This window comes from Coregonus clupeaformis, chromosome 12 (assembly GCF_020615455.1).
Source record: "Coregonus clupeaformis isolate EN_2021a chromosome 12, ASM2061545v1, whole genome shotgun sequence".
Taxonomy (NCBI): domain Eukaryota; kingdom Metazoa; phylum Chordata; class Actinopteri; order Salmoniformes; family Salmonidae; genus Coregonus; species Coregonus clupeaformis.
This window is the reverse complement of record NC_059203.1, coordinates 351,691-495,869: the sequence shown is the minus strand read 5'-3', so window position 1 is coordinate 495,869 and position 144,179 is coordinate 351,691. Positions and strand designations below refer to the sequence as shown.

General features: G+C 43.9%; 4 protein-coding genes across 5 annotated transcripts; 1 reads left to right on the top strand and 3 right to left on the bottom strand.

The window, feature by feature from the left end:
• Positions 1 to 41,991: 41,991 nt before the first annotated feature.
• On the bottom strand, positions 41,992 to 51,799 carry LOC121578820 (protein NLRC3-like). Its single transcript, XM_045224095.1, has 7 exons — positions 51,784 to 51,799; positions 49,872 to 51,636; positions 49,396 to 49,569; positions 49,244 to 49,253; positions 43,560 to 43,624; positions 43,348 to 43,397; positions 41,992 to 43,145 (listed from the first exon to the last, which is right to left on the bottom strand). The coding sequence occupies exons 1-7, from the start codon at positions 51,797 to 51,799 to the stop codon at positions 42,496 to 42,498; spliced, it is 2,730 nt and encodes a 909-aa protein (XP_045080030.1). The 3' UTR covers positions 41,992 to 42,495.
• Positions 51,800 to 61,598: 9,799 nt separating this feature from the next.
• LOC121577995 (ADP-ribosylation factor-related protein 1-like) lies at positions 61,599 to 66,439 on the top strand. 2 transcript variants are annotated; one of them, XM_041892031.2, is made up of 7 exons: positions 61,599 to 62,213; positions 62,328 to 62,415; positions 62,527 to 62,609; positions 62,746 to 62,827; positions 63,458 to 63,528; positions 64,163 to 64,263; positions 65,290 to 66,439. In XM_041892031.2, the coding sequence occupies exons 1-7, from the start codon at positions 62,121 to 62,123 to the stop codon at positions 65,375 to 65,377; spliced, it is 606 nt and encodes a 201-aa protein (XP_041747965.1). In that variant the 5' UTR covers positions 61,599 to 62,120; the 3' UTR covers positions 65,378 to 66,439. The 2 variants fall into 2 exon arrangements, 1 of the variants encoding a protein (XP_041747965.1); XR_006002723.2 differs by lacking the exon at positions 63,458 to 63,528 and having other exon boundaries at positions 65,290 to 65,377.
• A 12,025-nt stretch (positions 66,440 to 78,464) lies between these two features.
• LOC121577996 (helicase with zinc finger domain 2) lies at positions 78,465 to 119,937 on the bottom strand. Its single transcript, XM_041892032.2, has 20 exons — positions 119,794 to 119,937; positions 97,144 to 98,298; positions 96,654 to 96,837; positions 96,009 to 96,116; positions 94,934 to 95,448; positions 93,130 to 93,768; positions 91,516 to 92,314; positions 91,317 to 91,392; positions 87,520 to 91,009; positions 87,083 to 87,168; positions 86,272 to 86,409; positions 86,017 to 86,178; positions 85,743 to 85,887; positions 85,324 to 85,455; positions 83,023 to 83,215; positions 80,396 to 80,539; positions 80,000 to 80,209; positions 79,721 to 79,877; positions 79,421 to 79,588; positions 78,465 to 79,309 (listed from the first exon to the last, which is right to left on the bottom strand). Exons 2-20 carry the CDS (start codon positions 98,142 to 98,144, stop codon positions 79,194 to 79,196), a joined length of 8,463 nt encoding a protein of 2,820 aa, XP_041747966.2. The 5' UTR covers positions 98,145 to 98,298; positions 119,794 to 119,937; the 3' UTR covers positions 78,465 to 79,193.
• An 842-nt stretch (positions 119,938 to 120,779) lies between these two features.
• On the bottom strand, positions 120,780 to 135,599 carry LOC121577997 (stathmin-3-like). Its single transcript, XM_041892033.2, has 5 exons — positions 135,506 to 135,599; positions 125,222 to 125,317; positions 123,971 to 124,146; positions 123,589 to 123,780; positions 120,780 to 122,893 (listed from the first exon to the last, which is right to left on the bottom strand). The coding sequence occupies exons 1-5, from the start codon at positions 135,522 to 135,524 to the stop codon at positions 122,834 to 122,836; spliced, it is 543 nt and encodes a 180-aa protein (XP_041747967.1). The 5' UTR covers positions 135,525 to 135,599; the 3' UTR covers positions 120,780 to 122,833.
• Between the last annotated feature and the right edge of the window lie 8,580 nt (positions 135,600 to 144,179).

Here is a 144,179-nt window from a genome sequence, read left to right as displayed (position 1 = left end):
AGGTGAACACAGACAAGGCATTGTGTGACAGGTGAACACAGACAAGGCATTGTGTGACAGGTGAACACAGACAAGGCATTGTGTGACAGGTGAACACAGACAAGGCATTGTGTGACCAGGTGAACACAGACAAGGCATTGTGTGACCAGGTGAACACAGACAAGGCATTGTGTGACCAGGTGAACACAGACAAGGCATTGTGTGACCAGGTGAACACAGACAAGGCATTGTGTGACCAGGTGAACACAGACAAGGCATTGTGTGACAGGTGAACACAGACAAGGCATTGTGTGACAGGTGAACACAGACAAGGCATTGTGTGACAGGTGAACACAGACAAGGCATTGTGTGACCAGGTGAACACAGACAAGGCATTGTGTGACCAGGTGAACACAGACAAGGCATTGTGTGACAGGTGAACACAGACAAGGCATTATGTGACAGGTGAACACAGACAAGGCATTGTGTGACAGGTGAACACAGACAAGGCATTGTGTGACAGGTGAACACAGACAAGGCATTGTGTGACAGGTGAACACAGACCAAGTTGTGTGACAGGTGAACACAGACAAGCATTGTGTGACAGGTGAACACAGACAAGGCATTGTGTGACAGGTGAACACAGACAAGGCATTGTGTGACAGGTGAACACAGACAAGGCATTGTGTGACCAGGTGAACACAGACAAGGCATTGTGTGACCAGGTGAACACAGACAAGGCATTGTGTGACCAGGTGAACACAGACAAGGCATTGTGTGACAGGTGAACACAGACAAGGCATTGTGTGACAGGTGAACACAGACAAGGCATTGTGTGACAGGTGAACACAGACAAGGCATTGTGTGACCAGGTGAACACAGACAAGGCATTGTGTGACAGGTGAACACAGACAAGGCATTGTGTGACAGGTGAACACAGACAAGGCATTGTGTGACAGGTGAACACAGACAAGGCATTGTGTGACAGGTGAACACAGACAAGGCATTGTGTGACAGGTGAACACAGACAAGGCATTGTGTGACAGGTGAACACAGACAAGGCATTGTGTGACAGGTGAACACAGACAAGGCATTGTGTGACAGGTGAACACAGACAAGGCATTGTGTGACAGGTGAACACAGACAAGGCATTGTGTGACAGGTGAACACAGACAAGGCATTGTGTGACAGGTGAACACAGACAAGGCATTATGTGGACCAGGTGAACACAGACAAGGCATTGTGTGACAGGTGAACACAGACAAGGCATTGTGTGACAGGTGAACACAGACAAGGCATTGTGTGACAGGTGAACACAGACAAGGCATTGTGTGACAGGTGAACACAGACAAGGCATTGTGTGACAGGTGAACACAGACAAGGCATTGTGTGACAGGTGAACACAGACAAGGCATTGTGTGACAGGTGAACACAGACAAGGCATTGTGTGACAGGTGAACACAGACAAGGCATTGTGTGACAGGTGAACACAGACAAGGCATTGTGTGACAGGTGAACACAGACAAGGCATTGTGTGACCAGGTGAACACAGACAAGGCATTGTGTGACAGGTGAACACAGACAAGGCATTGTGTGACAGGTGAACACAGACAAGGCATTGTGTGACCAGGTGAACACAGACAAGGCATTGTGTGACAGGTGAACACAGACAAGGCATTGTATGACAGGTGAACACAGACAAGGCATTGTGTGACAGGTGAACACAGACAAGGCATTGTGTGACAGGTGAACACAGACAAGGCATTGTGTGACAGGTGAACACAGACAAGGCATTGTGTGACAGGTGAACACAGACAAGGCATTGTGTGACAGGTGAACACAGACAAGGCATTGTGTGACAGGTGAACACAGACAAGGCATTGTGTGACAGGTGAACACAGACAAGGCATTGTGTGACAGGTGAACACAGACAAGGCATTGTGTGACAGGTGAACACAGACAAGGCATTGTGTGACCAGGTGAACACAGACAAGGCATTGTGTGACCAGGTGAACACAGACAAGGCATTGTGTGACAGGTGAACACAGACAAGGCATTGTGTGACAGGTGAACACAGACAAGGCATTGTGTGACAGGTGAACACAGACAAGGCATTGTGTGACAGGTGAACACAGACAAGGCATTATGTGACAGGTGAACACAGACAAGGCATTGTGTGACAGGTGAACACAGACAAGGCATTGTGTGACAGGTGAACACAGACAAGGCATTGTGTGACCAGGTGAACACAGACAAGGCATTGTGTGACCAGGTGAACACAGACAAGGCATTGTGTGACCAGGTGAACACAGACAAGGCATTGTGTGACAGGTGAACACAGACAAGGCATTGTGTGACCAGGTGAACACAGACAAGGCATTGTGTGACAGGTGAACACAGACAAGGCATTGTGTGACAGGTGAACACAGACAAGGCATTGTGTGACAGGTGAACACAGACAAGGCATTGTGTGACAGGTGAACACAGACAAGGCATTGTGTGACAGGTGAACACAGACAAGGCATTGTGTGACAGGTGAACACAGACAAGGCATTGTGTGACCAGGTGAACACAGACAAGGCATTGTGTGACAGGTGAACACAGACAAGGCATTGTGTGACAGGTGAACACAGACAAGGCATTGTGTGACAGGTGAACACAGACAAGGCATTGTGTGACAGGTGAACACAGACAAGGCATTGTGTGACAGGTGAACACAGACAAGGCATTGTGTGACAGGTGAACACAGACAAGGCATTGTGTGACAGGTGAACACAGACAAGGCATTGTGTGACAGGTGAACACAGACAAGGCATTGTGTGACAGGTGAACACAGACAAGGCATTGTGTGACAGGTGAACACAGACAAGGCATTGTGTGACAGGTGAACACAGACAAGGCATTGTGTGACAGGTGAACACAGACAAGGCATTGTGTGACAGGTGAACACAGACAAGGCATTGTGTGACAGGTGAACACAGACAAGGCATTGTGTGACAGGTGAACACAGACAAGGCATCAGTGACAGGTGAACACAGACAAGGCATTGTGTGACCAGGTGAACACAGACAAGGCATTGTGTGACCAGGTGAACACAGACAAGGCATTGTGTGACAGGTGAACACAGACAAGGCATTGTGTGACAGGTGAACACAGACAAGGCATTGTGTGACAGGTGAACACAGACAAGGCATTGTGTGACAGGTGAACACAGACAAGGCATTGTGTGACAGGTGAACACAGACAAGGCATTGTGTGACCAGGTGAACACAGACAAGGCATTGTGTGACCAGGTGAACACAGACAAGGCATTGTGTGACCAGGTGAACACAGACAAGGCATTGTGTGACCAGGTGAACACAGACAAGGCATTGTGTGACAGGTGAACACAGACAAGGCATTGTGTGACAGGTGAACACAGACAAGGCATTGTGTGACAGGTGAACACAGACAAGGCATTGTGTGACAGGTGAACACAGACAAGGCATTGTGTGACAGGTGAACACAGACAAGGCATTGTGTGACAGGTGAACACAGACAAGGCATTGTGTGACCAGGTGAACACAGACAAGGCATTGTGTGACAGGTGAACACAGACAAGGCATTGTGTGACAGGTGAACACAGACAAGGCATTGTGTGACAGGTGAACACAGACAAGGCATTGTGTGACAGGTGAACACAGACAAGGCATTGTGTGACCAGGTGAACACAGACAAGGCATTGTGTGACAGGTGAACACAGACAAGGCATTGTGTGACAGGTGAACACAGACAAGGCATTGTGTGACAGGTGAACACAGACAAGGCATTGTGTGACAGGTGAACACAGACAAGGCATTGTGTGACCAGGTGAACACAGACAAGGCATTGTGTGACAGGTGAACACAGACAAGGCATTGTGTGACAGGTGAACACAGACAAGGCATTGTGTAACAGGTGAACACAGACAAGGCATTGTGTGACAGGTGAACACAGACAAGGCATTGTGTGACAGGTGAACACAGACAAGGCATTGTGTGACCAGGTGAACACAGACAAGGCATTGTGTGACAGGTGAACACAGACAAGGCATTGTGTGACAGGTGAACACAGACAAGGCATTGTGTGACAGGTGAACACAGACAAGGCATTGTGCTGACAGGTGAACACAGACAAGGCATTGTGTGACAGGTGAACACAGACAAGGCATTGTGTGACAGGTGAACACAGACAAGGCATTGTGTGACAGGTGAACACAGACAAGGCATTATGTGACAGGTGAACACAGACAAGGCATTGTGTGACCAGGTGAACACAGACAAGGCATTGTGTGACAGGTGAACACAGACAAGGCATTGTGTGACAGGTGAACACAGACAAGGCATTGTGTGACAGGTGAACACAGACAAGGCATTGTGTGACAGGTGAACACAGACAAGGCATTGTGACAGGTGAACACAGACAAGGCATTGTGTGACAGGTGAACACAGACAAGGCATTGTGTGACAGGTGAACACAGACAAGGCATTGTGTGACCAGGTGAACACAGACAAGGCATTGTGTGACAGGTGAACACAGACAAGGCATTGTGTGACAGGTGAACACAGACAAGGCATTGTGTGACCAGGTGAACACAGACAAGGCATTGTGTGACAGGTGAACACAGACAAGGCATTGTGTGACAGGTGAACACAGACAAGGCATTGTGTGACAGGTGAACACAGACAAGGCATTGTGTGACCAGGTGAACACAGACAAGGCATTGTGTGACCAGGTGAACACAGACAAGGCATTGTGTGACCAGGTGAACACAGACAAGGCATTGTGTGACAGGTGAACACAGACAAGGCATTGTGTGACAGGTGAACACAGACAAGGCATTGTGTGACAGGTGAACACAGACAAGGCATTGTGTGACAGGTGAACACAGACAAGGCATTGTGTGACAGGTGAACACAGACAAGGCATTGTGTGACCAGGTGAACACAGACAAGGCATTGTGTGACAGGTGAACACAGACAAGGCATTGTGTGACCAGGTGAACACAGACAAGGCATTGTGTGACAGGTGAACACAGACAAGGCATTGTGTGACAGGTGAACACAGACAAGGCATTGTGTGACAGGTGAACACAGACAAGGCATTGTGTGACCAGGTGAACACAGACAAGGCATTGTGTGACAGGTGAACACAGACAAGGCATTGTGTGACAGGTGAACACAGACAAGGCATTGTGTGACAGGTGAACACAGACAAGGCATTGTGTGACAGGTGAACACAGACAAGGCATTGTGTGACAGGTGAACACAGACAAGGCATTGTGTGACAGGTGAACACAGACAAGGCATTGTGTGACAGGTGAACACAGACAAGGCATTGTGTGACCAGGTGAACACAGACAAGGCATTGTGTGACAGGTGAACACAGACAAGGCATTGTGTGACAGGTGAACACAGACAAGGCATTGTGTGACAGGTGAACACAGACAAGGCATTGTGTGACAGGTGAACACAGACAAGGCATTGTGTGACCAGGTGAACACAGACAAGGCATTGTGTGACAGGTGAACACAGACAAGGCATTGTGTGACAGGTGAACACAGACAAGGCATTGTGTGACAGGTGAACACAGACAAGGCATCGTGTGACGAGGTGAACACAGACAAGGCATTGTGTGACAGGTGAACACAGACAAGGCATTGTGTGACAGGTGAACACAGACAAGGCATTGTGTGACAGGTGAACACAGACAAGGCATTGTGTGACAGGTGAACACAGACAAGGCATTATGTGACAGGTGAACACAGACAAGGCATTATGCAGGTGAACACAGACAAGGCATTGTGTGACAGGTGAACACAGACAAGGCATTGTGTGACCAGGTGAACACAGACAAGGCATTGTGTGACCAGGTGAACACAGACAAGGCATTGTGTGACAGGTGAACACAGACAAGGCATTGTGTGACAGGTGAACACAGACAAGGCATTGTGTGACAGGTGAACACAGACAAGGCATTATGTGACCAGGTGAACACAGACAAGGCATTGTGTGACAGGTGAACACAGACAAGGCATTGTGTGACAAGGTGAACACAGACAAGGCATTGTGTGACAGGTGAACACAGACAAGGCATTGTGTGACAGGTGAACACAGACAAGGCATTGTGTGACAGGTGAACACAGACAAGGCATTGTGTGACAGGTGAACACAGACAAGGCATTGTGTGACAGGTGAACACAGACAAGGCATTGTGTGACAGGTGAACACAGACAAGGCATTGTGTGACAGGTGAACACAGACAAGGCATTGTGTGACAGGTGAACACAGACAAGGCATTGTGTGACAGGTGAACACAGACAAGGCATTGTGTGACAGGTGAACACAGACAAGGCATTGTGTGACCAGGTGAACACAGACAAGGCATTGTGTGACAGGTGAACACAGACAAGGCATTGTGTGACCAGGTGAACACAGACAAGGCATTGTGTGACAGGTGAACACAGACAAGGCATTGTGTGACAGGTGAACACAGACAAGGCATTGTGTGACAGGTGAACACAGACAAGGCATTGTGTGACAGGTGAACACAGACAAGGCATTGTGTGACAGGTGAACACAGACAAGGCATTGTGTGACAGGTGAACACAGACAAGGCATTGTGTGACAGGTGAACACAGACAAGGCATTGTGTGACAGGTGAACACAGACAAGGCATTGTGTGACAGGTGAACACAGACAAGGCATTGTGTGACCAGGTGAACACAGACAAGGCATTGTGTGACAGGTGAACACAGACAAGGCATTGTGTGACAGGTGAACACAGACAAGGCATTGTGTGACAGGTGACTAACACAGACAAGGCATTGTGTGACAGGTGAACACAGACAAGGCATTGTGTGACAGGTGAACACAGACAAGGCATTGTGTGACAGGTGAACACAGACAAGGCATTGTGTGACAGGTGAACACAGACAAGGCATTGTGTGACAGGTGAACACAGACAAGGCATTGTGTGACAGGTGAACACAGACAAGGCATTGTGTGACAGGTGAACACAGACAAGGCATTGTGTGACAGGTGAACACAGACAAGGCATTGTGTGACAGGTGAACACAGACAAGGCATTGTGTGACAGGTGAACACAGACAAGGCATTGTGTGACAGGTGAACACAGACAAGGCATTGTGTGACAGGTGAACACAGACAAGGCATTGTGTGACAGGTGAACACAGACAAGGCATTGTGTGACAGGTGAACACAGACAAGGCATTGTGTGACAGGTGAACACAGACAAGGCATCATGTGACAGGTGAACACAGACAAGGCATTGTGTGACAGGTGAACACAGACAAGGCATTGTGTGACCAGGTGAACACAGACAAGGCATTGTGTGACCAGGTGAACACAGACAAGGCATTGTGTGACCAGGTGAACACAGACAAGGCATTGTGTGACAGGTGAACACAGACAAGGCATTGTGTGACAGGTGAACACAGACAAGGCATTGTGTGACAGGTGAACACAGACAAGGCATTGTGTGACCAGGTGAACACAGACAAGGCATTGTGTGACAGGTGAACACAGACAAGGCATTGTGTGACCAGGTGAACACAGACAAGGCATTGTGTGACAGGTGAACACAGACAAGGCATTGTGTGACAGGTGAACACAGACAAGGCATTGTGTGACAGGTGAACACAGACAAGGCATTGTGTGACAGGTGAACACAGACAAGGCATTGTGTGACAGGTGAACACAGACAAGGCATTGTGTGACAGGTGAACACAGACAAGGCATTGTGTGACAGGTGAACACAGACAAGGCATTGTGTGACAGGTGAACACAGACAAGGCATTGTGTGACAGGTGAACACAGACAAGGCATTGTGTGACAGGTGAACACAGACAAGGCATTGTGTGACAGGTGAACACAGACAAGGCATTGTGTGACAGGTGAACACAGACAAGGCATTGTGTGACAGGTGAACACAGACAAGGCATTGTGTGACCAGGTGAACACAGACAAGGCATTGTGTGACAGGTGAACACAGACAAGGCATTGTGTGACAGGTGAACACAGACAAGGCATTGTGTGACAGGTGAACACAGACAAGGCATTGTGTGACCAGGTGAACACAGACAAGGCATTGTGTGACAGGTGAACACAGACAAGGCATTGTGTGACAGGTGAACACAGACAAGGCATTATGTGACAGGTGAACACAGACAAGGCATTGTGTGACAGGTGAACACAGACAAGGCATTGTGTGACAGGTGAACACAGACAAGGCATTGTGTGACAGAGTGAACACAGACAAGGCATTGTGTGACAGGTGAACACAGACAAGGCATTGTGTGACAGGTGAACACAGACAAGGCATTGTGTGACCAGGTGAACACAGACAAGGCATTGTGTGACAGGTGAACACAGACAAGGCATTGTGTGACCAGGTGAACACAGACAAGGCATTGTGTGACAGGTGAACACAGACAAGGCATTGTGTGACAGGTGAACACAGACAAGGCATTGTGTGACAGGTGAACACAGACAAGGCATTGTGTGACAGGTGAACACAGACAAGGCATTGTGTGACAGGTGAACACAGACAAGGCATTGTGTGACAGGTGAACACAGACAAGGCATTGTGTGACCAGGTGAACACAGACAAGGCATTGTGTGACAGGTGAACACAGACAAGGCATTGTGTGACAGGTGAACACAGACAAGGCATTGTGTGACAGGTGAACACAGACAAGGCATTGTGTGACCAGGTGAACACAGACAAGGCATTGTGTGACAGGTGAACACAGACAAGGCATTGTGTGACCAGGTGAACACAGACAAGGCATTGTGTGACCAGGTGAACACAGACAAGGCATTGTGTGACCAGGTGAACACAGACAAGGCATTGTGTGACAGGTGAACACAGACAAGGCATTGTGTGACAGGTGAACACAGACAAGGCATTGTGTGACAGGTGAACACAGACAAGGCATTGTGTGACAGGTGAACACAGACAAGGCATTGTGTGACAGGTGAACACAGACAAGGCATTGTGTGACAGGTGAACACAGACAAGGCATTGTGTGACAGGTGAACACAGACAAGGCATTGTGTGACCAGGTGAACACAGACAAGGCATTGTGTGACAGGTGAACACAGACAAGGCATTGTGTGACAGGTGAACACAGACAAGGCATTATGTGACCAGGTGAACACAGACAAGGCATTGTGTGACAGGTGAACACAGACAAGGCATTGTGTGACAGGTGAACACAGACAAGGCATTGGTGACCAGGTGAACACAGACAAGGCATTGTGTGACAGGTGAACACAGACAAGGCATTGTGTGACAGGTGAACACAGACAAGGCATTGTGTGACAGGTGAACACAGACAAGGCATTGTGTGACAGGTGAACACAGACAAGGCATTGTGTGACAGGTGAACACAGACAAGGCATTGTGTGACAGGTGAACACAGACAAGGCATTGTGTGACAGGTGAACACAGACAAGGCATTGTGTGACAGGTGAACACAGACAAGGCATTGTGTGACAGGTGAACACAGACAAGGCATTGTGTGACAGGTGAACACAGACAAGGCATTGTGTGACAGGTGAACACAGACAAGGCATTGTGTGACCAGGTGAACACAGACAAGGCATTGTGTGACCAGGTGAACACAGACAAGGCATTGTGTGACCAGGTGAACACAGACAAGGCATTGTGTGACAGGTGAACACAGACAAGGCATTGTGTGACAGGTGAACACAGACAAGGCATTGTGTGACAGGTGAACACAGACAAGGCATTGTGTGACAGGTGAACACAGACAAGGCATTGTGTGACAGGTGAACACAGACAAGGCATTGTGTGACAGGTGAACACAGACAAGGCATTGTGTGACAGGTGAACACAGACAAGGCATTGTGTGACAGGTGAACACAGACAAGGCATTGTGTGACAGGTGAACACAGACAAGGCATTGTGTGACAGGTGAACACAGACAAGGCATTGTGTGACAGGTGAACACAGACAAGGCATTGTGTGACAGGTGAACACAGACAAGGCATTGTGTGACAGGTGAACACAGACAAGGCATTGTGTGACAGGTGAACACAGACAAGGCATTGTGTGACAGGTGAACACAGACAAGGCATTGTGTGACAGGTGAACACAGACAAGGCATTGTGTGACAGGTGAACACAGACAAGGCATTGTGTGACAGGTGAACACAGACAAGGCATTGTGTGACCAGGTGAACACAGACAAGGCATTGTGTGACAGGTGAACACAGACAAGGCATTGTGTGACAGGTGAACACAGACAAGGCATTGTGTGACCAGGTGAACACAGACAAGGCATTGTGTGACAGGTGAACACAGACAAGGCATTGTGTGACAGGTGAACACAGACAAGGCATTGTGTGACAGGTGAACACAGACAAGGCATTGTGTGACAGGTGAACACAGACAAGGCATTGTGTGACAGGTGAACACAGACAAGGCATTGTGTGACAGGTGAACACAGACAAGGCATTGTGTGACAGGTGAACACAGACAAGGCATTGTGTGACAGGTGAACACAGACAAGGCATTGTGTGACAGGTGAACACAGACAAGGCATTGTGTGACAGGTGAACACAGACAAGGCATTGTGTGACCAGGTGAACACAGACAAGGCATTGTGTGACAGGTGAACACAGACAAGGCATTGTGTGACAGGTGAACACAGACAAGGCATTGTGTGACCAGGTGAACACAGACAAGGCATTGTGTGACAGGTGAACACAGACAAGGCATTGTGTGACAGGTGAACACAGACAAGGCATTGTGTGACAGGTGAACACAGACAAGGCATTGTGTGACCAGGTGAACACAGACAAGGCATTGTGTGACAGGTGAACACAGACAAGGCATTGTGTGACCAGGTGAACACAGACAAGGCATTGTGTGACCAGGTGAACACAGACAAGGCATTGGTGACAGGTGAACACAGACAAGGCATTGTGTGACCAGGTGAACACAGACAAGGCATTGTGTGACAGGTGAACACAGACAAGGCATTGTGTGACAGGTGAACACAGACAAGGCATTGTGTGACAGGTGAACACAGACAAGGCATTGTGTGACAGGTGAACACAGACAAGGCATTGTGTGACAGGTGAACACAGACAAGGCATTGTGTGACAGGTGAACACAGACAAGGCATTGTGTGACAGGTGAACACAGACAAGGCATTGTGTGACAGGTGAACACAGACAAGGCATTGTGTGACAGGTGAACACAGACAAGGCATTGTGTGACAGGTGAACACAGACAAGGCATTGTGTGACAGGTGAACACAGACAAGGCATTGTGTGACAGGTGAACACAGACAAGGCATTGTGTGACCAGGTGAACACAGACAAGGCATTGTGTGACAGGTGAACACAGACAAGGCATTGTGTGACAGGTGAACACAGACAAGGCATTGTGTGACAGGTGAACACAGACAAGGCATTGTGTGACAGGTGAACACAGACAAGGCATTGTGTGACAGGTGAACACAGACAAGGCATTGTGTGACAGGTGAACACAGACAAGGCATTGTGTGACAGGTGAACACAGACAAGGCATTGTGTGACAGGTGAACACAGACAAGGCATTGTGTGACCAGGTGAACACAGACAAGGCATTGTGTGACCAGGTGAACACAGACAAGGCATTGTGTGACAGGTGAACACAGACAAGGCATTGTGTGACAGGTGAACACAGACAAGGCATTGTGTGACAGGTGAACACAGACAAGGCATTGTGTGACAGGTGAACACAGACAAGGCATTGTGTGACAGGTGAACACAGACAAGGCATTGTGTGACAGGTGAACACAGACAAGGCATTGTGTGACAGGTGAACACAGACAAGGCATTGTGTGACAGGTGAACACAGACAAGGCATTGTGTGACAGGTGAACACAGACAAGGCATTGTGTGACAGGTGAACACAGACAAGGCATTGTGTGACAGGTGAACACAGACAAGGCATTGTGTGACAGGTGAACACAGACAAGGCATTGTGTGACAGGTGAACACAGACAAGGTATTGTGTGACAGGTGAACACAGACAAGGCATTGTGTGACAGGTGAACACAGACAAGGCATTGTGTGACCAGCTGAACACAGACAAGGCATTGTGTGACAGGTGAACACAGACAAGGCATTATGTGACAGGTGAACACAGACAAGGCATTGTGTGACAGGTGAACACAGACAAGGCATTGTGTGACAGGTGAACACAGACAAGGCATTATGTGACAGGTGAACACAGACAAGGCATTGTGTGACAGGTGAACACAGACAAGGCATTGTGTGACAGGTGAACACAGACAAGGCATTGTGTGACAGGTGAACACAGACAAGGCATTGTGTGACAGGTGAACACAGACAAGGCATTGTGTGACAGGTGAACACAGACAAGGCATTGTGTGACAGGTGAACACAGACAAGGCATTGTGTGACCAGGTGAACACAGACAAGGCATTGTGTGACCAGGTGAACACAGACAAAGGCATTGTGTGACAGGTGAACACAGACAAGGCATTGTGTGACAGGTGAACACAGACAAGGCATTGTGTGACAGGTGAACACAGACAAGGCATTGTGTGACAGGTGAACACAGACAAGGCATTGTGTGACAGGTGAACACAGACAAGGCATTGTGTGACAGGTGAACACAGACAAGGCATTGTGTGACCAGGTGAACACAGACAAGGCATTGTGTGACCAGGTGAACACAGACAAGGCATTGTGTGACAGGTGAACACAGACAAGGCATTGTGTGACAGGTGAACACAGACAAGGCATTGTGTGACAGGTGAACACAGACAAGGCATTGTGTGACAGGTGAACACAGACAAGGCATTATGTGACAGGTGAACACAGACAAGGCATTGTGTGACAGGTGAACACAGACAAGGCATTGTGTGACAGGTGAACACAGACAAGGCATTGTGTGACAGGTGAACACAGACAAGGCATTGTGTGACAGGTGAACACAGACAAGGCATTGTGTGACAGGTGAACACAGACAAGGCATTGTGTGACAGGTGAACACAGACAAGGCATTGTGTGACAGGTGAACACAGACAAGGCATTGTGTGACAGGTGAACACAGACAAGGCATTGTGTGACAGGTGAACACAGACAAGGCATTGTGTGACAGGTGAACACAGACAAGGCATTGTGTGACAGGTGAACACAGACAAGGCATTGTGTGACAGGTGAACACAGACAAGGCATTGTGTGACAGGTGAACACAGACAAGGCATTGTGTGACAGGTGAACACAGACAAGGCATTGTGTGACAGGTGAACACAGACAAGGCATTGTGTGACAGGTGAACACAGACAAGGCATTGTGTGACAGGTGAACACAGACAAGGCATTGTGTGACAGGTGAACACAGACAAGGCATTGTGTGACAGGTGAACACAGACAAGGCATTGTGTGACAGGTGAACACAGACAAGGCATTGTGTGACCAGGTGAACACAGACAAGGCATTGTGTGACCAGGTGAACACAGACAAGGCATTGTGTGACAGGTGAACACAGACAAGGCATTGTGTGACAGGTGAACACAGACAAGGCATTGTGTGACAGGTGAACACAGACAAGGCATTGTGTGACAGGTGAACACAGACAAGGCATTGTGTGACAGGTGAACACAGACAAGGCATTGTGTGACCAGGTGAACACAGACAAGGCATTGTGTGACAGGTGAACACAGACAAGGCATTGTGTGACCAGGTGAACACAGACAAGGCATTGTGTGACCAGGTGAACACAGACAAGGCATTGTGTGACAGGTGAACACAGACAAGGCATTGTGTGACAGGTGAACACAGACAAGGCATTGTGTGACAGGTGAACACAGACAAGGCATTGTGTGACAGGTGAACACAGACAAGGCATTGTGTGACAGGTGAACACAGACAAGGCATTGTGTGACCAGGTGAACACAGACAAGGCATTGTGTGACAGGTGAACACAGACAAGGCATTGTGTGACAGGTGAACACAGACAAGGCATTGTGTGACCAGGTGAACACAGACAAGGCATTGTGTGACAGGTGAACACAGACAAGGCATTGTGTGACAGGTGAACACAGACAAGGCATTGTGTGACAGGTGAACACAGACAAGGCATTGTGTGACCAGGTGAACACAGACAAGGCATTGTGTGACCAGGTGAACACAGACAAGGCATTGTGTGACAGGTGAACACAGACAAGGCATTGTGTGACAGGTGAACACAGACAAGGCATTGTGTGACAGGTGAACACAGACAAGGCATTGTGTGACAGGTGAACACAGACAAGGCATTGTGTGACAGGTGAACACAGACAAGGCATTGTGTGACCAGGTGAACACAGACAAGGCATTGTGTGACAGGTGAACACAGACAAGGCATTGTGTGCATGACAGGTGAACACAGACAAGGCATTGTGTGACCAGGTGAACACAGACAAGGCATCGTGTGACAGGTGAACACAGACAAGGCATTGTGTGACCAGGTGAACACAGACAAGGCATTGTGTGACAGGTGAACACAGACAAGGCATTGTGTGACAGGTGAACACAGACAAGGCATTGTGTGACAGGTGAACACAGACAAGGCATCGTGTGACAGGTGAACACAGACAAGGCATTGTGTGACAGGTGAACACAGACAAGGCATTGGTGACCAGGTGAACACAGACAAGGCATTGTGTGACAGGTGAACACAGACAAGGCATTGTGTGACAGGTGAACACAGACAAGGCATTGTGTGACAGGTGAACACAGACAAGGCATTGTGTGACAGGTGAACACAGACAAGGCATTGTGTGACAGGTGAACACAGACAAGGCATTGTGTGACAGGTGAACACAGACAAGGCATTGTGTGACAGGTGAACACAGACAAGGCATTGTGTGACAGGTGAACACAGACAAGGCATTGTGTGACAGGTGAACACAGACAAGGCATTGTGTGACAGGTGAACACAGACAAGGCATTGTGTGACAGGTGAACACAGACAAGGCATTGTGTGACAGGTGAACACAGACAAGGCATTGTGTGACAGGTGAACACAGACAAGGCATTGTGTGACAGGTGAACACAGACAAGGCATTGTGTGACAGGTGAACACAGACAAGGCATTGTGTGACCAGGTGAACACAGACAAGGCATTGTGTGACCAGGTGAACACAGACAAGGCATTGTGTGACCAGGTGAACACAGACAAGGCATTGTGTGACAGGTGAACACAGACAAGGCATTGTGTGACAGGTGAACACAGACAAAGGCATTGTGTGACAGGTGAACACAGACAAGGCATTGTGTGACAGGTGAACACAGACAAGGCATTGTGTGACAGGTGAACACAGACAAGGCATTGTGTGACAGGTGAACACAGACAAGGCATTGTGTGACAGGTGAACACAGACAAGGCATTGTGTGACAGGTGAACACAGACAAGGCATTGTGTGACCAGGTGAACACAGACAAGGCATTGTGTGACAGGTGAACACAGACAAGGCATTGTGTGACAGGTGAACACAGACAAGGCATTGTGTGACAGGTGAACACAGACAAGGCATTGTGTGACAGGTGAACACAGACAAGGCATTGTGTGACAGGTGAACACAGACAAGGCATTGTGTGACAGGTGAACACAGACAAGGCATTGTGTGACAGGTGAACACAGACAAGGCATTGTGTGACAGGTGAACACAGACAAGGCATTGTGTGACAGGTGAACACAGACAAGGCATTGTGTGACAGGTGAACACAGACAAGGCATTGTGTGACAGGTGAACACAGACAAGGCATTGTGTGACAGGTGAACACAGACAAGGCATTGTGTGACAGGTGAACACAGACAAGGCATTGTGTGACAGGTGAACACAGACAAGGCATTGTGTGACAGGTGAACACAGACAAGGCATTGTGTGACAGGTGAACACAGACAAGGCATTGTGTGACCAGGTGAACACAGACAAGGCATTGTGTGACAGGTGAACACAGACAAGGCATTGTGTGACAGGTGAACACAGACAAGGCATTGTGTGACCAGGTGAACACAGACAAGGCATTGTGTGACCAGGTGAACACAGACAAGGCATTGTGTGACAGGTGAACACAGACAAGGCATTGTGTGACAGGTGAACACAGACAAGGCATTGTGTGACAGGTGAACACAGACAAGGCATTGTGTGACAGGTGAACACAGACAAGGCATTGTGTGACAGGTGAACACAGACAAGGCATTGTGTGACCAGGTGAACACAGACAAGGCATTGTGTGACCAGGTGAACACAGACAAGGCATTGTGTGACAGGTGAACACAGACAAGGCATTGTGTGACAGGTGAACACAGACAAGGCATTGTGTGACAGGTGAACACAGACAAGGCATTGTGTGACAGGTGAACACAGACAAGGCATTGTGTGACAGGTGAACACAGACAAGGCATTGTGTGACAGGTGAACACAGACAAGGCATTGTGTGACAGGTGAACACAGACAAGGCATTGTGTGACAGGTGAACACAGACAAGGCATTGTGTGACCAGGTGAACACAGACAAGGCATTGTGTGACCAGGTGAACACAGACAAGGCATTGTGTGACAGGTGAACACAGACAAGGCATTGTGTGACAGGTGAACACAGACAAGGCATTGTGTGACAGGTGAACACAGACAAGGCATTGTGTGACAGGTGAACACAGACAAGGCATTGTGTGACAGGTGAACACAGACAAGGCATTGTGTGACAGGTGAACACAGACAAGGCATTGTGTGACAGGTGAACACAGACAAGGCATTGTGTGACAGGTGAACACAGACAAGGCATTGTGTGACAGGTGAACACAGACAAGGCATTGTGTGACAGGTGAACACAGACAAGGCATTGTGTGACAGGTGAACACAGACAAGGCATTGTGTGACAGGTGAACACAGACAAGGCATTGTGTGACAGGTGAACACAGACAAGGCATTGTGTGACAGGTGAACACAGACAAGGCATTGTGTGACAGGTGAACACAGACAAGGCATTGTGTGACAGGTGAACACAGACAAGGCATTGTGTGACAGGTGAACACAGACAAGGCATTGTGTGACAGGTGAACACAGACAAGGCATTGTGTGACAGGTGAACACAGACAAGGCATTGTGTGACCAGGTGAACACAGACAAGGCATTGTGTGACAGGTGAACACAGACAAGGCATTGTGTGACAGGTGAACACAGACAAGGCATTGTGTGACAGGTGAACACAGACAAGGCATTGTGTGACAGGTGAACACAGACAAGGCATTGTGTGACAGGTGAACACAGACAAGGCATTGTGTGACAGGTGAACACAGACAAGGCATTGTGTGACCAGGTGAACACAGACAAGGCATTGTGTGACAGGTGAACACAGACAAGGCATTGTGTGACAGGTGAACACAGACAAGGCATTGTGTGACCAGGTGAACACAGACAAGGCATTGTGTGACAGGTGAACACAGACAAGGCATTGTGTGACAGGTGAACACAGACAAGGCATTGTGTGACAGGTGAACACAGACAAGGCATTGTGTGACAGGTGAACACAGACAAGGCATTGTGTGACAGGTGAACACAGACAAGGCATTGTGTGACAGGTGAACACAGACAAGGCATTGTGTGACAGGTGAACACAGACAAGGCATTGTGTGACCAGGTGAACACAGACAAGGCATTGTGTGACAGGTGAACACAGACAAGGCATTGTGTGACAGGTGAACACAGACAAGGCATTGTGTGACAGGTGAACACAGACAAGGCATTGTGTGACAGGTGAACACAGACAAGGCATTGTGTGACAGGTGAACACAGACAAGGCATTGTGTGACAGGTGAACACAGACAAGGCATTGTGTGACAGGTGAACACAGACAAGGCATTGTGTGACAGGTGAACACAGACAAGGCATTGTGTGACAGGTGAACACAGACAAGGCATTGTGTGACCAGGTGAACACAGACAAGGCATTGTGTGACAGGTGAACACAGACAAGGCATTGTGTGACAGGTGAACACAGACAAGGCATTGTGTGACCAGGTGAACACAGACAAGGCATTGTGTGACAGGTGAACACAGACAAGGCATTGTGTGACAGGTGAACACAGACAAGGCATTGTGTGACCAGGTGAACACAGACAAGGCATTGTGTGACAGGTGAACACAGACAAGGCATTGTGTGACCAGGTGAACACAGACAAAGGCATTGTGTGACAGGTGAACACAGACAAGGCATTGTGTGACAGGTGAACACAGACAAGGCATTGTGTGACAGGTGAACACAGACAAGGCATTGTGTGACCAGGTGAACACAGACAAGGCATTGTGTGACAGGTGAACACAGACAAGGCATTGTGTGACCAGGTGAACACAGACAAGGCATTGTGTGACAGGTGAACACAGACAAGGCATTGTGTGACAGGTGAACACAGACAAGGCATTGTGTGACAGGTGAACACAGACAAGGCATTGTGTGACAGGTGAACACAGACAAGGCATTGTGTGACAGGTGAACACAGACAAGGCATTGTGACAGGTGAACACAGACAAGGCATTGTGTGACAGGTGAACACAGACAAGGCATTGTGTGACAGGTGAACACAGACAAGGCATTGTGTGACCAGGTGAACACAGACAAGGCATTGTGTGACCAGGTGAACACAGACAAGGCATTGTGTGACAGGTGAACACAGACAAGGCATTGTGTGACAGGTGAACACAGACAAGGCATTGTGTGACAGGTGAACACAGACAAGGCATTGTGTGACAGGTGAACACAGACAAGGCATTGTGTGACAGGTGAACACAGACAAGGCATTGTGTGACAGGTGAACACAGACAAGGCATTGTGTGACAGGTGAACACAGACAGCATTGTGTGACAGGTGAACACAGACAAGGCATTGTGTGACAGGTGAACACAGACAAGGCATTGTGTGACAGGTGAACACAGACAAGGCATTGTGTGACAGGTGAACACAGACAAGGCATTGTGTGACAGGTGAACACAGACAAGGCATTGTGTGACAGGTGAACACAGACAAGGCATTGTGTGACAGGTGAACACAGACAAGGCATTGTGTGACAGGTGAACACAGACAAGGCATTGTGTGACAGAGTGAACACAGACAAGGCATTGTGTGACCAGGTGAACACAGACAAGGCATTGTGTGACCAGGTGAACACAGACAAGGCATTGTGTGACAGGTGAACACAGACAAGGCATTGTGTGACAGGTGAACACAGACAAGGCATTGTGTGACAGGTGAACACAGACAAGGCATTGTGTGACAGGTGAACACAGACAAGGCATTGTGTGACAGGTGAACACAGACAAGGCATTGTGTGACAGGTGAACACAGACAAGGCATTGTGTGACAGGTGAACACAGACAAGGCATTGTGTGACAGGTGAACACAGACAAGGCATTGTGTGACAGGTGAACACAGACAAGGCATTGTGTGACAGGTGAACACAGACAAGGCATTGTGTGACAGGTGAACACAGACAAGGCATTGTGTGACAGGTGAACACAGACAAGGCATTGTGTGACAGGTGAACACAGACAAGGCATTTGCGTGATGACAGGTGAACACAGACAAGGCATTGTGTGACAGGTGAACACAGACAAGGCATTGTGTGACCAGGTGAACACAGACAAGGCATTGTGTGACCAGGTGAACACAGACAAGGCATTGTGTGACAGGTGAACACAGACAAGGCATTGTGTGACAGGTGAACACAGACAAGGCATTGTGTGACAGGTGAACACAGACAAGGCATTGTGTGACAGGTGAACACAGACAAGGCATTGTGTGACAGGTGAACACAGACAAGGCATTGTGTGACAGGTGAACACAGACAAGGCATTGTGTGACAGGTGAACACAGACAAGGCATTGTGTGACAGGTGAACACAGACAAGGCATTGTGTGACAGGTGAACACAGACAAGGCATTGTGTGACAGGTGAACACAGACAAGGCATTGTGTGACAGGTGAACACAGACAAGGCATTGTGTGACAGGTGAACACAGACAAGGCATTGTGTGACAGGTGAACACAGACAAGGCATTGTGTGACCAGGTGAACACAGACAAGGCATTGTGTGACAGGTGAACACAGACAAGGCATTGTGTGACAGGTGAACACAGACAAGGCATTGTGTGACAGGTGAACACAGACAAGGCATTGTGTGACAGGTGAACACAGACAAGGCATTGTGTGACCAGGTGAACACAGACAAGGCATTGTGTGACAGGTGAACACAGACAAGGCATTGTGTGACAGGTGAACACAGACAAGGCATTGTGTGACAGGTGAACACAGACAAGGCATTGTGTGACAGGTGAACACAGACAAGGCATTGTGTGACAGGTGAACACAGACAAGGCATTGTGTGACAGGTGAACACAGACAAGGCATTGTGTGACAGGTGAACACAGACAAGGCATTGTGTGACAGGTGAACACAGACAAGGCATTGTGTGACAGGTGAACACAGACAAGGCATTGTGTGACAGGTGAACACAGACAAGGCATTGTGTGACAGGTGAACACAGACAAGGCATTGTGTGACAGGTGAACACAGACAAGGCATTGTGTGACAGGTGAACACAGACAAGGCATTGTGTGACAGGTGAACACAGACAAGGCATTGTGTGACCAGGTGAACACAGACAAGGCATTGTGTGACCAGGTGAACACAGACAAGGCATTGTGTGACAGGTGAACACAGACAAGGCATTGTGTGACAGGTGAACACAGACAAGGCATTGTGTGACAGGTGAACACAGACAAGGCATTGTGTGACAGGTGAACACAGACAAGGCATTATGTGACAGGTGAACACAGACAAGGCATTGTGTGACAGGTGAACACAGACAAGGCATTGTGTGACAGGTGAACACAGACAAGGCATTGTGTGACAGGTGAACACAGACAAGGCATTGTGTGACCAGGTGAACACAGACAAGGCATTGTGTGACCAGGTGAACACAGACAAGGCATTGTGTGACAGGTGAACACAGACAAGGCATTGTGTGACAGGTGAACACAGACAAGGCATTGTGTGACCAGGTGAACACAGACAAGGCATTGTGTGACAGGTGAACACAGACAAGGCATTGTGTGACAGGTGAACACAGACAAGGCATTGTGTGACAGGTGAACACAGACAAGGCATTGTGTGACAGGTGAACACAGACAAGGCATTGTGTGACAGGTGAACACAGACAAGGCATTGTGTGACAGGTGAACACAGACAAGGCATTGTGTGACAGGTGAACACAGACAAGGCATTGTGTGACAGGTGAACACAGACAAGGCATTGTGTGACAGGTGAACACAGACAAGGCATTGTGTGACAGGTGAACACAGACAAGGCATTGTGTGACAGGTGAACACAGACAAGGCATTGTGTGACAGGTGAACACAGACAAGGCATTGTGTGACAGGTGAACACAGACAAGGCATTGTGTGACAGGTGAACACAGACAAGGCATTGTGTGACAGGTGAACACAGACAAGGCATTGTGTGACAGGTGAACACAGACAAGGCATTGTGTGACAGGTGAACACAGACAAGGCATTGTGTGACCAGGTGAACACAGACAAGGCATTATGTGACAGGTGAACACAGACAAGGCATTGTGTGACAGGTGAACACAGACAAGGCATTGTGTGACAGGTGAACACAGACAAGGCATTGTGTGACAGGTGAACACAGACAAGGCATTGTGTGACAGGTGAACACAGACAAGGCATTGTGTGACCAGGTGAACACAGACAAGGCATTGTGTGACCAGGTGAACACAGACAAGGCATTGTGTGACAGGTGAACACAGACAAGGCATTGTGTGACCAGGTGAACACAGACAAGGCATTGTGTGACCAGGTGAACACAGACAAGGCATTGTGTGACAGGTGAACACAGACAAGGCATTGTGTGACAGGTGAACACAGACAAGGCATTGTGACAGGTGAACACAGACAAGTATCAGTGACAGGTGAACACAGACAAGGCATCGTGTGACCAGGTGAACACAGACAAGGCATTGTGTGACCAGGTGAACACAGACAAGGCATTGTGTGACAGGTGAACACAGACAAGGCATTGTGTGACAGGTGAACACAGACAAGGCATTGTGTGACCAGGTGAACACAGACAAGGCATTGTGTGACAGGTGAACACAGACAAGGCATTGTGTGACAGGTGAACACAGACAAGGCATTGTGTGACAGGTGAACACAGACAAGGCATTGTGTGACAGGTGAACACAGACAAGGCATTGTGTGACAGGTGAACACAGACAAGGCATTGTGTGACCAGGTGAACACAGACAAGGCATTGTGTGACAGGTGAACACAGACAAGGCATTGTGTGACAGGTGAACACAGACAAGGCATTGTGTGACCAGGTGAACACAGACAAGGCATTGTGTGACCAGGTGAACACAGACAAGGCATTGTGTGACAGGTGAACACAGACAAGGCATTGTGTGACAGGTGAACACAGACAAGGCATTGTGTGACAGGTGAACACAGACAAGGCATTGTGTGACAGGTGAACACAGACAAGGCATTGTGTGACAGGTGAACACAGACAAGGCATTGTGTGACAGGTGAACACAGACAAGGCATTGTGTGACAGGTGAACACAGACAAGGCATTGTGTGACAGGTGAACACAGACAAGGCATTGTGTGACAGGTGAACACAGACAAGGCATTGTGTGACAGATGAACACAGACAAGGCATTGTGTGAGAGGTGAACACAGACAAGGCATTGTGTGACAGGTGAACCCAGACAAGGCATGTAAGTGACACGAGTACAGGTGAACACAGACAAGGCATTGTATGACCAGGTGAACACAGACAAGGCATTGTGTGACCGGTGAACACAGACAAGGCATTGTGTGACCAGGTGAACACAGACAAGGCATTGTGTGACCAGGTGAACACAGACAAGGCATTGTGTGACAGGTGAACACAGACAAGGCATTGTGTGACAGGTGAACACAGACAAGGCATTGTGTGACCAGGTGAACACAGACAAGGCATTGTGTGACCAGGTGAACACAGACAAGGCATTGTGTGACAGGTGAACACAGACAAGGCATTGTGTGACCAGGTGAACACAGACAAGGCATTGTGTGACCAGGTGAACACAGACAAGGCATTGTGTGACAGGTGAACACAGACAAGGCATTGTGTGACAGGTGAACACAGACAAGGCATTGTGTGACAGGTGAACACAGACAAGGCATCGTGTGACAGGTGAACACAGACAAGGCATTGTGTGACAGGTGAACACAGACAAGGCATTGTGTGACCAGGTGAACACAGACAAGGCATTGTGTGACAGGTGAACACAGACAAGGCATTGTGTGACAGGTGAACACAGACAAGGCATTGTGTGACCAGGTGAACACAGACAAGGCATTGTGTGACCAGGTGAACACAGACAAGGCATTGTGTGACAGGTGAACACAGACAAGGCATTGTGTGACAGGTGAACACAGACAAGGCATTGTGTGACAGGTGAACACAGACAAGGCATTGTGTGACAGGTGAACACAGACAAGGCATTGTGTGACAGGTGAACACAGACAAGGCATTGTGTGACAGGTGAACACAGACAAGGCATTGTGTGACAGGTGAACCCAGACAAGGCATTGTGTGACAGGTGAACACAGACAAGGCATTGTGTGACAGGTGAACACAGACAAGGCATTGTGTGACAGGTGAACACAGACAAGGCATTGTGTGACAGGTGAACACAGACAAGGCATTGTGTGACAGGTGAACACAGACAAGGCATTGTGTGACAGGTGAACACAGACAAGGCATTGTGTGACAGGTGAACACAGACAAGGCATTGTGTGACAGGTGAACACAGACAAGGCATTGTGTGACCAGGTGAACACAGACAAGGCATTGTGTGACCAGGTGAACACAGACAAGGCATTGTGTGACAGGTGAACACAGACAAGGCATTGTGTGACAGGTGAACACAGACAAGGCATTGTGTGACCAGGTGAACACAGACAAGGCATTGTGTGACAGGTGAACACAGACAAGGCATTGTGTGACCAGGTGAACACAGACAAGGCATTGTGTGACAGGTGAACACAGACAAGGCATTGTGTGACAGGTGAACACAGACAAGGCATTGTGTGACAGGTGAACACAGACAAGGCATTGTGTGACAGGTGAACACAGACAAGGCATTGTGTGACAGGTGAACACAGACAAGGCATTGTGTGACAGGTGAACACAGACAAGGCATTGTGTGACAGGTGAACACAGACAAGGCATTGTGTGACAGGTGAACCCAGACAAGGCATTGTGTGACAGGTGAACACAGACAAGGCATTGTGTGACAGGTGAACACAGACAAGGCATTGTGTGACAGGTGAACACATACAAGGCATTGTGTGACAGGTGAACACAGACAAGGCATTGTGTGACAGGTGAACACATACAAGGCATTGTGTGACAGGTGAACACAGACAAGGCATTGTGTGACAGGTGAACACAGACAAGGCATTGTGTGACAGGTGAACACAGACAAGGCATTGTGTGACCAGGTGAACACAGACAAGGCATTGTGTGACCAGGTGAACACAGACAAGGCATTGTGTGACAGGTGAACACAGACAAGGCATTGTGTGACAGGTGAACACAGACAAGGCATTGTGTGACCAGGTGAACACAGACAAGGCATTGTGTGACAGGTGAACACAGACAAGGCATTGTGTGACCAGGTGAACACAGACAAGGCATTGTGTGACAGGTGAACACAGACAAGGCATTGTGTGACAGGTGAACACAGACAAGGCATTGTGTGACAGGTGTACACAGACAAGGCATTGTGTGACCAGGTGTACACAGACAAGGCATTGTGTGACAGGTGAACACAGACAAGGCATTGTGTGACAGGTGAACACAGACAAGGCATTGTGTGACAGGTGAACACAGACAAGGCATTGTGTGACCAGATGAACACAGACAAGGCATTGTGTGACAGGTGAACACAGACAAGGCATTGTGTGACAGGTGAACACAGACAAGGCATTGTGTGACAGGTGAACACAGACAAGGCATTTGTGACACTCTGGCTCCATGGACTTTGATTATTGAGCCAGGGTTGTTCATTTTCATGGTGTTTTGGGTGTATTTCTATGTTGGTAGTTCTGTTGTGTGTATTTCTAGGTTTGGTCATTGACTCCCAATCGGAGGTAACGAGTGTCAGCTGTCGGCTCGTTATCTCTGATTGGGAGCCATATTTATTCTGTATGTTTTCTTGTGGGAATTGTGGGTTTTTGTTCCGTTTCTGTCAGTTTAGCAGAGGACTTCACGAATCGTCGTTTGTTTTGTATTTACGTGCTTTACTCTATTAAAGTCATCATGTTCACTCAACGCGCTGCGCTTTGGTCCGTTCATTCATCAGACGATCGTGACAGAAAAACCCACCATCAAAGGACCAAGCAGCGTATACGGGAACACCCGCAGGAGAGGACGCTGGTGGATGTCCTCCTCGGCTGGGGACATATTACGCAGGAGGAGGCCGTCCGGTACCGGAGGGCGATGAAGGGGGAGAACCTGGCAGGAGAGGAGCAACGTGCGTCTGCAGGGCCATCGTCGGATGGACGAGAGGCAACCCCAAAAAGTTTTTTGGGGGCACATGGCTAAGCGGCTGGGCAGCAGGAGGCTGCCACAGGGAGACGTGGAGAGAAGGCTATCGGATTACGGAGCCATTGGCGAGTAGAGGAAGGGAAGTTGTTGCGGCACGCGCGTGAGAGACTGATGTGTGTTACCAGTCCGGTCCGGCCCGTTCCTGATCCTCAGTTAAGGCCAGTGGTGTGTGTTCCCAGTACGGACCGGGCTGTTCCTACTCCACGCACCAAGCCCACGGTGTGCGTCGCCAGCCCAGCCCGGCCTGTTCCTGCTCCACGCACAGAACCTACGGTGTGCGTCGCCAGCCCAGCCCGGCCTGTTCCTGCTCCACGCACAGAACCTACGGTGTGCGTCGCCAGCCCTGCCCGGCCTGTTCCTGCTCCACGCACAGAACCTACGGTGTGCGTCGCCAGCCCTGCCCGGCCTGTTCCTGCTCCACGCACAGAACCTACGGTGTGCGTCGCCAGCCCAGCCCGGCCTGTTCCTGCTCCACGCACAGAACCTACGGTGTGCGTCGCCAGCCCAGCCCGGCCTGTTCCTGCTTCACGCACTAACCCTACGGTGTGCGTCGCCAGCCCGACCCGGCCTGTTCCTGCCACTCGCACCAAGTCTACGGTGCGCGTCGCCAGCCCGACCCGGCCTGTTCCTGCCACCCGCACCAAGTCTACGGTGCGCGTCGCCAGCCCGACCCGGCCTGTTCCTGGCACTCGCACCAAACCTACGGTGCGCGTCGCCAGCCCGGTCCGGCCTGTTCCTTCTCCCCGCACTAGCCCTGAGATGCGTGTCCTCAGCCCGGGACCACCAGTTCCGGCACCACGCACCAGGCCTATAGTGCGCCTCAGACGGCCAGAGTCTGCCGTCTGCCCAACGGGGCCTGAACTGCCCGTCTGCCCAACGGCGATTGAACTGCCCGTCTGCCCAACGGCGCCTGAACTGCCTGTCTGCCCAACGCCGCCTGAACTGACCGTCTGCCCAACGGCGCCTGAACTGCCCGTCTGCCCAAAGGCGCCTGAACTGCCTGTCTGCCCAACGCCGTCTGAACTGTCCGTCTGCCAAGCGCTGCATAAGCCGCCCGTCTGCCATGAGCCTTCCGAGCCGTCCGCCAGACCGGAGCCGCTAAAGCCTTCCGCCAGACAGGATCAGCCAGAGCCGGCCGCCAGACCGGAGCCGCTAAAGCCGTCCGCCAGACCGGATCAGCCAGAGCCTTCCGCCAGACAGGATCAGCCAGAGCCTTCCGCCAGACAGGATCAGCCAGAGCCTTCCGCCAGACAGGATCAGCCAGAGCCTTCCGCCAGACAGGATCAGCCAGAGCCTTCCGCCAGACAGGATCAGCCAGATCCGTCGGCCAGCCATGAGCAGCCAGATCCGTCGGCCAGCCATGAGCAGCCAGATCCGTCGGCCAGCCATGAGCAGCCAGATCCGTCGGCCAGCCATGAGCAGCCAGATCCGTCAGCCAGCCATGAGCAGCCAGATCCGTCAGCCAGCCATGAGCAGCCAGATCCTTCAGCCAGCCAGAGCCTTCCGCCAGCCAGGATCCGCCAGAGCCGTCCAGCCAGGATCCGCCAGAGCCAGCCAGCCAGGATCCGCCATTCAGTCCGGTGCTGCCCCTCAGGCCGGTGCTGCCCCTTAGTCAGGTACTGTCCCTTAGTCCGGTGCTGCCCCTTAGTCCGGTGCTGCCCCTTAGTCCGGTGCCGCCCCTTAATCAAGTGGGGTTTAGTTGGGGGGTGGTCAGGTGGAGGGGGCTACGGAAGCGGATAGTGACTAAGGTGGGGTGGGGACCACGACCTGGGCCAGAGCCGCCACCATGGACAGACGCCCACCCAGACCCTCCCCTAGACTGTATGCTGGTGCGCCCGGAGTTCGCACCTTTAGGGGGGGGTACTGTGACACTCTGGCTCCATGGACTTTGATTATTGAGCCAGGGTTGTTCATTTTCATTGTGTTTTGGGTGTATTTCTATGTTGGTAGTTCTGTTGTGTGTATTTCTAGGTTTGGTCATTTACTCCCAATCGGAGGTAACGAGTGTCAGCTGTCGGCTCGTTATCTCTGATTGGGAGCCATATTTATTCTGTATGTTTTCTTGTGGGAATTGTGGGTTTTTGTTCCGTTTCTGTCAGTTTAGCAGAGGACTTCACGAATCGTCGTTTGTTTTGTATTTACGTGCTTTACTCTATTAAAGTCATCATGTTCACTCAACGCGCTGCGCTTTGGTCCGTTCATTCATCAGACGATCGTGACAGCATTGTGTGACACGTGAACACAGACAAGGCATTGTGTGACCAGGTGAACACAGACAAGGCATTGTGTGACCAGGTGAACACAGACAAGGCATTGTGTGACAGGTGAACACAGACAAGGCATTGTGTGACCAGGTGAACACAGACAAGGCATTGTGTGACCAGGTGAACACAGACAAGGCATTGTGTGACAGGTGAACACAGACAAGGCATTGTGTGACAGGTGAACACAGACAAGGCATTGTGTGACAGGTGAACACAGACAAGGCATTGTGTGACAGGTGAACACAGACAAGGCATTGTGTGACCAGGTGAACACAGACAAGGCATTGTGTGACAGGTGAACACAGACAAGGCATTGTGTGACAGGTGAACACAGACAAGGCATTGTGTGACAGGTGAACACAGACAAGGCATTGTGTGACAGGTGAACACAGACAAGGCATTGTGTGACAGGTGAACACAGACAAGGCATTGTGTGACCAGGTGAACACAGACAAGGCATTGTGTGACCAGGTGAACACAGACAAGGCATTGTGTGACAGGTGAACACAGACAAGGCATTGTGTGACAGGTGAACACAGACAAGGCATTGTGTGACAGGTGAACACAGACAAGGCATTGTGTGACAGGTGAACACAGACAAGGCATTGTGTGACAGGTGAACACAGACAAGGCATTGTGTGACAGGTGAACACAGACAAGGCATTGTGTGACAGGTGAACACAGACAAGGCATTGTGTGACAGGTGAACACAGACAAGGCATTGTGTGACAGGTGAACACAGACAAGGCATTGTGTGACAGGTGAACACAGACAAGGCATTGTGTGACCAGGTGAACACAGACAAGGCATTGTGTGACAGGTGAACACAGACAAGGCATTGTGTGACAGGTGAACACAGACAAGGCATTGTGTGACAGGTGAACACAGACAAGGCATTGTGTGACAGGTGAACACAGACAAGGCATTGTGTGACCAGGTGAACACAGACAAGGCATTGTGTGACAGGTGAACACAGACAAGGCATTGTGTGACAGGTGAACACAGACAAGGCATTGTGTGACCAGGTGAACACAGACAAGGCATTGTGTGACAGGTGAACACAGACAAGGCATTGTGTGACAGGTGAACACAACAAGGCATTGTGTGACAGGTGAACACAGACAAGGCATTGTGTGACAGGTGAACACAGACAAGGCATTGTGTGACCAGGTGAACACAGACAAGGCATTGTGTGACCAGGTGAACACAGACAAGGCATTGTGTGACCAGGTGAACACAGACAAGGCATTGTGTGACCAGGTGAACACAGACAAGGCATTGTGTGACAGGTGAACACAGACAAGGCATTGTGTGACAGGTGAACACAGACAAGGCATTGTGTGACAGGTGAACACAGACAAGGCATTGTGTGACAGGTGAACACAGACAAGGCATTGTGTGACAGGTGAACACAGACAAGGCATTGTGTGACAGGTGAACACAGACAAGGCATTGTGTGACAGGTGAACACAGACAAGGCATTGTGTGACCAGGTGAACACAGACAAGGCATTGTGTGACCAGGTGAACACAGACAAGGCATTGTGTGACAGGTGAACACAGACAAGGCATTGTGTGACAGGTGAACACAGACAAGGCATTGTGTGACAGGTGAACACAGACAAGGCATTGTGTGACAGGTGAACACAGACAAGGCATTGTGTGACAGGTGAACCCAGACAAGGCATTGTGTGACAGGTGAACACAGACAAGGCATTGTGTGACAGGTGAACACAGACAAGGCATTGTGTGACAGGTGAACACAGACAAGGCATTGTGTGACAGGTGAACACAGACAAGGCATTGTGTGACAGGTGAACACAGACAAGGCATTGTGTGACAGGTGAACACAGACAAGGCATTGTGTGACAGGTGAACACAGACAAGGCATTGTGTGACAGGTGAACACAGACAAGGCATTGTGTGACCAGGTGAACACAGACAAGGCATTGTGTGACCAGGTGAACACAGACAAGGCATTGTGTGACAGGTGAACACAGACAAGGCATTGTGTGACCAGGTGAACACAGACAAGGCATTGTGTGACCAGGTGAACACAGACAAGGCATTGTGTGACAGGTGAACACAGACAAGGCATTGTGTGACAGGTGAACACAGACAAGGCATTGTGTGACCAGGTGAACACAGACAAGGCATTGTGTGACAGGTGAACACAGACAAGGCATTGTGTGACAGGTGAACACAGACAAGGCATTGTGTGACAGGTGAACACAGACAAGGCATTGTGTGACAGGTGAACACAGACAAGGCATTGTGTGACAGGTGAACACAGACAAGGCATTGTGTGACCAGGTGAACACAGACAAGGCATTGTGTGACAGGTGAACACAGACAAGGCATTGTGTGACAGGTGAACACAGACAAGGCATTGTGTGACCAGGTGAACACAGACAAGGCATTGTGTGACCAGGTGAACACAGACAAGGCATTGTGTGACAGGTGAACACAGACAAGGCATTGTGTGACAGGTGAACACAGACAAGGCATTGTGTGACAGGTGAACACAGACAAGGCATTGTGTGACAGGTGAACACAGACAAGGCATTGTGTGACAGGTGAACACAGACAAGGCATTGTGTGACAGGTGAACACAGACAAGGCATTGTGTGACCAGGTGAACACAGACAAGGCATTGTGTGACAGGTGAACACAGACAAGGCATTGTGTGACAGGTGAACACAGACAAGGCATTGTGTGACAGGTGAACACAGACAAGGCATTGTGTGACAGGTGAACACAGACAAGGCATTGTGTGACAGGTGAACACAGACAAGGCATTGTGTGACCAGGTGAACACAGACAAGGCATTGTGTGACCAGGTGAACACAGACAAGGCATTGTGTGACCAGGTGAACACAGACAAGGCATTGTGTGACAGGTGAACACAGACAAGGCATTGTGTGACAGGTGAACACAGACAAGGCATTGTGTGACAGGTGAACACAGACAAGGCATTGTGTGACCAGGTGAACACAGACAAGGCATTGTGTGACAGGTGAACACAGACAAGGCATTGTGTGACAGGTGAACACAGACAAGGCATTGTGTGACAGGTGAACACAGACAAGGCATTGTGTGACAGGTGAACACAGACAAGGCATTGTGTGACAGGTGAACACAGACAAGGCATTGTGTGACAGGTGAACACAGACAAGGCATTGTGTGACAGGTGAACACAGACAAGGCATTGTGTGACAGGTGAACACAGACAAGGCATTGTGTGACAGGTGAACACAGACAAGGCATTGTGTGACAGGTGAACACAGACAAGGCATTGTGTGACAGGTGAACACAGACAAGGCATTGTGTGACAGGTGAACACAGACAAGGCATTGTGTGACAGGTGAACACAGACAAGGCATTGTGTGACAGGTGAACACAGACAAGGCATTGTGTGACAGGTGAACACAGACAAGGCATTGTGTGACAGGTGAACACAGACAAGGCATTGTGTGACAGGTGAACACAGACAAGGCATTGTGTGACAGGTGAACACAGACAAGGCATTGTGTGACAGGTGAACACAGACAAGGCATTGTGTGACAGGTGAACACAGACAAGGCATTGTGTGACAGGTGAACACAGACAAGGCATTGTGTGACCAGGTGAACACAGACAAGGCATTGTGTGACCAGGTGAACACAGACAAGGCATTGTGTGACCAGGTGAACACAGACAAGGCATTGTGTGACCAGGTGAACACAGACAAGGCATTGTGTGACAGGTGAACACAGACAAGGCATTGTGTGACAGGTGAACACAGACAAGGCATTGTGTGACCAGGTGAACACAGACAAGGCATTGTGTGACCAGGTGAACACAGACAAGGCATTGTGTGACAGGTGAACACAGACAAGGCATTGTGTGACCAGGTGAACACAGACAAGGCATTGTGTGACAGGTGAACACAGACAAGGCATTGTGTGACAGGTGAACACAGACAAGGCATTGTGTGACAGGTGAACACAGACAAGGCATTGTGTGACAGGTGAACACAGACAAGGCATTGTGTGACAGGTGAACACAGACAAGGCATTGTGTGACCAGGTGAACACAGACAAGGCATTGTGTGACCAGGTGAACACAGACAAGGCATTGTGTGACAGGTGAACACAGACAAGGCATTGTGTGACAGGTGAACACAGACAAGGCATTGTGTGACAGGTGAACACAGACAAGGCATTGTGTGACCAGGTGAACACAGACAAGGCATTGTGTGACCAGGTGAACACAGACAAGGCATTGTGTGACCAGGTGAACACAGACAAGGCATTGTGTGACAGGTGAACACAGACAAGGCATTGTGTGACCAGGTGAACACAGACAAGGCATTGTGTGACCAGGTGAACACAGACAAGGCATTGTGTGACCAGGTGAACACAGACAAGGCATTGTGTGACCAGGTGAACACAGACAAGGCATTGTGTGACCAGGTGAACACAGACAAGGCATTGTGTGACCAGGTGAACACAGACAAGGCATTGTGTGACCAGGTGAACACAGACAAGGCATTGTGTGACCAGGTGAACACAGACAAGGCATTGTGTGACAGGTGAACACAGACAAGGCATTGTGTGACAGGTGAACACAGACAAGGCATTGTGTGACAGGTGAACACAGACAAGGCATTGTGTGACAGGTGAACACAGACAAGGCATTGTGTGACAGGTGAACACAGACAAGGCATTGTGTGACAGGTGAACACAGACAAGGCATTGTGTGACAGGTGAACACAGACAAGGCATTGTGTGACAGGTGAACACAGACAAGGCATTGTGTGACAGGTGAACACAGACAAGGCATTGTGTGACCAGGTGAACACAGACAAGGCATTGTGTGACAGGTGAACACAGACAAGGCATTGTGTGACAGGTGAACACAGACAAGGCATTGTGTGACCAGGTGAACACAGACAAGGCATTGTGTCAGGTTTTGGCCATGACTGTTCGGGTTTTGGTCACTAGATGTCCCCATTGCACCTTTTTTGTACCTTTTGTTTTTCTTGCTCTAATTATTGTTTGCACCTGTAGGTCATTCCCTTGTTAGTATTTAAACCCTGTGTGTTCCTCAGTTCCTTGCTCAGTGTTTGTAAGTTAGCACCCAGCCCCAGCCCAAGCCTTGTTTTATATAGATATTTCTCTGGTGGGATTTTCCAGAGGTTCTCTGGTTTAGTTCTTGTGTTTTGTTTGAGTAGTCTTTTGAGGTTTGTTTTTCCCTGCTGTTTTTACCACTTTGTGGAGTTTCTTTTGTTTTTTGGAGGTTTTCCTCTTTGTGCCTCTTGGCTTTATTTTTGGACATTGTGGATTTAGTTTCTTTGCCTGAAGATTTTGTTCTTTGATTAAACCACCATCTCTAGTACAGCTGTGTCTGCCTCATCTTCTGGGTTCTGACAATTATGAGTGACTGTTTCTCGCACCGGGTCATGACAGAAACACTGAGCCATTATTATGAACCCAGAGGCAGCCAGTACCCAGGATCTTTTTTCCATGCTGTCCCACCATGAGGGGACTGTCCAACGCCACGAAGCTGCTCTGGTTCAGCAAGAGGCCTTAATGGCTAGACATTCTCAACTTCTGTCAGAGATGCTGACTTCCATAAAGCAGATTTCGGATCGACTTTCCCCGGCAACCGCTTCTGCTCCAGTTCATCCGATTCAAGGGCCCCTGGCAGTTAATCCCCTGGCTGAACCTCGTCTGCCGCCTCCCCCAACGGTTCTCAGGGGATCCGAGTGTTTGTAAGGGGTTTTTTCACCCAATGTTCTCTCTCCTTTGAGCTGCAACCATCGTCGTTTCCCACCGACCGGTCCAAGATACCATATATCATCACCCTGCTGTCGGAAAAGGCCCTAGCCTGGGCTACTGCTGTGTGGGATGCCCAAAGTCCCTGCTGTGCCAGCTACTCTACCTTTGCTGAAGAATTCAAGCCGAGTGTTTCAAGGTCCTACCAACGGCCCTGACTCAGCCAAACAGCTCCTGACTCTCCGCCAAGGTCGGCGCAGCGTGACGGACTATGCCATCCAGTTCCGCACTGTGGCAGCAGCAAGTGGCTGGAACGACGCAGGCGCTCACAGTGTGTTTTTTGAAGGGTCTTTCTGACACCATCCAAGATGAACTGGCCACTCGGGAACCACCGGACAACCTCGAGTCCCTTATCAAGTTGGCTTCACGCATAGACCAGCGTCTGAGAGAGAGAGAACAAAACCATAGACCGCTCACCCCTAGCTCCTATCGGTTCCAGCTCCGAGTCTCCACCTTTATCCTCGCTGGCCCCACCAGAACCCATGCAGGTTGGACGCATCTCCCAGGCTGAGAGAGACCGCCGGATGAGGGAGCGATGCTGTCTATATTGCGGCAAACTGGGTCATTTCCGCTCCACGTGTCCCGGGCTCCAGGGAAAGCACTCTCCCGTGCAGGCCTGGGAGGACTGTAACGGGAAACATAACCTCCTCCCATCCATCCAACTCCCGCCTGCTCATTCCAGTTACCCTTTCCTGGGACGACCACGAGTTTTCTCTTCAAGCCTTGGTAGACTCTGGAGCCGCAGGTAACTTCATGGATGGGATCTGGGCGAAGGAGAATGGCGTTCCTTCTGAACCTCTAAGTGACCCCATAAGGGTTACTACGTTGGATAGAAGTCCTTTGGGATCTGGACTTGTCACTCGTGCCACTACCCCCTTACGACTTTCAGTTTCCCAACACCAGGAAGTGATGAACTTTCATCTGATCTCCTGTTCCGAAGTTTCCTCTCGTCCTTGGTTATCCCTGGCTTCACAGCCATAACCCTCACATCGACTGGTCTGTGGGCACTATCAAGCAGTGGGGTCCTACGTGCCAAGCCACTTGTATCTTCCCGAGTTCCCAGAGTTCTCCTTCCGAGTCTCTAGAATCCATCGACTTGTCCCGAGTTCCCGAGTGTTACCATGACCTCAAACTGGTATTTAGCAAACAGAGGGCCACCAAACTACCACCCCATAGACCTTACGATTGCACCATCGACCTGTTGCCGGGGACCTGCCCTCCCAGGGGTCGGATCTTTTCCCTTTCTCCTCCCGAACGAGCTGCTATGGATACCTACATCAAGGACGCTCTGACAGCAGGCCTCATGCGTCCATCTACCTCGCCCGGCGGGAGCAGGGTTTTTCTTTGTGGCCAAGAAAGACGGTGGATTACGACCATGCATCGACTACCGGGGACTCAATGCCATAACCGTCCGTAACCGCTACCCGCTACCTCTTATGGCCACAGCCTTTGAGCTGCTCCAGGAAGCAGTTGTCTTCACTAAGCTTGACCTGCGGGAACGCATACCATCTTGTGCGGATCAAACCCGGGGACGAGTGGAAGACCGCTTTCAACACGCCTACTGGTCACTACGAATACTCGGTGATGCCCTTCGGCCTGACCAACGCTCCGGCTGTGTTCCAAGCGCTCATAAACGATGTGCTTAGGGATATGCTTAACATCTTTGTGTTTGTTTACTTGGATGACATCCTCATCTTTTCGAGCTCCCTTCAAGAACACACTAAGCATGTCAGACAAGTGCTCAAACGCCTCCTGGACAGCCATTTGTACGTTAAGCCGGAGAAGTGTGAATTCCATTCCTCTCGAGTACAATTCCTGGGATTTATAGTGGAACCCGGACGAGTCCAGATGGACCCCAAGAAGGTAGAGGCGGTAGCGGATTGGCCCACCCCCAAGTCCGTTAAGGAAGTTCAGCGTTTCCTGGGCTTCACCAACTTTTACCGCAAGTTCATCAAGAACTTCAGCTCGGTGGCAGCCCCTCTCTCGGCGGTAACCAAGGGTGGCAACACAAGGTTTCTGTGGGGAAGAGAAGCTGAGACGGCCTTCCAAGGACTCAAGCAGCGCATCCTCTCTGCTCCCATCCTGACACTACCAACGGCGGATGAACCTTTTGTGGTGGAGGTAGACGCATCAGAGGTTGGGGTTGGAGCTGTCCTGTCTCAGAGGGGTGAAGACAAGAAGCTTCATCCTTGCGCCTTCTTCTCTCACCGGCTTACCACGGCCGAGAGGAATTACGATGTGGGGGATCGTGAACTCCTAGCGGTTAAGATGGCATTGAAGGAATGGAGACACTGGCTCGAGGGGGCTTCTCAACCGTTTCAAGTGCTTACGGACCACAAGAATCTGGAGTATATCCAGCAGGCGAAGCGGTTGAACGCCAGACAAGCTCGATGGTCTCTTTTCTTCAGCCGATTTCAGTTTATCCTCACCTATAGACCCGGGTCGAAGAATCTCAAACCGGACGCCTTGTCACGAATCTACTCTCCTGCCATTCGAGAAGATACTGACATGACTGTCCTTCCGGCCGCTAAGATCGTGGCTCCGATCTCGTGGCAAGTGGAGGATACCGTGAAACAAGCTCAAGCCATCGAACCGGGCCCTGGAGGAGGTCCTGCTAATCGGTTGTTTGTTCCCAAGGCAGCAAGGTCCCAAGTCCCTTCGGTGGGGGCACTCCTCTCGCCTCACCTGTCACCCGGGCGTAGGCCGCACCTTGGAGTTCATCCAGCGTAAGTTCTGGTGGCCCACCATAAAAGAAGACGTTGCCACTTTCATCAAGGCCTGTTCCGTGTGCTGCCAGGGCAAATCTTCTCACCTCCGCCCTCAAGGACTTCTTCACCCTCTATCTATTCCCCACCGACCCTGGTCCCATATCTCGTTGGACTTTATTACTGGCCTTCCTCCGTCCCATGGTAATACTACGATCCTAGTCATCATCGACAGGTTTTCTAAGGCGGCCAGGTTTGTTCCTTTGACCAAATTACCTTCTGCCAAGGAAACAGCTGAGTTGGTGATTAACCATGTGTTCCGAGTCTTTGGGATTCCGCAAGATATGGTTTCCGACAGAGGTCCCCAGTTCGCCTCAAGGTTTTGGAAGGCCTTCTGCCAACTCATAGGGGCCACGGCCAGTTTATCTTCAGGGTACCATCCGAGTCCAATGGCCAAACTGAGAGGATGAATCAGGAGCTGGAAACCACCCTCAGATGCATGGTTTCCAACAACCCGTCCACTTGGTCATCCTTCATTGTTTGGGCGAGTACGCGCACAACACTTTGTGCTCCTCCTCCACTGGTATGTCCCCGCATGAGTGTCAGTTTGGCTATGCGCCTCTATTGTTCCCGGACCAGGAGGCAGAAGTCAGAGTGCCTTCAGCCTCGAGGTTCATCAGACGCTGTCGGCTTACGTGGAAGAAGGCACGTCTTAATCTTCTGCGTTCCTCTCAGCAGTACCAACGACAAGCCAACAGAGGTCGCCGTCCCGGTCCTACCCTGTACCCCGGCCAGAGAGTATGGCTCTCAACTAAGAACCTACCACTACGGGTGGAGTCTCGCAAGCTGTCCCAGAGGTTCATCGGTTCCTTTAAGATTGCCAGGAGAGTCAATCCCGTTACTTTTCGCCTGCACTTACCCAGATCACTTAAGATCAATCCAACATTTCACATTTCTTTATTAAAACCTGTTGTTTTTTCTCCCCTTATCCCGGCAGGCAGACCTCCCCCCTCCGCCCCGTGTCATCGGTGGCCAGTCGGCTTATACCGTCCCACCGGATACTGGATTCCCGCCGGGTGCAGCGGTCCTGGCAGTATCTGGTGGACTGGGAAGGCTACGGTCCCGAGGGAGCGCTCCTGGGTTCCTGCCAAGGACATACTGGACCCTGACCTCATTCGTCAGTTCAGGGCCCTCCACCCTGAGAAGGCTGGTAGGAACGTCAGGAGCCGTTCCTAGGAGGGGGATTCTGTCAGGTTTTGGCCATGACTGTTCGGGTTTTGGTCACTAGATGTCCCCATTGCACCTTTTTTGTACCTTTTGTTTTTCTTGCTCTAATTATTGTTTGCACCTGTAGGTCATTCCCTTGTTAGTATTTAAACCCTGTGTGTTCCTCAGTTCCTTGCTCAGTGTTTGTAAGTTAGCACCCAGCCCCAGCCCAAGCCTTGTTTTATATAGATATTTCTCTGGTGGGATTTTCCAGAGGTTCTCTGGTTTAGTTCTTGTGTTTTGTTTGAGTAGTCTTTTGAGGTTTGTTTTTCCCTGCTGTTTTTACCACTTTGTGGAGTTTCTTTTGTTTTTTGGAGGTTTTCCTCTTTGTGCCTCTTGGCTTTATTTTTGGACATTGTGGATTTAGTTTCTTTGCCTGAAGATTTTGTTCTTTGATTAAACCACCATCTCTAGTACAGCTGTCTGCCTCATCTTCTGGGTTCTGACAATTATTAGTGACTGTTTCTCGCACCGGATCGTGACACATTGTGTGACAGGTGAACACAGACAAGGCATTGTGTGACAGGTGAACACAGACAAGGCATTGTGTGACCAGGTGAACACAGACAAGGCATTGTGTGACAGGTGAACACAGACAAGGCATTGTGTGACAGGTGAACACAGACAAGGCATTGTGTGACAGGTGAACACATACAAGGCATTGTGTGACAGGTGAACACAGACAAGGCATTGTGTGACCAGGTGAACACAGACAAGGCATTGTGTGACAGGTGAACACAGACAAGGCATTGTGTGACAGGTGAACACAGACAAGGCATTGTGTGACAGGTGAACACAGACAAGGCATTGTGTGACCAGATGAACACAGACAAGGCATTGTGTGACCAGGTGAACACAGACAAGGACTAAAGTCTAGAAGACAAGTAATACATTTAAAGGTCTCTGGTATTCACCCTCATGTTGTATAATGTTATACGGTTCCAGGTAGAACCCTTTTTGGTTTCAAGTAGAACCCTATTGGGTTCCATGTAAAACCATTTGTGGAAAGGGTTCTACATGGATCCAAAAATAGTTTTACCTGGAACCAAAAAGGGTTCTTCAAAGGGTTCTCCTATGGGGACAACCAAATAACCCTTTTCGGTTCTAGATAGCAAAACATTTTCTCTAAGAGTGTATGTACCAATCGCAGACTGTAGCTTTAAGTATACTTTTATTTTTTTATAAAGTCAATTTTTCTTTCTCACATGCGTTGAATACAACAGGTGTAAACTTTACTGTGAAATGCTTGCTTAGAGCCCTTCCCAACGATGCAGAGTTACAGTAAAAAAGACAAAGACAAATAAAAAAATGGTGTGTGTGCGGGCGTGCGTTATGTACGTGTGTGTGTATATAGTGTATGTGAATGTGTGTGGTTTTGTGTGAGAGTGTCGGTGTAGTGTATGTGTGAGTGAATGTGTATATTATGTGTATATATAGTCTTGTGAGTGTGCATAGAGTCAGTGCAAGATAGTCGCGGTAACCATTTAATTAACTATATAGCAATCTTATGGCTATTTATCTGCATAAAAGCGATAAAGAAACACTTTCATTCTGACCCACAAATCAACTGCAATAATAAAGGTAATTAACATTTCAATGAATCATATATCAGTTGTTGGTTTTGAAAACAATCCCACACAGGACTTGGTGCACCACTGATGTACTCCACATCAGTAGATGGTAGCATAGACCAGAAAAAGGAGGAATTGGTTATCCCTGAATAGTGTCTTTAGTCAAAATGATACTGTATGTCTTTCCCCTCCTGGTGTCCATCCCTTGATCTGGACCTCTGTGTCCTTCAGGGCTTAATGTCCATGAGTTTCACGTTGCACCAAAGGATGAGTCTTTACCCAGCTTTCTCAGAGCCTGGGCAGCTCTAATAGTCATGCTTGCATGGGATGAAAGGAGAGTGGAAGAAGAGAGGAGAGGAGCTTGCAAAACTGTGGACATCTGTTTGTAGAGCCTGTCGGAATCAAGATGCGAGGTACTGTTTTGTTATACACTTCTCCAACATCCTTTTCTATTGTATCAAATATGGTGTGATGATACTGTATCGTCCTGGGTGATCAATCTATCAAGGTTATGAAAGTAATCAAACTGGTGTAAAGCGGATGTAATTTGAGGTATTGGAATGTGCCGACAAACCCATTGTGAATGACACAACCCACATTTGATTACGTTCAGAGATTATAGGGAAAATACATTACAACTTCACGTAGTATGTTGCCCTTGAATAAATCTGTTAATTTTTGTATGACTAACCTTTTACAATCATTGATGAAAGTGTTGCTGCAGTCTGCGATTGGTACATCCATTTTATGACTTAAGTGAAAAAATATATAGCCAACGGTCTTACCCCATCAGAACCCAAAGATATGAGCTTGTTTTACAGTCAGATTTTGGACTTTATTATTTTACTTTAAAACCATCATATAACCTAAATATGGAGTATAATATAATGTTTTTAATTAAAGATACAAAAAAAACAATCAATACAACCTTTATTGATTCATTTGCATTGAAATTCAGCCTTAAAAAAAAAAAAGCTTTCAGGCGCAGGAAATGGATGGTAAGTAAGGTGTCATTAAAACAGGGCATATCTTGTTTGCATCTTTTTAAAAATAAAACATTATAAAGCAGTGTTGTTCTGAGCATGAAATGTTCCAATAGGGTGCAGTTGAAGTCGGAAGTTTACATACACCTTAGATAGACCTTCGCCAAATACAGTTAAACTCAGTTTTTCACAATTCCTGACATTTAATCCTAGTAAAAATTCCCTGTCTTAGGTCAGTTAGGATCACCACTTTATTTTAAGAATGTGAAATGTCAGAATAATAGTAGAGAGAATTATTTATTTCAGCTTTTATTTATTTCATCACATTCCCAGTGGGTCAGAAGTTTACATACACTCAATTAGTATTTGGTAGCATTGCCTTTAAATTGTTTAACTTGGGTCAAACGTTTCGGGTAGCCTTCCACAAGCTTCCCACAATAAGTTGGGTGAATTTTGGCCCATTCCTCCTGACACACGCTTTTTCAGTTCTGCCCACAAATTTTCTATGGGATTGAGGTCAGGGCTTTGTGATGGCCACTCCAATACCTTGACTTTGTTGTCCTTAAGCCATTTTGCCACAACTTTGGAAGGATGCTTGGGGTCATTGTCCATTTGGAAGACCCATTTGCGACCAAGCTTTAACTTCCTGACTGATGTCTTGAGATGTTGCTTCAATATATCCACATCATTTTCCTTCCTCATGATGCCATCTATTTTGTGAAGTGCACCAGTCCCTCCTGCAGCAAAGCACCCCCACAGCATGATGCTGCCCCCCCCGTGCTTCACGGTTGGGATGGTGTTCTTCGGCTTGCAAGCCAACCCCTTTTTCCTCCAAACATAACAATGGTCATTATGGCCAAACAGTTCTATTTTTGTTTCATCAGACCAGAGGACATTTCTCCAAAAAGTACAATCTTTGTCCCCATGTGCAGTTGCAAACCATAGTCTGGCTTTTTTATGGTGGTTTTGGAGCAGTGGCTTCTTCCTTGCTGAGCGGCCTTTCAGGTTATGTCGATATAGGACTCGTTTTATTGTGGATATAGATACTTTTGTACCTGTTTCCTCCAGCATCTTCACAAAAGTCCTTTGCTGTTCTGTGATTGATTTGCACTTTTCGCACCAAAGTACGTTCATCTCTAGGAGACAGAACGCGTCTCCTTCCTGAACGGTATGACAGCTGCGTGGCCCCATGGTGTTTATACTTGCGTACTATTGTTTGTACAGATGAACGTGGTACCTTCAGGTGTTTGGAAATTGCTCCCAAGGATGAACCAGACTTGTGGAGGTCTACACATTTTTTCTGAGGTCTTGGCTGATTTCTTTTGATTTTCCCATGATGTCAAGCAAAGAGGCACTGAGTTTGAAGGTAGGCCTTGAAATACATCCACAGGTACACCTCCAATTGCCTCAAATGATGTCAATTAGCCTATCAGAAGCTTCTAAAGCCATGACATCATTTTCTGGAATTTTCCAAGCTGTTTAAAGGCACAGTCAACTTAGTGTATGTAAACTTCTGACCCACTGGAATTGTGATACAGTGAATTATAAGTGAAATAATCGGTCTGTAAACAATTGTTGGAAAAATTACTTGTGTCATGCACAAAGTAGATGTCCTAACCGACTTGCCAAAACTATAGTTTATTAACAAGAAATTTGTGGAGTGGTTGAAAAACGAGATTTAATGACTCCAACCTAAGTGTATGTAAACTTCCGACTTCAACTGTATATAAGCACATCACAATTTCATCTAACATTCAAAACATTGTTGAAGCTTTACATCCCATTCATAGTACTTTTCAAATAATACAAGTAGAGAAAACATTTCTCATGCTTATGAAAGCATGTCATCATGTTTATCAGAGGAAGTCGTCTACTCCCCCTCCAGTATTGATGTAATGTCTGATGATTGTGGGAAAAATAGACATATGTGTCTGCAATAAGGTCAGTAAATCAACATATGTTGTCATTAGTAGTCAGCAGTTTTCAGAATCAGATACAGCACCAAGCAGGCATGTTGTGTGTGAAGCAACGCAAACATTTCACAAACAGTAATATTCCCATATCTTATACAAAAACAGTCCTTTATATTCAATGATTGACCTCGATGAGATTGTAATTACTTAATGTTGGCACAATCAATGAAAATCACTCCAATAAAAACTTCTTCAGTTTCTGTAATGGAAAAGATTTTTATGAAGAAATCCTCCAATTAAGGAAAAACCACCCAATTCTTGAAATTCTTCCACCGATGGCCTGTTAGCCTCTACAGGACTACTGGCAACCCCGAAAGACACTGAGGAGTTTGTAGTCTCGATTCCAAATGCTGGATAGAGGGGCTCAGTGAATGTGGTCTGGAATGTATAAAGGTGGGTCATTGTGTCAGAGGAGACCTCATAGAAGGAGACAGTTCCAGCAGGACAGTCCAGAAACACTCCTACTCCCTTGTTTTGCTCGGATAGCTTTGCGGGGGAGGTTATTTTAGTGGTTTCATTATTGTAGTCGGCAGAGTCATGGTACTTGGAGCAGGCTAGACACCAGGAATTGTCATTGGATCCAAGCTTACAGACACGACCATTTCCTTTTCTGCTGATTCCTTTATATGCCACTCCTATGACAGTCAAGTGCCCACTCCCCTCTGCCTCCCAGTAATGGCGCCCACTCAGACCCTCTGTACACAGCACCTGTGGACAGTCAAATCTCTCTGGGTGATCAGGATACGGCTGCTGCTCTCGAACCCCTGTCACCTGTCTGTTTTGTTGAGACAGAGATAGGAGTCTGCTTACTGTGTTGAGGTCTAGTATGGGCTCACAGGCATCTGTGGATGAAAAGAGAGGTCAGAGGAGGGTAAAATAAGCTGGATCAAACCAATGCGTCTGTGTGTTTATGTCACGGGTGGGATGTGAACTACCTCATCACTAAAGTGTCTTACCTCCACTACATTTACAGGAATAATGAATGTGTTCTTTTAGTACATTGACCAAAATAGATGACTTGTTAAAACAGACAAACAAACATACACTTCTTAAGCAGCTGTGGTTCTATCCAGATCTCTTCATTATGGTCCACACTGTGGCAGAGGAGCAGACAGTGAGTGAGTGAGTGAGTGACAAGGAAACAAGTAAAGTGTTGCCATTGGAATTACTGAAAGGTCAGAATTCAATGTCGTGGTTCAAATAGGAGAGAAATATGCATACAAATGAGAAGATTGTCTCAGATTTACTGCACTAACTTGAGTTTACAACGGGCCTCCTCCAGTTTAGCAGAGAGCAGCTTCACTCCTGAGTCTCCTGGGTGATTGAAGCTCAGGTCCAGCTCTCTCAGGTGGGAGGGGTTTGACCTCAGAGCTGAAGCCAGAGCAGCACAGCCTTCCTCTGTGACTTTACAGAACGATAGCCTGCAGAGAAAAAAACATCAGGCTTTTACAACTTGGCTGCGGCTATCGGGTGGTGAGAGCTGAAATACGAACCCTTCTTTTTAGAGATAGACTATTGTTAATGCATTTACATCTACATTTTGGTTATTTAGCAGACGCTCTTATCCAGAGCGACTTGCAGCCAGTCCATTCAAATAGGGAAAGACAACCACATATCACAGTCATTGTAAGTACAGCGTTTTCTTTTAAATCCACAACTTGAATCCCTCCACAGCCTCATAGAGGATCTAGATACATTTTCTAACCTCTCTGGATTACAACCAAATTATGATAAATGTATTATATTACGTATTGGATCACTAAAAAATACAAATTTTACATTACCTACAGTAGGGAGAACAAGTATTTGATACACTGCCGATTCTGCAGGTTTTCCTACTTACAAAGCATGTAGAGGTCTGTAATTTTTATCATAGGTACACTTCAACTGTGAGAGACAGAATCTAAAACAAAAATCCAGAAAATCACATTGTATGATTTTTAAGTAATTAATTTGCATTTTATTGCATGACATAAGTATTTGATCACCTACCAACCAGTAAGAATTCCGGCTCTCACAGACCTGTACGTTTTTCTTTAAGAAGCCCTCCTGTTCTCCACTCATTACCTGTATTAACTGCACCTGTTTGAACTCGTTACCTGTATAAAAGACACCTGTCCACACACTCAATCAAACAGACTCCAACCTCTCCACAATGGCCAAGACCAGAGAGCTGTGTAAGGACATCAGGGATAAAAATGTAGACCTCCACAAGGCTGGGATGGGCTACAGGACAATAGGCAAGCAGCTTGGTGAGAAGGCAACAACTGTTGGCGCAATTATTAGAAAATGGAAGAAGTTCAAGATGACGGTCAATCACCCTTGGTCTGGGGCTCCATGCAAGATCTCACCTCGTGGGGCATCAATGATCATGAGGAAGGTGAGGGATCAGCCCAGAACTACACGGCAGGACCTGGTCAATGACCTGAAGAGAGCTGGGACCACAGTCTCAAAGAAAACCATTAGTAACACACTAAGCCGTCATGGATTAAAATCCTGCAGCGCACGCAAGGTCCCCCTGCTCAAGCCAGCGCATGTCCAGGCCCGTCTGAAGTTTGCCAATGACCATCTGGATGATCCAGGGGAGGAATGGGAGAAGGTCATGTGGTCTGATGAGACAAAAATATAGCTTTTTGGTCTAAACTCCACTCGCCGTGTTTGGAGGAAGAAGAAGGATGAGTACAACCCCAAGAACACCATCCCAACCGTGAAGCATGGAGGTGGAAACATCATTCTTTGGGGATGCTTTTCTGCAAAGGGGACAAGACGACTACACCGTATTGAGGGGAGGATGGATGGGGCCATGTATCGCGAGATCTTGGCCAACAACCTCCTTCCCTCAGTAAGAGCATTGAAGATGGGTCGTGGCTGGGTCTTCCATAATGACAACAACCCGAAACACACAGCCAGGGCAACTAAGGAGTGGCTCCGTAAGAAGCATCTCAAGGTCCTGGAGTGGCCTCAGTCTCCAGACCTGAACCCAATATAAAATCTTTGGAGGGAGCTGAAAGTCTGTATTGCCCAGCGACAGCCCCGAAACCTGAAGGATCTGGAGAAGGTCTGTATGGAGGAGTGGGCCAAAATCCCTGCTGCAGTGTGTGCAAACCTGGTCAAGACCTACAGGAAACGTATGATCTCTGTAATTGCAAACAAAGGTTTCTGTACCAAATATTAAGTTCTGCTTTTCTGATGTATCAAATACTTATGTCATGCAATAAAATGCAAATTAATTACTTAAAAATCATACAATGTGATTACAGACCTCTACATGCTTTGTAAGTAGGAAAACCTGCAAAATCGGCAGTGTATCAAGTACTTGTTCTCCCCACTGTATATAGTTTACCAATAAAATGGTCTGATGGTGATGTGGATATACTCGGAATACATATCCCAAATGAAATAAATGATCTCACTCCAGTACATTTTTATAGAAAGTTAGCTAAAATAGATAAGATCTTGCTACCATGGAAAGGTAAATACCTGTCAATTTGTGGAAAAATCACCCTGATTAACTCTTTAGTATTATCCCAGTTTACCTATTTGCTTATGGTCTTGCCTACGCCTAGTGAACAGTTCTTTAAATTATATGAGAATTTTTTTTTCCATTTTATTTGGAACGGCAAGCCAGACAAAACTAAACGAGCCTATTTATATAATGAATTCGGAGGACAGAAATTATTAAATATTAAAGCATTAGACCTATCACTAAAAGCTTCAGTCATACAACAGTTATACTTAAATCCGAACTGGTTCTCTAGCAAATTAGTAAGATTGTCTCACCCATGTGTATGTATATATGTATATATATTTGCGAGAAAAAAAAACATATGGGGGATTGGAAGTGATGCAGACAATTACATTGATGGAAGTTACAATCTGCAATATTAAAGCTGATCTACCCCCTAAAAAAATTTAAATAAATAAAGCACGTATCAGAGAAATCCGTGCAAGTGAGGAAAGACAAGTGTTAGTGCAAGAATGAACATAAGGTGTTTTTATGATCTAGGGCTAGATTCGATCAGATTGACATCCGCATAGCTTTGTTTTGGCGGTGTCAAAGGTGGAACTACATTAGAGCTGTTAAATCCACAAGCAGCTCGTTGCGTTACCTTATCACACACACTGCCATTGGATACAACAAAACCACACCCGATTATAATCCCACAAATCCCACGCAGCCGTTGCACAGTTCAAACGCTCAAATTAGATTGATAGGCATAAATCCCCCCGATCCAAATGAACATGAAAACATGCATTAGCCTAACATCAATGGTTTGACATTCGAGAGTCATTATTTCTAACAGCGATAGAGCCTATACTTTCTAGCGCCATTTGAACTTCTAACACAGTAGGGTTAATAAGGAAGGGACTGGTTTGTGACACACATGAGCAGCTGCTCACCGATATGTCACCTCATACCACAGTTACACCTCCAATGCTGGCTAACGCTGGTTAATGCTCGATCTGATTGAATCCAGGCCATATTTATGTACAGTATGTTCGTAAATACTGACCTCAGTATCTCTAGTCTACAGTTTTGATGCCCTAGTCCATCAGAGAGCAACTTCACTCCTGAATCCTGCAGGTCATTGTGACTCAGGTCCAGCTCTCTCAGGTGAGAGGAGGTTGAACTGAGAGCTGAGGCCAACTCTTCACAACAGTCTTCGGTCAGACAACATCGATTCAGCCTAAATGAGAGAAATAATAATATTACAACACACTAGGCAACAAGTAGCCATAATGAGAGGAAAATCACAAAAGTAATGACTGACCTCATTTTCTCGAGTTTACAGTGCAGGCTCAACAATTCAGCAGCAAGCAGCTTCACTCCAAAATCCTTCAGTCTGTTGTAACTCAGGTCCAACTCAATAAGGGATAACTTAAGAGAGACCAATATTTCACAAGACTCCCCAGTGATGCCACAGCCAGCAAGTCTATAAAGATGTGAGAACATACCATTGAAACAGGCTGGGATGAGCTTCCCAAAAACATAATCATCACCTTTAGCATTAAGATCATTGTTCGTCGATTGTCTACCAATGCACTTAAGATGATCTTAGTGCTAATTATGATCAACGAAAACAGAATGCATTAGAGCATGTCCTTAGGCTGAAAATTAACCTTAAAGGGATAGTTTGGGATTTTGGCAATGAAGCCCTTTATCTATTTCCCAAGAGTCAGTTGAACTCATGCACAGGGAGGGAAAAAAGTATTTGATCCCCTGCTGATTTTGTACGTTTGCCCACTGACAAAGAAAAGATCAGTCTGTAATTTTAATGGTAGGTTTATTTGAACAGTGAGAGACAGAATAACAACAAAATAATCCAGAAAAACGCATGTCAAAAATGTTATACATTTATTTGCATTTTAATGAGGGAAATAAGTATTTGACCCCCTCTCAATCAGAAAGATTTCTGGCTCCCAAGTGTCTTGTATACAGGTAATGAGCTAAGATTAGGAGCACACTCTTAAAGGGAGTGCTCCTAATCTCAGTTTGTTACCTGTATAAAAGACACCTGTCCACAGAAGCAATCAATCAATCCGATTCCAAACTCTCCACCATGGCCAAGACCAAAGAGCTCTCCAAGGATGTCAGGGACAAGATTGTAGACCTACACAAAGCTGGAATGGGCTACAAGACCATCGCCAAGCAGTTTGGTGAGAAGGTGACAACAGTTGGTGCGATTATTCGGAAATGGAAGAAACACAAAAGAACTGTCAATCTCCCTCGACCTGGGGCTCCATGCAAGATCTCACCTCGTGGAGTTGCAATGATCATGAGAATGGTGAGGAATCAGCCCAGAACTATACGGGAGGATCTTGTCAATGATCTCAAGGCAGCTGGGACCATAGTCACCAAGAAAACTATTGGTAACACACTACGCCGTGAAGGACTGAAATCCTGCAGCGCCCGCAAGGTCCCCCTGCTCAAGAAAGCACATATACAGGCCTGTCTGAAGTTTGCCAATGAACATCTGAATGATTCAGAGGAGAACTGGGTGAAAGTGTTGTGGTCAGATGAGACCAAAATCGAGCACTTTGGCAACAACTCAACTCACCGTGTTTGGAGGAGGAGGAATGCTGCCTATGACCCCAAGAACACCATCCCCATCGTCAAACATGGAGGTGGAAACATTAAGCTTTGGGGGTGTTTTTCTGCTAAGGGGACAGGACAACTTCACCGCATCAAAGGGACGATGGACGGGGCCATGTTCCGTCAAATCTTGGGTGAGAACCTCCTTCCCTCAGCCAGGGCATTGAAAATGGGTCGTGGATGGATATTCCAGCATGACAATGACCCAAAACACACAGCCAAGTCAACAAAGTAGTGGCTCAAGAAGAAGCACATTAAGGTCCTGGAGTGGCCTAGCCAGTCTCCAGACCTTAATCCCATAGAAAATCTGTGGAGGGAGCTGAAGGTTCGAGTTGCCAAACATCAGCCTCGAAACCTTAATGACTTGGAGAAGATCTGCAAAGAGGAATGGGACAAAATCCCTCCTGAGATGTGTGCAAACCTGGTGGCCAACTACAAGAAACGTCTGACCTCTGTGATTGCCAACAAGGGTTTTGCCACTAAGTACTAAGTCATGTTTTGCAGAGGGGTCAAATACTTATTTCCCTCATTAAAATGCAAATCAATTTATAACATTTTTGACATGCGTTTTTTGTTGTTATTCTGTCTCTCACTGTTCAAATAAACCTACCATTAAAATTATAGACTGATCATGTCTTTGTCAGTGTGCAAACGTACAAAATCAGCAGGGGATCAAATACTTTTTTCCCTCACTGTATACCATTTTTATGTCTCTGTGTTCAGTTTTATGGAAGTTGCCAACTAGCGTTAGCAAAATTGCTAACTAGCGTGAGCGCAATGGCTAACTAGAGTTAGCGCAAGCTTACGCTACTGTAATTAGCATTGACTCGCAAAACTACCTCTAACTTCCTTCATACTGGACACATAGACATAAAGATGGTATTCACAAGTTTATCTGACTCTGGGGAAGTAGATAAAGTCCTGAACTATCCCTTTAACAAACTGTCCAACAATATTACAGTTTCTGGTGATTTAAAGATGTCTCCAAATGTACTGACCTCAGTGTCTCCAGTTTACAGTGTGGATCCTCCAGTCCAGAAAAAAGTATTAACTCTCCATCATCAAACAGCTCACTGTTCCTCAGGTCCAACTCTCTCAGAGGTGAGTATGCTGATTGGAGAACGGAGGCCAGTGTGTCACAGACCTGATTTGAAAGAGTATAGCCAGACAGTCTGCAGAAACAGAGAACATATCGTTACAGTCTGATGTTGTGCAGGCCATGGCAAACTGTTGAATCCTATTGTATTCAGTGTGTGCTGAGTCGGATCTGTCCATAGTAACTTATGAGAATGACCTCATGAAACCTGTTGTTCTGATAAAGAAAATTCTAAGTGAAATGAAAGCAAACACATACAAATGGTTAGGAGTATTAGGTATCTCAGCATACACACATATTATGAAAAATGTGGACTAGAATTATTCTGATTTAATCATTTTCTGGTATGTGTGAGTTTAGTCTTGACTGAAGCCTTACCTTGCCTTTCTGCAGTTTCTCACAGCTGGGACCAGTCTGTCATGCCCCTCCTCTGATGTGTTGTATTTCACCAAGTCAAACTCATCCTGCACCTCCTCTGACATCAGAAGCACATAGGCCAGTGCTGAGCAGTCAGCAGGAGACAATTCTTCTCCTGACTCAAGGAACTTCTGAACGTTCTCCTGAACTGAATTGTCCTTCATCTCAGTCAAACAGAGGAAAAGGTTGATGTACCTTTCAGGTGAGACATGATGTGCACCAGGATTCTTGAGGTATTTCCTAATCTCCTCAACAGTCTCTGAGCTGATCTTTGTTTTTGGAAGTAGGCCTTGCAACAACCTCTGATTGGATTCCAGTGTTATGCCAACAAGGAAGCGGAGGAATAGGTCCAGGTGTCCATTTGGACTATTCGTGGCTTTGTCCACCATCATCTTCAGCAACTCATGCAAGGGAAGCGCTGTAGAAGCATTCTCCAGGAAAGACTCAAGGGCCTTGATGTTGTTGCTCACACAGCAGTGAAAGACATGCAGTGCAGCAAGGAACTCCTGAAAGGTCAGGTGCACAAAGCAGTACACCTTTGTATACAACCCACACTCTTCTTTGAGGAATTCTGTGCAAAACTCAGAGTACGTTGAGGCTTCACTAACATCAATCCCACAGTTTCTCAGGTCATCCTCGTCGAATATGATATTGCCCTCTTGCAGCTGTTCAAATGCTAATTGTGCCAGGTTCAAAATGAAGACTTTATTTGTTGCCAAGATCTTCTGTCTATCCCTCTCATTCTGCCCCTGATACTTTTCATTTGCCAGGTTTATCTGAATGACCATGAGGCGAATGTACATCTCAGTCAGAGTTGTAAGGATCTCTCCGATCTCATTTCTCTGTCCACGAAACACGTCCTCTAGAACCTTTGCAGTGATCCAACAGAAGACTGGTATGTGGCACATGATGTGGAGGCTCCTTGATGTCTTTACATGTGAGATTATTTTGTTGGCTAGTTTGCCTTCACCGAATCTCTTCTTGAAGTATTCTTCTCTCTGGGTGTCAGTGAAACCTCGTACTTCTGTCATCCGACTGACCAAGTCGCGGGGGATCTGATTGGCTCCTGCTGGTCTGGAGGTTATCCAGAGGAGCGCTTTGGAAAACAGAGTCCCCTCGATGAGGTTAGTCAGCAACTCGTCTACTGATGACATCTGTGTCATATCAAACAGTGTCTTGTTGTTTTGGAAATCCAAAGGAAGTCTGCTTTCATCCAGACCATCAAAGATGAACAAAACTTTACAATCAGTGTACTGCTTTGCGTCTTCTATCACAGAAAGTTCAGGATGAAAACCATTTAAAAGTCCATGAAGACTGCATTGGTTTTTAATCCGATTCAGCTCTCTGAAAGGAAGCACAAAGATGAAATCTACATCCTGATTGGCTTGTCCTTCTGCCCAGTCGATGATGAATTTCTTCACTGAGACTGTTTTTCCGATTCCAGCGATGCCCTTCGTCAGCACAGTTCTGATGTGTTCCTCTTCTCCATGTGAGGGTTTGAAAATGTTATTACAGTCGATAGGAGTGTCTGGTGATGTTTTTCTCCTGGATGTATATTCAATCTGCCGAACCTCATGTTCTTTATTAACCCCTTCACTCTCTCCCTGTGTGATGTAGAGCTGTGTGTAAATCCTATTAAGGGGAGTTCGATCTACTGCAGTGCCTTCTAACACAAATCCAAACTTCTTCCTCAGACTGGCTTTGTATGTCTTCAGAATATCATTCACTAGAATGAAATGTAAACAAAAACATAAAGTTATAAAGTATTCTTATTGTAACCCTCTTTTGAATAAGGCTGTTTACTCTGTTACTCAGAAGCCACTCTAAAAGTCTCATTAAAACAATTCAAGTGGAGTATATTGCTCCAGCCAACTGATTCTGAGGCTCATACTTGTGTTACCATTTTGAATCAACATCAGATCAAAATATGTTTATGCTGAGTTGAATGAATTAGATCTGGGGCAAATGCATAAACCTGTGGTGTTGTTTTTTGTGCCGTCAAATACCAGGTTGTATGGTACACAGGGGGCAGGCGTAATGAACCGATGCTCAACTCACTGGAGAGACAAGAGAGAAAAGACAGAGACTGAGTTACAATAGTCCCCAATTCTATTCCCAAAGAGGACAATCATCATTGATATAAGGTGTCAGGAAATTGAATGTGCACAATAGTGTATAGGACCTCGTTCTTTAGTAGTGTATAGAACAGTTGCAACACGTGATGGCTGTAACTAGAATTACAAGAAATACAATGTTTGATGCCTTACCCTTGTTGTGTGGAACAGCTATGTGGGGCTTCTAGAAATAATAAGAAAGAGAATCAATAATGCTTGTAGCTAGGAAACCTACAGTTCTGAATATGAATTGAAAGAATCCTGGCGTAAGTCAATCTACCGTATGACAAAACATCAGCTAGCATCTGACAACACCAGACCTGGGCAGAAAATAGTTGTAAATGCCAACTTTTCAAATACTTGAGGCAGTCAAATATAGTTAATATAGAGTTTCAACTTAAAGGCAACTTTTTTCTTTAATATTCAAATACAGGTCTCAGAAAAACAAATCATATTTGAAAGTATTTTGAATACCTCTCAGAAAACCAAACAATATTTGAAAGTATTTGAATATATACAAGTTATTTGAAAACAAAAAAATATGTATTTGATGGCTGCCAAATATTTGATGAAGACTCTATTCAAATAGCTGTAGTCACCTCCAAAGTAACTATTTGTTCCCCAGGGAAAATAGTTACTTTCCACAAAGCATACAGTGGGGAAAAAAAGTATTTAGTCAGAAACCAATTGTGCAAGTTCTCCCACTTAAAAAGATGAGAGAGGCCTGTAATTTTCATCATAGGTACACGTCAACTATGACAGACAAATTGAGAAAAAAAAATCCAGAAAATCACATTGTAGGATTTTTAATGAATTTATTTGCAAATTATGGTGGAAAATAAGTATTTGGTCACCTACAAACAAGCAAGATTTCTGGCTCTCACAGACCTGTAACTTCTTCTTTAAGAGGCTCCTCTGTCCTCCACTCGTTACCTGTATTAATGGCACTTGTTTGAACTTGTTATCAGTATAAAAGACACCTGTCCACAACCTCAAACAGTCACACTCCAAACTCCACTATGGCCAAGACCAAAGAGCTGTCAAAGGACACCAGAAACAAAATTGTAGACCTGCACCAGGCTGGGAAGACTGAATCTGCAATAGGTAAGCAGCTTGGTTTGAAGAAATCAACTGTGGGAGCAATTATTAGGAAATGGAAGACATACAAGACCACTGATAATCTCCCTCGATCTGGGGCTCCACGCAAGATCTCACCCCGTGGGGTCAAATTGATCACAAGAACGGTGAGCAAAAATCCCAGAACCACACGGGGGGACCTAGTGAATGACCTGCAGAGAGCTGGGACCAAAGTAACAAAGCCTACCATCAGTAACACACCACGCCGCCAGGGACTCAAATCCTGCAGTGCAAGACGTGTCCCCTGCTTAAGCCAGTACATGTCCAGGCCCGTCTGAAGTTTGCTAGAGTGCATTTGGATGATCCAGAAGAGGATTGGGAGAATGTCATATGGTCAGATGAAACCAAAATATAACTTTTTGGTAAAAACTCAACTCGTCGTGTTTGGAGGACAAAGAATGCTGAGTTGCATCCAAAGAACACCATACCTACTGTGAAGCATGGGGGTGAAACATCATGCTTTGGGGCTGTTTTTCTGCAAAGGGACCAGGACGACTGATCCGTGTAAAGGAAAGAATGAATGGGGCCATGTATCGTGAGATTTTGAGTGAAAACCTCCTTCCATCAGCAAGGGCATTGAAGATGAAACGTGGCTGGGTCTTTCAGCATGACAATGATCCCAAACACACCGCCCGGGCAACGAAGGAGTGGCTTCGTAAGAAGCATTTCCAAGGTCCTGGAGTGGCTTAGCCAGTCTCCAGATCTCAACCCCATAGAAAATCTTTGGAGGGAGTTGAAAGTCCGTGTTGCCCAGCGACAGCCCCAAAACATCACTGCTCTAGAGGAGATCTGCATGGAGGAATGGGCCAAAATACCAGCAACAGTGTGTGAAAACCTTGTGAAGACTTACAGAAAACGTTTGACCTGTGTCATTGCCAACAAAGGGTATATAACAAAGTATTGACAAAACTTTTGTTATTGACCAAATACTTATTTTCCACCATAATTTGCAAATAAATTCATAAAAAATCCTATAATATAATTTTCTGGAATTTTTTTTCTCATTTTGTCTTTCATAGTTGACGTGTACCTATGATGAAAATTACAGGCCTCTCTCATCTTTTTAAGTGGGAGAACTTGCACAATTGGTGGCTGACTAAATACTTTTTTGCCCCACTGTAGTTAAAACTATAGTTATCGCAGGTCTGCACAACACAACATAACATCTGACCTGAGATGTTTCACTAAAACCGGTATCTGTTCATACAGACATCAACTGTGTGAGAATGATAATGGGTTCACCTGTTTTTGGCACAGTGATGATGATGTCTCTTACAGTGGAGTTGTAGATGAATGGGGCGATGATAACGCTTCCATCCTGAGCTCTAATGGAGGTTGAGATAGAAGCTACTCTATGCTCCTCAACATGCTGGTCTTCTGTTAATTGACAAACAAACATAACAACATTGACATAGTGATTTGAAAATTGATGGTGAACATTCTAATTGCACGATATAAATGTAGATCCAAATGTATTTGGTCAATCATTTTGAGCCATAAACATTTTTCAAGTATACTTTTTACTACAAAGAAATTGGCTAAATAATCATAATTTTCAAAAAGGTGTCTTACTTTCTTGGTGTCTAATACCAGGTTGTTGTAGCTGTAGTAGGTTCGGTTCAGGATGTGTTCTGGATCTCTTTCCACACTGGGGGCAGCCAGGGTCTCCTGATAGACCAGGCTGGTCCCTGTAGCTGCCGATGCACTGTCTGCACACTCTGTGTCCACAGATAAAAGAGACGGGGTCTCTCAGCCCCTGCTCACACACTGAACAGCTGGACTGATGCTCGCTCAGACCTGCCCTCCAGCTCCATTCACTGCTGAGAGAGAGAGAGAAGAGCTATTCAGTGTGTGTGTGTGTGTGTGCGTACTTGTTTTCCTACAATATCAGGACCTCAATGTCCTAACATTCCCCCCGAATGTCCTGAAAAGGTAGGGAAACTATCACTTTTATTAAAAGTCAGGACTTTTTTCAGGTTCTGAATTTGTTCAAATGCTATTTTAAACTTAAGGTCTAGGTTTAGGGTTTTGGGGTTAAGTTTAGGTTTAGGTTTAGGGGTTAGGGAAAATAGGATATTTAATGGTCAAACATTTTTACAGTCCTAAAAGTCCTGAAATTCCACGAAAACAAAGCTGTGTGTGAGTGTCACGTATCGTTGTGGCTTTATTCTGGGGTGTTAACACAACATAGAAAGTCTGAAACAAATACAAAACATGAAAAATTACTGATAAAGAAAGCTTGTGCTGTCCCCTCTGCTGTGGTGAGACTGCCTGCTGAGCCAGCAGGAGTGTTTGGCCATCAATACCAGGAAATAATGGTTTCTGTTCATGACAGACAAGCAGTGTGTTGTATTATCGGGAGGTAGAATAAATGTGTGTATAGGCCCATGTATCCCCCTCTTCTTCAATACCCATAGAGTACAAAAACCCACCTGTGTTCCATTACAGCGGATTTTACTCAGCACATGCAGTGGGATCCTTCATCAACGTAGACCTTCAACATCTTTTCAACAATGTCTGTCACATCGCCTCTTCAAAAGGGTGGGAAGTCCAACAGAGTTTCATGAGTCACAGAAAAACCTGAACCAACTCATGCTCCAGGTCATCCAGGAGGTCTATAAGGGAGTGTGCCATGCTGACAAGCTGAAACATTCACATCATCATGGCCACCAAAAGAGAACTCAACTCTGTAAAACTGAGACTCATTGCATAACCAACTTATTTTTCTCTAGCTGCTCCTATTATTATCCAATTTCAATTTCTTCAAAAGGAAAGGGAGCAATTTTGCTGCTTTCAGAACTCACTTTATATTTACAGAGTAAATCCATAGCAGCAATGTTTCGGTCTAGAACAGTGAGATCTTTATTTTATTATTTCTTACACACAGTGGGACAAACACAGGTGTCCCACTCTAAATAAAAATAGTTTGGATGCAGTGGAGCTGTGCCCTTTGCTTTTGTTCGATCAGTTTGGTGAAAAAATATATATACAGTGGGGAGAACAAGTATTTGATACACTGCCGATTTTGCAGGTTTTCCTACTTACAAAGCATGTAGAGGTCTGTAATTCGTATCATAGGTACATTTCAAAAAAATAAAATCCAGAAAATTACATTGTATGATTTTTAAGTAATGAATTTGCATTTTATTGCATGACATAAGTATTTGATACGTCAGAAAAGCAGAACTTAATATTTGGTACAGAAACCTTTGTTTGCAATTACAGAGATCATACGTTTCCTGTAGGTCTTGACCAGGTTTGCACACACTGCAGCAGGGATTTTGGCCCACTCCTCCATACAGACCTTCTCCAGATCCTTCAGGTTTCGGGGCTGTCGCTGGGCAATACGGACTTTCAGCTCCCTCCAAAGATGTTCTATTGGGTTCAGGTCTGGAGACTGGCTAGCCACTCCAGGACCTTGAGATGCTTCTTACGGAGCCACTCCTTGGTTGCCCTGGCTGTGTGTTTCGGGTCGTTGTCATGCTGGAAGACCCAGCCACGACCCATCTTCAATGCTCTTACTGAGGGAAGGAGGTTGTTGGCCAAGATCTCGCGATACATGGCCCCATCCATCCTCCCCTCAATACGGTGCAGTCGTCCTGTCCCCTTTGCAGAAAAGCATCCCCAAAGAATGATGTTTCCACCTCCATGCTTCATGGTTGGGATGGTGTTCTTGGGGTTGTACTCATCCTTCTTCTTCCTCCAAACACGGCGAGTGGAGTTTAGACCAAAAAGCTCTATTTTTGTCTCATCAGACCACATGACCTTCTCCCATTCCTCCTCTGGATCATCCAGATGGTCATTGGCAAACTTCAGACGGGCCTGGACATGCGCTGACTTGAGCAGGGGGACCTTGCGTGCGCTGCAGGATTTTAATCCATGATGGCGTAGTGTGTTACTAATGGTTTTCTTTGAGACTGTGGTCCCAGCTCTCTTCAGGTCATTGACCAGGTCCTGCCGTGTAGGTCTGGGCTGATCCCTCACCTTCCTCATGATCATTGATGCCCCACGAGGTGATCTTGCATGGAGCCCCAGACCGAGGGTGATTGACCTTCATCTTGAACTTCTTCCATTTTATAATAATTGCGCCAACAGTTGTTGCCTTCTCACCAAGCTGCTTGCCTATTGTCCTGTAGCCCATCACAGCCTTGTGCAGGTCTACAATTTTATCCCTGATGTCCTTACACAGCTCTCTGGTCTTGGCCATTGTGGAGAGGTTGGAGTCTGTTTGATTGAGTGTGTGGACAGGTGTCTTTTATACAGGTAACGAGTTCAAACAGGTGCAGTTAATACAGGTAATGAGTGGAGAACAGGAGGGCTTCTTAAAGATAAACTAACAGGTCTGTGAGAGCCGGAATTCTTACTGGTTGGTAGGTGATCAAATACTTATGTCATGCAATAAAATGCAAATGAATTACTTAAAAATCATACAATGTGATTTTCTGGATTTTTGTTTTAGATTCCGTCTCTCACAGTTGAAGTGTACCTATGATAAAAATTACAGAACTCTACATGCTTCGTAAGTAGGAAAACCTGCAAAATCGGCAGTGTATCAAATACTTGTTCTCCCCACTGTATATATATTTTTTCTCTAAAGGGCAGCATTTATACACTCATTAGTGCTGTGCACATTCCAGTTTGACTACATTGTAGATGCCTGCCAGATCTCACAACGCGACCACTGTTTTGATAATAGTCACGCTCCAGGCCAACCACATTTCAGGCGTTACATTGCATTAACCAATGGTTGTGTGCCACGTCCTTGACTGTGTATTCGGTCATCAGATTGCTATATCATAAGATGCGGTTAGCTGATATGTTAAACACCTATCCATGCGTTATGAGATCTGGCAGGCGTCTGCAATGCAGTCGGGCCTGGAACACAGCCACCATCTTAAGCTGCATACTCGTGCCATCTCTAGGTATGTGTTATCTATGTATATCTTACATAACATTGACACGTGATAAAAGAACACTTCGACAGGCCTGGCCTAAAGAGAGGTATGTGCACAGTCTACCCACATGCTATTAACATCATGTTGATGATTGGTACATGCAGCCATACCAATATTTCTAGTTTTGTCAAGTGAGCAGCTTGGAGGCCTGAGACCCACTTTGAAAACAAGTGTTGTATAATGCATTCATGTGTTATCCTCTATTTGATTTAACCCAAAAATAAATAAAAATAAATCAATCAATCAAATAAACATTTCTGATTCTTGATCAGTCTCAATGCGCGAATACCACTATGTCTGGAGACGTTTTGAGGTTTATAACTTGGTTACTGTGACACTTCTCCTGTCAATCATTAGCCACAGTGGTGAGTAGCCAAATGAATCCTTTAAAATCACAGAAAACAGCTTAACATTTCCTACGCCATGATGTCTGGAGCACTACTTTACATCAGAATAGAGGTATTACTATATCATGTGGAGAAGAATGAAATGCTTTACTGGGCCAATAAATAACCCTCAAAGTACATTCCAGTCCAACCCGCCACAACTTCGTTGACTAAGACATTAGGTAGCCTAAGTCATATGAAACATTTTCCCTTTTAAGAAAATAATAACTCAGCAACTGTAAATGTATAGTAATATCATCTGGTCTGTTCTGCTTACCCTCTGTTGGTTATGCTGTGGGAGAGGGGTGAAAATGCATGTCATTTTCTTCCTTCTTCCTGCTTCCCGAGTGTGAGTGTGAGTCTCTCTCTCTCTCTCTCTCTCTCTCTCTCTCTCTCTCTCTCTCTCTCTCTCTCTCTCTCTCTCTCTCTCTCTCTCTCAATTCAATTTCAATTTCAATTTCAATTTAAGGGCTTTATTGGCATGGGAAACGTGTGTTAACATTGCCAAAGCAAGTGAAGTAGATAGTAAACAAAAGTGAAATTAACAATAAATATTAACAGTAAACATTACACTCAGAAGTTTCAAAAGAATAAAGACATTTCAAATGTCATATTATGTATATATACAGTGTTGTAACAATGTGCAAATAGTTAAAGTACAAATGGGAAAATAAATCAACATAAATATGGGTTGTATTTACAATGGTGTTTGTTCTTCACTGGTTGCCCTTTTCTTGTGGCAACAGGTCACAAATCTTGCAGCTGTGATGGCACACTGTGGTTTTTCACCCAGTAGATAAGGGAGTTTATCAAAATTGGGTTTGTTTTCCGAATTCTTTGTGGATCGCTTGTAATCTGAGGGAAATATGTGTCTCTAATATGGTCATACATTTGGCAGGAGGTTAGGAAGTGCAGCTCAGTTTCCACCTCATTTTGTGGGCAGTGTGCACATAGCCTGTCTTCTCTTGAGAGCCAGGTCTGCCTACGGCGGCCTTTCTCAATAGCAAGGCTATGCTCACTGAGTCTGTACATAGTCAAAGCTTTCCTTAAGTTTGGGTCAGTCACAGTGGTCAGGTATTCTGCCACTGTGTACTCTCTGTTTAGGGCCAAATAGCATTCTAGTTTGCTCTGTTTATTTGTTTGTTCTTTCCAATGTGTCAAGTAATTCTCTTTTTGTTTTCTCATGATTTGGTTGGGTCTAATTGTGTTGTTGTTGTTGTTGTTGTTGTTGTCCTGGGGCTGTGTGGGGGCTGTTTGCGTTTGTGAACACAGCCCCAGGACAAGCTTACTTAGGGGACTCTTCTCCAAGTTCATCTCTCTGTAGGTGATGGCTTTGTTATGGAAGGTTTGGGAATCGCTTCCTTTTAAGTGGTTATAGAATTTAACGGCTCTTTTCTGGATTTTGATAATTAGCGGGTATTGGCCTAATTCTGCTCTGCATGCATTATTTGGTGTTTTACGTTGTACACGGGGGATGTTTTTGCAGAATTCTGCATGCAGAGTCTCAATTTGGTGTTTGTCCCATTTTGTGAATTCTTGGTTGGTGAGCGGACCCCAGACCTCAGAACCATAAAGGGCAATGGGTTCTATAACTGATTCAAGTATTTTTAGCCAGATCCTAATTGGTATGTCAAATTTTATGTTCCTTTTGATGGCATAGAAGGCCCTTCTTGCCTTGTCTCTCAGATCGTTCACAGCTTTGTGGAAGTTACCTGTGGCGCTGATGTTTAGGCCAAGGTATGTATAGTTTTTGTGTGCTCTAGGGCAACGGTGTCTAGATGGAATTTGTATTTGTGGTCCTGGCAACTGGACCTTTTTGGAACACCATTATTTTTGTCTTACTGAGATTTACTGTCAGGGCCCAGGTCTGACAGAATCTGTGCAGAAGATCTAGGTGCTGCTGTAGGCCCTCCTTGGTTGGTGACAGAAGCACCAGATCATCAGCAAACAGAAGACATTTGACTTCAGATTCTCTCTCTCTCTCTCTCTCTCTCTCTCTCTCTCTCTCTCTCTCTCTCTCTCTCTCTCTCTCTCTCTCTCTGCCCCCCGCCCCCCCTCTCTCTCTCTCTGCCCCCGCCCCCTCTCTCTCTCTCTCTGCCCCCGCCCCCCTCTCTCTCTGCCCCCGCACCCCTCTCTCTCTGCCCCCCGCCCCTCTCTCTCTGCTCCCGCCCCCTCTCTCTCTGCCCCCTCTCTGCTCCCTCCCGATCGATCCCTCCCCCTTGACCCATCTTCCTCTACTTTCTTCACTGCCTCCGCATATGACAACTTCTTCTCTACTCTTACCCTGGATACCTCAACCTGCTTCTCTCGCACTGGACATGTCTGATCGCCAGCCCCATGGCCACCCCTACAATTACTTCACCACACCTTCCACCTCCGATACATCACCCTCATTCACTTCCATTTCTAATCCTGTCTTCAGCTCACTTTGCTTACATTTCCTACCACTCTTCTTTAACAAACCTTCTCCCGCCATTTTTAACTGACTCAAACTCACAATCGTCCTCTGCCTCTCTTTTCCCCTCCATTCCTCGTCATTCATCCAAGTATACGTCTCCTTGTGATAATACTGCATTTCTCCAAACATATCTGTTTTTTGCATTCTCTAAGGACTCCATTTCCCACCTCCTTTCCCTTCCTGCCTCTATTCTATCCTCGGCCTTGACCTCTTCATTGCTCTCCTCTTCTGATCCGCTGTCCTCCTCTCCTGAATAACCATCGTCTTCCGATCCCTCATCCAAGCTGTTATCCTCACTATCATCGGGACTTACTCCCTTTCCAACTGCTCGTCTTTTCGCTGAAGAGGCCATGCTCCACCCCTGTCGGTCAAGACCTTCCCACCTTGCTCCACCTCACAGGTAAGTCAACCAGAGACACTGCGTTTAGGTCGGAACCATTTCCTTTTTTGACTGCTAGGTTTTATGGGTATTATGACTCATATTGTGGTAGGATATAGCGTTCCCGAAAAAAGAAAATAGAAAAACATGGTAAACACTACAAACGTGTACATTTTTGCTGCATACGTCGTAAAGCGACATGCATTCTTGATATTTAATTTGCTTCAATTTACCACAACAAGACATCAACTCCCACAATGCATTGCATATCGACTTAATAAATACTAATGGCTACCGTGTTTACCAAAATAAGACGAGATAAAATAAGATCCTTCTGTCAAAGTAGATATAGCTAGGTGGTATATTGTGGGATTGCTAGCTTGTCCTTGATCTCCTTATGTGATTTGTAACTTGCTGAAATTGTCCGCTAACAAATATATTTTACACTCGTCAGCGGCATTAACGTCTTGATAGACAGCCATAACAGTTAGCATTAGCAAGCTACTGTAGCTAGCCAAGTATTTGTGCCTTGATTGGCGCTTTAGCTATATTTTAATTTAGTGTTTGATGTCAAGTCAGCTAGCTAGTATCGATTACGAACAAGTAACGTTAGCTTGCTTGCCTCAAACCACAGGTAGCTAGCTAAATAGCTAACGTTAGTCATGTAACAGTTAGCAAACTCGACTTGCTAACTCTGGCTAGCCACACAGCTGAATATTTCCGTACAATGTGAGTTGGTGCTCGCCTTGCGCATCAGCTAGTGTTTCTTTACAATCCGAAGATGTACACCTTATTATCTGGTCTGTACAAATACGTGTTCCAGAAGGACGAATACTGCATCTTGATCCTAGGACTGGACAATGCAGGAAAAACGGTTAGTCTTTCAGTGGAAGAGCAAGTTTATATTACTGTTTGTTGTCCTTGTTTGTCTCTTTTGGAGAAAGTGTTGATGCTTGTTTGATTAGTCATGTATTTTCTACACACACAGACCTTTCTGGAACAGACCAAGACCAAGTTCAGTAAGAACTACAAGGGAATGAATTTGTCCAAAATCACCACTACAGTTGGGCTAAACAGTAAGTAGCCAACCAACAAGACCGACATTGTTGTGTTGCATTCAATTGTAGCACATTGCTTTCCAGGAGTCCACTCCATTGTAATATGTTCTGCTACTCTCTCCTCACAAGTCGGCACAATCGATGTGGGCAAGGCTCGTCTAATGTTCTGGGACCTTGGTGGTCAAGAGGAGCTTCAGTCGCTGTGGGACAAAGTGAACACATCAAATTACACACACTCAAATAAATTATAGCTAGCTTGATGTAATATGCCTCTTTATCTGTAAGCTGAGTACAATGATTTGAGGTTGATTGCTGAAACATGGCTTTGTTAACTTTGTGAATCCACAGTACTATGCTGAGTCCCATGGAGTGATCTATGTGATAGACTCTACCGATGAGGAGCGCCTATCAGAATCAAAAGAGGCCTTTGGTGAGTTTCTCACTAGGTTGCCTAAGGCATTCGGCGAAGAATGTCAGCAAGGCTCATAGACTTATCTTTGTCATGGGCTACATTCCGATTCACTTCCTGAAGTGTACTCTTGTTCACTCCATATCATAGATATCAAAGGAATCGACAGGTGTGAGAATATGGTGGAAACTCCTTAGCCCCTGCTTACACCAATCAAATTACTTTAAAGGGATAGATACACGTAGGTCCTGTGTAGCTCAGTTGGTAGAGCATGGCGTTTGCAACGCCAGGGTTGTGGGTTCGTTTCCCATGGGGGGCCAGTGTGGGAAAAAAAACATGTATGCACTCACTAACTGTAAGTCGCTCTGGATAAGAGCGTCTGCTAAATGACAAAAATGTAAAATAGTTCACTCAAACGATTTTTTAGTATTTTGTTTATTAGTTCACTGTTAGTACAATCCCAATGCAACGACCCAAATTGTGCATGTCAGCAGTCTTAAGTTTTCAAGATAGAGCGCTTTCAGTACAGAGCAAAAACTGTGATGATTAATTTTGCATCATATCAGAGGCAGTCAGCAGATCCACTCTTCTAAGAGAAGGGTGGAGAATTGAACCTTAGCTTGGACTGACAGTTCTGTTTTCCTTTTCCAGACAAAATGATCAGCAGTGAGGTTTTGGAAGGTGTGCCTCTCCTGGTGCTCGCCAACAAGCAGGATGTGGAGGTATACAGTCCTGTCTGTGGTTGTTTTGAAATCACGAGTAGCCCTGTCTAAACTGACCACGCCTTGTATAAACAAAATATGACAAGGCCTGTTGAATAAGTTGTTTTGCCACTATGATCACAACAAAGTAGTCCTCCATCCCTCATGCACACCTTGGTAGATGACAAAAACAGTGTTTAACATACTATACATTGCCAAGCTCAGCATAATACAGCACTTTTGACCTCTTTGAAATTCAGCATGGCAGTTAGAGATGCAAGCCAGCAATGGGAGGGTTGCCAGTTTGAATCCCAGGTCTGACAGGAAAAATCTGTCGGGAAGTGAGCCGGCAACCGGAGGGTTGCTGGTATCAAATCCTGGATGCCCTTGAGCAAGGCACTTAACCTACCACAACAACAGCTCCCCGGCCACCCGCACCTTCCAAAAACCTGTATGTGTATGTATGCTTGTCTTTTCAGTGGGGTTGGGTTAAAAGTGGAAGTCAAATTTAAGTTGGACCTTGTGTGCATTTGACCAATAAAGTGATCTTAATCTAAATCAATGTGATTGGTGTACAGATAGAATTCACCTATCTCTTAGAAGATCCTCTAGGATTATATTAATTTAGGCATATGTCTTTGTGTTTCTTCCCTAGAACTGTATGTCTGTGCCAGACATCAAAACCGCTTTTAGTGACTGCGCTCCAAAGATTGGGAAAAGAGATTGTCTGGTGCAGCCTTGCACAGCCCTAACAGGGTAAGAACAGAGTCTGCTTTACTCTCTGTTGTACATTGGGCATGATTGAAAAATGTATGCACTCACTAAAACTGTAAGTCGCTCTGGATAAGAGCGTCTGCTGAATGACTAAAATGTAAAATGATTGAGAACTCCATTAGGCGTGTGTGTCTGTGCACATGCGTGTGTGTCCGTGTCCATGTGTGTGTCCGCAGGGTTGGGTAGGTTACTTTCTAAATGTAATCCGTTAGTTACAAGTTACCTGTCAAATTCTAATCAGTAACTTTGGATTACCCAAACTCAGTAACATAATGGTATTACTTTCAGTTACTTTTGGATTACTTTCCCCTTAAGCGGCATTAGAAGAAGACAACAAGCATCCCCGCAAACATCCTTTCTGAATTTAAAAGTAATCATCTAGTTTTTCATAAGTAAACCAAAAGTAACTGGGGCGGCAGGTAGCTTAGTGGTTAAGAGCGTTGTGCCAGTAACCGAAAGGTCGCTGGTTCTAATCCCCGAGCCGACTAGGTGAAAAATCTGTCGATGTGCCCTTGAGCAAGGCACTTAACCCTAATTGCTCCTGTAAGTCGCTCTGGATAAGAGCGTCTGCTAAATGAATAAAATGTAAAATGTAATAAGTATCTGTAATCTGATTACAATATTTTTGCTGGTAACGTAACTGATTAATTCGTTTTTTAAATATTCAGATTACATGTAATCGGTTATTCCCCAACCCTCTGTGTGTGTGTGTGTGTGTGTGTGTGCACAAATGAACTGTATATCATCATTGCTCAAAGAACAGCTGTACTCTTTGCTGATAATGAATTCTCTCTCAGACAGGGGGTTAATGAGGGCATGAATTCTCTCTCAGGCAGGGGGTTAATGAAGGCATGAATTCTCTCTCAGGCAGGGGGTTAATGAGGGCATGAATTCTCTCTCAGGCAGAGGGTTAATGAGGGCTTGAATTCTCTCTCAGACAGAGGGTTAATGAAGGCTTGAATTCTCTCTCACACAGAGGGGTTAACTAAGGCATGAATTCTCTCTCAGGCAGGGGGTTAACGAAGGCATTGAGTGGATGGTGAAGTGCGTCATCAGAAACATTCACCGGACACCGAGACAGAAGGACATCACATAGAGCAAGCCAGGACCTCCAACAACCGGGGGGTATTCATTAGGCACCAAATGGTAGAAAACGGACTGAAACAGGGCGGACTATATGGACTTACTGTCCGATATGAACCGTTTTCGATTGAAATACAACCTTAATGAATACGAACGATCCAGGCGGCAGTTTTGCTACAATGTGAGTTTCAGAAACAAGAGATGGACTCTACCCAAGCCCCGGCAATTAACTTGTCTCCCTCAACTCTTATTTGGGTGGTCTGAAATCCAATTTAGTTTTCAGATGCAGCTTAGCATCAGGGGGAAACAATTGGGGATACAATTGATTATTGTTTATTATTTGGATATGAGGTGAAAAGCTTTTTGAGGCTTTTTCATTTGGACCTCAGTTAATGTGTGAATGATGTGTCTTTCTGATCAAACTATAAAAGTGTCATCATGTCGATTTTTAAAGTTTCTCTCTAGCTCTAAGTACCTCCTTTTCCCTTCGGTAATATAATTCCACGGCCTGTATTCAGAAAGCAACTCTGAATAGGAGTACTGATCTGGGATCAGTTTTGCCTTTTAGATCATAAAGAATCAGATTATATTACTCTGAATACGGGTCTGTGTCTTCAACCCAATGAGGCTTAGTAGTCTATTGAAAAACATCATTGCTCTAAAGGCAATACCATGCAATTTGTTGTGTCGCTTGTGGGTTATTTAACAGTCAGAGGATGAACCATGACACAACCTTATGATTCTTATTATGCAAAGACACTACATGTAATGGAATTGTACATTGTAACAGAGGGTCAACGATATATTCATAGACAGGCCCTGTCGAAATACTAGTTTTAGAGTTTGAAATGCAGTGTGTGGTGTTTGTGTATGGTTAAGTACCAAATGGCACCCCATAGGGCTCTGGTCAAAAGTAGTGCACTGTATAGGGAATAGGGTGCCATTTGGGACACTCTCTCTTTTTACTCTGTCTAACCTGGTGACATATGTAAAGTAACTCCGATGATCAGGCTGAAAATGTATTTTAATGACGTTATGAAGAAGATTATGTAATAAAACATTTCAGAACAGTTAACTTTAGTTTTACTTGTTCTTTCGTTCATAGATTTCAGTTGGTGTGATGAATACATGTGTAGAATGTCAGCTCTTTTTTTTTTTAAGGAGATCGGAATTCTGATTCCTTTATTATATTTTTCTGAGACAGACCACTAGGAAGGTAGAGTGGGATACACATGAAGACGGGAAAACCAACATGAAGGGATGGGATTTGAACTCTCGTCACCAGGGGGGAGTATGGTAATACTTTATCAGTTGAAGTTAGTTGATTATTCATCAAAATGTTGTTACTCACCTGCATGTAATACCCACCGGAAAATGTATTACGTTATTACTTTATCAGGAAAAAGTTATTACGTTATCTGTTCCAAGTTCAACATGTTTATTATGCCATCTGATGATTTATTTATTACATTACGGTTTTATTACATTATAAAAGAGAAAACGTGTTACATTACGGAAAGTTATTACATTATGCAGTGTTATTGCGTTATCCATTGTTCCAGGGTGTATTTTTGTTTGATAACATTTGACCACCAATCTCTTATTATAGACATTACTTATACAAATGCATGCATTCCTGAACAATGGACTGAGTGAGGGGGTGGTGGTCTCCCATAGCTTCATTCAAACATTGATTCCATTTCACTTGCTTGATATCACAAGGTCCCTGGATCTATCTATTCATACCCCTTGACTTATTCCCCATTTTGTTGTGTTACAGACTGAATTCAAAATGTATTAAATAAATAAAAATCTTACCCATCTACACACTACCCCATGATGACAAAGTGAAAACATGTTTGTAAGAAATTTTCGCAAATTGATTGAAAATTAAATACAGAAGTATCTCATAAGTCTCTCACTGTTGCCGCTTGCTACAGACCACCCTCAGCCCCCAGCTGTGCCCTGGACACCATATGTGAATTGATTGCCCCCCATTTATCCTCAGAGTTCGTACTGCTTGGTGACCTAAATTGGGATATGCTTAACACCCCGGCCATCCTACAATCCAAACTAGATGCCCTCAATCTCACACAAATTATCAACGAACCTACCAGGTACAACCCTAAATCCGTAAACATGGGTACCCTCATAGATATCATCCTGACTAACTTACCCTCTAAATACACCTCCGCTGTCTTCAACCAGGATCTCAGCGATCACTGCCTAATTGCCTGCGTCCGTAACGGGTCCGCGGTCAAATGACCACCCCTCATCACTGTCAAACGCTCCCTAAAACACTTTAGCGAGCAGGCCTTCCTAATTGACCTGGCCCAGGTATCCTGGATGGATATAGATCTCATTCCGTCAGTAGAGGATGCCTGGTTGTTCTTTAAAGTAATTTCCTCTCAATCTTAAATAAACATGCCCCATTCAAAAAATACAGAACTAAGAACAGATATAGCCCCTGGTTCTCCTCAGACTTGACTGCCCTTGACCAGCACAAAAACATCCTGTGGCGTACTGCATTAGCATCAAATAGCCCCCGCGATATGCAACTTTTCAGGGAAGTTAGGAACCAATATACACAAGCAGTTAGGAAAGCAAAGGCTAACTTTTTCAAACAGAAATTTGCATCCTGTAGCACTAACTCCAAAAACTTTTGGGACACTCTAAAGTCCATGGAGAATAAGAGCACTTCCTCCCAGCTGCCCACTGCACTGAGGCTAGGAAACACTATCACCACCGATAAATCTACAATAATCAAGAATTTCAACAAGCATTTTGCTACGGCTGGCCATGCGTTCCACCTGGCTACCACTACCCCGGCCACCAGCTCTGCACCCTCCGCTGCAACTTGCCCATGCCCCCCCCCCGCTTCTCCTTCACACAAATTCAGACAGCTGATGTTCTGAAAGAGCTGCACAATCTGGACCCCTACAAATCAGCTGGGCTAGACAATCTGGACCCTTTCTTTCTAAAACTAGCCGCCGAAATTGTCGCAACCCCTATTACTAGCCTGTTCAACCTCTCTTTCGTAACGTCTGAGATCCCCAGAGATTGGAACGCTGCCGCGGTCATCCCCCTCTTCAAAGGGAGTGACACTCTAGATCCAAACTGTTACAGACCTATATCCATCCTGCCCTGCCTTTCGAAAGTTTTTGAAAGCCAAGTTAACAAACAGATCACCGACCATTTCGAATCCCACCGTACCTTCTCCGCTATGCAATCCGGTTTCCAAGCTGGTCATGGGTGCACTTCAGCCACGCTCAAGGTCCTAAACGATATTATAACCGCGATCGATAATAGACAGTACTGTGCAGCCGTCTTCATCGACCTGGCCAAGGCTTTCGACTCTGTCAACCACCGCATTCTTATTGGCAGACTAAATAGCCTTGGTTTCTCAAATGACTGACTCGCCTGGTTCACCAACTACTTCTCAGATAGAGTTCAATGTGTCAAATCGGAGGGCCTGTTGTCTGGACCTATGGCAGTCTCTATGGGGGTGCCACAGGGTTCAATTCTTGGGCCGACTCTTTTCTCCGTGTACAGTGGGGGAAAAAAGTATTTAGTCAGCCACCAATTGTGCAAGTTCTCCCACTTAAAAAGATGAGAGAGGCCTGTAATTTTCATCATAGGTACACGTCAACTATGACAGACAAAATGAGATTTTTTTTTCCTGAAAATCACATTGTAGGATTTTGAATGAATTTATTTGCAAATTATGGTGGAAAATAAGTATTTGGTCACCTACAAACAAGCAAGATTCCTGGCTCTCACAGACCTGTAACTTCTTCTTTAAGAGGCTCCTCTGTCCTCCACTCGTTACCTGTATTAATGGCACCTGTTTGAACTTGTTATCAGTATAAAAGACACCTGTCCACAACCTCAAACAGTCACACTCCAAACTCCACTATGGCCAAGACCAAAGAGCTGTCAAAGGACACCAGAAACAAAATTGTAGACCTGCACCAGGCTGGGAAGACTGAATCTGCAATAGGTAAGCAGCTTGGTTTGAAGAAATTAACTGTGGGAGCAATTATTAGGAAATGGAAGACATACAAGACCACTGATAATCTCCCTCGATCTGGGGCTCCACGCAAGATCTCACCCCGTGGGGTCAAAATGATCACAAAAACGGTGAGCAAAAATCCCAGAACCACACGGGGGGACCTAGTGAATGACCTGCAGAGAGCTGGGACCAAAGTAACAAAGCCTACCATCAGTAACACACTACGCCGCCAGGGACTCAAATCCTGCAGTGCCAGACGTGTCCCCCTGCTTAAGCCAGTACATGTCCAGGCCCGTCTGAAGTTTGCTAGAGTGCATTTGGATGATCCAGAAGAGGATTGGGAGAATGTCATATGGTCAGATGAAACCAAAATATAACTTTTTGGTAAAAACTCAACTCGTCGTGTTTGGAGGACAAAGAATGCTGAGTTGCATCCAAAGAACACCATACCTACTGTGAAGCATGGGGGTGGGAAACATCATGCTTTGGGGCTGTTTTTCTGCAAAGGGACCAGGACGACTCATCCGTGTAAAGGAAAGAATGAATGGGGCCATGTATCGTGAGATTTTGAGTGAAAACCTCCTTCCATCAGCAAGGGCATTGAAGATGAAACGTGGCTGGGTCTTTCAGCATGACAATGATCCCAAACACACCACCCGGGCAACGAAGGAGTGGCTTCGTAAGAAGCATTTCAAGGTCCTGGAGTGGCCTAGCCAGTCTCCTGATCTCAACCCCATAGAAAATCTTTTGAGGGAGTTGAAAGTCTGTGTTGCCCAGCGTCAGCCCCAAAACACCACTGCTCTAGAGGAGATCTGCATGGAGGTATGGGCCAAAATACCAGCAACAGTGTGTGAAAACCTTGTGAAGACTTACAGAAAACATTTGACCTGTGTCATTGCCAACAAAGGGTATATAACAAAGTATTGAGAAACTTTTGTTATTGACCAAATACTTATTTTCCACCATAATTTGCAAATAAATTCATAAAAAATCCTACAATGTGATTTTCTGGAAAAAGAAATCTCATTTTGTCTGTCATAGTTGACGTGTACCTATGATGAAAATTACAGGCCTCTCTCATCTTTTTAAGTGGGAGAACTTGCACAATTGGTGGCTGACTAAATACTTTTTTCCCCCACTGTATATCAATGATGTCGCTCTTGCTGCTGGTGACTCTCAGATCCACCTCTACGCAGACGACACCATTTTGTATACATCTGGCCCTTTATTGGACACTGTGTTAACAAATCTCCAAACAAGCTTCAATGCCATACAACACTCCTTCAGTAGCCTCCAACTGCTCTTAAACACTAGTAAAACTAAATGCATGCTTTTCAATCGAACGCTGCTGGCACCCGCCCACCCGACTAGAATCACTACTCTCTACGGTTCTGACCTAGAGTATGTGGACAACTACAAATACCTAGGTGTCTGGTTAGACTGTAAACTCTCCTTCCAGACTCACATTAAGAATCTCCAATCCAAAGTTAAATCCAGAATCGGCTTCCTATTTCGGAAACAAAGCCTCCTTCACTCATGCTGCCAAACATGCCCTCGTAAAACTGACTATCCTACCGATCCTTGACTTCGGCGATGTCATTTACAAAATATTCTCCAACACTCTACTCAGCAAATTGGATGTAGTCTATCACAGTGCCATCCGTTTTGTCTCCAAAGCCCCATATACTACCCACCACTGTGACCTGTACGCTCTTGTTGGCTGGTCCTCACTACATGTTCGTCGTCAAACCTATTGGCTCCAGGCCATCTATAAATCACTGCTAGGCAAATCCCCGCCTTATCTTAGCTCATTGGTCACCATAGCAACACCTACCCGTAGTATGCGCTCCAGCAGGTATATCTCACTGGTCATCCCCAAAGCCAACACCTCCTTTGGCCGCCATTCCTTCCAGTTCTCTGCTGCCAATGACTGGAACGAATTGCAAAAATCTCTGAAGCTGGAGACTCTTATCTCCCTCACTAACTTTAAGCATCAGTTTTCAGAGCACCTTACCGATCACTGCACCTGTACACAGCCCATCTGAAATTAGCCCACCCAACTACCTCATCCCCATATTGTTATTTATTTTGCTCATTTGCACCCCAGTATCTCTATTTGCACATAATCTCTTGCACATCTAGCATTCCAGTGTTAATACTATTGTAATTATTTTGCACTATAGCCTATTTATTGCCTTACCTCCATAACTTGCTACATTTGCACACACTGTATATATATTTTCTGTTGTATTTTTGACTTTATGTTTTGTTTTACCCCATATGTAACTCTGTGTTGTTGTTTTTATCGCACTGCTTCGCTTTATCTTGGCCAGGTCGCAGTTGTAAATGAGAACTTGTTCTCAACTGGCTTACCTGGTTAAATAAAGGTGAAATAAAATAAAAAATAAAAAATGTACACAGGTATTCACATGTTAGAATCACGGTTGGCAACGATTACAACTGTGAGTCTTTCTGGGTAAGTCTCTAAGAGCTTTGCACACCTGGATTGTACAACATTTGGCCATTATTCTTTTCAACAACCAGAGCTTGAAGAATTGTGATCATTGCATTTTCAGGCCGTGCCATAAATTTTCAAGCAGATTTAAGTCAAAACTATAATTCGGCCACCCAGGAACATTCACTGTCTTCTTGGCAAGCAACTCCAGTGTAGATTTGGCCTTGTGTTTTAGGTTATTGTCCTGCTGAAAGGTGAATTCATCTCCCAGTGTCTGGTGGAAAGCAGACAACTAGGTTTTCCTCTAGGATTTTGCCTGTGCTTAGCTCCATGCCATTTCTTTTTTATTCTGAAAAACTCCCCAGTCCTTAACGATTACTAGCATACTCATAACATGATGCAGCCACCACTATGCTTGAAAATATGTTGCATTGGATTTGCCCAAACACAACATTTGCAGTATTACTTTATTGCCTTGTTGCAAACATGATGCATGTTTTAGATTTGTTGTTGTTGTTGTACAGGCTTAATTATTTTCACTATCAATTAGGTTAGTATTGTGGAGTAACTACAATGTTGTTTATCCATCCTCAGTTTTCTCCTATCACAGCCACTAAACTCTAACTGTTTTAAAGTCACCATTGGCCTCATGGTGAAATCCCCGAGCGGTTTCCTTCCTCTCTGGCAACTGAGTTAGGAAGGACGCCTGTAGGGCTTAGACTGTTAAGGGATTTAAACAGAATTTTCACTAATGCTTCAAGGAACAGTATGTTCTCTTACTGTGATGCAGGTCTGACTGAATCAAATCACAAGTATTTATTAAATTATTAAACAAAATCTATTTTTCAGAGTAATTGTATTAGTATAAAATAATGTCATTTCCCAAAAAATTTAGAACAATATAGCTCAGTATTTGTATTCTTTATTTTAAAACAGTCTTTTATTATAATCTTTATCAAGGGTGCCAATAATTATAGACCTGACTGTGTCAGAAGGGATAAAATATGTTTTGACAGGAAATGCCTTGTCAGTTGTGTAGACGCAAAATCAGATGATCTGACCAAACGACTTCCATAGAAATAAAACTAGGACAGGAAAGAGTTGAAATGAAAAACCTGTGTAGTGGACAGTAATATTTATCATGTATGATATTATAAATACCTCACGTGTTGTAATAAGACTAAGCAATTAGCCTATTAAAATGTTCATCTAACTCCATAAAAATAATCAAAATATACACGCAAGCATTAGGCAATGAGCTGACATTGACTAGCAAGAATTGGTCTAATAATTGTCTATACTAAAGGCAGATATTTAATTAACTTTACAAAGCATACTTCTAGGCATATACAGTGCATTTGGAAAGTATTCAGACCCCTTGAGTTTTTACTCATTTTATTATGTTACAGCCTTATTCTAAAATTGATTAAATTGTTTTTCCCCCCCTCATCAATCTACACACAATACCCCATAATGACAAAGCAAAAACAGGTTATAATTTTTTGCAAATGTATATCACATTTACATAAGTACTCAGACCCTTTACTCAGTACTTTGTTGAAGCACATTTGGCAGCGATTACAGCCTTGAGTCTTCTTGGGTATGACGCTACAAGCTTGGCACACCTGTATTTGGGGAGTTTCTCCCATTCTTCTCTGCAGATCCTCTCAAGCTCTGTCAGGTTATATGTGGAGCGTCGCTGCCCAGCTATTTTCAGGTCTCTCCAGAGAATGTTCAATCAGGTTCAAGTCCGGGCTCTGGCTGGGCCACTCAAGGACATTCAGAGACTTGTCACGAAGCCACTTCTGCGTTGTCTTGGCTCTGCGCCTAGGGTCATTGTCCTGTTGGAAGGTGAACCTTCGCCCCAGTCTGAGGTCCTGATTTCATCAAGGATCTCTCTGTATTTTGCTCCGTTCATCTTTCCCTCGATCCTGACTAGTCTCCCAGTCCCTGCCGCTGAAAAACATCCCCACAGCATGATGCTGCCACCACCATGCTTCACCTTAGGGATGGTGCCAGGTTTCCTCCAGACGTGACACTTGGCATTCAGGCCAAAGAGTTCGATCTTGGTTTCATCAGACCAGAGAATCTTGTGTCTCATGGTCTGAGAGTCCTTTAGGTGCCTTTTTGCAAACTCCAAGTTGGCTGTCATGTGCCTTTTACTGAGGAGAGGCTTCGGTCTGGCCACTCTACCATAAAGGTCTAATTGGTGGAGTGCTGCAGAGATGGTTGTCCCTCTGGAAGGTTCTCCCATTTCCACAGAGGAACTCTGGAGCTCTGTCATCGGGTTCTTGGTCACCTCCCTGACCAAGGCCCTTCTCCCCTGATTGCTCAGTTTGGCCGGGTGGCCAGCTCTAGGAAGAGTCTTGGTGGTTCCAAACTTCTTACATTTAAGAATGATGGCCACTGTGTTCTTGGGGACCTTCAATGCTGCATAAAGGTTTTGGTACCCTTCCCCAGATCTGTGCCTTGAATGAATCCTGTCTCGGAGCTCTACGGATAATTCCTTCTACCTCATGGCTTGGTTTTGCTCTGACATGCATTGTCCACTGTGGGACCTTATATAGACAGGTGTGTGCCTTTCCAAAAAATTTTACATTTACATTTTTAGTCATTTAGCAGACGCTCTTATCCAGAGCGACTTACAGTTAGTGCATACATTATTATTTTTATTATTTTTTATTTTTTGTTGTTGTTATTTTTATACCCCCCGTGGGAAACGAACACACAACCCTGGCGTTGCAAACGCCATGCTCTACCAACTGAGCTACATCCCCTGCCGGCCATTCCCTCCCCTACCCTAGACGACGCTGGGCCAATTGTGCGCCGCCCCATGGGTCTCCCGGTCGTGGCCGGCTACGACAGAGCCGAATATGATGGATGAATATGATGGTTTGATGGTATGCTAAATTGAATATTATGAAGTTGTACTGAATTGAAGGCACAACCTATTTTAGTTCCCATAGGAATAGTCATCAGAACCCCACATTTATGTCAAATTAATATAAGCAAATCATGTCCAATCCATTGAATTGACCACAGGTGGACTCCAATCAAGTTGTAGAAACATCTCAAGGATGATCAATGGAAACAGGATGCACCTGTGCTCAATTTCGAGGCTCATAGCAAAGGGTCTGAATACTTATGTAAATAAGGTATTTCTGTTTTTAATCTTTTATAAATTTGCAAAAATTCTACAAACCTGTTTTCGCTTTGTCATTATGGGGTATTGTGTGTAGATTTGTTTTTTTTATTTCGTCCATTTTAGAATAAGGCTGTAACGTAACAAAATGTGGAAAAAGGGAAGGGATCTGAATACTTTCTGAATGCGCTGTAGATCCTAAGGTTAACTTAGAAGACAAAGCATGAACAAATAAATGCTTACTATGCCAGAGGCCTATAAGCCTAAGAAATGTAGAATTGATCATACAACCTTCCTCCATGGACTGTATAGAGCAGGGTTGTCACGCCCTGACTCTGGGGACTCTTATTTGTTGAGTCAGGGTGTGATTTTCTATGTTGTGTAGTTCTATGTTTTCTATCTAGTATGTCTAGATCTATGTTTGGCCGGGTGTGTTTCCCAATCAGAGGCAGCTGTCGCTCGTTGTCTCTGATTGGGGAGCATACTTAGGCAGCCTATTGGCAATTAGGTGTTGTGGGATCTTGTTCCGTGAAAGGTATGTTGTTTGTGTCTACCTTGGACTTCACGTTTCGTTTGGTTTGGTTTGTTGTTTTGTCGAGTGTTTATTAAGTTTAAATAAACATGTATGCATATCATGCTGCGCCTTGGTCTGACCCGTCTATCAACGAACGTGACAAGGGTTTCCCAACCCTGTTCCTGGAGCGCTACCCTCCTGTAGGTTTTAGCTCCAACCCCAGGTGTTACTAACCTGATTCATCTTATCAACCTGCTAATTATTAGAATCAGGTGTGCTAGATTAGGGTTGGAGCAAAAATCTACTGGACGGTAGCTCGACAGGAACAGGGTTGGGCAGTCCTGGTATACAGGATAAGAGAGAGAACAAAGGCATTTCATTCCATTTATAACATCTGAATGTGTAACCTTTCACCCCAAAACCAACCACCATTGACCAATCAAACGGTATCAAGTTTACAGTAACCTAAACACTCCCAGGCCCAATCTCCACAGGGTGTCACAGCATTTAAAGGAATGTGTGGGGAATGAAACCAATGTAAATAAGACAGAATAAAACCTTTTTTCATATAGTAATTCAGCGTTCACACAATACAGATACAAGTAACCACAGAGATCATGCATACATATAGATCGCATCAGTTATCCTCAGTGAACAAGTTTTAGATAGAAACCATACATGGATACTATAGTATTATTCTATTACATTCAATAGTCAGTCCTCTGGATACTGTAACAGAGATACATTTTGGCCCCTCAGAGGGGGAAGGGCTGACTAGTCCTTGGGCATTGTCCTTTGTTCCTGGACCATTTGCCATGCAACTCCAGGTGTCAGAGAGCACAAAAATTACAGCCAGCTATTTTACAATCTGCAAAAGAATGTACACACGTTGTATTGGACCTTTAAATAAGTTCAGATGCCAGAAGGAATTTGAGTTGTATGTAGAGACCAGGGGAGGCTGGTCGGAGGATATATAGGAGGATGGGCTCATTGTAATTGATGGAATGGAATTAATGGAACGGTATCAAACACACCAAACATATGTAATCCACGTTTGATTCCGTTTCACTTACATTTACATTTACATTTAAGTCATTTAGCAGACGCTCTTATCCAGAGCGACTTACAGTTAGTGAGTGCATGCATTGTTTTTTTATTTTTAATACTGGCCCCCCGTGGGAAACGAACCCACAACCCATGCTCTACCAACTGAGCTACACTTATTCCATTCCAGACATTACAACAAGCCCATCCTCCTATAGCTCCTCCCACCAGCCTCCTCTGGTAGAGACTTATTCATGTTATTGTATGCTTATGCTCGGACTGGTTTGATGAATATGATGGTTTGATGGTATGCTAAATGGAATATTATGAAGTTGTACTGAATTGAAGGCACAACCTATTTTAGTTCCCATAGGAATAGTCATCAGAACCCCACATTTATGTCAAATTAATATAAGCACCATATTAATGTCATACTCTTTTGTCACTCATGAATACGGCGGCAGAGACACAACCATGAATAAAGTACATGTGAAGCAGGAAGTGGTGTTTCGAAGCCACTAGAGGACATCCTCCCTCTGGTCCAAATGGATCCCATTTCACACATCCAGTGATGAGTGCTGATGTGCCAGGACATAAACAGTGTAAGCCTTGACTCACTATAGTCAATCAGTAGTGAATTAACCCTCAGTGTCCTGGCCAAGGTCCAGGTTCACGGTTGACAACTCCGTTGTGTCCTCCTCCCAGAGTGCAAAGAGCCTTGGCGTGACCCTGGACAACACCCTGTCGTTCTCCGCTAACATCAAGGCGGTGACCCGATCCTGTAGGTTCATGCTCTACAACATTCGGAGAGTACGACCCTGCCTTACACAGGAAGCGGCACAGGTCCTAATCCAGGCACTTGTCATCTCCCGTCTGGATTACTGCAACTCGCTGTTAGCTGGGCTCCCTGCCTGTGCCATTAAACCCCTACAACTCATCCAGAATGCCGCAGCCTGTCTGGTGTTCAACCTTCCCAAGTTCTCTCACGTCACCCCGCTCCTCCGCACACTCCACTGGCTTCCAGTTGAAGCTCGCATCTGCTACAAGACCATGGTGCTTGCCTACGGAGCTGTGAGGGGAACGGCACCTCCGTACCTTCAGGCTCTGATCAGTCCCTACACCCAAACGAGGGCATTGCGTTCATCCACCTCTGGCCTGCTGGCCCCCCTACCTCTGCGGAAGCACAGTTCCCGCTCAGCCCAGTCAAAACTGTTCGCTGCTCTGGCACCCCAATGGTGGAACAAGCTCCCTCACGACGCCAGGACAGCGGAGTCACTCACCACCTTCCGGAGACACTTGAAACCCCACCTCTTTAAGGAATACCTGGGATAGGATAAAGTAATCCTTCTACCCCCCCCTTACCCCACCCCAAAGAAAGAAAATAAATACATATATACATATTGTAAAGTGGTTATCCCACTGGCTATAAGGTGAATGCACCAATTTGTGGTCCTCTGTAGCTCAGCTGGTAGAGCATGGCGCTTGTAACGCCAAGGTAGTGGGTTCGATCCCCAGGACCACCCATACACAAAAATGTATGCACACATGACTGTAAGTCGCTTTGGATAAAAGCGTCTACTAAATGACGTATTATTATTATTATTATTATTATTATTGTAAGTCGCTCTGGATAAGAGCGTCTGCTAAATGACGTAAATGTAAATGTAATGTCCAATCGGACTAATACCATGGCCCCTAGTCTACAATGCATACGATCATAGTCATCCCTCTAGCATACGATTTGTATATGACTGGTTAGATTTGCAAGCATAAACGTGTGGGGATTACTCAGACGACTAAATATTATTCTGTTAGCCAGTGATACTTTGATATGGATGGTTATTGTAACCAATCTTCAGTAGATTTCAGTCCTGTGACCTGCGCAAACTGCTTCATCACATGAATTTCAAAAGAATAATGCAATATTTGTGCTCAACTATTACTTTATTATATGATTTAGATCCAAATCAATACAATCTTTACCATACTACATCTATAATCTATATCTACTACAGTATACAAACAGTCTATACACTGGAATACAGCAGTCAAAATAGGATTAACAAATGCATAGTCCTTATTTTACTATGAAACATATTTTATAGCATAACATTTCAGTCAGATTTAAACTTTATTTGGGAAAATACGATAATTTATATGTGGAATGTGATACAATTAAACATTATACCAAAAAGGCCTGCTGTAAAAAAACAGTATAGAAGAACATAGTTTAAACTACATTGTAAAATACAAACAGTAAAAGAGAATACAGCCATACAAAATAAAGGTCACATTACTATTACACAGTGACTTTAGTACTTGATTCATTTGATTCAACAAAAATATACAATATTTCTCAAAAAATAAAATTTTAACTTCACTTTAAATAATAGTGCAGAATAACATCACAGATTAAACAACAACAACAAAACAGTAAGAGTGTAGGAAGTAATTAAAAAATGGAGACCATCTAATAAAATTGACAGTTAATTGAAAGGTCACATTAAAAATGACAATGAGTACAGTATTTAATTCATTTGACTTGACATTGAAACTGAAGCCACATCATAAATCTATCCTCAAAAAGTGATTTGAATTTTACTGTTCATTGTGCAGCGATCCGGTGCCGAGACCACGTCTCAATGTAGACAGTGCTTACAGGCTATTTTGCTACTTTGCGCACAGAGATCTTTTCAGCTTCTGTGACGAAGTTCCTTGCTGTATAATGTTTGAGGAGTTGTCTCCAACTGCCACTGCGGCTCAACAGCTCTTGGTTTCCTTTGAGAAAGGAATAAAATAAATGAGTACAATGACACTGTAGTTTAAAGTTAGATCATCCTCGTTCCAGTGATCTTTAACATTAAGTCCTTGAGGAAACGTCTCTCTCACCGATAATGCAAAGTCCCTCTTTGGCCCTGGTAATGCCCACGTTTATCTGGTTGGGGTCGCGAACAAAGCCCACATTTTTGGACATCCAGGCCCAGTCCGGCTCTGTCTCGATCTCCTCGCTGGGTAAGGAGCGCACAGTGGACAGGATGACATAGCGCCATTCACTTCCTGCATGGGAGACGAAGCAGCGTTGGTTATACCCAGGGCTAACCTAACCAGTTCAAAGTTCACAAAGGGACAACAATATAATCACAATCAAGATAGAACTGAAGGGAAAGTAAGAAAGAGTAAAACGGACACCTTGACTTTTTGTGATGGTGGTGACCGTAATTTCGTCCAGTTTGATTTTTCTCAGTTCTTTCTTAATTTCGGCCACCTGGGCGTTGTAGGGTGATAGGATCGCGATACTTTGTTGTTTTATTTTGGATTCTGTCACCAGCAGTTTGGCAAGCCGAACCTGAAATAAACAAAAAGTTACAATCATAAATTATATGAGTTGATTTTGGTAACTAACACAGTGTACCAGTGGCATGGCAAGATTTGAGTGTTGGAGTTGAGAAAAAACAAGAGGTTCCTTACCGCTTCGTTTCTCTCCTTCATATTCGCTTTGGAGTTTTCATTTCCTTTTGCTGTGCTCACAACCAGGCTGACCTCTTCTCCACTGACGTTGCCGAAAACAATGTGTGTCTGCCTGCTGTCAGCCTGAAGGACACTATTTGGGCGATCCACGTCAGTCTTCAGTTTTCCTTCATAATACTCCTCTGATGGGAATTTGCATATATCTTCATGCTACAAAAAGATAGAAGTATTTGTATTTTCTCATTGGACATCAATCTATCTAAATACGTATCTGTGTAGTCAAAGGCACCGTAGCATTTTGCCCTTGATCAACAATCATGAGATTTTATGATGTGAATTAAGAGTATCATTTTGAATGAATTCATAATAGACAAAATATGACCCCCCCCCCCTTACCATTCTGTACTGGGTATCCAGCATCACTGTCTGGGACCGCCGTTCAAAGTAGCGCTCAAAGAGAGACTTTGACATCCCCAACTTCCTCACAAGTTCATTCTTGATGATGGGACGTAGTTGTTTGTGGTCACCGAGCAACACAATCTTGGAAGTGGAAAGAGGTTATTTCGCCATCAATCTTCATGACTTGCAAATATGATGATGACCTATATAGGCCTTGGCATGCAGTTGATAAAACAGGGTTGCTGTAAAGGCTTAGTTTAAAATAAGATCTACTTTATTAGTCCATATGAGATGGAAATTTGTCTTCTGTCCTTTTCCAACCAATCCGATATACACACATACACCCCACCATTGCCCTCAGAACAGCCTCAATTCGTTGGGCATGGACTCTATAAGGTGTCGAAAGCGTTCCATTGAGATGCTGGCCCATGTTGACCCCAGTGCTTCCCACAGTTGTGTCAAATTGGCTGGATGTCCTTTGGGTGATGGCCGATTCTTGATACACACGGGAAACTGTTGAGCGTGAAAAAAACCCAGAGCGTTGCAGTTCTTGACTCAAACCGGTGCGCCTGGCACCTACTACCATACCTGTTCAAAGGCACTTAAATATTTTGTCTTGCCCATTCACCCTCTGAATAGCACACATACACAATCCATGTCTCAATTGTCTCAAGGCTTGAAAATCCTTCATTACCCTGTCTCCTCCCCTTCATCTACACTGATTTAAGTGGAATTAGCAAGTGAAATCAATAAGGGATCATAGCTTTCACCTGGACTCAACTGGTCAATTTATGTCATGGAAACAGCAGGTGTTCTTAATGTTTTGTACACTCAGTTTACACACACACACACACACACACACATTAGGTTTGAGAGGCTGGAGCAGAGAGCAGCCACAGTGCAGTGCCCAGTGAGCAGATAATGGGGTTAAATTCCTTGCTCAAGGGAACATAGGGAGTAGGTAGCACCTGAGAAATTGATGCAGCAATCCTCCAGTTTCCACTAGATTCTATAGCCATAGTCAAAATTCGCTTTTTGGTCTTCATTTAAGGTTAGGCATAAGGTTAGCAGTGTGATTCTATAACAATGCACTGTTTCCATGTCCAAACTCAAGGGTTAGACTACATGCAAAAAACATACCTTTTTTTACAGAACATTTTTACACAAATGATGATCTTACTGAGGAGCCCCACTGAGGTGAACATTGTATGGCCCAGGCCTAAACAGTTGCTTCTGGATTGAACACCGATGGAAGACGATGTCATTCTACTACATAATAAACATCACAAACATAGGCCTATAAATGATTTACCTTTATTTTAAACATGTATACACCATTCTATACAAAAGGTAATTAAATATTTATTTCATCATCAGTAAAACATCTGTTGTTTATATATTAAGCAATTGGCCATATACCAAAAACCCCAGAGGTGTCTTATTGCTATTATAAACAGGTTACAATTGATATTAGAACAGTAAACAAGTAGTTTTGCATCATACCCGTGGGACACTATATATGCAAAAGTATGTGGACACCCCTTCAAATGAGTGAATTCAGCTATTTCAGCCACACCGTTGCTAACAGGTGTATAAAATCGAGCACACAGCCAAGCAATCTCCATATACAAACATTGGCAGTAGAATGGCCTTACTGAAGAGCTCAGTGACTTTCAACGTAACAACGTCATAGGATGCCACCTTTCCAACAAGTCAGTTCATCAAATTTCTGCCCTGCTAGAGCTGTCCTGGTCAACTTTAAGTGCTCTTATTGTGAAGTGGAAACGTCTAGAAGCAACGAAGTGGTAGGCCACAAGCTCACAGAACGGGACTGCTGAGTGCTGAAGCAAGTAAAAATTGTCTGTCCTTGGTTGCAACACTCACTATCGAGTTCCAAACTGCCTCTGGAACCAACATCAGCACAATAACTGTTTGTCGGGAGCTTCATGAAATGGGTTTCCATGGCCGAGCAGCCACACACAAGCCTAAGATCAAATCAAATCACATTTTATTGATCACATACACATCTTTAGCAAATGTTATTGCGGGTGTAGCACAAGCAATAGCGTCGGCTGGAGTGGTGTAAAGCTCGCCGCCATTGGACTCTGGAGCAGTGGAAACGCGTTCTCTGGAGTGATGAATCACACTTCACCATTTGGCAGTCCGATGGATGAATCTAGGTTTGGCAGATGCCAGGAGAACGCTACCTGCCCCAATGCATAGTGCCAACTGTAAAGTTTGGTGGAGGAGGAATAATGGTCTGGGGCTGTTTTTCATGGTTTGGGCTAGGCCCCTTAGTTCCAGAATGGAGGCTTTTATAGCAGCAAAGGGGGTACCAATTCCATATTAATGCCCATGATTTTGGAATGAGATGTTGACGAGCAGGTGTCCACATACTTTTGGTCATGTAGTGTATATTGTCTCTTATAAACTGGGTGGTTCGAGACCTGAAAGCTGATTGGCTGAAAGCCGTATACCACGGGTAAGATAAAACATTTATTTTTACTGTTCTAATTACGTTGGTAACCAGTTTATAATAGCAACAAGGCACCTCAGGAGTTTGTGCTATATGGCCATATTTCACACCTCCTTGGGCCTTATTGCTGAATTATACTTCAACGTACCTTTTCTGGTTTGTTGCTGACCAATGGGATGAGGGCCTGAGGTTCCGTTGCCATGGCACATTCATCAATAAGGATCTGGCGTGCACTGACCGTTTTAGTCAGGTTAGGGGTGGAGGCTGCTGAGCAGGTGCACAGAATGACATCGTGTCTCTGCAGCTCATACACACGAGCTTTATTCAGAAGCTTTTTGTAGCTAGAAGAAAAAAATAAAAAATGTATACACATACACACACACACACACACACACACACACACACACACACAAGCGCCTTAGGAAAGTATTCAGACCCCTTGACTTTTACCACTTTGTTACGTTACAGCCTTATTCTAAAATAGATTAAATTGTTTTTTTTCTCCCCTCATCAATCTACACACAATACCCCATAATGACAAAGCAAAAACAGGATTTTAGAAATTATCAAATTTATAAAAACTAAAATATCACATTTACATAAGTATTCAGACCATTTACTCAGTACTTTGTTGAAGCACCTTTGACAGCGATTACAGCCTCAAGTATTCTTGGGTATGACGCTACAAGCTTGGCACACCTGTATTTGGCGAGTTTCTCCCATTCTTCTCTGCAGATCCTCTGCAGCTATTTTCAGGTCTCTCCAGAGATGTTAGATCGGGTTCAAGTCCGGCTCTTGCTGTGCCACTCAAGGACATTCAGAGACTTGTCCCGAAGCCACTCCTGCGTTGTCTTGACTGTGTGCTTAGGGTCGATGTCATGTTGCTCTGTCACAGCCGGCCGCAACCGGGAGACCCATGGGCGGTGCACAATTGGTCCAGTGTCGTCCAAGGTAGGGGAGGGTTTGGCCGGCAGGGATGTGGGTTCGTTTCCCACGGGGGGCCAGTATGAAAAAAACAACAACAAAAAAAACGTATGCATTCACTAATTGTAAGTCGCTCTGGATAAGAGCGTCTGCTAAATGACTGAAATGTAAATGTTGGAAGGTGAACCTTTGCCCCAATCTGGGGTCCTGAGCGCTCTGGAGCAGGTTTTCATCAAGGATCTTTCTGTACTTTGCTCCGTTCATCTTTCCCTCGATCTTGACTAGTCTCCCAGTCCCTGCCACTGAAAAACATCCCCACAGCATGATGCTGCCAGCACCATGCTTCACCGAAGGGATGGTGCCAGGTTTCCTCCAGACGTGACGCTTGGCATTCAGGCCAAAGAGTTCAATCTTGGTTTCATCAGACCAGAGAATCTTGTTTCTCATGGTCTGAGAATCCTTTAGGTGCCTTTAAGCAAACTCCAAGCGGGCTGTCATGTGCCTTTTACTGAGGAGTGGCTTCCGTCTGGCCACTCTACCATAAAGGCTTGATTGGTGAGTTGCTGCAGAGATGGTTGTCCTTCTGGAAGGTTCTCCCATCTCCACAGAGGAACTCTGGAGCTCTGTCAGAGTGACCATCGGGTTCTTGTTCCCCTCCCTGACCGAGGCCCTTCTCCCCTGATTGCTCAGTTTGGCCGGGCGGCTAGTTATAGGAAGAGTCTTGGTGGTTCCAAACTACTTACATTTAAGAATGATGGAGGCCACTGTGTTCTTGGGGACCTTGAATGGTGCAGAAATATTTTGGTACCCTTCCCCAGATCTGTGCCTCGACACAATCCTGTCTTGGATCTCTACGGACAATTCCTTCGACCTTATGGCTTGGTTTATGCTCTGACATGCACTGTCAACTGTGGGACCTTATATAGACAGGTGTGTGCCTTTCCAAATCATGTCAAATCAATTGAATTTACCACAGGTGGACTCCAATGAAGTTGTAGAAACATCTCAAGGATGATAAAGGGAAACCGGATGCACCTGAGCTCAATTTCGAGTCTCATAGCAAAGGGTCTGAATACTTATGTAAATATGGTATATCCGTTTTTAAAAAAAATTATACATTTGCAAAAAATTCTAAAAACCTGTTTTTGCTTTGTCATTATGGGGTATTGTGTGTAGATTGATGAGGGGGAAAAAACAATTTAATCAATTTTTGAATAAGGCTGTAATGTAACAAAATGTGGAAAAAGTCAAGGGGTCTGAATACTTTCCGAATGCAGACCAATTCTAGCAGGTTTCAAATAAAATTCTATAAGAATGTACTGTATATTACAAAGGAATACTGTAATAAATATGACCAATTCTATCAGATGTAGGTTTAAAAGAGAATTCAATTAGAATGTACTGTATATTACAAGGGAATACTGTAATAAATATGACCAATTCTATCAGATGTAGGTTTTAAAAGAGAATTCAATTAGAATGTACTGTATATTACAAGGGAATACTGTAATACATCTTTACTCACTCCTCAACTTCTTCGTCTGTCAGCTTCTCTCCCTTTGATTCTCTGGCTAGGTTTATTCTGCGGTCAAACTCTTTTATTGCCCTGGAATCCGGATTTTGTTCTTCCCGTATGCGATGATGCAAGGTAATAGCTCTGAAAATGGTACATAGTGTGAGATCCAAATTCATTAATAAATGCATGAAACATTTGACAAAAAACATGCTGACACCGGTCAGACAAATGATGAAGCAAGCACTACGACCAGGTTATCAAAGACAAGTGAGATGGTTTCCCTGAAAAAGTGGTAAAAAAACATTTAAAAAAATAAAAACATCTATATTTTTCAGTTGAGTCAACATTGGAAAATGAGCTGAAACAACTAAAAATCTACATTACTTTTTACAGTGCACAACTTGAGAGTGACTGAATGTGTTTTATACCTGAGGTTTGGCTTGGACCGCTCTTGGCGAAGTAACCTGGGAGACAGCTGAAGGATACTGCCTGGGTATGGGTACTCCAGCATCTCCATTTGTCGGCTGTACAGCCTGAGGGGCTTCAGCTTGTCTCCAAACCTCAACAGATACTCTACAGAATGTCCACAATTCATAGAATGTTAGAATGTTCCCTACAGAACTTTACTCATGTTTAAGCTTTGAATGCATTATACATTATTTTGTCATGACAATTTCAAATTTAAGCATTCAAGAAACTTGCCAGCAACCACATCGACAGACTTGTTGGAAGGACCACAGTAGAGAATAACTTCTTTCTTGTCCTTGTCCTTGTCCTTGGGATCTTCAAATATCCTGGGCTTCTTGGAGTTTAGCACAAAGTACCAGTACACAATATACACTCCTACAACGGTCTTTCCAGTCCCTATGAAACAGGTGTTGTTTATATTCCAGTAAACATAGAAAAAGGGCCATATAACAGCTTCAGGTATTCTGGTAGTACTATTTAATAACTTACCAGGTGGCCCTTGTATGAGTGTGAAGTTGTTATTCAGAGCTTTCTCCACTGCATCATATTGACTCTTATTCAGCTCTGGGAGACCTTCTGGTGCCTTTTCTCTCATGAGTCGGTGCCGTGGTACCTCGGATTGCAAAGCTACAATCCCCAAGAAGACAGCAAAACAATACTTTCAAACATACAGCTTAATAATGACACTGAACTGTAAATCCCCTCAGACATACAGCTTAACAATGACACTGTAAATCCCCTCAGACATACAGCTTAACATTTACATTTTAGTCATTTAGCAGACGCTCTTATCCAGAGCGACTTACATGAGCAATTAGGGTTAAGTGCCTTGCTTAAGGGCACATCGACAGATTTTTCACCTAGTCGGCTCGGGGATTAGAACCAGCGACCTTTCGGTTACTGGCACAACGCTCTTACCCACTAAGCTACCTGCCGCTTAACAATGACACTGTGAACTGTAAATCCCCTCAGACATACAGCTTAACAATGACACTGTGAACTGTAAATCCCCTCAGACATACAGCTTAACAATGACACTGTGAATTGTAAATCCCCTCAGACATACAGTTTAACAATGACACTGTGAACTGTAAATCCCCTCAGACATCCAGCTTAACAATGACATTGTGAACTGTAAATCCCCTCAGACATCCATCTTAACAATGACATTGTGAACTGTAAATCCCCTCAGACATCCATCTTAACAATGACATTGTGAACTGTAAATCCCCTCAGATGTAAAATGGGATTACGTGAGACAATTAATTTTTTTCTATTTATGTTATTGTCCAGCGCTTACCTCCTTTTGGAATGGGTTGTCCTAGGGCTATTTTCTGCACAAGCTCATTTGCAGACACAATGTTGTTCACAGCCATTTCTTTACGTCTAGATAGTAGAAAATGTTAAACACCATTAATTATAATATACTGAATTAATATAGGAACATTATGCCTATCCAATACAAATATTGGATTTTACTTTTACATTAGGACCTTATTTTAAACAGAATGAAATGTGGGTAGCGCTGTATTTTATGGTGCAGAAATTACCAGGTATTTACTAAAACATTATATGATTAATGGTAATTACATTTTAAGCACCATTTTGTTGACTTAGTTTTAAATAGGTACCGGAACTGTAATATAAAGTGTTACCATAATGTCTATACATTTGAAATGACAATTGATCAATTCATGGCTCTCTCTTCTTTCTCTTACTAATTAATTTAGTACTTACACGTCTGGTAGAAGCTTCGGGATTATCTCAACCGTATATGTTGTCTTTCTCTGGGAGACACACTCTGGAATGGTATCCATTGGCAAATGGTTGATGTAGAAGTGCACTTTTCTGGCTTGATTTGGAGACTTCTTCTTTGGTTCGTCGAACTTGGTTGTAACACCATGAGCCACCCATGTGTAGTTTGTAGGGCCCACTACTTCCTCTGATTGGTCAGGGGTTGAGGCCAGTTTCAACCCTCTTTTTCGGATGCACAGTAAGCACTTGTTAAGGTTGCATTCAATGGCCCATTCTTTAATGTATTCGAGAGGAAGGTCAAAACTTCCTTCCAGTCTTTTCCCTTGCTTCAGCTCCAGCTCCAGCTCCTCAATGATTATGATGTCACTTTCATCCACAGCATTGGCTGCAGACTCCATCTCACAAAGTGGTCTCCAGATCCTCACATACTCTCCAGTGTTGCTATATTCACTCTTGGATGGACGGTCTGCACATTTGGAGAAGCATGTGATAGGGCTGTGGGCGTGGTCTACACACACCTCAAATGTTGGTTTGATGCACATCAACTGAACAGTGGGTGTCCAATAACCTCGCTTTCTTTCAGATGTAATTTGGACTTGAAGTGTGTCTCCTTGCTTCAACTGGAGAGTAAGATCAACATAGTGTTCCATGTCAATTTTCTCATCTTGTCCATGTGCCGTTCTATGAGAGTCATTCCCAGCGTCAAGCAAATCCATTGTGGCATGTTTTGGCACACTCTTTACATTTTCCATTTGCTTTGTTGTGGCACTTAATATGAGAGACCTTGCTATGTTCCATTGTTCCTGGTCAATCGCGTCAACAATGGCTCGCCAAGTTGTTTGTGAAAGCTCGGTGCATGCAGAAGAATTTTGCACCCTTTTTAGCTCTTGGTGAGTTTTGGCAGTGTCAACTGAGTACACTCGTCTTCTCCATGTTAGAGTCATGTGATTCTCGTTTGAGTCATACAGTGGTTGATCCTCCAATTGCAAATCTCTGTACATAACAGGCAAACTGTCTGGAAATGAGTGCCTGTCAAACGGAAACGAAAGCTTGAAACTGTCTTCTACCTGAACACCAACAACAAATGCTATCTTCAAAGCATTTTGTTTCTTCATGTCCATGGCAAAGGAGATCATCTCGGCCTTCTTTTCATACTCATTGGCCTTCTTGTATCTTTCTTCATTCTTCTGACCCAGAATGTCAATCTCTTGTGTAGAATATTGAACTGGAGTGACATTTAGGATTGAATGCATTAGCCTTTGCAGGATAACATCCATGTAGCGACGTATGGGCGAGGATGCTTGTGTGTAGGACTCAAGATGCAACGAATAGTGCCCAACAGTTGCCTTATGGGATGAATTGGAACGGATGACATAGGCTTTGCCAAGACACTTCCTAAACTTAAATATCACTGGAAGGAGCTGGGGGTAGATGTCATCTGTAGCTATCAGATCAATCATTCTGTCAGTGTCAACTTCCCCGTTCTTGGCAGCTGATAGGATCTCATTCCACACTGATGTTAGCACAGGGAAGCTTTGGCTCTCCATTACCTCCTGGTCAAGGTCATGGTCAAGGTTGTGCCTTAGGTGTGAGGACAGTGGTATGATGTCTTTGCACTGCTCTTTCAAGTCTTCGACCATTTCAGGGTCAGGTCTTGCTTGACATCGGAGAGGAGTGCAGTGCATGGTTTCTTTTGCGTTGATCAAAAATTCAGACACAGAATTGTTGAACAGTACACTAAGCTCCTCAATCATCTGATGGGATCTCCTCTTCCCCGGCATCTGGTGATCGTCCAGTCGTTTATAGCTCCAATCCTTGCCAAGCCTGGCCTTCCTTTGGACTTTAGCAAAACGATATGCCACAGCAACACAGTCTTCTACAGTATCAAACTTGGCCTCTTCTCTTGACCGCTTACTGATGATGTCCTCCGCCTCTTCATAAGACAACTGTGTATCAGAATTGATCTGAGAAAGCTGGAAGTTCTTGTCAATGATTTTGTCTGTTGCCTTGTCTACTTGTACCACTAATGAAATCACCATACGATCTCGACCAGGCAGCAGACTCAAGTGGTTGATGCTAAATGGTTTTGGGAACATGTAAACTGTGTCTTTAGGGCTGTAAAATGTAGCACCCCGTTTCTGTGCATAATCATCCAAGTAATCACCAACATTCACAAAATATGCCACATCTGCTATGTGAACTCCAACCTCATAATGGCTTTCCATGTCAATGACACTAATTGCATCATCCAAGTCTTGGGATTTCTTTGGGTCAACAGTGAAAGTAGTCAACTTTCGGAGGTCATGTCTGTTACCAATTTGGGTGTCTTCCAAGGAACACATTTCAGCTGAAACATGTCTGGGAGGTGATGGTTCGACTTTAAATTCTGCATCCAAAATCCTTAAGCCTTCCTCCAAAGATGATCCTATGGGAGCAATGTCTATCACGCGTCCTAATGGGAAGGTATACTTTTCATTGTTTTCAGTTTTCGAGTTCCAGGAAAGGACCTCCACCATAAAAACATGATTGTGTTTGATGTCTTCATCAAGTTGTTGAAATCTGACAATCTCCCATTGTCCATCATCGTGTTTCCATATTGGAATGGAATTGCGACTCCTTGCCAAGGTGCATATTTTGGTGGTTTTAGTATTGAGGGGTACCATTATCATTCTGTGAAAATAATATTCAGACTTCACTTTGGGTTTATGGTTGGGTTTATGGTAATCTTCATCTTCGAGGGTACAAGCAAACACACGACGGGGTTCAGCTGCCTTGATGGTTCCTAACACCTTTCCCTGAGGAAATACTTCTACTACCACTTCGTCACCAGCGAAGGACTTGCCGAGGTTACCTCTACCTTTGATGATAATGTGCTTAGTTGGGTTGTCAAATGGTATGATATAACCTGCGTTATGTTTCTCCATGACCAATTCCCCTCGCTTGTACCGATTTGGCTTCTCTCTCAACAACTGCAACAAGGCATCTCTTTCAACTTCGCTACTATCATATGGTCTATGTTGTTCTACTACATTTTTCGATTCTGATTTGTCTCCATCAGATGAATTGTAGTTTGCCATGTTTGGCTCCTCTTGTAGCTGTTGGAGAATTGCATCCATGTTGTTCTCTGTGCCAAACATAACTGACTGAGCGCTGGTCTCATCCAGGTATTCTGACCGTTGGAATCTTGACATTTCCTTGATATCGCCATCAATGAAGTCTTGTGTAAGGTGTTTCGGTTCAGCACTTTCCTTCGTTATACAATGGTCAATGTAGTTCTTCCAGATTCTTGAGCACTTTCCAAAGTAGCAAAGAGCGGCAGCATCTCCAACCACAACAACCTGGGATTGAGCCCTAGTCATGGCCGTGTTCAGCACGCGAGCATCGTTGAAAAACTCCACACAATGTGAGTCAGAAGGGTGAATGCTGTCACGGGTTTGAACGGCTGTCAATACTATTGCTCTGAACTGTTTGCCTGTCAAGAAATAATGAAAAAATGGTATGGTTAAGGACTCATTATTTTGACAAATAAAAAGGTTTCTATACAAAGATCGAAATTACATACCAGTAGTTAAATCTACAAAATAGTGTTATTTCATGTTCATGTCTAGGAGACAATAACAAATAATTGGAATATTAACCAATGTTTGCAAATTAATCAAATCATATAACATTTTATTGGTCACATACACATGTTTAGCAGATGTTATTGCAGGTGTAGCTAAATGCTTATGTTCCTAGCTCCACCAGTGCAGTAATATGGAACATCTAATGATCAATACCTTGAACATTGGCAATATTTTCCACAGTCACTCGGCTCAGGGATATTTTCCGAAGCTCTTTCCTGATCATTTGAACCTACGAAAAAAGACAAACAATGACACAAAAAAGTCACATAAAAAATGTTGTTGTTCCCCTATTCACTCAAGAAATAGATTAGATTTCCTAAACTATGTTCAAATGACAAATAACAATTTTTACCTGGCATCCTTCAGAGAGAACACAGACTGAGCGTTGATCCTTATTCCCCCATGTGAGTGGCCAATCTCTGAGTAGATTTTGCACTATTTCAACCACACATGTAACCTCTTCAAGGTTAAACCACGACATGGATGTGTTGTCCAAGTGAGATTCTCCTCTGACATGGTGGAACCTCAGGGGGTGGCAGTTCGGATGAGCTGGAACATTACCTACAGCCTTGATGGCATCAGACTTGCCAACGTAGAAGTTAGTGGACACAAATTCTACTATCTCTTTTGTGGAGCGATAGTTCTCGTTGAAAATGATTCTGCTTTTCAAAGCTGCACTACTCTCCTGGGTTTGATAGTAGTGGAACAGACGGTTCAGCAAGGTGTGATTGGAGCGTTGGTCATCATCCACTGAAAAGAGCTTTGGCCCCATCTGCATGTGATCTCCAGCTAGAACCACTCGAGTTACTGGCCCAGCCAGACCAAGGGCCATCAGAGCTTCACATTCAAGCATCTGGGAGGCTTCGTCAATCAGGATGTGGGTGAAGTAGCCGTCAGGGAGCTTCAGGTCATGGAAGTGCCTTGCCATTGCAGTAGTTGTGATGACTATCCGATGGCAATCTAAAGCACATTTGGCAGGAGGTAGGAAAAACTGGCCGTTTTCTGATAGAAGGCAGTACTTCTGTGTGATCTCATCTGTGGCACTCACTGGAACCCCTAGTTTATTTGCTTTTATCCTCAGTGGCTTCATCTCAGGGTGTCCAGAGTTGATGTATGGGTGGAAGTGGTCTTTGACATACAAATCTGCAGAGCTGACAACAGAGGGGTTAGTTGTGCTTCCCTTTCAACAGTGATTGAAAATTGCTCGCCCTACTTTCTTTTTATTAAATTGATCCTTTACAAGTAATTAATGAGCAGGTACACTGTAACTACAAGTGTAGTTGAAATATGTATTAACATTGGGATTAATACATGGCATACAGATATGCTATCTTAATTTGATCACTCGGTTGTCACAGAGAATTGTCCTGCGCAGCAGCAAATGCCAACTTGTAGTATATTCAAAAAAGTATTTAAATGCTTCTAAAGTTTGTAATTTCCACTTTAACATTTCAGACTTGATTTGTCTTAACAAAAAAATGTATCAACAAAATGTCCACTTATTTTAATCTACATATTTCACATTTCCTGTTGCTGCAGGATTGTTTTCCTGCTGTGAGAAACTGGTCAAATTAAGATAGCACACCACAGTGTATTTTCACAATGTGTTACATAATACTTAACTGGCAGTGTATACTGTAACTGTCAAACCGATATGAGGCTTACACAATACAAATGATTGATGGACACTCATAATAGTCCAACAGCCTCACTGTTTTTTTTAAGTAATCATTAGACAGAGGTCAAATAAACATCCTTTGTCGCTAATCTAATGTTTACAAAATGTTTGCATAAGTAGGCCTACTTGCACAAACACGTTTTTACCAGTCTTAAGCATTATTATGTAACAATGAGTACCTGTGCCAGTCAATTAATTGCATTAGGTAAGACTGAAAATGCATGAAGGGACTAGAAAGTTAAACTCAGTGTAAGTGAATTGGTGTCAATAGAACATTGGGGTCATTACCTGTTTGTAAGAGTGCAGATCAATACTCTGGTGTGAGGCTGCCTTACCAGCTCTTTGGCTGCTGTAGCGAGCGTGAAGGTTTTCCCAGTTCCAAACGGTCCATAAATGAGGAGGGGGGCCACACTTTCTCTTCCATCGGAATCCCCTATGATGAAATCAATGGCTGCCTGCTGCTTTGCATTGAGTTTGGGGTATTGTATTTCGTTAACAGGGACACTGCAGTTCCTGAAGTCTGGCAACACTCTCTCTGTGTCTGGAAGGAGATCTATGGCTTTGTGCATCTCACAGAACTTCAGACGATTCAGCTGGAACTGGACTTCCATTTCACATGTTTCATTTCTTTGGAGCTTCAGGTCAGAGCAGCATCTTTTAGACAGCTGCAAGTGCATTTTATTCTCACTGGTGGCGTCTCTGAGGATGATGGCTTCGTAGACCTTGTGACTTTGATTATCTGAAGATACTGGTGCTATGAGAGCTGACTGGATGCCTCGTCTCAGCATCAAACCCTCTGGGGTGTCTGGGGTGAGAGTATAAGGGACTGAGACGGCACAGAACAGTTCATCCAGAGGAGCTATCTTCATCCCAAACTGAGGGTCGTCTAGGGTGGCCAACAAGGTGATGGTCCCTCGAACATTGAGTCTAAAACGCAAAAGAAAATGGAGGGACTTTGAGGTTGTTGTCCTTTTAACCAAAGAGTATTTATAATAGGGTCGTTCCACCAATTCGGTGCCTTTTGAGATGTGTAACTTGGTGAAAAAAAACCATTTGATTTAACCTAATTTTAACATTCAGTTCAACCTAATAAAAAATACATTTTCCCATCTCAAGAGGTTAAATAAAAAATATATATACTATAGTAAGTGCCAAATAAAGTCAAAGGTTTGATCGTAACCGGGTTGACGATTTCATCTTAAATCAGCCATAAATCCCCTTGTGACAGAGGAAATTGAAGCTTGTCTGCAACAGGTGGGTGGGGGGCAATTAGATGTTCAATAAAATGAAAAGGTATTTAAAAAGGAATAGTCACCATATTAAAACCAGAGTTCAGTTCACGTAATAGATTTGAACTTAAAATGAGGGAAAGGTTGGTTTTTTTAACCTTAAAATAAATCACTAGGGGCGGCAGGTAGCCTAGCGATTAAGAGCATTGGGCCAGTAAACGAAATGTCACTGGTTCGAATCCCAGAGCCGACTAGGTGAAAAATCTGTCAATGTGCCCTTGAGCAAGGCACTTAACCCTAATTGCTCCAGGGTCACCATCAATAATGGCTGATCCCTGGCCGTGACCCCACTCTCTGAGGGTGTCTCAGGGAGAGTTGGGATATGCAAAAATACACATTTCTATTTCACATCTCACACTCGTGCAGGTTGTCCCCTATTTGATCTTTGACCTTAAACACATTAAATAAATAATAATCTTCAGAAATTACTTTGTCAAAGCAACAAAATAACTAGGCCTTTACAATGATGGTGAAACTTGTAGAAATGTTGGGGTGAAGTGGGTTAAAATCTTCCTGGAAGTCACAGAAGGTGCACGGAGGGACATGTCAAAATGCAGCATTTTGGCACTTTAGCATATCTTTATTAATATTAACAATCTGATTCATTGAATTCTCCATGTGGTCTATAATAAAGGGCACTTTATTGAATAAAACAGGCTTTTAAGATTTAATATTAGTGCACAATTTCTATTTAAAATATCAAAGGGATGTAAAAAAAGGCACTCATTTCGTGGAACGACACAATACTATTAAAGATGATCAGCTAGGAAATAAAGCCATGAAAAAGTTACTGATGTTATTACCTTGAAACCACCTGATCTTCTGCCTGCTCCTCTGTGTACAGGAAGCTGTGCATTCTCTCTTTGTAGTTCTGGTGATTCATGGGCGTGTTGCTGTCATCAAGTGGTCTATACCGCAAATTAATCTGAGGAGGCTTGTACTCCTTGAGAAGCTCTTCCTGTACTTCTGTCTTGTCCAAGCAGGGGATGAAGACCCTGTTCCCCCGATGCCAGCGTTCCAGATTCTGGGAAAGAGGCCTAACGTCCTCAGGTGGCTCCTCGAGCTTAGGGGATAGCTGCTGTCCGACTTTAACCTTGAGTTTCTGCAGGAGCACTGGCCTCATGTCAAAGTCAAACACCAACCACTGTTCGTAAAGACCCGGGTTGTTGGACTTGAAGGACACGGTGATGTCATAGGTCATGTCTGAGTTACAGAACTGTTCACTCGTGGAGTAAGTGCAGGGCTCAGGACTGTTTTCCTCCAGGGAGAAAGAGGCTCCAGGCTCCTGTTTCAGTAACGCTACATGTGCAAGTAATCTCTGTGAAGACACAGGCAAATAACATAGGTGACCAAATACACTATGAAAGTGGAAACATGACAAACGGCAAAATGCAAACTTCGCTTGAGCCATCTCATCCTTGCTAGCTTAGAGGCACATTTTATTTATTTATTGTTTTGTACGAGAAATGTGGTTTATAAACTAAATTCATTATTAGTAGCCCAGTTTATTTCCACCCCAGCCAGCTGATAAAAGTCCCGGATATGAGAATCAGTCCACTTTAAATTAGAGGTTGGACCTTGAAACTTTAGTGGAGAGAATGTACTCTGTTTCTCAGAGCCCAAAGAGATAGCAATGAAGGTTGTAAGAGCCCTGGCCTTGAATCTTTTACTGGCAACAGTAAACTTCGATGGAGGAGAGGCACAAAGAAGAAAATGTAAAAGCACAGCGTATTATTCACAGACACTGAGCAGAGAAGTGTTCTCAGTGTATTGACTGTATTCAAGAGCCCTACATTCACATACATATTCACGTAACAGGCAGTTAGGAATAATCATCAAAACAACAGAATGTCATACTTATAGCTAGCTAACTGTTACCTCTGTTTTGATCTGGAACTTCCATTTGAATTCTGCATCAGTCTCCACACACTCCACACACAAATCCTCTTCAAAAGTGACAGTCACGTCATCAACTTGCTCTGACATCTGTAACATGAAATCACACTGTTAGTTGCTTGGGGACAATGAGCATTTTATAGTAAAATAAAATGTGGATAATATGTAGTAGGGAGAATATCTAAAATGTATCAGTGCGCTGGAGGGCAGTATCAAAATGGTATAACAGTGTGATATTAAATGTATTGGAAACAGTTTTGACAGGTGTTATTATGGCATGTGTTGACAGACAGAGTAGTTCATGTCACTTGCCCACTTGAATAAATCAACCATTCGTTCTTTACATTGAAACAACACTGACACTCACTGTCAGATTCAGTCCAATCGACAACGCAGAAAACCTGCACTGCTGACTAATCACTCTGTTCCGGGAGAAATGCACCGCTTTGTCAACATTAATATTGATTTGTTTATTTCACACGTGCGGCATCATCTAATTATTTGCCTCAGTGGAATTATGCAGGAACATTGTTATTATTAAGCAGTGCAGGTTTACTCAAGTGCAGGTTTGATTGAATCTCAATTGCATGGAGACGTGTGTTCCTGATCTGAACTATGATGACTTACAATGTGCACTTCATTGCTGCTGTGTCTGTACTCCTCCAAAAGACGTTCCCTGTAAGACATGAGGCCTTGAGCCTCTATGTTGCGCCTCATCTCCTTGTCCTCTTTGGCTCGCATTAGCCACTCTTCATGCTCCTCCTGAGAGTGAGCTTTGACACAGTTGGTGCCATATTCACAGGTGTCAGGCCTGAGAAGTAATGGCAGTGCAAACTATAATTAGACGCTAAAGGTACAAATCAGCAAGATTTCTTGCTGCTTATTGATCATTTCAACAAATTACATTTACTGTATATCCCATGTTTTGTTAAGAAAATTGCTTATTGATGACTTAATATAATATAGACAATAAGGGCTATTTATATATGCATCTACCATAGAGATTGCACTTTTAGACTTTTAGCAATGTTCGCAGTCACTCAGGTGTGTACAAAAACGTCTGGAATGTGCAATGTGTGTGGAGGCTGTCTCCTTGAGTTTACAAAAACATGTTTACCTCTCGCACAGCCAAAATTCTGCTTTGCGGCCGTGGGGCGGGGGACGATGTTTCCACTCCGTGGTCGTGTCCCCGGAGATCATCTGGGCGTGCTCCAATGAGGCACAGTGTTTGAAAAAGCTCTCCCGAGAGGAGAGGGTTACGAGGCAAGCCTTGCAGTAGATCGCCACCTTCAGGTTAGCGGCGGGCACTACGTCTTGAGCCGACGGTTGCTTCTGACGTTGCCTCTCCTGGGAGAGCAGCAGGAGTTCCTGGCGACTCCCCCCATGTGCTTCTGCTCGCCAGACAGCCATCTCCACCTCGCTGTGGGCAAACTGGCACGTGCTGGGCCCGTGCCAACAGGGCATACCTTGCATGACATGGTTGCAATACTGGAAAGGGCAGACTGGGGGCAGAGGCCTTATCTGATTGTAGACTTCCTTCCCCTGACTTTCTGCCAGGTGATGAACCAAGACTGGGCTCCAGACATGGGCTGTATCCACGGAGCAAGTGTTGTTCCACCGTTTGCCTGTAATTGTCGGTGGAGTGCCGAGGAAGCAGTCTTTACAGAGCTCTTGAAATTCCCCTGAGAACTCAGTGAGGATGTTTTCGGACGTGTTTTGCTGTTGGACGGCAATTCTCTCCGACTCGGTTATCAGTCTAATTAACGTGCTGTGATCTATCCCATGGTGCTTTACGAAGTTCCACACGGCGGCCTCCTCGTGGCTCCTTGCGAAGGTGCAGCGGTTCCTGTGCTTCTTACACCCAGAGCCCTCCTTGAAGAACCAACAAACTTCATACTGGCTAGGGTTAGGAAATTCAGGGCGACGGGAAACAAGCCTCCATTTGCTAGTACCTTTGCCTTTAGCCAATAGAAGTTCTCTGCTGCATTGGTGGTCGACTGCTTTAAGGGTGTACGAGATTTCGTTCTCTTTGACAGAGCATGTAGAACACACAACTTTAAAGTTATATGTCACCAAGAGATCAGTCAAGTTGGACCTACTTGTCCCTTTGGCTGGCATTGTTGAATCTTCATAGAATCCGATATAGAGTGAGTGGGATTAACATTATGGAGGGAACACAACGATGGTGTTTTAGATTTGCAGATGTCAAGAATGTGGCAATTTTTCAAAGACAAGGTCATCTATGTCCATGGCCTCCTTTCACAAGTTGATTCTATAGGAAATGAAAATACATTTTGTAAAAATTGTAATGATGTAAATAAATAATGTGCTGCACATGTACAATCAGCATTATAGCCTATACTGGACTGAAGCATGATGGTTTTAGGATTTAAAACATATCACATTGAAGTCATTAATGAAAGATCAACTGAAGGCAATAAACAACTTCTCTGATAGAAAACGGCCTATATGGCATCGATATTAGTCAGAAACATTTATAATAGTGTCAAAATTGACTACAAAATATAATTTTCATAAAGGTCAGCCTCGTCCAAAACAGAGTTTTGCAAGTGATGACTTACTTGAGGGTTGGGTTTTGATTTCGACAATGCTCACTTGCCCACTAATACGGATATACAGCTGCGGTGATTGCACTCTATCCAATCATACAGCAGAACACACAGATAGTGAGGCACCTGCCCAGTGCAGCAGATCTGACTTGATTTACATAAGACAACACGATGCAAATGTTTTAACTTGAGAAATACTACACCAAACACGTTAGCTAGATGTACAGTGGCTTGCGAAAGTATTCGCCCCCCTTGGCATTTTTCCTATTCTGAGACAATAAGAAGACACAGTGGCAGAATAAATAAAGTCCACAAAGCATATTGCATGTAACAAATAGTTACATGACCTACAGCATGGTCAAGCAAGTCAATGTTTCCGACATTTTCGGACTACTAAATTAATTTAGAACCACAGAGAGTTACCGCAAGTCACAAAGAAAACAGGAGCTGCCTTCACTATTGCAGCACCATTTCAACTTCAACATTTCAACATCATCAAATCACCTCTGCTTAGTCTAATAAAGTGACAATTAAAAGATACCAAAAACAATTTAGTTAAATCAACGTAAGCTAAATATGATGTGGCTGTCCATGGTTCTGATTTGTGTGTGTGTAGTAGATAACCACATGTTGACTCACGCTACTTGTAGAGAAACGCAAACGTCATCTTCCTCTCTATCAAGTTGACGAAACAGTCTATGACTCTGTCAGACAATACATGCTTTTAGTTTTTGTTGTCCTAGGCAACCTGGCTAAAATGCTTGCTTGCTAGCCTAAATTCTATTAATGGGCAAGGTTAGCTAGCTACATATTGAACTTCCATCCTCTCAGTCCAGGGGCACAATGTATGAATTTATGGTTGGATCAGAATCGCCGTTATAATAATTGGCCAGTACGGAGAATTAAGTAAAACCACAAGTCCAAATCCCTATCTGCATCCATGGCTAATTTAGGAAAGGGTCAATTTTAGCTAGCTAGCTAGCCACCGGAGGACAACAACACAACGAGAAGCAACAATTCAAGTTGTTTCTGTCAATTACATGTTGATGCGATGTCATAGGAGTGAAGCCAAATCCAACCTGGCTCCCTTGACACTTTTTTTTTGATGTGCCAGGACCATTCACATTTGAGCTCACTCAGGTTAGCTCAACGCTGATTGGCTATTATTTTACACTTTTTTTTATCAAGGGAGGCCAAATGCTCGCTGGCTTCCCTTGCATTCAATCCTACAGGCGGCAACAATGTTATACAATGTTAAATGTGCATTCTTTAAAGATAAAATAATGGTTAAAAGCCTGGGCAAAAGACTCGCCGGCTTTAAAATAGGCATAAACGATCAGTTCCCAAAGGAAATCACAGAACAAAGCAAAGTACTGTCTCCACTCTTCAAAGACAATAGACTAAAATGGACACGTGTAGCTCTCGTCGTCGACAAGCTATACACTGATAACCAACTGTTCCGAGACACCAAGACCACTCCATGGCTATTCTAAATCAAATGGAAGATCCAACATAATTAGGGATTGTAATAAAACATAATAAAAACAATTAACAAAGTAACTATAAATACACTATACTATTCAAGTTCGGAAATGTTGTAAAATAATTTGTATTACATTTTGTATGTATAGTATTTATAAATAGATAAAAGATAGGACCATTCATGAAATAATAAATCCCCAAATACAAGGAACTGGAACACAAAAGTACCCAAAGCCCGATATTAGGCAGGAATCAACGAGCTATAAATAAAAACACGACAAGCAGAGGACATAAAAGTGGGTATGTACGGGTGTATATGTGAGGGGAGTGCGGGTGTGTAGGAAGATGGGGTGCCTGTGTGTTTTGTGTGATTGGAAAAGTGTGATGAGTTAAGTGAATGAGTAAGGCAAATGCTTGCAAATGCCAGAGCCATGTGTGTCTGTGAGAAAGAATTGTGACAGAGTGAGAGTATTCACTTTTGCGCACATATGGGATATACATTTTAAAGTATATAGTTTGTTTATTTTTGTCCTATCATGATGGAGCGGTCCCCAACCCTGTACCCTAGGCACCCACCTGAGTGACCCACACACTAAGAATAAATCCTTATCCATTTTATAGGCCTACTGCAAGTAGCCTACGCAGCCATGACAGAAAGGTGAACGCGGTCAGAGACCCACTAAAGCAGCACCGCCCCCTCAAGAGTCGGAGCCTGCCTGGCAGGGTTGGTCCAAGAAAGCTAAAGCCCCCTGATGGTTGAGCATAATATACAAGGATTTTCTCAAAGTTGCTAATGAGAACCTTGACGACCTTGTTCCTAGCCGGTAGGAATTCCGGTGGAGTACCCCACCCAGGTAGTGGCAGTGCTGGCAACACTGGCTGCAGTTACCCATGGGGAAGGAGTCACACTCGGACAATCAGAGAGGGGGCATATTATTGTGGCCCTGGCGGCACAGAATAATGAAATGATCTGACTGCACAGAGGTGCTTGGAAGATGGGTCACAACAGGGGTCCAGCGTGTTGGGGCGAAGGGGGGTATCCGAGCTCCATCAGCTAGGACTAGATATTGGTTCATCAAATCTTCCCATTCCTGCTCAATTTGGCATGCCTTCTTAAACAGCCAAACTGTATACGCATTCACACATCAAGTCATTGGGCTCGGGGATGGAACAACTTTTGAACATTTGAGTTTGTGCTTGTGTGTGTTTGAATGTGTGCGTGTGTGCGTATGTGTGTGTGTGTGTGTGGGGGGGGGGTAGATCGATCTATGGGTGGAAATGGAGAAAGGGGCAGAGGTGTTTGTTTGGGAGAGGTGGGGTGAGTGAATGTATGCATCCCACATCTGTTGACAAAAATGTAGAATTCCTACCACTGGCCGTTGTTATGGGTAACAATCTTTTGTAGAAGTGCTTATATTACTACGCATATTATTAGTCAATTGTGGGAATAAATTAAAATAGGCAAGATTTGTTTTTATATACAGTGGGGAAAAAAAGTATTTAGTCAGCCACCAATTGTGCAAGTTCTCCCACTTAAAAAGATGAGAGAGGCCTGTAATTTTCATCATAGGTACACGTCAACTATGACAGACAAATTCAGAAAAGAAAATCCAGAAAATCACATTGTAGGATTTTTTATGAATTTATTTGCAAATTATGGTGGAAAATAAGTATTTGGTCACCTACAAACAAGCAAGATTTCTGGCTCTCACAGACCTGTAACTTCTTCTTTAAGAGGCTCCTCTGTCCTCCACTCGTTACCTGTATTAATGGCACCTGTTTGAACTTGTTATCAGTATAAAAGACACCTGTCCACAACCTCAAACAGTCACACTCCAAACTCCACTATGGCCAAGACCAAAGAGCTGTCAAAGGACACCATAAACAAAATTGTAGACCTGCACCAGGCTGGGAAGACTGAATCTGCAATAGGTAAGCAGCTTGGTTTGAAGAAATCAACTGTGGGAGCAATTATTAGGAAATGGAAGACATACAAGACCACTGATAATCTCCCTTGATCTGGGGCTCCACGCAAGATCTCACCCCGTGGGGTCAAAATGATCACAAGAACGGTGAGCAAAAATCCCAGAACCACACGGGGGGACCTAGTGAATGACCTGCAGAGAGCTGGGACCAAAGTAACAAAGCCTACCATCAGTAACACACTACGCCGCCAGGTACTCAAATCCTGCACTGCCAGACGTGTCCCCCTGCTTGTCCAGGCCCATCTGAAGTTTGCTAGAGTGCATTTGGATGATCCAGAAGAGGATTGGGAGAATGTCATATGGTCAGATGAAACCAAAATATAACTTTTTGGTAAAAACTCAACTCGTCGTGTTTGGAGGACAAAGAATGCTGAGTTGCATCCAAAGAACACCATACCTACTGTGAAGCATGGGGGTGGAAACATCATGCTTTGGGGCTGTTTTTCTGCAAAGGGACCAGGACGACTGATCCGTGTAAAGGAAAGAATGAATGGGGCCATGTATCGTGAGATTTTGAGTGAAAACCTCCTTCCATCAGCAAGGGCATTGAAGATGAAACGTGGCTGGGTCTTTCAGCATGACAATGATCCCAAACACACCGCCCGGGCAACGAAGGAGTGGCTTCGTAAGAAGCATTTCAAGGTCCTGGAGTGGCCTAGCCAGTCTCCAGATCTCAACCCCATAGAAAATCTTTGGAGGGAGTTGAAAGTCTGTGTTGCCCAGCGACAGCCCCAAAACATCACTGCTCTAGAGGAGATCTGCATGGAGGAATGGGCCAAAATACCAGCAACAGTGTGTGAAAACCTTGTGAAGACTTACAGAAAACGTTTGACCTGTGTCATTGTCAACAAAGGGTATATAACAAAGTTTTGAGAAACTTTTGTTATTGACCAAATACTTATTTTCCACCATAATTTGCAAATAAATTCATTACAAATCCTACAATGTGATTTTCTGGATTTTTTTTTCTCATTTTGTCTGTCATAGTTGACGTGTACCTATGATGAAAATTACAGGCCTCTCTCATCTTTTTAAGTGGGAGAACTTGGACAATTGGTGGTTGACTAAATACTTTTTTTCCCCACTGTATATTGAACAAAAACATACATGCAACAATTTCAAAGATTTTGCTGAGTTACAGTTCATATAAGGAAATCAGTCACTGGAAATAAATGTATTTGCCCCTAATCTATGGATTTCACATGACTGGGCAAGGGCGAAGCCACAGGTGGGCCTGGGAGGACATAGGCCCATCCACTTGGGATCCAGGCCCACCCACTGGGGACACAGGCCCAGCCAATCAGAATGAGTTTGTCCCCACAAAAGAGCTTTATTATAGAAAAAAATACTCCTCAGCACCCCCTGCATTAAAGACCAAAATTGGATAAATAAAAAAGTATACCAGTTCAATTTAAGGACCAAAAAATTTATGTACCGATTCCATGGCACATGGTTTATGAACTGATACACAAAACGAGGTCGGATTCAAAACTTACGAGTTTTTCATTTTCAATTATTCTACACATTTCTTGCAACCAATAGAATGTTATATACAGCTGCGGAAAAAATTAAGAGACCACTGCAAAATTATCAGTTTCTCTGGTTTTACTATTTATAGGTATGTGTTTAGGTAAAAATAACATTTTTGTTTTATTCTATAATCTACAGACAACATTTCTCCCAAATTCCAAATAAAAATATTGTCATTTAGAGCATTTATTTGCAGAAAATTACAACTGGTCAAAATAACAAAAAAGATGCAGTGTTGTCAGACCTCGAATAATGCAAAGAAAATAAGTTAATGTTCATTTTTAAACAACACAACAGTAATGTTTTAACTTAGGAAGAGTTTATATTTGGTGGAATAACCCTGATTTTCAATCACAGCTTTCATGCGTCTTGGCATGCTCTCCACCAGTCTTTCACATTAATGTAGGGTGACTTTATGCCACTCCTGGCGCAAAAATAGTTTGATGGCTTGTGACCATCCATCTTCCTTTTGATCACATTCCAGAAGTTTTCAATGGGGTTCAGGTCTGGAGATTGGGCTGGCCATGACAGGGTCTTGATCTGGTGGTCCTCCATCCACACCTTGATTGACCTGGCTGTGTGGCATGGCGCATTGTCCTGCTGGAAAAATCAATCCTCAGAGTTGGGGAACAATGTCAGAGCAAAAGGAAGCAAGTTTTCTCCCAGGACAACCTTGTACGTGGCTTGATTCATGCGTCCTTCACAAAGACAAATCTGCCCGATTCCAGCCTTGCTGAAGCACCCCCAGATCATCACCGATCCTCCACCAAATTTCACAGTGGGTGCGAGACACTGTGGCTTGTTGGCCTCTCCAGGTCTCCGTCTAACCATTAGACGACCAGGTGTTGGGCAAAGCTGAAAATTGGACTCATCAGAGAAGATGACCTTACTCCAGTCCTCTACGGGCCAATCCTTATGGTCTTTTGCAAACCTCAGCCTGGCTCTTCTTTGCTTCTCATAGATGAAGGGCTTTTTTCTAGCTTTGCACGACTTCAGCCCTGCCCCTAGGAGCCTGTTTCGAACCGTCCTCGCCATGCACTTCACTCCAGCTGCCGTTTGCCATTCTTTTTGTAGGTCACTTGATGTCATCCTACAGTTGTTGAGTGACATTCGAATGAGTTGGCGGTCATCCCGGTCAGTAGAGAGTCGTTTTCGCCCTCTGCCGGTCTGTAGCTTTGTTGTCCCCAATGTCTGCTGCTTGACCTTGTTCTTATGAACCGCCGTCTTTGAAATTTTAAGGATGGAAGCAACCTGACGCTCACTGTATCCCTCTGCCAGTAAAACCAGAATTGACCCCTTATTTTCCTCACTCAAAACTTTCCTTTTCAACTCTTTTGGCATGGTCAATAGTTCTTTTTTTATTAATATTACTTTTGAGGTACTATTAGCACTGTTTTTGCCATCCAGCTGGTCCTATTGCAAGAGGATAGTGATGACCACAGCAGTGGTTTTTATACTTTTCCTCGTTAAATAAGATTTGGTTCATGTGATCACCTAATCAGTACCTAATTCAGTAGAGTGAGGTGTGCCTGTGTTGGAATTCAACAGACACTGGAATGGAATGGCTGTCATACATGTAGAGATCCTGATTTAAGAAAAATCTGCAGTGGTCTTTTCCACAGCTGTATATGGGCGATACAACCATCCCAGCTCTGCAGATTTTGCTGCAAAGAGACAGAATCATTAGATCACTTGTTTTGGTACTGCCAATATGTAGGTTGTTTTGGGCCGCAGCTTTAGGAATGGCTGAAAAAAGTCAATATTTACTTTGAGTTAACTTTGCAAATAGCACTGCTGGGTGATTTGATAAGTCATAGTCAATCGATCAATCATATAATAATACTCTTAGCTAAGGTGTTTATCTTTAATTTACAATCTGTAGAAACTATGAGAATAGAAAGGTTCAGAATGTTTGTGAAACATCACAGCACAGTGGAAAAATATATGGCAGCTAGAAATCAAAACTGGATGGTCTTCAGAGATAGATGGGAGGGGTTGAGGGTAGCTGAAGGCTGGGACTAAAAACAAACAAAGGATAACTAATGTAAAATATACTGTCCGTGAAATGTATGTAGAATGTATAAGCTGGAAGTGGAAGCCTAAGTATTGTTGTCCATACGTTTACTCCAATTAGGGTAGGGGTGGTAGGTTTAGGGGAAAATAATAAAGAGGGAAAATATATAAAAAAATATATATCTAAAATAATATATATATATTTACCAAAGAAATATATGGGGGATTGGAAATGAAGCAGACAATTACATACAATCTCTCTGCAATATTAAAGATGATCTACCCCGTAAAAAAAAACAAAAAAAACAATGTCATACTCTTTATGACCAGACAGAATCAGATAGATGGCCTACACATACAGACAGAGGGGCGCTGTTTCACTCGCTCTGATGATTTCTCCGGTGAGATACATTCAGCCTCTTGCGAAATGAAGAACATTTATGGAAACACAGAGAGACGAAAGATACATTATTTTATGTTTTTTTCTTGGTCATTTTTTGGGGGAAGCATGGCTTCCCTTGGCATCCATGAACACACGCCACTGCTATTATCACATATGACTGCCAAGCATTTCTGGACATTTAGATCGTCCGTTACTAACCTTGATTTTGACTTCAAATACGTCTTCAACTCCGACTTTTCCATTGTTCATACCGGACCCTATTCCTTTGATCCATGGGCTACCAAAAGCCGCAGGTGTAACCATGGAAGACGAGGTGGAGTCCTGGTGGAATTAAGGCGAAGAGTAAACCGAACGGCGCTACCCTCCCTTCTACTGGCAAATGTCCAGTCACTCGAGAATAAGACGGATGAGCTTCATTCGAGAGTTTCCTATCATAGAGACTTGAAAAGCTGCAATATTATTTCTTACTGAAACGTGGCTGGATGATGACGCTATGCATGTAGTACTCGTTGGATTCTCCATGCAGCGGACGACGGCTTCAGGGAAAACAAAAGGAGGCGGTGTGTGTTTTTTCATACAGTGAGGGAAAAAAGTATTTGATCCCCTGCTGATTTTGTACGTTTGCCCACTGACAAAGACATGATCAGTCTATAATTTTAATGGTAGGTTTATTTGAACAGTGAGAGACAGAATACCAACAAAAAAATCCAGAAAAACCCATGTCAAAAATGTTAGAAATTGATTTGCATTTTAATGAGGGAAATAAGTATTTGACCCCCTCTCAATCAGAAGATTTCTGGCTCCCAGGTATCTTTTGTACAGGTAACGAGCTGAGATTAGGAGCACACTCTTAAAGGGAGTGCTCCTAATCTCAGTTTGTTACCTGTATAAAAGACACCTGTCCACAGAAGCAATCAATCAATCAGATTCCAAACTCTCCACCATGGCCAAGACCAAATAGCTCTCCAAGGATGTCAGGGACAAGATTGTAGACCTGCACAAGGCTGGAATGGGCTACAAGATCATCGCCAAGCAGCTCGGTAAGAAGGTGACAACAGTTGGTGCGATTATTCGCAAATGGAAGAAACACAAAATAACTGTCAATCTCCCTCGGCCTGGGGCTCCATGCAAGATCTCACCTTGTGGAGTTGCAATGATCATGAGAACGGCTGATGGCCAACTACAAGAAACGTCTGACCTCTGTGATTGCCAACAAGGGTTTTGCCACCAAGTACTAAGTCATGTTTTGCAGAGGGGTCAAATACTTAAAACCTGCTCCAGAGTGCTCAAGACCTCAGACTGGGGCGATGGTACTGTAAATAACAACTGGTGTGCTGCTTCAAGTGTGATGGAAATCTCAAGCGTTTGCTCACCTGATATAGAATAGCTCTTGGTAAGCTGCAGACCCTTTTATCTACCAAGAGAGTTCTCATCCATAATTATCATGGCTGTCTACATTCCCCCACAGGCCAACACCACTCTGGCACACAACAAACAGTATGACGTCATAAACAAACAAGAAACCGCTCACACAGAGCTAGTGTTTCTGGTTGGGCGGAGACTTTAACGCGGAGAGACTTAAAACCATTCTACCACACTTCTAGCAACACGTCTCCTGCGCCACTAGGAGTGCAAAACTCTAGACCACTTCTATTCTACCCACTGAAACATATATAAGGCCTTTGCCTCGTCCTCCCTTTGGCAAATCTGATCATGACTCCATTCTCCTGCTTCCTGTTTACAAACAAAAGCTCAAACAGGAAGTACCAGTGATGTGCTCAATATGGAAGTGATCAGACGAAGACTGTTTTACTAGTACAGACCGGGATATGTTCCGGGATTCATCCGATAACATTGAGGAGTTTACCACAACAGTCACAGGCTTCATCAATAAGTGCATAGACGATGTCGTCCCCACAGTGACTATAAGAACCTATCCCAACCAAAACCATGGATTACAGGCAACATTAGCGCTGGGCTAAAAGCTATAACTACCACTTACAATGAACAAGACACGGACATGAACGCATACAAGAAATCCCGCTATGATCTCTGGCGAGACATCAAACATGCAAAAGGACAATATAGGAGGAAGGTGGAATCCTATTACACCGGCTACGAAGCTCGTCGTATGTGGCAGGGCCCTGTGGCACTCACATCTGTAATTATGAAGTGCTTTGAAAGGCTGGTCATGACACACATCAACACCATCATCCCAGACACCCATGACCCACTCCAATTCGCATACCACCCCAACAGATCCACAGATGACGTGATATCATTTGCACTTCACACTGCCCTCTCCCACCTGGACAAGAGGGGAAATAACAATGTGAGATCAGTTCAAAGACTCCAGCCACCCAAGCCATTGACTGTTCACTCGGCTACCGTCCAGCAAACGGTACCGGAGCATCGGCTCTCCGGACCAATAGGCTCCGAGACAAATGCTAAATAGTTAATTAATAGTAAACAAACTATCTGCACTGACTCTATCTTGCACTGACCCTATGCACACTCACTATACTTTATATACACACTTACTCACACACATACACTCCACTGTCACTCCCACATAAATCTCTCACACATTCAAACACTACATACGCACACACACACCTAACACACACACGCATACCGACCCAACACAAACATACTGTACATACATACATCAAGCCTCCCGAGTGGCGCAGTGGTCTAAGGCACTGCATAGCAGTGCTAGCTGTGCCACTAGAGATCCTGGTTCGAATCCAGGCTCTGTCGTAGCCGGCCGCGACCGGGAGACCCATGGGGCGGCGCACAATTCGTCCAGGGTAGGGGAGGGAATGGCCGGCGGGGATGTAGCTCAGTTGGTAGAGCATGGCGTTTGCAACGCCAGGGTTGTGGGTTCGATTCCCACGGGGGGTATGAAAAAATAAAAATAAAATGTATGCACATGTAACTGTAAGTCGCTCTGGATAAGAGCGTCTGCTAAATGACTAAAATGTAATACACACAGATATGCACACACACACTTTTACACTCATCATTTGCTGCTGCTACTCTGTTCTTTATTTTACTCCAATTATTATCTATCTGGATGCCTAGTCGCTTTACCCTGCCTTCATGTACATATCTACAGTTGAAGTCGGAAGTTTATATTCACTTAGGTTGGAGTCATTAAAACTAGTTTTTCAACCACTCCACAAATTTCTTGTTAACGAACTATAGTTTTGGCAAGTCGGTTAGGACATTTACCTTGTGCATGACACAAGTAATTTTTTCAACAATTGTTTACAGACAGATTATTTCATTTATAATTCACTGTATCACAATTCCAATAGGTCAGAAGTTTACATACACTAAGTTGACTGTGCCTTTAAACAGCTTGGAAAATTCCAGAAAATGATGTCATGGCTTTAGAAGCTTCTGATAGGCTAATTGACATCATTTGAGTCAACTGGAGGTGTACTTGTGATGTATTTCAAGGCCTACCTTCAAACTCTGTGCCTCTTTGCTTGACATCATGGGAAAATCAAAAGAAATCAGCCAAGACCTCAGAAAAAAAATGGTAGACCTCCACAAGTCTGGTTCATCCTTGGGAGCAATTTCCAAACGCCTGAAGGTACCACGTTAATCTGTACAAACAATAGTACGCAAGTATAAACACCATGGGACCACGCAGCCGTCATACCGCTCAGGAAGGAGACACGTTCTGTCTCCTAGAGATGAACGTACTTTGGTGCGAAAAGTGCAAATCAATCACAGAACAGCAAAGGACTTTTGTGAAGATGCTGGAGGAAACAGGTACAAAAGTATCTATATCCACAGTAAAACGAGTCCTATATCGACATAACCTGAAAGGCCGCTCAGCAAGGAAGAAGCCACTGCTCCAAAACCACCATAAAAAAGCCAGACTACGGTTTGCAACTGCACATGGGGACAAAGATCGTACTTTTTGGAGAAACAAAAATAGAACTGTTTGGCCATAATGAACATTGTTATGTTTGGAGGAAAAAGGGGAATGCTTGCAAGCCGAAGAACACCATCCCAACCGTGAAGCACGGGGGTGGCAGCATCATGCTGTGGGGGTGCTTTGCTGCAGGAGGGACTGGTGCACTTCACAAAATAGATGGCATCATGAGGAAGGAAAATGATGTGGATATATTGAAGCAACATCTCAAGACATCAGTCAGGAAGTTAAAGCTTGGTCGCAAATGGGTCTTCCAAATGGACAATGACCCCAAGCATACTTCCAAAGTTGTGGCAAAATGGCTTAAGGACAACAAAGTCAAGGCATTGGAGTGGCCATCACAAAGCTCTGACCTCAAACCTATAGAAAATTTGTGGCCAGAACTGAAAAAGTGTGTGCGATCAAGGAGGCCTTCAAACCTGACTCAGTTACACCAGCTCTGTCAAGAGGAATGGGCCAAAATTCACACAACTTATTGTGGGAAGCTTGTGGAAGGCTACCCGAAATGTTTGACCGAAGTTAAACAATTTAAAGGCAATGCTACCAAATACTATTTGAGTGTATGGAAACTCCTGACCCACTGGGAATGTGATGAAAGATTTAAAGCTTAAATAAATCATTCTCGCTACTATTATTGACATTTCACATTCTTAAAATAAAGTGGTGATCCTAATTGACCTAAGACAGGGAATTTTTACTAGGATTAAATGTCAGGAATTGTGAAAAACTGAGTTTAAATGTATTTGGCTAAGGTGTATGTAAACTTCCGACTTCAACTGTACCTCAAGTACATCGTACCTCTGCACATTGATCTGGTACTGGTACTTCCTGTATATAGCTCCATTCTTGTGTTTTTTATTTTATTCCTCGTGTTAGTTACTATTTTAACTCTGCATCGTTGGGAAATGTTGGTAAGCAAGCATTTCACTGTAAAGTCTACACCAGCTGAATTTGGCGCATGTGATAAATACAATTACATTTAATTTTATTTGATGTGGGATGCTGGGCTGGAGGGAGTTGTAGTTTTCATTAAGCAAATATTCAACCTAGTTCAGCTGAGAAATGTGGTAACTACAACGACAATAATCCATTGCACCAGTTTTTTTCAAGACAGAGATGGATCATAGAGCAAGGGGCGAAGCGAGAGGTTTCACTCTCGCAAAAATCTGTCAAAAATAATCCCAATGCATTTCTACAGGCTTATTTTGGACCTAAACTTGTCGCCTGCTTTCCCACCTTTGGGACAACGACTCCCATTGTTAGGGCGGTGACATGAGCATCTCGTCGTTATATACAGATCTCTGGACGAATACACTTCTACGCCTGCTACGTTAAGCCTGTTCACATTACCCATAAGCACTCTGTTACGTTGCGCCGGATGTCATGCATTTCAATGGAGACATCCACAATGGAGTGGAAACGCAACGCCCCCTTGCAGTTGAAGGCTCCGTTGCGAGACGGACACTGCATGATGGCTTTATATGATAGCTAGCAACTTGTAAACAACTACCCATTCCTATAAGTAAGTACGATTTTAATAGTAAATGTTAAATAATACACATTGGCTGTTAAACCAATTGTATTATACGACTGTTGCCTCCCGTTTAAAGCAGCAAACTTTCGGTTTTGTACACCAGCTTCAAACAGCTGAAACTACAATATTTTGGGTTATGGAAAATATATTTCACAGTGGTTATGATGGTACAATGATTCTCTACACCAGTGGTCACCAAACAAGTCGAATAACCAAACATTTCTGTAAAAAAAACAATGATAAAGCCTTGCGTTCCTATTTTTTGTATTTGTTTCGCGCTGTTGGTGGTAGATGCACTTGATTCAGCAGCCCTAGCGCCAGAAAGGCTAAATGTTCCCAGTTTAAACCATTTCATGTGTCTGTAGGTAGAACTCCACCTACCCGGCAGCCCCAGAGAGCAAATCAAGTGCACCTATAAACTAGAGAGACTCAACGAATACAGCATAGAGCTGCTGTTTTTATGAGCAAGTTCATGTTTAAGTTATTATTCAGCGCTGTCAACACTTTGTTCAAAACTTTTATAAGCCAAGTGATCCAATAAGCTTGCGTTGTTATTATTAGCGGCTTGTGTCTTTTTTAATATCAATAAATATTTCACTTGGTACATGAGGCAGAAATAATGTAGTGCGACTTTAGTTTCACCATCAGCTGGAAGACTGTGTCCCCTTTTCTCAGCGGAGGGAGGGAGAGAGGAGGGACGGTGATTCAGGTAAGAGGCAGCCTCACCGCTGCTCCCTCCCTCCACTCAGACTGACCATCAGATGCAGGCCATCAGTCCAGTAAAAAAAAAAGGAGAAAAATATTATGCTCACTTAGCTGTGCCTCACAAGTAATACAACAAATGATATTACCGGTATGATCATATACCTACATTTTTACACTTCAAAATTGTCTGAGAATAACAACATTGGCAGAGCAATTCAAGCGTAGCCAATATGCAGTGATAATCATTGCTACGCTGACGACACACAACTAATCTTCTCCTTTCCCCCTTCTGATAACCAGGTGGCGAATCGCATCTCTGCATGTCTGGCAGACATATCAGTATGGATGACGGCTCACCACCTCAAGCTGAACCTTGGCAAGACGGAGCTGCTCTTCCTCCCGGGGAAGGACTGCCCGTTCCATGATCTCGCCATCACGGTTGACATCTCCGTTGTGTCCTCCTCCCAGAGTGCGAAGAGCCTTGGCGTGACCCTGGACAACACCCTGTCGTTCTCCGCTAACATCAAGGCGGTGACCCGATCCTGTAGGTTCATGCTCTACAACATTCGGAGAGTACGACCCTGCCTTACACAGGAAGCGGCACAGGTCCTAATCCAGGCACTTGTCATCTCCCGTCTGGATTACTGCAACTCGCTGTTGGCTGGGCTCCCTGCCTGTGCCATTAAACCCCTACAACTCATCCAGAATCCCGCAGCCCATCTGGTGTTCAACCTTCCCAAGTTCTCTCACGTCACCCCGCTCCTCCGCACACTCCACTGGCTTCCAGTTGAAGCTCGCATCTGCTACAAGACCATGGTGCTTGCCTACGGAGCTGTGAGGGGAACGGCACCTCCGTACCTTCAGGCTCTGATCAGTCCCTACACCCAAACGAGGGCATTGCATTCATCCACCTCTGGCCTGCTGGCTCCCCTACCTCTCCGGAAGCATAGTTCCTGCTCAGCCCAGTCAAAACTGTTCGCTGCTCTGGCACCCCAATGGTGGAACAAGCTCCCTCACGACGCCAGGACAGCGGAGTCACTCACCACCTTCCGGAGACATTTGAAACCCCATCTCTTTAAGGAATACCTGGGATAGGATAAAGTAATCCTTCTACCCCCCTTACCCCAACCTACCCCCCAAAAAAAAAAAAAAAAACATTGTAAAGTGGTTATCCCACTGGCTATAAGGTGAATGCATCTATTTGTAAGTCGCTCTGGATAAGAGCATCTGCTAAATGACGTAAATGTAAATGTAATAATGTATTGGGCCTATAGCATACTGCACAAACCTCATTGCTACATAACTGTTTTTAATTGGTTAAAGTTGAATAAGCTTAGGTTTTTTAAGTCATGTTTTTAACAAATCTGAGCGGTAGATCTCATCATGCATTTTGACTCAGAAAGTGATCTTGACTCAGAAAAGGTTGGTGACCACTGCTCTACACTATACATTTTACATTTTAGTCATTTAGCAGACGCTCTTATCCAGAGCGACTTACAGTTAGTGAGTGCATACATTTTCATACTTGCTTGTTTTGTCACATAAACTGAAATTAGGCAAACTATTACAATTTTAGCAATGGCGGAGCAATTTCTGCATAGTGCATCTAAGTTTATTGTGGTAATGACATTTGTTTTTTGATGATAATTATTGGGTGGAGGTCACTAGCTACAATGGTATCTTCAACCTAGCCTAGCTTTTAGCTAGCTAGCTAGCTGCTCTGAAGTGCAAGCTAGCTTGACTTGCTATAAAGTTAGAGAAACAAGTTGAGGATAAAGTAACTAAACAAAACATGTTTGATCTTTTATCATCTGAAACAATATATTTATCCTGTCTTGAATGAAAAAGGCTCTCCTCCATCTTGTATTACAAACACACAACTTGTCCGTTCAGTAGCGGGGCAAGACTCCGTGAAGATGACGTACGGCATAATGAAATGTAAACGGGGCATTAGGTTAGATACACACAGACCGCATGAGAGAGGAATCTACACAACACAATGAAGAGAGAGACAGAGACAGTTCATGAAAGTATGCCTTATCTACTTTGAAGAATTTGTAAAATGATTTTGTCAGACAGCTCTGCAGCATAGGCTACTTAGGCAGGCTAGCTAAATAGGAAGACTAAAGACAGACAGTACAATATGGGGAGCACATAGATAACGTTGTCTGGCTGGCAGACGGCTACTGCCTGAGCAGAGATCAGATGATGACTTTAAGGAATGAAAAATAATAAAGTCATCAAATAAAAACGAACTAATATACACAACTTAAATATTGTATTATTTCATAGTAATTTCCTATTTCCCTATTGATGTCTACCCAATGTGGACCTGACAGAGACAATGGAATATTTACAATGTTTTGGCAATTGAATGCTGACTTTTTTGGCCTTTGGAATTTCCATTAAAAAGCTCTATTTCATAATGCATTTAATGTTTAAACAAATTATCGAAACTGAAATCAGAAACCATGATTCATTTTTTATAATCAAACCGAAACCGAACCGACCTCAAACAACACTAATCGCTCAGCATATTTTGAGGAAGTAATACTGGCTTTGTTACTAGCGTGTCTCATTGGGGACAAACATCAGTAACTGCCACATGAACCACACCCCCAAGACTGAAATCTCGTTTTTCTTAACCACTTCAATGAGCAACAGAGAAACACATGCGGAATCTGTGCATTCAGTTGCTCTTTAAAGAAAAAAGACAGCGTATACTTTCCCATCACATTTCACTCCAAGTCCCAACAGACCAGCAATGTGCTTCCAGTAACAGTAAAATATCTGAAGTTGATGTCATGTAGGCTACTTCAGATGAAACCTTTGTCTTTGACTGTTCAATCTTTTAAGCGTGAATCAGGAACGGCGCCCCACCATCCGCGGGGGTCGGCGCACCTCCCCACAATACCCAACCAATGTCACTCTTGGTACCCGTCCTCTATTCATTTGAATGTGTTGACAGTTGGAGAAATTGCTGGCACTACGCTGAGAATGAGAAAAGTATGAAAGCCAACGGTCCAATATTCTAGAACTCTGCTGTGCTTACGCGTATAGTTTGGTACTCTGAAAGCACAGGAAGCTGCTGGGGGGAGGACGGCTCATAATAATGAATGGAACGGCGCAAATGGAATGGCATCAAACACCTGGAAACCATGCGTTTGATGTATTTGATACCATTCCACTAATTTCGCTCCAGTCATTACCATGAGCCCGTTCTCCCCAATTAAGGTGCCACCAACATCCTGTGTCTGATAGACAGTCTATCAGGGTACCAAACGTGTACGCATCTCGGAACATACAGAGAAGGAACTGTCAGATGCGTCACAATACCCCCGGAACTAGCCGCACTGGGAGCCAAATTTGAAATGGAATACAGTGAATACATGGAGCAGGGTGGGGAAAATCGCATTTGAACACAAATTAAATGTATTTTCAGAAGGGCTGTGGTCACCATTCATGTAATAAATTTAATATACACTACAGGTCAAAGGTTTTAGAACACCTACTCATTTAAGGGTTTTTCTTTATTTTTTACTATTTTCTACGTTGTAGAATAATAGTGAAGACATCAAAACTATGAAATAACACATATGGAATCATGTAGTAACCAAATAAGTGTTAAACAAATCAAAATATATTTTATATTTCAGATTCTTCAAATAGCCACCCTTTGCATTGATGACAGCTGGGTTTTCCGTGCATTGGCAAGACAGAACAACTACCTCCGGTAAGGGGTGGTGGTCTGTGTCCATTTGTCAATAACAGCTGGTGCGCGAAATCTAATATTAAAGAAGTCTCATGGTTGCCTGAGGAAGGGTACCTCATGATAAGCTGTAGACCACACTATTTACCAAGAGAGTTTTCATCTATATTTTTCGTAGCTGTCTATTTACCAACACAAACCGATGCTGGCACTAAGACCACACTCAACGAGCTGTATAAGGCCATAAGCAAACAAGAAAAATCTCATCAAGGTGCAGCGCTCCTAGTGGCCACGGACTTTAATGCAGGAAAACTTACATCCGTTTTACCTTATTTCTACCAGCATTTCACATGTGCAACCAGAGGGGAAAAAAACTCTAGACCACCTTCACTCCACACACAAAGAAACCCTCGCCCTCCATTTGGCAAATCTGACCACAATTATATCCTCCTGATTCCTGCTTACAAGCAAAAACTAAAGCAAGAAGTACCAGTGACTCGCTCAATACAGAAATGGTCAGATGATGCAGATGCTAAGCTACAGGACTGTTTTGCTAGCACAGACTGGAATATGTTCCGGGATTCATCCCATGGCATTGAGGAGTATACCACATTAGTCACCGGCTTCATCAATAAGTGCATCGATGACGTCGTTCCCACAGTGACCTTACGTACATACCCAAACCAGAAGCCATGGATTACAGGCAACAGCCACACTGAGCTAAAGGATAGAGCTCCCGCTTTCAAGGAGCGGGACACCAACCCGGACGCTTATAAGAAATCCTGCTATGCCCTCCGACTAATCATCAAACAGGCAAAGCGTCAATACTGGACTAAGATTGAATCCTACTACACCGGATCTGACGCTCGTCGGATGTGGTAGGGCTTGCAAACTATTACGGACTACGAAGACTGATTACCACGACGTGTACTCAGAGCATGCGCTGGCAAACTGGCAAGTGTCTTCACTGACATTTTCAACATTTTCAACCTGTCTGCTGTTCAGGAGTCTTATGGCTTGGGGGTAGAAGCTGTTAAGAAGCCTTTTGGACCTAGACTTGGCGCTCCGGTACCGCTTGCCGTGCAGTAGCAGAGAGAACAGTCTATGACTTGGGTGGCTGGAGTCTTTGATAATTTTTAGGGCCTTCCTCTGACACCGTCTGGTATAGAGGTCCTGGATGGCAGGAAGCTTGGCCCCAGTGATGTACTGGGCCGTACGCACTACCCTCTGTAGTGCCTTGCGGTCGGAGGCCGAGCAGTTGCCATACCAGGTAGTGATGCAACCAGTCAGGATGCTCTCGATGGTGCAGCTGTAGAACTTTTTGAGGATCTGAGGACCCATGCCAAATCTTTTCATTCTCCTGAGGGGAATAGGCTTTGTCGTGCCCTCTTCACGACTGTCTTGGTGTGTTTGGACCATGATAGTTTGTTGGTCATGTGGACACCAAGGAACTTGAAGCTCTCAACCTGTTCCACTACAGCCCCGTCGATTAGAATGGGGGCGTGCTCAGTCCTCTTTTTTTCCCTGTAGTCCACAATCATCTCCTTTGTCTTGATCACGTTGAGGGAGAGGTTGTTATCCTGGCACCACACGGCCAGGTCTCTGACCTCCTCCCTATAGGCTGTCTCATCATTGTCGGTGATCAGGCCTACCACTGTTGTGTCATCAGCAAACTTAATGATTGTAGGAACATCTCAAGGATGGTCAATGGAAACTGGATGCACCGGAGCTACATTTCGAGTCTCATTGCAAATACGTTTGAATTTTAATTTAATGTTTTAAACATTTGCAAAAATTTCTAAAAACCTATTTTCGCTTTGTCATTATGGGGTATTATGTGTAGATTGATGAGGAAACATTTCTATTTGATAATTTTTTTTATAAGGCTGTAAGGTAACAAAATGTGGAAAAAGTCGAGGGGTCTGAATACTTTCCGAATGCACTGTATAGCCACACGTGTGAATGATTTGATTGATGATGATGATGATGGTGAAGGGGGTGACTGAATTTACAATATACAACAGGTGTTGGGAACTAGGTTTGGCCTCCAGCCAATTTGTTCCTGAGCTTGTAGCTAGTCGGCAGGCTGAAGATAATTATCCCATTAGCAACTAGTCTAATAGCTGACCAATTCATAGCCCTACACAGTGTAGGTTACACTACACATTTAACACGTGTGGTTACTGGGCTAATCAATTCAATGACAATATCATAATCATTTCGATCTGATTACAGTGGTAAAATCACCTGTTAATAGGCCTACCTACTCTTTTAAAAGATATTCATCGTACCGCATTTCTCCAATGACAAACAAGTGTGTCTTGTTTGCAATGAAACTGTCGCTGTTTTGCAAAGAATTCAATCTTAGATGTCATTATAATCTAAGCATTGTACTTTCAGAAGTTGATTTTCCACCCCATATATGAGGCCTGAGTCCAACGCAGAAAGGAGGTAGGCCTATTTAAGGAGTGCATGGTGACACTATAGGAGGAAATAGCTATAGGCCTACCGACAAACAGTTTCCCGTGTGTATCAAGAATGGTCCACAATCCAAAGGACATCCAGCCAACTTGACACAACTGTGGGAAGCATTGGAGTCAACTAGGACTGACCCCATTTAGTCGACTGGTCGATTGTTTGGTCGATAGGCTGTTGGTTGACCGAGATTTCTTTAGTCGAGTAGTCTGTGGACTATTATTTACTCTTAAATCCTAGTCCACAGACGCTGAGATACCAGCGTCCCATTGTGATAGCCGAGATCCTTTTAACGCGTAAATTCGGCTAGCCAAAATTGCTTCGCCCTCATGTTGGTGATAGCAAGCTAGCAACCAGGCTAGGTAGTGCTAGGTTGGAAACTATAGTGAGCTTCGATTGGTCAATAGCAAGTACACAACAAAAGTTACACTTTTCCCAACTTTGGTCCCGCCCTGTTCATGCACCCTGGCCCAAAGTCACATGGCGGGCTGTCTAGTTACCGCCTATCCTTTCATTGTATTGGTGGATACGTCTCATTATTTTAATGCTTTTTAAAATATTCGATAAGGGTTGTTGAGGTCAACCACCTGTATTCAATGGAAATATATGCTACGCTACTAGCCTCATGTCATGAATATGCAAAGCCATATCAAGACAACCCTGATATAAAGTTTTTTTTCTCAAAGTGGCCGGGATGTCACGTGTCTTATTTATATCAGTACATTCCTAACAAATTAAGCATTACGAAACTTATATTCGATCAAATAAACGTAGAAAATAAGCCATTCATTTTTTATTTTTTTTTCAAATTCTACACTCTCATTGACCTCCAAACAAAAACTACTTGCTTGATGGGCGAGACAACGAAAAGACGCCACCTGCTGGAGGGTGACAGATTTTCTGCCGAGTTGGGCGTCTCTCTTCCTCTTCCTCTCTGGCCATTCTCGCATCGCCCAGTGGTTCTCCCGTGTACTTCGCTTCATTAATTTAAAATGAATATGCCTCTGTTGTTTCATCGCCTCCAACTTGCTATATGGATCTCTTGACCACGGTCCACGATGGACGCACAGCCCGAACGCGCACCTCCGTACCCGTCCTCTATTCATTTGAATGTGTTGACAGAACCGCGCTGAGAATTCGAAAAGTATGAAAGCCAACATATGGTCCAATATTCTAGAACACAGCTGTGCGTGCACGTTTTGGACTCATAGAGGCGCTTTACCTTGCTTACCTTTCACCAAGAAACAATTAGATAATTTGTTGTCATAAAAAATGCAACATCAAGTAATTCCTGATTTGATTTAGAAGGAAGTCACAGGTTCGTCTGACGCTTCACATTCACAATTATTTTCAAAACGTTCGCTTATAACCCACACATGGTTAATGAACTCATTTTATAATGTTGAACTCACCGCAATAGTTTCAGGAGTTTTTAACAGTCGGTACACAACAAACATTTCCCATTAAATTGAAACTCCAGTTTCTTCAGTTATATCTCATACAGTGGATATGGAGACAATAAATCCCTCCCATCGTTGGAATATAATTTAATGATGAGTTGTTCGCGAACGGCTCTTTTTGAACTGATCTTTTTGGTGAACGTCGGGAACCGAATCACATTGGTGAAAGAGCCGTTCATTTGGCTCCTTGATTTGCATACTGCTGCTATTGCTTTTTCCTTGCTACTACTGCTTTTTGAGCTCAAAACAAGTTTTTTCTGCTGAGAAGTTACAGAATAATTATCTAAAGAGGGTGAATCCTCAGGGCAGAAACAATAAATAGTGGGGAGAACGCGTCAATATTTTATATATTTTTTGCAGGCCATCTAATAATTTAGCCAGCTAAAAATGTATTTGAATGCAACTTTGCAATTTTGTCATGGTTGTAGGTCGATTTTTAAGCATTTGAACGAAGAATCGTTTGGGGTTCACCGAAAAGACTCGGAATGCCCACTGTTTCATTCGCAGCACGGTTAAGTTTCGTTTCTGTCATTCTGGGCGTCGGCATGACGGCATCGTCAAAGGATACTGTGCAGAATGACTAGGATAAACAGAGACATTTGATAAATAATACGAATAAGAACAGAGAATTCCTCCATAATCTCTGCTATAGAGCCTCGATGATATCCGATATCACATTACACATTTTACTGGTCAAACGTTACGACAGAAAAATCATGCAAACGTTGATAATAGTCCGGCAGATAGCAGATAAACTATCACATTTTACATTTACATTTGTTACATTTGAGTCATTTAGCAGACGCTCTTATCCAGAGCGACTTACAGTTAGTTAGCATATGATACATCATACATTTCATTACCTGTGGATGATTTGGAAGCAGTCCCCTGACCTTGTAACTTGAACATTCTTTGCATGAACCAGAAAGTAAAAACGGTTTGAATTTGCCATGAAGGGTTTATTAATCCAGTGAAATTAATTCTGAAGCATTATTTTTAATATTTACCAGGTTAGATTTTTCAAAGATGTGTGAAAGCTATGATATCAGCTCTCATGTGACATATTTTACTACAATTGTAAATGATAAATATGTAAATTATTAAGTGTCACAAATAGAAATGAAAAAATAAGGTATCACCAACTTTATTATAGTTTATCAGACTTTATATGCAAGCAACAACAGCTGACCTTGTATCAAAGATGAGCTATTGTTGAGTTATTCACACAGAGTTGTTGTATGTGCTGAGACTGTGTGTGTGTGTGTGTGTGTGTGTGTGTGTGTGTGTGTGTGTTGTGTAAGCATAATGGACTGGTGGACCCATCTTAGACAAAGATAAATAAAACAGTAGTTGGCACGATGTCAAGGTTACTTAAGGCAAGGTGACAACCAACCAAGTCAAGCACCAGCATGACGGGATTGTGTCCTAGCGCAACCCCACTGAAGCTGAGCAGCATTATCCCCATTAATACTGTATAGGGAAACCTTGCACGAGTAACCCAGGCCTATATGCTGCTAGAAGGTAATACATTCAGGCTATGTGAGTCTGGTAATACATTCAGGCTATGTCAGCATTTGATACCTCCACATCACATGCCAAAGTTCACATCATAATCCTTTTTATTTGCATATGATTTGCATAAAACTAATTCTGTCACATTGACTCTGTATCTCACTGCAAACAAACTATGGCATTCTGTAGTGGAGTCATCTTGTTACTCAATGTAGTCCCCTACAGTGACACTTACTCAACAGTCACAAGTGAGTGACTCTCGGAAATAAACAGACTGTGTGGGAGATTTCAGTAGCTAGGAAACGAAACTGAAGCGAGAACGGAAGCCACTCTTCAAGCAACTCAAACGTATGTGTCATAACCTTATTAATTTACTGACCTACGGCAAAGTGAATACTGAACTGTATTGAACTGAGGCCTAATTTTTAAACACTCAAGTGAGTAACTTTACATGTTTGATTGAAGACAGCTGCACAAATTGACAATGGGTGCCACTATACATGATGAATGGCCAGGTTATGGTGTTTGCCTATAGATTTAGCTGAATATCGTATATTATCCCGTTTACACGAGGTCTGAGCAAGCCTCTAGCACAGGGCAACTCTTGAATCCATTTAGCGTGGCTCTGCTTCCATGTCATAAAGTACCTTATGCAATAGATATAGGGATTGTGTTACGACCTCAAGCTACTTTTTCAAAATAAAGACAGTTTGGAAATATGTGGAACAGTTCACTCACAGTACAGATGCAGCATAGACATGACTTCCTATGAGAATTGAACATTACATATTGAACTATGTTTTGTATCAATAAGGGCAATTCATCATTCTGATGACTCACAGCCTTTCTCTCTGACGTAGGCGTGCACCCACCCTTCTGAAAAGGTGTGCATGAACACGCCTAAAACTAGTATCAGTACAAAATCCCCAACATCCCCTACACAGAAACAAACGGTAAAGATGTACACACACACACACACCACCTCTTCTCACCTGCCCCATGCACCAAAACAATCAAATATTTCACCATACGCCACCCATTTACAGTAGCTTTTTAGGTCTGACACACACAGAGAGAAAGATTTTCCAAGCATTTGCACTACTGCAAAATTGAACTGGTAATTTTTCTGGACAGAACCAAACATCATTATTTAAAACAAAAGGTAAAATAAATAACTTTTCAATTGTTTTCATGTTGTTCCTTTGTTTGAACTCACAGGTGCAGTCTTAAAGCAAGTACAAATGTTTAGTCAATCTGGCCCTTGACCTAATGTGCCTTCGCATTTCAAAATGTTTGTGGTTTTCAAAAAAATACACTGAGAGATGAGAAACAATCTGTGTAAAATGTTCTTGAATTATTAGCTTGTGAAACCAGTGAACAATGCAAGAGCCTTTGAGACATTGAGATTCTTAAAAGAAGCATTTCCTCCAACCAAAACCCATCAGACGAGAATCTCTTGACAAAACTGTAGAAAATGTTTTCAACCAGAGAGGTCAGCTTGGAGTTCCTTGTTTTTACGGACCTCAGCAGCATGGATTTCCTGTGATGGAACGAAGTGAAAATTAGAGAAGATGTGCAATAAAATACTGCAATATAAGGTCATTTACATAGTCACCACTGTTGTTCTCTATTCCCTTTTATCTTAGACTTTTACACAGAAATATAGCCGCAGGAAGTAGGGGTGCTGAGGGTAGTGCAGTAAAAAATAAAATATAAAAAGATAATATAAAAATAAGATAAATCCACAAAATTTGTGAACTAGGCCTTTATTACGCCTGTATGAGAGGAGGGAAATAATCCTCAGCACCCTTCCTTCCTTTATTCTTCGATTAGCACTGGTTAGCATTTCAACCTCAAATGCTATCAAACAAAAGTGAAGAATGGAGGGATCTGATTGTTTCTGCATTCAGCAATGCTAAATTGTTTCCTTGCCAATTTAAGTTACAGACTGGTCATCCACTTACAGACTGGCATTCTGGCTAATAATTTCATGCTAATGCATTTCCTCCTGTTGTCAGAAAGACGGCTAGGTCATCACACTCCTCCAGTAAGTATTCACAATGCCCATGTCTACGGCCATGGTCGTCCTTGTTTTTCCATTACAGTAGACCCCTAAACCAAAGATCACCTCCAATCCTGCTTTGGATACTCTACTCTCTACCCACAAAATGCTCCACGTCTTTCATTTTTCTAGGTTAGGCCATAGCTTTGAATGACAATCAGTGGGTATCTTACCTTCTCCCGGAGCCGCTGCTTCAGCGCATTCAGGTGGGCCTCACGGTTCTCTTTGTTGACCTCCATCTTGTGGTTAAGCTTCTCTTCGGCCATCTTGCTGAAGTTGTTGTTCTCCTCCAGGGCCTTGTGGAGCACCTCTCGCTCATGCTCCCGCTTCTCAGCTAGCTGCTTCAGCACCAGGGCCTCCTGAGACTGCAGAGAGAGACGAGGGAGAGAAGTAGACAACGATAGAGAAGAGGGAGAAAGAGAGAGGGGAGAGAGGAAGAGGGATAGATGAGAGAGATTGTGAAGAGAGGAAGAGTGAGAAGAATCGAAGGGTGAAAAGAGATATTGATGAAAGAGATATTGCAGTGACCCATTCTCTGTCATGCTCTCCGTTTACCTTCCTCCTCTCCTCCGCAGCTTCCAGCCTTTTATGGAGCTCGTCCAGGGAGAGGTCCTTCTTGGGAGCAGAAAGCAGGGGCTGGGGCCTGTCCGGAGAGAGGTCAGCGGGGCCCTTCAGGATGACCTCGAAGGCCTGGCCGGACGCCCGCTTGTTCAGGGACTTCACCTCCATGTCTGTGGAGAACAGCAGGTATTAGGGCAGTAAGCCTGTGTCGGCCAGGACTCAAAATTACTGGCCTGTTTGTACACTATGCTATGGTACTAACACACAACAGCTTGATACAGACAGGCAGGCAGGAGGCAGGATGCAGGGAGACAGACAATCACAGAGAGAGGGGAGCACAGAAAGACAAACAGACACAGAGAGAGGGGAGGACAGACAGATAGACACAGACAGACAGACAGACAGACAGACAGACAGACAGACAGACAGACAGACAGACAGACAGACAGAGAAGGAGAGAGAGAGAGACAGACAGACAGACAGACAGACAGACAGACAGACAGACAGACAGACAGACAGACAGACAGACAGACAGACAGACAGACAGACAGACAGATAGACAGACAGACAGACAGACAGACAGAGAAGGAGAGAGAGACAGACAGACCATAGAAAGATCATATTCAGTATGATATTCAGGATGCAGGGAGACAGACAATCACAGAGAGAGGGGAGCACAGAAAGACAAACAGACACAGAGAGAGGGGAGGACAGACAGATAGACACAGACAGACAGACATACAGACAGACAGACAGACAGACAGACAGACAGACAGACAGACAGAGAAGGAGACAGACAGACAGACAGACAGACAGACAGACAGACAGACAGACAGACAGACAGACAGACAGACAGACAGACAAGGAGAGAGAGACAGACAGACCATAGAAAGATCATATTCAGTATGATATTCAGGATGCAGGGAGACAGACAATCACAGAGAGAGGGGAGCACAGAAAGACAAACAGACACAGAGAGAGGGGAGGACAGACAGATAGACACAGATAGACACAGACAGACAGACAGACAGACAGAGAAGGAGACAGACAGACAGACAGACAGACAGACAGACAGACAGACAGACAGACAGACAGACAGACAGACAGACAGACAGACAGACAGACAGACAGACAGACAGACAGACATAGAAGGAGAGAGAGACAGACAGACCATAGAAAGATCATATTCAGTATTTATATAATCTCTATGGGACACGGACAAACACAGAGCTCTTCACTACAAACCTCCATATTGGTAGAGACTGTTGGGGTGTGGTTGTGAGTAGAAGCAGGAGCAGATCAGAGACAGCATGGACATCTCTTTGATCTTGTCGGAGTAGGCTGAAAAACGGGGAAAGGAGAAAAGACATCCACGGTTATCCTTGCATCTACATTTAAATTGGCATATGTTATTTATTGTGAATGTTACAGTATTTTTCATTTGCTAAACTGGCTGATATCGTCATATGACTAGATAATGTATGTGTGAAGGGTCTAATGGTAAAATGTTGAATCAGGGCTGTACAGTGCATTCGGAAAGTATTCAGACCCCTTAACTTTTTCCACATTTCGTTATGCATCCTGTTTCCATTGATCATCCTTGAGATGTTTCTACAACTTGATTGGAGTCCACCTGTGGTACATTAAATTAATTGGACATGATTTGGAAAGGCACACACCTGTCTATATAAGGTCCCACAGTTGACAGTACATGTCAGAGCTAAAACCAAGCCACGAGGTCGAAGGGAATTGTCCGTAGAGCTCCGAGACAGGATTGTGTCGAGGCACAGATCTGGGGAAGGGTACCAAAACATTTCTGCAGCATTGAAGGTCCCCAAGAACACAGTGGCCTCCATCATTCTTAAATGGAAGAAGTTTGGAACCACCAAGAGCTCCGAGACAGGATTGTGTTAAGGCACAGTTCTGGGGAAGAGTACCAAAAAATGTCTGCAGCATTGGATGATGATTGTGGACTACAGGAAAATAAGGACATTCTCGTCGACGGTGCTGTAGTGGAGCAGGTTGAGAGCTTCAAGTTCCTTGGTGTCCACACCACCAACAAACTATCATGGTCCAAACACACCAAGACAGTCGTGAAGAGGGCACGACAAAGCCTATTCCCCCTCAGGAGACTGAAAAGTTTGGCATGGGTCCTCAGATCCTTAAACAGTTCTACAGCTGCACCATCGAAAGCATCCTGATTGGTTGCATCACTGCCTGGTATGGCAACTGATCGGCCTCCGACCGCAAGGCACTACAGAGGGTAGTGCGTACGGCCCAGTACATCACTGGGGCCAAGCTTCCTGCCATCCACGACCTCTGTACCAGGCGATGTCAGAGGAAGACCTTAGAAATTGTCAAAGACTCAAGCCACCCTTGTCATAGACTGTTCTCTCTGCTATCGCACGGCAAGCGGTACCGGAGCGCCAAGTCTAGGTCCAAAAGCCTTCTTATCAGCTTCTACCCCCAAGCCATAAGACTCTTGAACAGCTAATCAAATGGCAACCCAGACTATTTGCATTGTCCCCACCCCCTCTTTTACGCTGCTGCTACTCTCTGTTTATTATGCATGCATAGTCCCTTTAACTATACCTACATATACATATTACCTCAATTACCTTGACTAACCGGTGCCCCCGCACATTAACACTGTACTGGTACCCGCTGTATATAGCCTCATTACTGTTATTTTTACTGTTATTTTACTGCTTTTATTTTGTACTTATCTATTGTTTACTTAACACTACATTTTCTTAAAACTGCATTGTTGGTTAAGGGCTTGTAAGTAAGCATTTCACTGTAAGGTCTACACCTGTTGTATACGGTGCATGTGACAAATAATATTTGATTTGATTTGAAGGTCCTCAAGAACACAGTGGCATCCATCATTCTTGGAATGGAAGAAGTTTGGAACCACCAAGACTCTTCCTAGAGCTGGCTGCCCGGCCAAACTGAGCAATCGAGGGAGAAGGTCCTTGGTCAGGGAGGTGGGAGCACTGCCACACTGGACAAAACAGCCCCAGCTGCCAGTAGGATCTCCACTGAACCCTGTGCCTCGCGTAAATAATATATACTTATTACAAATGTTTATTCACAACCACAGAAATTCCACAAATTAACTTTTAACAAGGCACACATGTTAATTGATATGCATTCCAGGTGACTACCTAATGAAGCTGGTTGAGATAATGCCAAGAGTGTGCAAAGCTGTCATCAAGGCAAAGGGCGGCTACTTTGAATAATCTAAAATCTGAAATATATTTGATTTGTTTAACACTTTTTTGATTGCTACATGATTCCATATGTGTTATTGCATAGTTTTGATGTCTTCACTATTATTCTACAATGTAGAAAATAGTACAAATAAGAAAACCCCTTGAATGAGTAGGTGTCCAAACTTTTGACTGCTCCTGTATATATTTACCCAAAAATATTTTGGGGACTGGAAATGATGCAGACAATTACATTGACGGAAGGCACAATCTATCTGCAATATTAAAGCTGATCTACCCCCTAAATTATTATTATTTCTTTATATAAAAAAACTAAATGTAAGGTAGACGGCTCATTAGAATATTTTGGGGCGTGGTTTGATCAAAGCTCTTTTTGAGCAATCGTGAGTGTCATTACAGTTTATCAAATGTGTTGTGTTATGCCAATACATATTATATATGGCTATGGCCAGTGACGGTGTCTTGTGAAAGACACACGTATGGCCTTGGGTCATTGAGAACTGTTGACAAAATCGGTAAGTGGTTCTCAATTCTCTCCTCATGGACCCCCAGCTGTTCCAGAGGTAGCTCATTTGAATCAACTTGTGAATTAACACAATAATAACACCTATGCAATTTTAACAATATACAATGGCTGACCAGAATTTTAAAAAATGAGAAAGATTGGTTATAGAACCATTCTCCATAAATGTTCTATAAAGAACCAGAAAAAAGTGTTCTATATAGCCCCAAAAAGGGTTGTAACCATAGCAGAACCCTTGTTTGGTGCTATATAGAATCTTATTTAATGGTTCATTATAGAACCTTAGAAAATGTGTTTTTATAGCACCATACAGGTTCCATTTAGAACATTATGAGCATGGTTCTTTATAGAACCTTTTAAAAAGGGTTCTATATAGCACCAAAATGGTTCCACAATGTTTACAAGCCAAAGAACCCCTATCTGGTACAGTTTAGAACCATCATTTATGTGTATATGACACGGTGTTAGATCTGGACATACTAGTAGGCCCACAACTGACACGTGTTAGCTTTTCTCTGACATGAGTCATGATACTGTATAAACATAATCACCCCGTCATGAAACCTCTCTAGGGCATGAACAGCACATCTTATCTGAATGTCCAACATACACTATGACAATGAAAACAGCTTCTATCATTACTTGGCTCATCGCGCTCTAGAGATTCCTTGTGGTGGGCCGGGCGCCTGCAGGCTTACTTCGGTCGTCAGTTGAACGGTGTTTCCTCCGACACATTGGTGTGGCTGGCTTCCAGGTTAAGCCGGTTAAGGAACCGGTTTGGCGGGTCATGTTTCAGATGACGGATGACTCGACCTTCGCCTCTCACGAACCCGTTGGGGAGTTGCAGCGATGACACAAGATTGTAATTGGATCGCAATTGGATATCACGAAATTGGGGAGAAATAAAAATACAATAAAAAACAATAAAACAGCTTCTATCATTTCTATCATGTTCATAGATATAATTGTTTTGTTATGCATGTGTATTACTCATTGCCTCTCCCAAAATATCACATCTAAACAATCTAAAATACATTTACATTTTAGTCATTTAGCAGACGCTCTTATCCAGAGAAACTTACAGTTAGTGAGTGCATACATTTTTCATACTGGCCCCCCGTGGGAAACGAACCCACAACCCTGGCATTGCAAGCGCCATGCTCTACCAACTGAGCTACAGGGAATACCACAAAGATCCAGTCATTGTGTTGTTATGTAGCCTGCTTGGAAGGGGGAAGCCACAGACATTTCCTCATATCAAAATGTTGTGAAAATATGCCAAGTGCATCCTCATTGTTTGACTTTTTTTATTTTTTACATGTTCGACACAGTCAGGCAGGAGTCATAGAGAAATGTTAGGATGACACAATGAACCCTATAATCAAATCCAGGCAGGTGTTATCTAGCAGGAGTCCAAATGAACATTCTTCCTGCTTTAAGAAACCGTATACTTAGATGAATATACTTTTTTTAATCGTTGATAAATTCTCCCAGACACCCCAGGTAGTAGAATAGAGATGGGTGTAATCACACACCGGCACCATTTCCCTGGTGACACAATATGTGGATTCGTGCTGTGCCAAGTTGTGAGCGTTGTCACTGCAGTTAAACGTCTGATGGGCGTGGGAGGAAGCAAGGCACTCTGGAAATCGCAGTCTTAGCTGGGCAGAATGCACACCCAACCCAACCCTCCCATTCTCTCCACTCACTGCAGCAGTACTACTCAAATCAGCAGCTCAGAGATGGAGAGTGTGTGTGTGTGTGTGTGTGTGTGTGACTGTGTATTTGAGGGTGTGTGCGTGTTTGCACTCGAGTGAGTGAGTGAGAGATAGTGAGAGAGAGAGAGAGAGAGAGAGAGAGAGAGAGTGGAGGGGTAGCTTGTCTGTGTGAGTCCACTGCTCCTGAAAACGGCCACAATCACAGTGTGCTGCCAAGATGACATCTTTGGCTGCTAGGCAGGGAACAGGTTCTCTATCAGCCAGAGGCGGCCATGTTTGAAGCAGCAGTCATAATCAAAACTCCCTGAGGCTATGTTCTACCCCTAGTACTGTGCCCCAACAATAACGGCTGGCTATAGGGCAATTTAAGGGCCTCTTTTCATCGACGAATCCATATCTATTTATCAGTTTCTTCATTCTGATTCGTTATTCATTATTCAAATTATACCACATACAAGTATTGTCATTAAATGGTTAATTTAATCCCAAGTACTACTTTAATTAAGCACTAGATATGACAATCTGTAAAATGCAGATTCAACTTGATTTCACTTGTTGCATAGACATATTATGTTCAATATGAGATTGCTTTAGTTCTGTAGTGAGTCATTGTAATTAGCCAAAGCTTGCAGTGCTGTATGGTTGAGAAGTACATCCCTTAGCCCTAAGCGTGTACTGTCTGTCCATAGCCGGTATTCAAAGAAACCAGATTGTGCCCTAACCTAACCCTAACCCAAAGTCAAATCCTTCTTTGGGCCCTAAATAGCTTGAGCCGTCCCTGAAAATTTAGACTTTTCTATGTTTGTTGACGTTTCAAGGAGTTTCGCATGACAATTCTCAATGGAAAATGCACTGTAGTTAACATATGAAAGCGCGTGGGACAAGAGAGCGTGATAGAACCCCAAAAGGACCTTGGACAACAACAGTTCAACTGAAGGTGGGATCAATCCAAGACACAACATTCAATCATCATCAATACATATGTATAGCTATTTAGATATACAGCTATATGGCCTAGTGATGGAATGACAGTGTAACTGGCTGCTGGAGCAGATTGCTAGTGTTATGTTCCTCGCTTACATCACTTATAAAGGGCATCCTCACAGGCACTGGGTCATCGATTATTGACACGCTCATCAGAGCTAAGCTTAGTACGAGGCACATTAGACCCATTTAGCAAAACGTGTGTGTGTGTGTTTGTTTGTGCGTGTGGACATGTTTAACTATACTTGTGGGGACCAGAAGTCTCCACAAGAATAGTAAACAAACACAAATTTGACCAACTGGGGACATTTTGTTATTTCCCTATGGTCAAATGCTATTTCCAGGGGGTTTAGGGTTAAGGTTAGAATTAGTGTTAGTGTTAGAATTACGTTAAGGGTTAGGAGCTAGGGTTAGTTTTAGCGTTAGGAGCTAGGGTTAGGTTTATGATTTCGGGTTAAGGTTAGGGAAAATAGGATTTTGAATGGGACTGAATTGTGTGTCCCCACAAGGTTAGTTGTACAAGACTGTGTGTGTGTGTGTGTGTGTGTATGCATGTGTACATGTGGAGAGGGGGTAGTATGCACAAAAATTCTAGAATTGAATACCAGATGACAGCTTCTCACAGTCCCAAATGTTCTGTACCTCTCCACAGAGATGATTCATGGTTTTATCTCCATACATAAGTCCCTGTGGTCAGCTATCTATGAAACGGCCTGGAGAAACATCATGGCTCTATGGCTGCAAAACGACCCCTCTCTAGACAGACAAATCCCTAAGGCAGGGTTATTCAATTCCGGTCCTGGAGGGCCGAAACACCTCTGTTTTTCATCCTCTCCTTCTAATCAGGGGCTAATTCAGACCTGGGACACCAGGTGAGTGCAATTAACTACCAGGTAGAAATAAAAAACAGAAGTGTTTCGGCCCTCCAGGACCGGAATTGAAGAACCCTGCCCTAAGGTAATGGCCTTGGACTGATACAGACATATTATTACCTCTGTGAGCCCTTTTATTAAGACAGAATTGAGCTGTATATTGTTACCTCTGTGTGCTCTATTAAAACAGAACTAAGCTGTATATTGTTACCTCTGTGAGCTCTATTAAAACAGAACTAAGCTGTATATTGTTACCTCTGTGAGCTCTATTAAAACAGAACTAAGCTGTATATTGTTACCTCTGTGAGCTTTATTAAAACAGAACTAAGCTGTATATTGTTACCTCTGTGAGCTTTATTAAAACAGAACTAAGCTGTATATTGTTACCTCTGTGAACTCTATTAAAACATAACTAAGCTGTATATTGTTACCTCTGTGAGCTTTATTAAAACATAACTAAGCTGTATATTGTTACCTCTGTGAGCTCAATTAAAACAGAACTAAGCTGTATATTGTTACCTCTGTGAGCTCTAGTAAAACAGAACTAAGCTGTATATTGTTACCTCTGTGAACTCTATTAAAACAGAACTAAGCTGTATATTGTTCTGTGAGCTTTATTAAAACAAAATTAAGCTGTATATTGTTACCTCTGTGAACTCTATTAAAACAGAACTAAGCTGTGTATTGTTACCTCTGTGAGCTTTATTAAAACAGAACTAAGCTGTATATTGTTACCTCTGTGAACTTTATTAAAACAGAACTAAGCTGTATATTGTTACCTCTGTGAACTCTATTAAAACAGAACTAAGCTGTGTATTGTTACCTCTGTGAGCTTTATTAAAACAGAACTAAGCTGTATATTGTTACCTCTGTGAACTTTATTAAAACAGAACTAAGCTGTGTATTGTTACCTCTGTGAACTCTATTAAAACAGAACTAATCTGTGTATTGTTACCTCTGTGAGCTCTATTAAAACAGAACTAAGCTGTATATTGTTACCTCTGTGAACTCTATTAAAACAGAACTAAGCTGTGTATTGTTACCTCTGTGAGCTTTATTAAAACAGAACTAAGCTGTATATTGTTACCTCTGTGAGCTTTATTAAAACAGAACTAAGCTGTATATTGTTACCTCTGTGAGCTCTGTGAGCTCTATTAAAACAGAACTAAGCTGTGTATTGATACCTCTGTGAGCTCTATTAAAACAGAACTAAGCTGTATATTGTTACCTCTGTGTGCTCTATTAAAACAGAACTAAGCTGTGTATTGTTACCTCTGTGTGCTCTATTAAAACAGAACTAAGCTGTATATTGTTACCTCTGTGTGCTCTATTAAAACAGAACTAAGCTGTGTATTGTTACCTCTGTGAGCTCTATTAAAACAGAACTAAGCTGTGTATTGTTACCTCTGTGAGCTCTATTAAAACAGAACTGAGCTGCAGAGGACAGAGTGGTGAATCATATCTAGCCTCTCAGACCCAGACCTAAAACAAGTAATTTCACTGCAGATTGCCCATCTGTAGCCTTCACTGTATGTTACAAGGGAGAGAGAGAGAGAGAGAGAGAGAGAGAGAGAGAGACTACACAGACTACACCTCTCTCTCTCTCAATGATGGGCTGAGAAGCCTATGGATCTATGAAATACTGTATATTGTTACGTTACTATGATGAAAAAGGAGGACAAGAAAACTAAACGTCTTTGGAAACAACTGAACACCTAACGAGACACCTACTGCATGAGCTGTAAGTCATTATTCCTCCGAAATACTTCAAATTGGCCGCCTTGTATACCAGGTCATTTTCAGGGTGCTGACTAGGTTGAATACAGCTATGACCAGAATTGACTTTTTAGGAGGTTAGGAGAATTAACGTAGCAGGTTGACTTTAAGGTTAGGAAAAGGGTTAGGGTTTGTATTTGTATTTATTATGGATCCCCATTAGCTGCTGCCAAGGCTGGAGCTACTCTTCCTGGGGTCCAGCAAAATTAAGGCAGTTATACATTTTAAAAACATTACATTAGCTAAACTGCTCTCCTAACCTGCTACGAAAAGTCCCTTCCGGCCGTGGCTGAACTTCATCTAGTCACAACCCATTTTCAGGTTGAAAATATAACTGACTTATTTCAAGGCGTGTTTAGGAGATGAAGGAAATGTTTCAGTGATTTATGTTCAGAATGTGAACTCTCATCTTGCTCAACAATCTAGGCGTAAATTAGACATAAATTCACGTGTATCTCGTTTTCCCTAGTCTTTCTTATTGACTACTGTGTGATAGTGGTGAATTTAACCAGTGGCATATAACAAGCTGTATGTTTGGGAACAGGTTCAAACCAAAAAGAGAGGCATCACTAGCAGAATGATCAGGGCTAGTCCACTGGGCCATAGGCTATGAGCAAATGCATAATTCACTGGGTTTCTGCAAATAATTGTTTTAGCGATTCCCTGAGGTTTTCGGGATTTTCGTTGATCAAGCGCTTCAATTTAATAAACAGATACTATGAACTTCCTATTAACATTATTTAAAAAAATATTTACAATGGTTTTAGCTAAAAGATCCCTAATGTGAACGCACAGTATACTAGCCTCGTACAACCACCCTGAAGCTTCGAGAGCACAGCGGTCAGGATGGTCTTGGATCAGGCTGACAGTATACTCCCACAAAATAAATGACTGACTGACAGGATAGTGTTATGTATACTGATACTTTAGACATTATTTTGACACTGTAACAACAGTAATGACAAGGATGATAATCCACATTGCCATATGATGTTTACTACTTCTTCCATGCTGTATATATACTTCAACCGTAATACCTGTGCAGGGAACTGTTATTCTTTGATGAAAAAGTGGTGAAATGAGTATTGTTGTTTATCTGCCTGCCTTTTAGCTGGATGCGTGGGCGATGATGCTTCCAGATCCTATAGCTGTCGTAAATGAGGTGCCTATTGTCTTTTACCTCAGTGAAGCGTGGAGCTGTTATACTGTAGGTCAATGTTCAGACAGAGATAGGACTAAAACACACAAAATGTGTGTGAACAGATGAATGGAAGGACAAGAACTAAAGAAGCTGCACAGAGCACGGAGCACTGTGTTAGCATTGGTTTCCCTCGTGTTAATGCGGTGGCATATGGTGGTTGCAATAGGCCCACAATAGTTAAGGAACGTTGGTTTAGAAAAACGACATGGTTGCAAAATACAATTCATAATAACAGAAATGTTGGATTTAACTTTTAGGGCTGAAGATTTATATGGATGATGACATCCAACTGAACTGGCATCCTACGTACATGGCTAATTGGGTGGGGTAAGCATGTCAGAGATTACTGCAAGTTACCCGCACGCCGACTAAAACCATTAGGCCTCTCAAAGACAATTAATTCATTATCATATTGAACACACTTTAAAATGCCCCCCCTCATGAACGCCATCAAAGGGGCGATTAGCAAATAAAGGGCTGTATCAGACTTTATCGAATCAGATAAATTATATATAATATATTGTATCCGATACTGTATCATAGTTTGTCAGAGGTTTACACCCCTAGTGATTCCTATAGAATGAACTGTATAGGACCTATAATTTGCCGTGTGCACTGCAAGCCTCAATGTGAGAGTCCTTTTTTATTGCTTCAGATCTGCATCATCCAGCCAGCATTTTATCAGCAGTCACACCTTGGCTGCGTCACAAATGGCCCCCAATTCCCTATGGGCCCTAGTCAAAGGTAGTGCACTATATAAGGAATAAGGTGCTATTTGAGACGCAGCCCTTGATATGACTGGAGGCAAATCCCGGATCAGCAATGGAGACGATCAGATCCCCTGAAATAATCCACGGTTGGTCATTTTAGAGAGACATCAAAAAATGCAACACTCAGTTACGACCTTTAGAAGCACTCAAATGAAACAAATGCGATACCTAGATCTCATCCATTCATGAATGGTGGAATTTGATGTGGCCAGACATTAGATCAAACAAAAAGTGCTCTGAAGATCTATTTTACAGGTAAAAAACTATACACAAAATATAGAACCTATATGAGCAATACACCTCAGTTCATATCAAAATACACCCCACCCATCGGGTCATCTCCAATAACATCTAAATATTCCATCTAAAACCATACAACTGAAGGATTTCATCTGATAAATACATATCCACCCCCCCATTTTATAAATGATATGTTGCAGCATATGCCTTACCTGATATAGTGCTGGACATGGTTGCTGGAGGTGGAGGCGAGAGCAGGATGTTGCCGGATGGAGGAGAAGAGAGAATGTGAGCGAGGAGGAGGAGGAGGAGGAGGAGGAGGAGGAGAGAGAGGGCTGGGTGTATATATCTGCCCCCGAGTGGCGCAGTGCACAAGCCTCTCTGTGTGGCTGCGTGAACAACGAGCTGCCGGCTCGGCTCTAGGGGCTGCTGCAACCTGCCAGAGACAAGGAGGGGGGAGGGGGAGGGTAGAGCGAGGTCTATGCACACACGCAGACACATACCATACCCTGTTCAAAAGCACTTACAGTAAATATTTTGTCTTGCCCATTCACCCTTTGAATGGGACACATACACAATCCATGTCTCAATCGTCTCAAGGCTTAAAAATCCTTCTTTAACCTGTCTCCTCCTCTTCATCTACACTAAGTTAAGTGGATTTTACAAGTGACATCAATAAGGGATCATAGCTTTCACCTGGATTCACCTGTTCTTAATGTTTTGTATACTCCGCAGTGGTGGAAAAAGTACCCAATTGTCATACTTGAGTAAAAGTATAGATACCTTAATAGAAAGTTACTCAAGTAAAAGTGAAAGTCAGTCAGTAAAATACTACTTGAGTAAAAGTATTTGGTTTTAAATATACTTAAGTATCAAATGTAAAAGTATAAATCATTTAAAATTCCTCATATTAAGCAAAGCAGACGGCACCATTTTCTTGTTTTTAAAATGTATGGATAGCCAGGGGCACACTCCAACACTCAGACATTATTTACAAAAGATACATGTGTTTATTGAGTCCGCCGAGGCAGAGGCAGTAGGGATGACCACGTGTTCTCTTGATAAGCGCTTGAATTTGACCATTTTCCTAACCTGCTAAGCATTCAAAATATTATATTATAATATTTTCTTTATAATCTTTTAACAGAAACTTCTGCAACCGATATCTGTCATGTTTAATGTATCAAGCTAAATCCAAGATGCCAATTGAAGAAAAGGAATTGGATGCACAGTTGGTCATACATTAATTGGGTCATGTGAGAAACTTTAAATTGAATATGTTTTCCTCACCTTTTTATTGTGATGGTAGAAAAGCGTTGAGAAACCTCTAAGGTTGTTAACTAAATTCTATCTATTGCGGCCCATACATAGCTTGAGAGCGTGAATGGTATTACTTTACAAGCAAAAGCAGTAATTGAGGCATCCGTAAGTAGGCAGCCGTAAAACATCCTGGTTTAGGTGGCAGGTCGGTAAATGCAATCTCCTGTCCTTAGGGAATGACACTGACTGGGCGATAACAGTGCATTCATGTGTGGGTTTGTGTGAAATATTGAGATTTGTAAAGAGAATAGAAATAGAATACAATTGTTTGAAGAAAGTCCAATATGTTTAGGAATGCATGCATTGGTGTAAGGTGTGTCAATTGGGGATCATACAGCACCAGTCAAAAGTTTGGACACACCTACTCATTCAAGAGGTTTTCTTGATTTTTATTATTTTCTACATTGGATAATAATAGTGAAGACATCAAAACTATGAAATAACACATATGGAATCATGTAGTAACCAAAATAGTGTTAAACAAATCAAAATATATTTTAGATTTTAGATTCTTCAAAGTAGCCACCCTTTGCCTTGATGACAGCTTTGCAAACTCTTGGCATTCTCTCAACCAGCTTCATGAGGTTGTCACCTGGAATGCATTTCAATTAACAGGAGTGCCTTGTTAAAAGTTAATTTGTGGAATTTATTTCCTTCTTAATGCGTTTGAGCCAATCAGTTGTGTTGTGACAAGGTAGGGGTGGTATACAGAAGATAGCCCTATTTGGTAAAAGACCAAGTCCATATTATAGCAAGAACAGCTCAAATAAGCAAAGAGAAACGACAGTCCATCATTACTTTAAAACATGAAGGTCAGTTGATACGGAAAATGTCAAGAACTTTGAACGTTTCTTCAAGTGCAGTCGCAAAAACCATCAAGCGCTATGATGAAACTGGCTCTCATGAGGACCGCCACAGGAAAGGAAGACCCAGAGTTACCTCTGCTGCAGAGGATAAGTTCATTAGAGTTAACTGCACCTCAGATTGCAGCCCAAATAAATGCTTCACAGAGTCCAAGTAACAGACACATCTCAACATCAACTGTTCAGAGGAGACTGCGTGAATCAGGCCTTCATGGTCGAATTGCTGCAAAGAAACCACTACTAAAGGACACCAATAAGAAGAAGAGACTTGCTTGGACCAAGAAACACGAGCAATGGACATTAGAACGGTGGAAAACAGTCCTTTGGTCTGATGAGTCCAAATGTGAGATTTCTGGTTCCAACCATTGTGTCTTTGTGAGATGCAGAGTAGGTGAACGGATGATCTCTGCATGTGTGCTTCCCACCATGAAGCATGGAGGAGGAGGTGTGATGGTGTGGCGGTACTTTGCTCGTGACACTGTCTGTGATTTATTTAGAATTCAAGGCACACTTAACCAGCATGGCTACTAGCATTTTGCAGCGATATGCCATCCCATCTGGTTTGCGCTTAGTGGGACTATCATTTGTTTTTCAACAGGACAATGACCCAAAACACATCTCCAGGCGGTGTAAGGGCTATTTGACCAAGAAGGAGAGTGATGGAGTGCTGCATCAGATGACCTGGCCTCCACAATCACCCGACCTCAACCCAATTGAGAGGGTTTGGGATGAGTTGGACCACAGAGTGAAGGAAAAGCAGCCAACAAGTGCTCAGCATATGTGGGAACTCCTTCAAGACTGTTGGAAAAGCATTCCTCATGAAGCTGGTTGAGAGAATGCCAAGAGTGTGCAAAGCTGTCATGAAGGCAAAGGGTGGCTACCTTGAAGAATCTAAAATATGAAATATATTTTGATTTGTTTAACACTTTTTTGTTTACTAGCCTCTGTGCTGAAATTGTGGATATTGTGTGTCCATAGCTAGGTTTCCATCCAATTGGCGACAGATTTTCGCATAAAGAAAATAGGTGCATTTTCCCACCAGTGGTGTGGTTCCACCAAACTGACTTGCTGCGGATAAAAATCAGTGTGTGATGACGTATTGCACATAAAATGTACTTTTTCACTTTCGATTTTTATTCGGTACATAAAAATGAAGTTCAATGTGTTTCCATCGCATGTTCAACTGTACCAATATTTTTGTCACAAAAACTGCCTACTCTGGTTTTGGCACGTGCGCTCTAGCCAACAGCTGGCAGAAAGTGTGCAGGTAGGCTAGTCTACATGATGAGATTATTATGGATGAGAGCGAGAATATTTGTATTTGTCAAACAGCATTCATAAAATTGTACCGAAACGTCCTGTTTCCATCACAGCTGTTGTGAATTTTTTTTTATACAGTATGACTCGCATAAAAACGGGAAGGAAACATGGTTAGTGTCTCCAAGCTAATCCATAATGCACACAGATGAAAGTGTAGGCCTGATCTTCATCAAAAATCAAGTTTGATGAAAGATTCAGATTGCATCATGGTCTTTTCAGGGCCAGTCGTGGGCATAAGCGACATAAGCCATAACTTAGGGCCCCCAGACGTAAAAAAAAATTTAGGAACTCAGTCGGGGTCTCAACTTACTGTTGAGAGTTAGAATAGTAAAATACACAAGGCTCAATTTCGAAATTTGGTTGTGCATCAGCAGTTTTTCTCATGTTCTGTCAGTCACTGGTAGTCACTCAATTATCCCATGTCAGCTAACATTTTTTAGATTGGTAAATTAGTCTTGCCAGCTATCATGATTGAATTACCAACAAGGCACGCAAGGCACGTGCCCAGGTGCCCTGACTTCCAGAGGGTCCCCATTGATTTTGTTAGTCACTCTCACTCAGATTTCATATTAAAATGGCATAAGTAAAGGCAAAATGGGTCGTATTGCAGGAAGTTTCATTTTCTCTTTCCACTGTAAAGAGGGGGGTCACTAAAATGTTTTGCCTGTGAGGTGGGGAGGCCCAACCAAATCTTGTTTAGGGCCCCTAAAAGGCTTGGGCCGGCCATGGGTGTTTTATATGTTGATGATGTCTGTCTTTGTACTTTGTATTGTTGATGCTTGTGGGAATAAATCAATTTCCGTTCTTGGGATTAATCTACTACTACTATAAAAAATAAAAAAAATAAAAGTAAAGAAAATAGGACTCACTAACTGTAAGTCGCTCTGGATAAGAGTGTCTGCTAAATGACAAAAATGTAAAATGTACCACTGGTTGAATCAACGTTGTTTCCATGTCATTTCATTGAAATAACGTTGAACCATGGGAATAGACGTTGAATTGACGTCTGTGCCCAGCAGCCCTACTACTGGCCTACAACTTCTACTAAGACTGACGTGTATTCATGGTTGCCAAGGGAAGCCAGCCTTCCCCAAATATTTGACCTATACAGTGTATTCGGAAAGTATTCAGACCCCTTGACTTTTTCCACATTTTGTTACGTTACAGCCTTATTCTAAAATGGATTAAATTGTTTTTCCCCTAATCAATCTACACATAATACCCAATAATGAAAAAGCAAAAAAAGGTGTTTAGAAATTTTTGCACATTTATTACAAAAAAAATGGAAATATTACATTTACATAAGTATTCAGACCCTTTACTCAGTACTTTGTTGAAGCACCTTTGGCAGCGATTACAGCCTCGAGTCTTCTTGGCTATGACACTACAAGCTTGGCACACCTGTACTTGGGGAGTTTCTCCAATTCTTCTCTGCAGATCCTCTCATGCTCTGTCTGGCTGGGCCACTCAAGGACATTCAGAGACTTGTCCCGAAGCCACTCCTGCGTTCTCCTGGCTGTGTGCTTAGGGTTGTTGTCCTGTTGGAAGGTGAACCTTTGCCCCAGTCTGAGGTCCTGAGCGCTCTGGAGCAGGTTTTCATCAAGGATCTCTCTGTACTTTGCTCCGTTCATCTTTGCCTTGATCCTGACTAGTCTCCCAGTCCCTGCCACTGAAAAACATCTCCACAGCATGATGCTGCCACCACCACACTTCACCGTAGTGATGGCGCCAGGTTTCCTCCAGACATGACGCTTGGCATTCAGGCCAAAGAGTTTAATCTTGGTTTCATCAGACCAGAGAATCTTATTTATCATGGTCAGAGTCTTTAGGTGCCTTTTGGCAAACTTCAAGCGGGCTATCATGTGCCTTTTTCTGAGGAGTGGCTTCCGTCTGGCCACTCTACCACCAAGGCCTGATTGGTGGAGTGCTGCAGAGATCAAGTTGTAGAAACATCTCAAGGATGATAAATGGAAACAGGATGCACCTGAGCTCAATTTCGAGTCTCATAGCAAAGGGTCTGAATCCTTATGTAAATAAGGTATTTCTGTTGTTTATTTTTAATAAATTTGCAAACATTTCTAAAAACCTGTTTTCGCTTTGTCATTATGGGGTATTGTGTGTAGATTGCTGAATATAAAAAAAAAAATCAATTTTAGATTAAGGCTGTAACGTGACAAAATGTCAAGGGGGCTGAATACTTTCTGAAGGGACTGTAGCTGGTTCATTGTTGCCCATGCGAGGAAGTTAGGCTAGCAAGCATTTTAGTTAGGTAGCCTATGAAAATGAAAACTAAAAGTGTACTGTATGACAGAGCCATAGAACGTTTTGCCAACATGAAAGAGAGGAGGATGGCTTTGGCGCTCAACTAGTCTACAAGTATTATTCTTTCGTGCTTGCGCAACCAAGCACACACACACACACACACACACGCACACACGCACACACGCACACACGCACACACACACACACACACACACACACGCACACGCACACGCACACACACACACACACACACACACACACACACGCACAGACATAAATCAGTCCCATGGACAGCAACATGATATTTAGAAACATTGATTGGACAAAACTATTTTTGGTATCTTTAAGTTTGTTTTCAGTGTATTAAACTAAGCATATACAGTATAGCCTTGTAGATTTGATGATGTTTAAATGTTTAAGTTGAAATGGTGCTGGAATAGTGGAGGCAGTGCTGCTGTTGTCTTTGTGCTGACTTGTGGTAACTCTGTGGTTCTAAATCAGTAGTTGTTTAGTAAACTGTAGAAAACATGAACTTGCTTGACCATGCTGCAGGTCTGTTACATGCAATACAGGCTGTAATATGTTTTTTTTACTGGCTTGCCTTCCCCAGTGAGTTTACCCACGCACCACTACTACATACATGACCAAAGACATCACAATGGTCTTAATACGGTGCCCAAGATGGGATATTCATTTGACGTAAATAAATGATGAATATTCCTATGCGAATTCAAATAGGTTGTGCCTTCAATTCAATACAATTTATCAAACCTGTCATGGCAATTACGGTGGCATTGTCAGAATATTCAATCTTATACTGCACACAATAAAATGAATATATACAACTCAAACCTACTCATTCAATTCAAGCTGTGTCTACACTTGCCACTTACATGCGACTTCTGCTATCAGAATACGAAGACCGCAATGAAAAGACAGGTCTAGACGCACAAAGTCGCATTGTGGCCGGATTGTGTTCAGATTTGGCTGACCACTTCAGGAGGTGGTCAGGGATGCATTGTGTGCAGATTTATCCTCAGTCTGGAAGCAATCAGGCTACCTGGTCTCAGAGCATTTCTTATTATTCTGTATGTAAATCCAGAGACACTCCATTTAGTATGATACACTCTTAGAAAAAAAGGTGCTATCTAGAACCTAAAAGGTTTCTCCGGCTGTCCCCATAGGATAACCTTTTGAAGAACCCTTTTGGTTCCATGTAGAACCCTATTGGGTTCCATGTAGAACCTTTCCCCAAAGGGTTCTACATGGAATCCAAAAGAGAACTACCTGGAACCAAAAAGGGTTCTCCTATGGGGACAGCCGAAGAACCCTTTTGGAACCCTTTTTTCTAAGAGTGTACGTTTCGTATGGTATGTATTAATTTGTGGAGGTCCATCATCCATTTCGTATGATATGTTACAATTCATATTATATGTTACAGATTTGCAAAAAGTACTATATTTTTTAGATTTTGCAAAATTTATGATATGTTACGAATTCTAGCTAGGTGGCTAACTTTAGGGTTAAGTTTAGGAGTTAGGTTAATGGGTTAAGGTTAGGGTTAGGGTTAGGGTTAGCTAACATGCTAAGTAGTTGCAAAGTAGCTAAAAAGTAGTACATAGTTGAAAAGAAGCTAATTAGCTAAAATGCTAAAGTTGTCCGGGGGTGGCAGGTAGCTTAGTGGGTAAGAGCGTTGTGCCAGTAACCGAAAGGTCGCTAGTTCTAATCCCTGAGCCGACTAGGTGAAAAAATGTAAATGTAAAAAATGTCCGTGATGAGATTCGAACTCGCAACCTTTGGGATGCTAGATGTTTGTGTTTTACTAAACAGTAGTTAGCTACTGCCATGAAGTTGATGTTGTGTTATTTTCATATTTTGCCTATTCCACAGTTTGCAGAAGGCATACTGGCATTTGAATATAGAGCGGGGAAAGGGAATCCGGGCACAATGTGGACATGGTGGACACATTTAAATGGAAGTGTAGGCACATTACTATTTTTGTAATTCCATAACCAGAACTCCATGATAAGAATACAAAAGCTGCATGAACTGTCAAGTCTAGACATGGCCTCAAATTCATTCTGGTATCTGAACTTATTTAGAGGTCCAATACAACAAGTAACCTGTCGGTGATATGTGTGCACATTCTTTAGCTGATTGTAAAACAGCTGGCTGTTAAAAATATATATAATTCAACCCTCTCTTGTCCTTGTTTAACCCTTCTGACATAACTGTGGCTTATCTGTGTTGTGTCATCTTTTAGTGCCATGCTCAAAGTTCTTTCCAATGAACTATTAAGTAAATATGACTATTTAGCCTATTGGTCATAAATGAAGGTATACTGTAAATCATTTTAAATGGTTTTATTCAGTCAAAGCTGCATTGCATTTACAAACGCTGCAAGTGAACATACCTTTTTCCTTTGGTCAAATGCAATTTCACAAGGGTTTTGGGCACTATTAAAATTATTATTTAGTTCCTATAATTAACGCACCATGACATCTCCACAAGAAAGCCTGTCAATCATTAGACAGAACTATATAATTGTGAGAATTATCTTTAAAAGCCATACAATTTTTCCAAGTTTTAATAGGTGGTGGTAGAATGGTTAAATAATGTGTAAGAGTTTTTTTTTCATATATACAAAGCCTTCAGAAAGTATTGATACCCCTTGACTTATTCCCCATTGTATTGTGTTACAGCCTGAATTCAAAATGGATATACAGTGGGGAGAACAAGTATTTGATACACTGCCGATTCTGCAGGTTTTCCTACTTACAAAGCTGTGAGAGACGGTATCTAAAACAAAAATCCAGAAAATCACATTGTATGATTTTTAAGTAATTAATTTGCATTTTATTGCATGACATAAGTATTTGATCACCTACCAACCAGTAAGAATTCCGGCTCTCACAGACCTGTTAGTTTTCTTTAAGAAGCCCTCCTGTTCTCCACACATTACCTGTATTAACTGCACCTGTTTGAACTCGTTACCTGTATAAAAGACACCTGTCCACACACTCAATCAAACAGACTCCAACCTCTCCACAATGGCCAAGACCAGAGAGCTGTGTAAGGACATCAGGGATAAAATTGTAGACCTGCACAAGGCTGGGATGGG

Coding starts and splice junctions, on each gene's coding strand:
- LOC121577996 (XM_041892032.2), bottom strand. CDS start 98,144: ATGCCAGCCAAAGGGACAAGTAGGTCCAACTTGACTGATCTCTTGGTG. Junction 85,888..86,016: donor GTCTGTCGATGTGGTTGCTG/GCAAGTTTCTTG, acceptor GACATTCTGTAG/AGTATCTGTTGAGGTTTGGA. Junction 80,540..83,022: donor TCAGCAACAAACCAGAAAAG/GTACGTTGAAGT, acceptor TCCACTTCCAAG/ATTGTGTTGCTCGGTGACCA.
- LOC121577995 (XM_041892031.2), top strand. CDS start 62,121: ATGTACACCTTATTATCTGGTCTGTACAAATACGTGTTCCAGAAGGAC. Junction 62,610..62,745: donor TTCAGTCGCTGTGGGACAAA/GTGAACACATCA, acceptor GTGAATCCACAG/TACTATGCTGAGTCCCATGG. Junction 64,264..65,289: donor CCTTGCACAGCCCTAACAGG/GTAAGAACAGAG, acceptor ATTCTCTCTCAG/GCAGGGGGTTAACGAAGGCA.
- LOC121578820 (XM_045224095.1), bottom strand. Junction 43,398..43,559: donor GAGGCCCGTTGTAAACTCAA/GTTAGTGCAGTA, acceptor CCTCTGCCACAG/TGTGGACCATAATGAAGAGA. Junction 43,146..43,347: donor ACCACAGCTGCTTAAGAAGT/GTATGTTTGTTT, acceptor TTTCATCCACAG/ATGCCTGTGAGCCCATACTA.
- LOC121577997 (XM_041892033.2), bottom strand. Junction 123,781..123,970: donor CTGCGGAGGAGAGGAGGAAG/GTAAACGGAGAG, acceptor CTCTCTCTGCAG/TCTCAGGAGGCCCTGGTGCT. Junction 122,894..123,588: donor AGCAGCGGCTCCGGGAGAAG/GTAAGATACCCA, acceptor GTTCCATCACAG/GAAATCCATGCTGCTGAGGT.